Below are 103,316 nucleotides of genomic sequence, written 5' to 3'. Positions count from 1 at the left end.
CTAATTTTAATTTCTAACCACAAGAGTAAACCCGAGGTTTCTTTCACTCTGCTGCAGCTGCAGCACTTCACCGTTCTCACAGTAATTATAACCGGTTATAACTAGACACGTTTCCCCTTCGGTTCAAATCGCTCGACACTCAACGGGCACATTACATGAAGACGATGCAGGATTTTGTTTTGAAAAGCTTTATTTATAACATTTAAAAAAGTCATCCAGGGGGGGCAAGCGAATAAACAATAATACGATCAAGATCATTTACTGCCCTTGGCCTTTGAGGTGGACTGAATACAAATGAATCAAACAGAAATTGCTTCAGTTTCAGTGTGTTTTAAATGTGTTGGTGGTCCGAGCACAGAGTGTAGGCAACAACAACAACGCGCGTCTCTCTGGTTCATACTGTCCACGGACCGGTCTCACCACGCCGGCCAACATTTCCCTGCGAGCTGCGGCACACGGCAAGAACACGCCACCATGGTGCTGTTCTAGTGGTTCTCACGGGCCAATCGCTGCCAAGGTCACTTCTAATGCTCCGTGTTCTGCATTACAGAATGTGGATTTGGTGCAAATTGTTTTTAACTGTGTTGGAGGACATTTTCTGCTCAATGATACTGAGGGCATGAAGTCCTGACTGTGCTGAAACAGGTTAGTTTTCAAAAAGTAAGGCAAACTAGACATTCAATTGGCCATTAGTTGGATCAAAACCATGTGGGCTACAATCGTTTATTTTTCAAATGTATTTAGCATTTTATCAGGATGTAAAATCGCACATTGGCGCAGAGATTAAAGTTCAGTTTGAAACAAAGTAAAATGAATATGAGACCGATGACTGAGAACCACATACATCACGATTGTATTCAATGTGAAATGCGACAAGTACTGAAGGAGACGCACAGAAATATGCGTGATTTGATAAAAGGGAGAAACAATAAATGCACAAAATTAGTAATTGTGCAAAAATAGTTTCTTCTCCGATGAGATGCCCAACAGGTTGCGGGGCTTGTAGTCGTGCGTTTATCACAAAGAGGCCGCTCATTCACAAAACTTCCATAAGAATCTCAATCCCTTTTTTATTTGCGAGTGAGGTTTAATCGTGTCACGTAGCACCAAGAAACTGACCTTTTTCTTCAGGATGAGTGTATCTTTTGTTTTTTTCAGGGAAATCAACGATACTAGCTTTGGAGACTGTGTGGCGATAACTGGCACATTAAAGTCTTTGACGCCAAATCTACAACATCACACGAGCAAGGCTGCTGTTGTGCATCACACAAACTGCTTCCAGCAGTGCGTTTGCTGGACTATTTCTTTGAAGTGATATGTTGGCCGTGAAAAGATGGTCGTTCAATGTCCACCACGCGAGAAGGCATGAGGGTTGAAGACCAACGTCGGAGTCCGTGATGCCGACAAACACAAACGCAGTGACTATTTAGCTTACTGTTCCTTGAAAACGCACAACATAGAAATATCGATGGCACGTTTATTAAAGTAAAAAATAAACCCAGTTAAGCCAGTTAACATTGCAGCTTCAACATTCCATGGAATGTAGCACTATATCAACACAAATCAATGGCAAAAAAAGAAAGAAGTGCATCACATTATGTGGTGGAGAAAACTCTAAGACTTGCCGGTCTCTTGGCGAGTTGGCCGCAGGCACTCAAAGGCACCATGACTGGTGGTTTACAGGGGGCCAGACAGACGGGGAGACGCAGGTGATGCGACCTACACAGACGCACAGCAGTCTGACCCCAGCTGAATTATATCGCAACCATCTCCGACACAAAGAGAGCCTGACGCGACGGTAGCGAAACACAATAACGCGCTGTATGGAGATGGGCGACGGAGAAAGAAACACCACTCATTATTTACAGCCGACACACACACACACACACACACACACACACACACACACACACACACACGCGTGCACACAGCGCTGCGTCCATCACCATACATCATCGCACCGGCTCTTATTGTAAAACAAAGCTGACTGCGTGTCCTCATTGTCGTCGGTTCACTTCACACCAGATGATGACAAACGGGCATCCAGAGAGACCTCCAGCAGTCACAGCAGCAGCTTTCATTCATTAAAAAAAAAAGATAGAGATACTCCAGTTGCTGCTATTCCATGTGGAACTATACATTATTATTGCAATATTTAATATTAAATAGGGATCATTTACGTTTATTCAATAGTATAAAATAAGCCATCATCAATGGCTGCCAAGGCCAATAGATGGTAGCAGATCAAATGTAAGTATTACAAGTAGTGCCCTTCAACAATATCCTAATAACTTTAATCCTGTGGTGTGCAAAGTCCGAAAAAAGAACCTCCCACAAAGTGTGTGCTGTTGTTTGTTCTCACTCCAAACGAAGCTATGTTAATGCCGGTCTGATTTGAAGAGGCAACACATGCCGGTGCAGTGCACTGTACTAGCTTTGCTGATGCTGCTTGTTCATGATAACAACAGTGACACCTAGTGCTTATTTTCAGCACCATTATCTGAAGCTGATTTAGCCGATCAACAAACAATAATTTAGCACTTTTCACCCAAATAATGAGCATCTTTGGTCAACCCTGTGGTTGTTACTGTTGCAGCAAGTCCAGCGTGTATTAAGAAAGACCTCTGAACCCTTGAATTCCTCGCTTGGGGAAAAAAAAAAAAAAACTTTGTAAGAAAATAACATGCAAACAGCAAAAACCCAACTTTGTACAACTGCACTGTTTTTTTTTTGATAAAATCTGACTGCTATAGACCCTTTTACAGCAGATGTCATCAAAGGTATGCATGCACACGTTGGCAACGAAAGAGGCGTTTTGCCCTCAGCCATCCAGATGAGTTAGCGAGCTTTAAACATTGACTTAAAACTGTTGCCAGCATCCAAACATGTTTTGGTTGTCCGAATCGATATTCCAACAGCAGACTCAATAATAGCAATAGTTATTTACCGTATTTCAAAGTTTAATTGGAAGGCTTTTACTGGGACACCTTCACGTTCCTTTTGTGTTTTTCAACGGCTGCCGTCACTGCGAGCAACCACAGACGCCGAGAGTCACCAGCTGACACGGTCACTCGTTAAACCGCAACACTGCCGACGTCGACGGCTGCAAGCTATTCAACATGTTGACTACCACTGGACTGTTTAAAAAAAAACAAAAAAACTACTGCGCTTGCGTTGCCAAACCGCATGTGCACGCTTGCGTACGTCCTCAATCTTTACAAACTGTAAAAGGGTGTATTGATGGACCAGGTTGATTTGGCATTGGGCTGTGACGTTAAGGTTCAGAGGAGGCCCAACCCCAAATGCTGCGGTGTGGATGCATTCATTGGTTTCCCACTGACTCTCGGCTAAGATGTTGTCACAGTACCACTGAGCTGTGGGGGTCTAGCTCTGGGAGAAGTACTCCAGGACGAGGCGGAGGTGTCCCAAGCGGTCTTTGAGCGAGGACAGGGACAGGACAGTGGTTTGATAGGCGGGGTCCAGCTGGAGGACAGACAGCAGCCACCAGCACCAGGCCGGACCGTTGGACGAGGCCTAGAGGGATGTAAACAAAGGATTAGAATGGAAACCTGTTGGTCAGGAAAATGCATCACGTACCACACCAGCCAATTAGCCTTGTTTTAGTACGAATCACTTGACATTACTGTTACCCAACTGTGGTGGAAAATGTATTAGATGTGAAGAAATGGATGGTCACCGGCACAGCAACAGGCTACGAGTAATTTTCAATGGAAGTCTGTGCGTCAGCCAATCATATGGTTTTGTTTCGCTCCGCTCCGTTCCATAGAGAAAACAGCAGTGTTCCAGTTCCCAGTACTTTTTTTTTTTTTTTTTTTAAAGCTACGCCAACAAGCGGTTGAGCAACACTTCAAGTAAGCCGGCCACGCTTTAGTTGCTTCTGTTGCTGGTAGTGAGTGCATAGCATCAACAGTCCTTCACATTTGGCATTCTTTATGTAAGCAGGCACTGGGTATCCAGAAGGTTAGATAAGATGGTGATAGTCCCGACTCCCATGGTAAAGAAGTCTGGGCCAAGGGTTACAAAACACACGTTATTTTACAGCTGAGCGACTGTAATGTTTCTTTAAGCTTTTGGTATGTCATATATATACATGCATACTGTAATGTTTTGGATTTCTACATTGCGTCTTTCTCACCTTCCAACAAAGCCAATGGTTTCCATTGAACTGAAGCTACTTCCCTGTGAGCATCGTGTCTATTTTTACCGTTGTTGATGTTTCCACAGTGCAGTAATGGAGCTCTGAGTGCAGTTATTTTCTTTGTGCAGAATTACTGATTGAAAGCTGGATTTAGATATTTTTCCATTCCATGCTGAAATGAATAGACGAACGGAGCATGGATAAAACTGAATTTAAAGAAAAATAACAAGAAAATAATGACAGGAAGTGGTTTGTAGGAATGTTTAGTGTCCATTAAATGCTGCTCTGGTCAGCAAGGAAACCTTATGGCTTCAGTGGTCCCTGGATACGGTGAGAGACATTTGTTGTTTCAGTAAAAAGCCCAACCTGAATGTCTTCCTCCTTGTCTGGCATGGTGCCGTACTGTCTGTTGATCTGCTCGCGAATGCGGCTGCCGAGGCGCTGGTACCAGTCCTGAGCCTGCTGGTACACGCTGTCATGGAGGTGCTCCAAAAGCTCCAACTCGCCACCATCAACCTGGACGAGAGAAGAGACAAGAGGAGGTTGTGATATTTTCCTCGTGCGTCTTCTTTGAATGTTGCTGTAAGTCAGCGATCCTGACCTTGAGGTCCTCCAGGTACTCGATATCAGCGGTGTGGTAGCCATCTCGCTGACTTCTCTTGACCACTTTGAATCTGTTGCCTCCTGCTGCGTCCACATAGGACCGACCATCGGCCAGCTGCTCCAGACTGTGGATCTCCAACATGCACCCATAGTCTGCAAAGCTGAGGCAAAAACCATGAAAGTCTTCTATCCGTAGTGCCTTTTAATGGGATTTTTGCTGTTTTCAGTCGAAACTAAAATGTAATATTCATCTTAGTCGAACAAAATCCGGATCATTTTGAGCCAAAAATGTATTCAAACATTTTATATTGTGTGCGCTTTTTAGGGACAACTACCGTATGAAAGAATATGAGTACATACATTTTGTCTATTTCGTAACCCCTGATTGATCAAAGATATGGATACCTTTGCTAAGGTGATTAATCTCTCCAACACCACACAATGACTGTTTCCATGTGGGCTATGCCGTTATTATTCAGGTTTTAGGAGCATTCTTTTGACATGTGTACAGCGCATCCTGAATATGCTTCTCAGTCGGGGTTTTTACGGCACTTTACTACACATGGCCTCGTTCCTGTTGACGACTGGCTCTGTGTGTTGAACACAAACCAACTAGTCAGTGGTTTGCAAAGCTGGAGTAGAGATGCATGCCCTAAAGAAAAGCCCACATTTCTGAGGAAAGCAAAAATGACCCGAGCGGCAACCTGCCATACCACTTTTCCATCGAGGCTTAATTGACTTGATAAACGACTTGTCAGGGCATCGACCTGTCACAACGCAGGCGAGAATGACGTGGGATTCACTGGTCCCAGTGATGAGGAGGCAGCTTGGGGTAATTTTACGTTAATTGGACAGTTCGGTAAATGTCAAACACGGTCTCTCCATGCCCCGACAGTCAAAATAACTGGCCACACATGAGTGAATGTACGGGGCCTTTACCTCGCTTGGTTCAAAACTGCCTATATTTTGATGCGGCAAACATTCGGACATTATTATCAACCCAAATCCACAATTCTCAATTAAATAGGTTGCTGTAGATAATTAAAACCAAAAAAAAAGTAAATTGCATACCCCTTGCCATGCTCATAGCAGCACATGCCAAACTGTTTGGTGCCAGTCTCTATGCAGCGGCGCATCATCAGCCGATATCGAGGCTCAAAGATGTGCAGCGGGCACGGCACTCCAGGGTAGGCCACCGTGCAAACAAATATAGGGATGTCCGTCGTTAGGCTACAGAAGGAGGAGACAATAAATACAAATAAATCAGGGACAGAACTGTGAGGATAAGGCGCGGTGTAAGTTGCTAGAATGAATCACAAGTGTAGATCGCGTGAGGTGGGTGCGTACTTGGACAGTTCAGCCATCTCGGCGTCATGGACCTGTTTCCTCTCAGCCAGCGGGGAGGGAAAAAGGCGGGTCATGATGTCCTGAAGCAAAACTGTGGGGTTGTACTTCCTGTCTTTGAAGTACTGGGAAGAGAAAATCAATCAGCCATGATAGCAACATTATGATGCTTATGAGCAGGCCTGGGAGGGTTACTTAAAAAATGTATTCTATATATATATATATTACTAATTATTACCTGTTAGAAATGTAGACGGTAAACCGAATCAAAGTACCACAATATTTTGCATACTGTGTATGCCAGTAGATAAATGTATAAACAGTTGTTACGACAGCACTGTTTATCATAGGTGTGATCGTTTGAGGAAGCAGGAAGTTCTCTCTGCCTGTACCTTTATGTGAATTAAGCAGATGAGTTGTCGTAAAAATCAACATGAAAATATTCATGTTGTTAAAAATAGGATCTGGCAACCCACGGAGTTAAAAAAATAGGCGTATGAAAGTGTCTGTAGGCGGTTACCTCTTGTAGTGGCTGTTTGCAGAGTGGACAGCGGAGGTTGTGGTCCAGGCTCCTCTCTATGCAGTTTTTACAGAAGGTGTGACCACAGGGAGTAGTGACCGGCTCAAAAAACAACCTTCAGACGAGAGACGGAGACGTACGTTAACGTCGAGTAAGAGCATTCGTGCTATTTGCACAGCGGCCGCACGTCTGGTGAGGGTCTGTAAGCGCGCTAAACATTAACCAGCCAGAGAGGAGGATAGGGTCAACCTGATATGACACCAGAGCAGACAAGGTGCAGACAGCGATGCATTATTGATTCGAGCCAATGCTCCGGGACACCCACCTAATGCAGAGAGGGCACTCAAAGTCCGACACGACGAGAACTCCCAGAGCTTTCTCTCTGCTGTGACCGCTTTCACCTAAGAGAGAGAAAAGAGACTTTTAAGCGTTGATGATGATTTTTGCCCCCGCTGAGGAAGATCTCGTAATTATTATGCAATTTTCAAACCATCTGGTGTTGTGGTAAAGCTGTTTGTAGCAACGATAATTCACGATGAGGACAATTCATAACAAGTGTGTGTCTGCATGCGTCTGCGTGCGTACCCCTGCCATGCCCGTCGTCCCTCCCAATCATCATCTCCTCGTCCTCTTCCGCAGCCGGGAGGAAGGAAACCGCTTGGCAGAGGCTGAGGCAGCACTCGGTACCCGTGTCGTGCTTCATCGTGGAACCAGAGAGACGCACAGTTTTGTAAGTTCGGGTTTACTGTTGCATTTAAGCAGCTAACGGCTCTAACCAGACACTAGAGTGCACATGAGAGCTCACCTGGTGGGCCTCTCTCCCCTCTCCGTCATCCCCGCGTGGACGTTTGAGGCCCCCGGGGTGAGTCGGCCCCTGAGAGCCGCTGAGGCTAGTAATGGGGCAGGGCCCTTTCAAGTACTCGGACACCACTTGCAAGAGGCAGGACACCTCGTCCGGCACTGCCATGCCCTCCACCTCCAGAATCTGCCATTTGAATTCATGGCGAGATACAAATGAGTCACATAAAGGTATTATGATGAATGATAAAAAGCCATTGTTGGTCATTTTGGAATCGAATTTAAGTTCAATGTGGATGTAAATATTGGATTCACTTTGCATGTAAAATGCATTGAAACTAATTTATAAAATGTAAGATGTATTAAATTGAAATGACTGTGGAAGTCAAACATTTTTTAAGAAGTTAATTCGTATCAATACTGAGATTACAACCAGCACTACCAATACAAATGTAAAATTACAACAATAATTTAACAGTTAAATATACGTAGGAAGAATAAATTCACACGACCAAAACTTCAGAAAAATAAAAATGTAACTGAAAATGTTTTTTTAAGCCAAGCAACAACAAAAAATAACTAAATCTTTGGCTTCTAAACATATGAACCCTAATGTGACCGATAGTGAGAAATCAGACAAGATTCCATCTATTCTAATCAACATAGACTCATCGTTTATGGAACTGAGTGAATCGATGGACTCACAGATGAGCACATGATGTGTCTGATAGCAGTGCTGTGAGCCAGTCGGTTCATTCTGCAGCTCACACTCTAAAAGGCCAAAGTCTCCCGAGTAAACTTGTTCCTTGTCGGTCTCATCAGTTTGCAGGGGAAACAACAACAACAAAAACATGGAATTGTATCAATCTATACAAACGCTACCCTCAAACACACCTTCTGGATCTGGCTCTTTGCAGGGACAAAGTCAGCTTGAAGTTTTAGGCAACGGTGGAACTGGACGAGGGCGTCCGTCTGCTGACCCATTTCCAGCAGCACAGTCCCTTTACGAAAGAAGCCCTGCACAAAGAGAGGACGTCAGCACAGCACTGCCTTGTACGGACCAATGAGGCGTCTAAAGCGCCTCGCTGCAGAGAACGCAGCACTTCTACCCAACGTCATCAATCTGAATTACCTGAATTGCGTGGTGGCATGATGTGACGCTTATCGTATTTGTTTTCCTACTTTTGAATAATGAGATGTGACGTTTGTAAGTAATACAACATCTCTGGGGGAAACCAAATGAAACAATATCAATGATTTTATCCAAAATGAGATGATGAAATGAGTAGCTGTTTGCATAACTTTGCAAATGACATAACAGCAATACAAGCGGAGTAAATGTCTCAGTGAGACAAGGTGTGCGCTGTTTACGTGCATGTTACAAAACCAACCGACGGAGCGCAGTTCGGCGGAGGTCGCAGCACCACAGGGGCGGACCGAAGTGTTAAGGGCAGCTTTACACACGGCACTCTTCATGCACGGCTTCAACCGATTGGTTCGTGTCTCTCACCTCGGTCCAGTTAGGACGAAGGCAGCAGAGGTAGTCGAGGTCTGTCAGAGCGTCGGGGAAACGCATCAGGCCCCAGTTAGCTTCGGCTCTATGCAGCTTCAAACTCTGATCATTGGGGACTAAGGACACACACAAACATAGAAGGTAGGAGAGAGAGGGGAAGAACAAGAGAAAGGGAGGAGATATTACTTGCAGAGCTGTGGCTTTAATGCTTCAAATCTATTTACACGCCTTTCTACGTACAATCACTCAGCATGTAATGACAGGCACGCAGCAGCCTGCATACTGTGGTTCTGCTTGCTTTGAAACATGACGTGAAATCACGGCAGGCAGGGCGTTTACTCAATGCTCTTTCTGAGCCACGTCCATTATACAATTTGTAAAGTTCAATTTATATAAGCGTTCTAGAACAGTGTAATTACACACGCCTACAACAATGTTACGTTAACAGTGAGTTTATGTATCATTCACAAATGGGTGTGTCCCACCTCCCAAAACACATTGTCTTTGAAGAAGCACCGGGTTAGATTTGTAAACAGAAAAGTTCAAACTCGTAAAGTTAAGACTGAATTGTTACATAAATGCTGCATGCGCACAATCGCGTCCCGTTTCTGTTGATGTTTAACTGTTTATGTGTGGCGTACAAAACAAATACTCAAATGCACCTGCGACACCAACATGTGGCAGAGAGTCACTGTTACATAAAGGAGCTGTTGCTCAGGTCAAGCCATGTTTTGTTGTAAGGCCTTCATAATTACAGCCCACATTATGAAATATTGACGGAAGAAATCGAGGCACAACCCCCAAAACCTTCAATGGCAAGTGGAAAAAACGGATTGTTACACAACGACAAAAAAGAGGGCTGGAGCAAGGGAAGCAGCAGTGTTTGCTTGGGCTGGCAGAGAGACGGCAGACGTGTAGAGTAACTCAACAGAAAACACACCACGATCCCCAGGACACCGACAGTGACCAGATAAACTCATCTAGGGCACAAGTTGTCCCTCTTAACCTCCTCACTGCCGCACAGAGAAAATAAGGTCAGTTGCACATGCAGAGGGTGCAGTGCAGAGGATCAGTGACGGCACAGATATTAGAGAAGATCTGTCTGGTGTTTCTATGAAACCTGTGAAAATATTACACCACTTCCTCGTAACCATTTACGACCCCAATGTGACAGCAGAGGTGTCCAGAAAGCTGACTCTGTTGGACCAGACTAATGCAGGCTAAGTGTCTCCTGAAACACTGGAGACAGTTCACTGACCCAGTTATACATCCAGGTCATCGATAGCCTCAGACAGGGGACATAGTGAATCCCATGTCATCCAGATCTGCGCTTTGAAAGACACTAACTTATTCTTGTCAATTCACCTCCTGCATCTCACTGCTGCGCACGGGACACACCATCACAGGGGCCACAGCCAAAACTGTTGAGCAGTGCGTAAAAGTGGGACACCATGCTGTCTGCCCCCCCCCTTATTAAAGTGTGCCCTTAGGTAACTGTTCGTCCCTAATTGACCTCCCCGCAAACAAACGTCTGCGATGCGACCGCCGTCTGCAGTGTTGTCACTGAACGTGTCCCCTTACCTAAGTGGAGCCCCTCGCTTGCGATGCGTAAAGCTTCGGTGAAGTCGTTGGCTTTCAGCTTCTCCTGTAAATGGCACGTCGTCTTCGTCTCCTCGGGGCAGCACTTCTCCACGACGCTGATGAGCAAGACGTTGTTCCTCATGCTTTTCACCTCTCGTTGTTTTAACCTCTCTTTGCACGACGGGCATTTGGACGGGAGGTAGCCCCCCACGCATCTCCGGCAAAACGTGTGACCGCACGACATGGTCACCGGCTCGCACATCAGGAAGAGACAGAGCGGACACTCCAGCAGATCCATGGTGGATGGGTTATGTCACCGGTGAAAAAAAAAATTAAAAAAGAAAGTCCCACCCGGTAAAGTGTTGCTTTTTTCCCGTTAAAGCGATGCAGATGGAGAGGCTCGTCTGTGTAATAGTACTGCATGGACCATTGACATAACACACTGACAGCTAGCGATACAGTGAATTTGATCACATCCGTTTCTGTCTAACGAAGCTCAATTTGAGCTATTATCCTCACCTTACAAATTCCCTTTGCAGATAAGATGTATCCATTGACACTGTCCATTTCTAACCCGAACTTCGTCCTCGGTTTGGGACTCCTAACGTCTTCCCCGTTCACGCACGCTGAATAAAACAAAACTCTCCCAATTCAACGCGCAGCTCTGAACTCCATAAACGCATCACTGAACCACGCCAGAATATTTTCCCATTAGTACTCTTATTTTAAGTAGTCGTTGTCTGGCTTTCAAACCCCCTGTTTCGATCATCCACAGCCACAAAGGTGAGTTACTGTGTAACACCATCACGTTACATAAATAAGATTCACGTGGCGCAGCAGCGCGCAGCCCTATTGGCTGAGAGGATCAGCAGGGCCGAGATCCTTCTTGTGGCACGCGTCAGTCTGTGGCACGCAGCGTCACACAGCGTCCCTCTCTGTCACTCAGCGTCCGTCTCTGTCACTCAGCGTCCGTCTCTGTCACTCAGCGTCCCTCTCTGTCACTCAGCGTCCCTCTCTGTCAGTTCAGCGGAAAGATTCAGCTGTGGCATGCGAGCATAGTTCGGCAATTGTCAAGAAGCTGCGGAGCTGAGGGGGCGGAGCAACATTTCCTGAGACATTTCCTGAGAACACCCGTTGTTGTTACGACAGATCAGCTTCCATAAATCAGTTTTATGATTTTAGTTGAGTCACAGGAGCCCCCTGTTCTCTGTATGCATCCTTAGAGTAAGTACGTTGTACTTTTTTGTTTCTCATTCATTTTATTTCAGTATGATTTTGCTGCTTATGCAACAAAATGGAACATAATACACTTTCCAAATTATTACTTTTATAGTCACTTACAACAATCGGCTAAAATAATGAAAATAAATCATCCGTTTTAGAATCATTTAAAAGTATATATTAAAATTAAGACATAAAATGTCCAATCCAAAAATACATGTTTGAAAATATCTTCACTCTTCCTCTGCTTATATGTATATGTATGTCAGTAGGACATATGTTAACTGTTAACAGTTTACAGCATACTTAAATAAATATAAATAAATACAAACACGATTCCGTCTTGTCTTGTCTTGTCACGCGTGTTTCTTGTCTTTTGCACATATCTCACACCGACGCCGCTCGTAGATGAAAAGCAATACGTGTTTTATTGATCCATTTCCTTCGTACAAGTCAGTCAATCAACTTCCTTTCTCCTAAAAGTATGCTGATTACTTCGACCTACTATACGTATCCACAGGTTATCCACGTAGATCGTTCCCTTTAACACGTTTTATAACACGATCCCAAACACGTATTGCTTTTCATCTACGAGCGGCGTCGGTGTGAGATATGTGCAAAAGACAAGAAACACGCGTGACAAGACAAGACAAGACAAGACGGAATCGTGTTTGTATTTATTTATATTTATTTAAGTATGCTGTAAACTGTTAACAGTTAACATATGTCCTACTGACATACATATACATATAAGCAGAGGAAGAGTGAAGATATTTTCAAACATGTATTTTTGGATTGGACATTTTATGTCTTAATTTTAATATATACTTTTAAATGATTCTAAAACGGATGATTTATTTTCATTATTTTAGCCGATTGTTGTAAGTGACTATAAAAGTAATAATTTGGAAAGTGTATTATGTTCCATTTTGTTGCATAAGCAGCAAAATCATACTGAAATAAAATGAATGAGAAACAAAAAAGTACAACGTACTTACTCTAAGGATGCATACAGAGAACAGGGGGCTCCTGTGACTCAACTAAAATCATAAAACTGATTTATGGAAGCTGATCTGTCGTAACAACAACGGGTGTTCTCAGGAAATGTCTCAGGAAATGTTGCTCCGCCCCCTCAGCTCCGCAGCTTCTTGACAATTGCCGAATTATGCTCGCGTGCCACAGCTGAATCTTTCCGCTGAACTGACAGAGAGGGACGCTGAGTGACAGAGAGGGACGCTGAGAGACAGAGAGGGACGCTGTGTGACGCTGCGTGCCACAGACTGACGCTGAGTGACGCAGAGGTGCCAGTGCCACAAGAAGGATCTCGCTGTCTCTCGAGAGGATGGCGTTCCGCCCTGTTGTGAGAGCCAAGGATGCAGAGTTTCGTAACATCATTTTCCCAAGCACATATTACTTAACAGACACTGAAAGGTTCCACGTTTGGCGTTTTCACCCCTGAAACATTATTTCTGTTGACTCTCTGCTACACTAGGCAAACACTGTCACTTTACTTTGCAAACACACCGTCACTTTTCACTGGATTATTGTACAAAAACCAGTAAAACCGCCTGTTGTCACAGAAGTCATACAAATAGGTATATTTCAACATTGACATTTACTGTGTTACATTAAGGAAATTGGGATCCTTCTGAGGAGATGCACGCTTGGTAGTTGGCAAAATTAAAACGCTGCTGCTGCCGGAAGACAGTTACACAAACACGGCAACAAAAGACATTTTATATTGATCTGTGATTCCATGAGAAGTAAAGTGAGGGAGGAGTGAGTTCATACATACTGACCTTCCCATGACCATGCTCTCTAGTGTGCAAGGTGGCGACAGCTCTGAGATGATGTGTGAACATGATGGAACGACGACACATAATGGGTTTAAATAAATTAGGTCTCTGTGGTATGAAGCAGTTTCCCTAAAAACATTGATGGGTTTAATGAACACTGGAGCAATTGCATTGCACTTCTACTGGAAATGTCTTTATTGGTTTTATTACAAAAACGGAAAGTTGGCAACCCCAGTTAATCTGTGTAATGTTTACCTTCTTCAAATATCTTCACAGGGACTGTTAATAATATCTACATAATGGTTGTTAAATAAAACAGCATCCAACTCCAGATAGGATTTCAGGCCCAGTGAAAACACAGCAAACGTTTTTCATACTTACTATGTACATACAGCATACAAACAAACACAGTTTAGGTGTACAAAAAAGAAACACGACTAGTCAACTTAAGCAATTTCATCAATAATAATGCACATGGCAGCATCCTTGTCTAATATTTTTTCCCTCTTTAACGTAGGGACGCTCTTGTCCTGGTGACCTGCTGCCATACAGCTGGCACCTGCCTCCTCTACATCCATTGGTTCTGTTTTCAGCCGGGGGGCCTGTCCAGAAGAACCAACAGTAGCTCCTGCAGACACGATCCTTGGCCCATCGCCAACGCCATCCGAACCCTCCATCTGTGGCAAGTCATCGGGTAACGAGGCAAGGCACCCCTGGATCATCTCCACCACCCTCTCCAGATGTTTCTGGAACCTCTCAACTGTCTCTAGCCTCTGTCTCTTCTGCACCTCCATCATCACCCTCAATGTCTCCCTGGCTTGATGTGGCCTGTACTCATTTATCAGGTGATGCATGTGTACAAACAGAAGTTTCAAGTCCTCCAGCTTCTCCTCACGCTTGATACTGCCGGGGCTCTTGATAAGGATGTCTAGCAAGTCCAGAAAGTTCACAAGAATGGACATGTTGAGCTTCTTAAGCTCCCGTTTGTGGTCAAACTGCATAGGATGGAGCCTCTCAATGCCCTGGCTCTCCAGCGGCCGGATGATGAGTTCGTCGCACTGGAACTGGTTGCCAAACATCATGTAGCTGTCTCTGATGGGTGGAGGGGGCTTAGGAGCCAGACCCTTGCGGATGTTTTCATCTGTGTACTCTTTGATGTACTGCATAGGTGGAGGAGGCAGGGCACTAACCTGCTGTGGTTCACCCATGATGCTGACCTGAAACGGTAACACAAATGTTAAAATCAGTTTTCTTTACCAAGCGATGCAAAACAAGTTCTTCGCTATTTTTAACAAGAAATCAGTTGCATTTTGTACCCTAGTTGTGAGTTTAAATATACCACTTTAGGTTTCACCTATACAATTTTAGCTGTGCTGTAAGTACTTAAAAAGCGTCATGTCTAAAAGCTAAAAATGTTAAACAAGAGCACACAAGTTGAGCAACACTCCAGGCCAATATGTTGTGTCGAGAGTACAAGCACTCATTGCAAAGAAAGGCATCAGCATTGAAAAGTACTTCAAAGCAGTAATGTGCTTGAAAAGTACTTCAAAGCAGTAATGTGTTAAGTAAGCGTCACAAAACCATAAAAAGAGTTTATACAACATGTATACAACGTTAGCCAATTTAAATGTAGTCAGTTTCTACCTTCGGGGGAAAAAAACTTGAAAAGTTGTGCTTTTGCCGACAACCGAGGCTACATACGTCCGCTTCCATTCGCAGAAGCGGTAAGATCTTCCCCATTAAAAGTATGCAAGAACAAAGTTAGCATGCTAGTTGTCAGACCGGGGGTGGGGGCTAACGTAATGAGCGAGCGATGCTAGTTACGTTAGTGCCCAGTTAATGGTCCTAACAATTGGTGAGCACGTACTATCGATAACTAAAACAGTATTCACGTTGTCGAATGTGTATCTCAGTATACAACTAGATGCACTTAGGTGTTAGCAGAACCACTGCGGTTCAGAGGAAGAATGTAGCTAACTAGCTATGTGGCTAGTATTGGGCTAGCAGTACCTCTGCTACCTAGCTTCGTTACGTCGGTAACATTGCCACAAACTAAGCGAATGACAAAAATACAGCGACGATTCTACTACGCACCTCTTAAAACGACTCCTTAGTTGCTGAATGTAGACCTTAGATATGAAATATCTACGCTCATGACTAGCTTAGCTCCTTCCATTCACTGACGTCACCATTCGCCTCTGCTCCAATCCCATTCAGTGTTGCCAACTCCTCAGTAAGGAAAGTAGCTATTGGCTGTCCTAGAAATCGCTAAATTACGTCATCGCCTAATGTGCATAATGGTAGAGCTGTAGGAGAGAGGCGGGACCAGCGGCGGCTTTGCGCATGCGCGATTCATTTGCAGTCTGGACACGGAGAGTGTGGGTCTCCTCTTTCTGTAATTTTTATGCCATTAGGCTCTATAAAATGTTTTAGCTAAAAATGGCCTTTGTGTGAACAAAAACCTGGAATAATAACACGACCATTAATAATAATGGCATGCTACTACCACTGCTACTAATTATAATAGTGATAATACTCATTATTATTATTATAGATTATTTGAACACTTTTCAAGCAAAAGGCACAAAATGTTTTCCAGAGTTAAAAAATCTAAAATACAATTGCACAACAAAAACACAACCATCATCAGTTGCTTGAGGTATACAATTACACAACATTGTATCAGGTTTTAACAGAAATAAGCAATGTCAATTTATATTGTACAATAACAAATGTATTAGTTGTTAAGAAAGTCATAAAGTCAGTTGTAAAGTCAGTCATATGTGATACAGCCTCCAGTCCAACGCAGGATAATTTTGCAGACAGCTGTGGACATTATTGTCTATAAATTCCATCAATCTGATTTTGTTTAATCATGAAAACAAGCAAACTTTCTACATTTTTATTTTCTTAATGAGATTGTAGCTATTGAAATTTGAATGCAGGCTGAATTGTAGGAACAACTTTCCTGATGGTGGTGCTATTCCATGTTTTGTGAGAATGAAGAGTTTTAGTTTTGAACCCTCAATTAGAATCGGTCTTTGTCTGTGATTATTGTAAGGTAGAAAGACAGAGAGACATTAAAAAAGACACAAAAACGGAAAAGATATCTCACCAGTGCTGTATGAAATCAGAGACAGACATGAGTTTTAGTTTATGCTCTCAATATTTCGTGAAATTACCACCCCTATCCAGTCTTTACATTTTTACCAAAACGTTATGCCATCGTCAGAGTACAATACAAGCTGCATACTTTTGGTGGAAAATGTTCAGAAGTGCAGAGATTAAAGAATCACCAATCACTGAGAATCAGCAATCACTATTGCTGCACACACTGGCTTATTGCAACATAGCTAGAGAATGTAAGTGCTTGTGTGTGTGTGGGTGTGTGTGTGTGCGTGTGTTTGTGATTGTAAGCACAACCCACTTGATGCCGTAAGGATGTGGTTTACCGAGTGCAACAACTTTATGCCGGAAGCTCCACGGCTTCTATCGAGTTGTCATCCACTATTTTCTTTTCCCCGTCACTGCGAGGTGATCAATCTCTCTCCGTACGACAAAGAGCCTCCAGTGTTTTTCTGAGCGTTATTCATAGCTGTCACCATGTTCCCCAGGGTCATTTTGAAGGGAACTTTGATAAAAAAATCTCAACAAAAGAAGAGAACATCACCGTGCAACTACAAGGAGAGGTTTTTTGTATTGGACACCCAAGACCTGAAGTACTCTGAACGCCGCCCAGGAGTGAGTATGCACTTAATACTCTGTATTTTCGATTTGAAATGATGCAATCTGGAGGCTGAGTCTGCAAACCTGGCCCCAGTGGAAACAACTGTGATTTGGATGACATCCACATATAGCAGATATAAAGTTCAGATCATGTTCTTCCAGAGAAAGCCCATGCTGAAAGGTTGCATCGAGCTCTCCGGAATCAAATGTGTGGAGATTGTGTGTAGCGATCTTCCCATACCATGCAACTACAAGTACCCTTTTCAGGTGAGGTTATACACAATAATGAAATATAGTGTTACATAAAGTAAGTATACTGTATGATTCAGCATGTATTGTACATAACACAAGAACAAAAGCATTTTAAATACAAATGTCTCTTCAGGTTTTTCACAACAACTACTACCTCCACATCTTCGCCCCGGACAATGATTGCCGTCAGAGATGGGTCAGAGCTCTGAAAGAGGGTGAGCAATTCGACCACATCGTATGCACAAACAATGGTGGTGCAACAAATTATTGTAAAACCCTTTTATTGTAATTCATGGGCTCGATATTTCAAACTGCATTTATTATGCCTGATGTAGAGACAAAGCACAACAATTTGGTCACTAAATACCACCCAAACTTCTGGATGGATGGAAAATGGAGATGTTGCCAACAAACGGAGAAACTGGCGGCAGGCTGTCATGTGTATGACCCAGTGGGTTATGGTTTGTAATATTTCTTCTCTTCTCCTTGTTTTATATATTTACATCAAGGTCACAAGTCTAATTTGTGTATTTGATTTCGTGTGACATCATTCATATGGAAGAAAAAAACCCTCACGTACCGGTAGATAACGTAAAGTAATGTTTTTCCAACATGTGCTTAAGGCAAATCTTTATCTGCATTTAATAGTGTTACATAACCAAGCAAGCTGGAAAATGCAGCGTGAAATAACAATTGTGTACATTGTGGGTGGAACCAAATCATTCACTAATTGCATGTTTCTCATTCCACAGCTTCTAAAAAGCCACTTCCTGAACTCCCTGATCCAGAGGTAACACTTTCAAAAGCATATATAACGTGCTGTTGAAATATCATTGTTGTGTTCGTCAACACTGTTCAAATTGCAGGGGGTAGACAGAAATACATTTTTTGAGATTATTACACTGTATGCAGGTTTGGTTTGGCCACACAGGATTTCACAGCTCGCTTTGTTGTATCTTTGCTCATCTCCTGCGATTGCTGTGCCTCCTCTAGAGCTGATGATTTCATGGGTGCTGTACGACACAATATGCTCATTGTTCAATCTAACATGACCCAAATAGCTTTGTGATTTAGCTTGTTAAGTTTAAGTCACTTTCTTTGGGGTGTTTACATCCGTTTTGTGCTTTGTCTGCTCCGTGCGGTGAAGCATTTTTTTGTGTTTTTAAAAGTGTTGCACACAGCATATATCGCCGAAACGGAACGAAAAAGAATTCATACAGCAGAAAAACATCCCTTATAGATTTTACATTATTAGATGGCGTTTTCTTTTCGCTATCTCTGCCAGATGGGAATGCATGATGAAGAACAGAGGGTGGTCATCGCCCTGCAGGACTACAAACCGCTCAAAAACGACGACTTGCCCCTCCGGAAAGACCAGGAGTACACCCTGATCAACAGCTGCCACTGTGACTGGTGGGCCGTACGGGACGACAAGGGGTGAGGCGCATGAAGATCCCAGACTTCGTAACAAATTTCACTGAAAATAATAGCACCTTTATAGTAAGGATGATATGCGTATGAGTATACTACTAATGTATGTTTTTCCATGACCCCTTATCAGAAACACAGGCTTTGTACCCAGTAGGTACATAGCTGAAAAATCTGGCAACAACTTTCAGAGATTTGAGTGAGTGCTTCTCATCGTTAACATGTGGAAATTTGCAAATCAGTTCTTTCCTTTATACAATTAACTTATTTGTGGTTGATTTGTCTTCTCACAGATGGTACAACAAACACATCACCAGAGGGGCTGCAGAGGATTTGTTAATGAAACAGGTAAAGGCAACGTCAGTGTTTAAGGATCCAGTGATTATTCGACAGAAAATATGCTCCTAATAATAATTCTGATGACAATTAGCAGGATGTTGCTCCCGTGCGAGGCAGTGCACTTTTGCTGTGACTGTGCCACCTACGGCAGTCTCGCATTTGCAAAGTGAATGCAAATGCACCTGCGGAAAAACACGAACAAATGTTTCACAACCACAGTGTTTCCCCCCCATGTTGAATTTCCTGCTGTGAAGTGTTTTGCTCGGTTTTTGCAAGCGGGAGGTAGAACAGCTATCCATCATCTGTCACTCAAAATGAATGCTAGGACAGCCCTGGTATCAGCTGCATATCCAACCAACAATCAAAAGACACGTCTAACATGACGAATGTTTTGCTTCATGATGATAATGTTATGTGGTTTTGTACTTTTAGGGAAAAGAAGGCGCCTTCATGGTGCGTGACTCGAGACAGGCAGGAGTCTACACAGTGTCGGTCTTCACCAAAGCACCGGGGTAATTTTACTTCCTTGTTCCTTGACCTATTTAGTTGGTTTATTAATGACATATGATTAGTAGATAGTATGGTGCTAAATGTAAATACATCTGATGTACTTGATGATATGTTTATTGTTTATTCGGACCCCCATTAGTTGGTACCAGGGTCCATTTAAGAACAGCCATATATACACATTCTTTCACATTCATGCACACAGAGATACACTTACATCACCAAACCGATCCAATTAAAAACTGTATAAATATTTACACAATAAAACCATGTGTATTGCTCCAGAATAACTAGGTCGACACGCCTGGTGGAGCCTATGTTTAGAAGGAATGCGACTTGAAATCAAATGACATTCTTCTCATCTCATGTGCTGCTGATTGTTATGTACTGTGAACATTTCCCACTTAAAATGCTCCCTTTGCTATCACGTGTGATTCGTTGCATAAAAAAAGCATCTCTTTGCTACTTTTAGGTCCAATGGGGAGAAGAATCCAAGAGTGAAACATTATCAAATCAAACTGACAGAAACTGGTGAGGCCAGGTTCTACCTGGCAGAGAAGTACCTGTTCAGCACCATTCCTGAGCTCATTCATTACCATCAACACAATGCTGCCGGTAAGTGTTCTGGCTTACTGCATGCTGCTGTATGAAAACACACACACACACACACACACACACAGACAGACATGTATTGGTTGCCAAAAGGAAGTGCAGCTGCTTAAACAGTTGAACATTGTAACAGAGGGTTATTGTTATGTATTAAAAATGAGAATATGTTGATGTGTCATCTGTGCGGCAGGCCTGATAACTCGTTTGCGACACCCAGTATCTCAAGACGGAGGCTGCTCTCAGGACACCGCTGATCCCGCAGAAGGTTAGATGATGTGCTGGTTGAACCGGAGCAGGAAAACAATCAAAACTTGATGATTGTTTTCTGACCTCTAGTGGTTCTCGCGGAGGCGTGCTCACCCAGGGTGCGTTCAGCACTCCCTGGCAATTATCTGACCTGTTTGGTGTCGTGCAACGAACCCGCAACTTTCACAATTATTTGATCGTCATCGATTAAACTGATGTTACCCTTAATCTCAACACAAGAGCATCCGTGTTTGCTTCTCAACAGATCAGTGGGAAGTGGACCCTGAGGAGCTGACCGTGGGTCAGGAGTTAGGCAGCGGCCAGTTTGGTCTCGTGCTGGAAGGGAGGTGGAGGGACAAGAAGGTGGCCGTGAAGATGATAAGAGAAGAGTGCATGTCAGACGAGGAATTCAAAGAAGAGGCGAGAGTCATGATGTAAGTGCGATTCGTCAAGTTGCCTCGTGTCGGTCCGGGGAAAAAACGAAGCACTCTGCTTATGTGTGTGTGTGTCTGCGCGTGTTTTGCCAGGAGACTGTCCCATTGTAAGCTGGTTCAGCTCTACGCCGTGCGCACCCAGTGTTCCCCCATGTGTATGGTGTTCGAGTTCATGGACAACGGCTGCCTGTCAGACTACCTGCGAGCCAGGAAAGGCCGTTTGTCTCAGGAAACGATGTTGGGGATGTGTCTGGATGCCAGTGAGGGGATGGCTTACCTGGAGACCTCCAACTTCATCCACAGAGATCTGGTAAACCAACAGATCAGAACTTTTGTACGACACACGTATGGATCTCCACTCCGTTATAATAGTGTATCCTTCCTCTGGTTCTCTTTCTCCTGCAGGCTGCCAGGAACTGTCTAGTTTCAAAGCACAATGAGGTGAAGGTGTCTGACTTCGGTATGACCAGGTACGCCCCTCGCTGAATCTCTGAAATGTCCACCATATAGTGTGGAACTTTTTAATCACACCTTTATCATGTTTGTACAGCTCAAAGTCATCAAATGATGTCTCTGTATACCACAGGTTTGTGCTTGATGATCAGTACACGAGCTCCCAGTGCTCCAAGTTCCCCGTCAAGTGGTCGTCGCCAGAGATCATCAAGTACTGCAAGTTCAGCAGCAAGTCTGACGTCTGGTCATTCGGTGTGTTCATCCCTCTATCTCTGGGCCTTTCACTTATTTTGTGCGTTTGAGTGTCAGACTTGTTGTCTTTGTGGTCATACAACATCCCTCCTTTGACTTTTTAAAAATCATTTATATATTTTGAGGATGTATCGCTCACAGGAAAACAGCAGGATTTGTTGGCTGGTTGACGACACATCAAAATCCTTTGTCTTTCCATGATAGCATGTCGACTCTGGTGGAAACTTGAAGCTAAATGAGACCGCAATGATTTGGAACCACTTTAAGAGGCAAATGAACTGATTGTAATTTCTAAAGAAAAGACAGCTTTTTTCATAGGTTTATGTCCTTGTGCATGTCTGCACATGTGCCAAGGGCCATACGTATTGGTAGCTCTTGTCATGGAGCAATGCCAACTTGTGGATATGCAGTGATCTCCAAGAAGTTACGAGCGTTGGGACCATTGCCAAAACAGGAGTTTAAACTGGCAAGCGTGGTAAAAATATATAGGTTTAATTACAACTTCTACGAATTAATTATTAAAAGAATCCGTCTGAGTAATGTGTTTTAAGTAGCAGGGATGGTATCGCCTTTTTTATAAGTCTGTGGACAATGCAAGACTGTATGTAGCTAAAAAGCTGCTGAATTGATGAGTACATGGCTGTATAGGCAGTCTATGATTAAGTCAACAGTCAGTCCTCTTACTTTGGATGAGGCTTGTCATAATCATTCAAAACAGTTTACGCAAAAGAGCTGGCATGGGACGACCACAAACATGCAAATCGAAAACCAGACGCACAAGAACTGTTTTTGGTTTCACTGAAGGTGTGTTTATTCTGTAACAATCAGAGTCTTCCTGTTCTCCCCTGCTCAGGTGTGCTCATGTGGGAGGTGTACAACGAGGGCCGTCTTCCTTATGAGAACCGCACTAATGGTGAAGTTGTGGAGTCCCTGAACAAAGGCCTGAGGCTCCTGAAGCCACGCTTGGCCCCAGACGCCATCCACCTGCTCATGGAGTGGTGCTGGAAGGAGGTGGGCACGATAAATGATTCCTAGTAGAGGAACTGCTGACATAAAAAAAAAAAAAGACACACAATGTGCAAAATGCCTTGCAATAACGCTTTTGTTTTCTCATTCTCAGAAACCAGAAGACCGTCCATCCTTTACTCTCCTCCTACATGAGCTGGCCTCCCTCTCAGACCTGTGAAGATAAGATCTGAGGTTGAAAACTATGAAAACAGCTATTTATTTTATTTGTTGATGTATTATGTCAAATGTCAATGACATTGTCTTGGTTAAGATGATTACAAAACACAAGATAGTTTAAAATTCCTTGATTTTGCACTTTATCTGTTTCCTACTGTATCTCTGTACACAGTATATTCCTGAGAAGGCTCACACGGCCCGTTCACACAGCTACTGCTGCTTACTGCATGTTTATATTAAGGTTTCAAATATTCTACAGGTGAGGTGGTCATCAGCTGAAACCATTGATAATTAAATGGATCCATTGTTGTACCTGTTTTATTTTTCTCTCATAAGTTTTCTGCATATTTTCAGCAGTACACAATAATGAAACTCTTCAAACCGCTGCACAATGTAATCCTCGTCCGTGCTATAAGTGAGCAACAAAACAGGTGAATTATCGATCTCTCTCTGTCAGTCCACCGAGCCAGGCGTTGTGCTCTGCAGGTGTAGTGGCCAAAGATGGAACTACAGGCCCCGCTGTGATCTCTGGCCCAGAAAGACCTACACACAATATCTACATAAGGTCGATTTTAACATCTACTACAACAGAAACAAATCTTTTGAAGACAATTCCCTGATCATCATGCACATCTAAAAGACTATTTCATCTTATTGAACCTATATGAAGGTGGGCAAGCTGTTAGCAAAGTGTAGCCATAGAAAGATAAGAAGCACATGGCTTATGAGCACAGATGTATTAATAGGAAGATTTATTTATGCATTGGATGAGCACCTTTAATATCACTGAGTTCATCCATGCAGCCAGCCATTAACTCAATAAACCAATCCGCCAGTCATCGAGCCAGTCACTGAACCAACAAACATCATAATAACATGATAATGATAATAATTTAATTTGTGGGTTAGCCTATAGGCCTACAGCGCATGTACAATATACATAGAAGATACTTTAATCATGCCCTCGGGTAACTTCTATACAGATTTGAAATGATTAAATGTTTTTTGTTTTTTTCAAAGAAATATAAGCCAAGCTAAACACAATTATAGCTGTAGGATTTATTAGGAATAAAATAACAAGTGGGGCAATATGGACCCAATGCATCTTGCCACCAGGGGTCTGAGAGTACTTTCTAGTTTTGTCCAGTATCATCACTTTTTATGGATTCAATAAAACAACATTTATATACACGATATGGCAGGAATATATTAAGAGTGTATTTATGTTTTCTTTCCCTTTCCGAAAACTCAAATGAATAGAATCAACAGGTGTGAGGGGGCAGGCCCCCCATCATCGATCACTCCGCTGTGACTGTCCCTTTAAGAAAATGCACTTGCAGCCATTTTCTGCTCTTTGTGTGGGGTGGATTAGCTCTCTGGGTTGGAGCGGGGCGAAACTAGAGCATCAATCGGCACAGAAGAAGAAGAAGAAGAGAAGAAAAAGAAGAAGAAAAAAAAAGAAACATTGGATCACCGTCGCACACCGCGACACCGTCCGCCCGTCTCTGGATCTCGCCGGCCGGACATGCAATTTACAGGTATGTGGCAAATGTAGCGATGGATGGAGCCGCAGCGCTAAAGATGAACGGGGCTGGTGATGTGCGCTCGGTAGTGATGATGGCTGGAGACACTACAGGGCTGGGTTTTTTTCCTCGCACCGTGCATCCTTCCCGTTACTTATCCGTCCGTGCACAAACCCGATATTCAGCCCGATCGCTGTTAAATCGCCGCCGCGTGACCCGGATTGAACGTCCCCCGTTTTTTTTTTTTTCTCCCCTCCGCGGATTATTCTGACACATGAATGGGATCCCCGTTAGCTAACGTCGGCATCGTAGCTCACACTGAGATGGGTGGGGTGAGGAGAGCTCTTTTTTTCCTGTGTAGCAAGTGCGCTGATGAAAGATGGATCACGGAAAAAAAGCTGCGATTGTATGACCCGATAACGGCGTTGGATTTTTTATTATTATCTCCGCACAGAGGAACGAGATGCCCGCTATGATGAGGAGAGAGAGGAGTGAATATGATGCTTCATCCGGATCGATTTCACAACACCGCTTTCACTCCATTTCATCATGTATCGCCCTTTTTTCTCTCTCTCTTTCTCTCTTCCCCCCCCCCCCCTTATCGCCTCCCCTTGACCCATCGGCCAGCAGGGTACACACACACACACACACACACACACACACACACACACACACACACACACACACACACACACACACACACCATGGCAATGCATCGGAGACGGTTTCACAGCCATCATGACAGGCAGGCCTGTTACTGGGTGCACAAATGACAGGAGCACCTACTTCCGTTTCTCACACACACACACACACACGCACACACACACACACACACACATGTGTAAGCACTGTCCTGCTGCCATCTAATGAATGCAGCACTCCGTTTCGATCCCGTGATTATCATCTATATCCATCCAGTGGACTTTGAGTAGAAACATGAACGTGCTGCTGCTGTTGCAGACTCGCCGAGTTGTAAATCTGTATGCCAGCCCCCCTCGCCAACACGCAGTGATGTAACGACTCGCTGTGGATGCTTTGCTGCTGCTGATACTGATCCATAGTGAATTAAATCCCCAGTATTAATTGCAGTCATTGCTTATTGTACAGTCCAAAACCACATGAGCATCGGAGGAGAGACAGACGCGCGATAGATGTGGTGTGTATATTGTAGATGCTTAGGTTATTGGTGGCTCGTGCCTTTCAGTCTTCAAGGTTTTCCCCTTCTTTGTTCATGATCAATGGATTCATTGATTAGTCGATCAGTAGGACATGATTTATTGTAAATCGAGCAAACGTGCCCAAGTAATTCACGAGCTCCAGGTTCCCGAATGTGAGTATTTCCCCCTTTTCTGTTTGTATGTGATTGTAAATAGAAGGTCTTTGGGTTTCGGACTGCTGGTCGGACAAAGCTCAAGACGTTTGGAGACTTCGTCTTGAGCTCTGAGATGGACATTTTGTGTCAATCGATCATGAAAATAAGCATTCGTTTCAGCCCTATGATTTGGCTATTGGCATTTGTCATCGTAGCCCTGTGTTTATTTACCATATTACGAGCATCAATGTATTTATTACCTCGTGAGCAGCCGTTAGCAGCTGAGGATGCTGCTGCTGCTGTTTTCAGTTGAGCAAATTGAGAGACAAAGACAGAAAGACAAAGGCCTGCAGACATGAATAACCGACCAACCAAGAAAGAAAAGAGAAGTAGAGGAGACAGATATGATGAACAGAAACCATTTGTCTGTCACCAATCACAAGTTCCAGTATGACCCTGCACGCTGTCATATTTACCACAAATCTACAGAAAAAGGTTCTTGTCTCACCGTCCTCCCTGTCCTCCCGCTCGGTCACGTGAGCCAGGCTAGTGTTTTGTTTCCCCCCCCCCCTCAATGCATGTTTGTGTGTGATGTTCATTGTTGTTTTGTTCTTCAAGTGGAGCGTGACATCACGGGGGTCATGAGACGACGGCAAAATGACAATCGGCCCGTCGAATGCAGGACGGGGGGACGCACTGTGGACCGCACAGATGCTGCTGGAACACACACATGTGACCAGTGTTTACACTGTGTGTGTGTGTGTGTGATCATGATATATATATATATATATATATATATATATATATATATATATATATATATATTACAGAACTAGCATTTAGGGGGAGATCCCTGTGAGTGGTGTGACCCTGGAGTTGACACACTTTCTCTCAGACGAGACGTATGACACACGCACACACTCCTCGCAGCACATACCGGTCTAGCTTTTTCCTTCTACACAACGCTGCTCTTTGCTGTTTCGATGCTTCTCCTACTCTGCCTCGTTGCCCATTCTTCTTTTTAGGTGTAATATTTTCAGCACTTCCTCAAAGCCCCGTGATCCTCATGGTCTGGTGCCGTCATGGGATCTCACCCGAGCTCGTCACGTATAGTAGCTTTAGCTGAGATGCCAGATTGGCCTGGAGGGCATTTTTTTGCTGTGCATGCATACTGTGTTATGGGATGTTCAAGTGCTATTGTATGGGAACTCTGGAAAAAGAAAAATGAGTGGTGTGTGTGTGTGTGTGTGTGTGTGTGGCCTCACTTGGCCGTTCCGGTGTGAAACAGGCCCGCGGCTCGGTTACTAAGTGTCCAGAAGGGAATGAAGGGGCTCTTTGCTTTGTGAAGATGCACACACACACACACACACACACACACACACACACACACACACACACACACACACACACACACACACACACACACACACACACGCCAACTGTCGAACAGAGACGGGTACAGGGTGGGAAAGTTTATTCAGCCAACCCAGGCTTCAGTCCCCGTCTGTATTCCCGAGCACAGATGGGAGTTCAGTAGCGGCCTCACAGAACCCCTTGTAGCGAGCTGCTTGTTTCATTTTCTAGAAGCTGAACAGTTAAAAATAACCAGCGGAGTCTTCTCAAAGCATCTCGGAGGAGGGTGTGTGAATCCAGGTTGTAAAGTCGCTGCAGTGGAACGATTACAGGAAACGACAGTCTTTTAAAACAGACACAACAGCATGGATTTGATGTAAGAATCCAGTCAGCCTCTAAATTTGTTAATCTCTATGCGACCGGTCTTTTCTGTGCCAATACACGGAAGTGACGCTCGCTGAGGTTTCATTAGAAGTTCGATGACTCAGCCGTCTGTATGAATTTTGGCCTTCAAGACCGGTGGTTTACCTCATGCAAATATAACCTCCGCGTTTCGTTAAGTGTGACGGTCTGATGTGACAGGAAACTCCACCCGCCTCCTCCTCGCCCTGTGTCGTCTGTGATCATGCCAATGCGTGTGTGTGTGTGTGTGTGTGTGTGTGTGTGGGCATGGTCAACAACAATGTGTCTCGGTGGACGTGTTAGGCAGGCGACGCACTTCCACGCTGGCTACGAGAAGACACTGTCATTGTGATGGGGATCAAATTGAGAGGAAAACAAATGGAGGCATGGTCTTTGGAAAGCGGGTAATGAATATTACTCTTCGGCTTTATATTTCGACGGTTTTACACCGGCTTACTCTCTCTCTCAGATCAATGAGATTTCCAGGTCTTGGCATTTCAAGAACTATACGCTTTTGAAAAAACAGAAGAAGCCTCTAGTCAGATGAAGAGGTGAAAAAAAGGAGAGCGTGAGAGGCCTCAGAGCGAATGAGAGAGGATACAGGTGCACCACCGCACAGCCCCAACGGGGCTTCAAGAGGAAGTGGAGTCTAGACACGTCGACATAATATTGGGCGGATTTGTTGGCATTATCATTGCATCATCTGGCTATAGCTATACCTTCACTACCGATTTGATTTTCAGCCATTTACTTTTAGTGAAAAATGTAGCCGACTAGTTGACTAGTCATCTACTTCATCCATTCAGAACTGTCTCAACTCCTCCGCTCACTCGCTAATTAACTTTCATGCGTTCTTAGTTGGTACTTGCTTGTTGGTACTTGTTGGAACTGCAGACTACAAGTAGTACAAGTACCCCTGTGTGCATGCTCGGTCCCATTTCGCATCTTCTGCGTCCTTATCTCATATGCTCTCTCTCCTCTCTCCTCTCTCTCAGACTCGGGTGTTGTGTGTGAGTGACGCCTTGTTACCATGACGACCCACGTGACCCTGGAGGATGCCCTGTCCAATGTGGACCTGCTGGAGGAGCTGCCCCTCCCGGACCAGCAGCCATGCATCGAGCCCCCTCCCTCCTCCATCATGTACCAGGTACACGCTCGCGCACACACACACACACACACACACACACAAGCCGCCGATGCCCGCCAGCGTCCCCCGGCGGTTCCGACGTCTCCAACGCACCCCCATTAACTGTTTCCTCCCTTCCTTCCTTCTCCAGGCGAACTTTGACACCAACTTTGAAGACAGGAATGCGTTCGTGACCGGCATCGCCCGTTATATAGAGCAAGCTACTGTCCACTCCAGCATGGTGAGAAACGTGCTCCAGTTTAAAAAAAACAATGTCATGACATTGTTTTCTATTTCTTCACATCTGATTGGTTGAATCAATATTTGTTTGTCTGTCTTGAATAGTTGCTGTTCCCCTTTCAGTGAACACTACACCAACTGTGGGAAGCAGCCTCACTTCCTTAAAGCGAGCCTTGTTGTTTGTCAATTGATTGTCATTTGGCTCTTTTGTTAGGGTTTGGCGAGGCCCGTGGCAGGACACACACACACACACACACACACACACACACACACACACACACACACACACACACACACACACACACACACACACACACACACACACACACACACACACACACACACACAGGCAGCCAATGGACCAGTACAACTTTTTTTCCCCTGGTGGTGAATGAATGGAGAGTGTGATTTGACTGGCAAAGAGGGGAAGTAGCACTTTATTTAACCTTATTTAATCAGGAAGCTCTATTGAGGAGATTGAAGCCGGTGGGTTTGAGGTCGCTCCTCTCTTCAGCCGGAGTAATTGAGAAATCTGTCTCACCTACTTCTGAATGAGAAGGAATGCCCCCCCCCCCCCCCCCCCCGCGCTGAAATATTTATCGAGCCCCATTCATCCATGGGATATGTGACTCGTCTGAGAAATTAGAAATATTTTGTACTGTCCAGTGCCTTAAAGGGACAGTTCATCCCAAAACCAACAACACACGTTTGGTGTGAGTTGCCTAGTTTTGGAGATATCGGCCGTAGAGACGTCTGCCTTTAAAAAAAACGAAACGGCAACATTTCTTTCCAGAAACTGAACTGTTCTTTTTAAGAATGAGATGCAGGGAATTAAAGGATTTTGCCAGTTGAACATTTCCTGTAACTGTGCATTGATTTAGTTGTATTCTGTCTGTATTATTTGGGCAGAATGAGATGCTGGAGGAAGGACATGAGTACGCTGTGATGCTTTACACTTGGAGAAGCTGCTCCAGAGCCATTCCCCAGGTAACCCCCCCCCCCCCTGCAAACAAGCTGTAATGTTGTATGAATTAGCTGAATTTAACAAGCTGTACTGCTGCTGCAAAATCAAACCGCTTGGTGGCGCCCTCTTGTGTTTGCTAGGTGAAATGCAACGAGCAGCCCAACAGAGTGGAGATCTATGAGAAAACGGTGGAGGTCTTAGAACCTGAAGTCACCAAGCTCATGAAGTTCATGTACTTCCAGGTAAGACTCGGCTGCCTGAGAGAAAAAAAAGCCGGCAATTGGGTTCATACAATGACGTCCATTTTTATTTCAGAATTTGCTTGTTTGGTGTCTTTTGGGACACAGAACGTTTATTTGTGAGTTCTAACGATCTCCCGATTTGCTCGTCTTCACAGCGTAAAGCCATAGAGCGTTTCTGTAGCGAAGTGAAGCGCCTGTGTCACGCTGAGAGGAGGAAGGACTTCGTGTCTGAGGCCTACCTGCTCACTCTGGGCAAATTTATTAACATGTTTGCGGTACTGGACGAGCTGAAGAACATGAAGTGCAGCGTCAAGAATGATCACTCTGCCTACAAAAGGTAGCGAACCATGAATGAAGGAATCCTCATGTAGAATAGTTTAGTTCGAGCCAAGTTTACGTCTCTCTCTCTCTCCTCATCTGCCTCCAGGGCTGCTCAATTCCTGAGGAAGATGGCCGACCCTCAGTCCATCCAGGAGTCCCAGAACCTCTCCATGTTTTTAGCCAACCACAACAGGATCACTCAGGTTGGTGGGCAGACTCCAGACGTGTCTTTACAACACGTGTGGTGTAAAAATGTGCGACTGTGTAAGGACACGGGAGGACGGAAGGCTGACTGTTTTAATTAGTGAGACATTTTGTATGCCGTGCTGCTGTTGTGAGGTGTTTCAAGGCTGAGTTTTCAGTGTCTTTGTGGGAAAAAATGGCCTTTAGTTTGTAATAATGCAGACTTACAGCAACATGCTAACCTGATACTCCAGACTTTCTACACAAACTGAGCTGATGACGTACATTTGTACTCTTCAAAGGTGACGTCACAGGTTGTCTGACTGAAAGTTTTCTGGAATATTGCAGAAAATAAACACAAGTTGATGATACTTACACGATTTGTTTATTTACCGACGTGTGCGAGAGAGCGGATTGTCCTGAAACCACAAGGTTGGCGGTTCGATCCCCAGTTCCTCCTGTCCGCGTGTTGAAGTGTCCTTGAGTGAGACACTGAACCCCAAGTTGCTTGAATAATCCCTTTCTGTAAATTATAAATGGGCGAACGGTTCAGCAGCTCTGAAGCACTTTCAATACATTGTGTCAACCGAGGAAACCACCGTGACTGAAAGCGACAGAAAGCGCTTCATCCCGTTTCATAGTTTTACCACTTAAAGCTGTGATGGGCACATCCGTGGGACAAGAAGAGAGGAATATTGAGACGTACACCAGACAGATATATTCATAAGTATGAGAACATTTCCGTCTGATACCAAGTAACAGGCCAGTGCAATAAGATGAGTCAGCTCATTTAATAATCACATTGCAACTCGCAACCCTACACTACACCAATACAGTGCATTGAGGTTGTGTGTCAGCTATTATACTTCATATGTAGGAGTTGTGGCGCTTGTAGGAATGATGTTATACATTTGGCCACAAGATGTCACTGTGTGCTGCGTTTGAGGCTTTGAAGCTTTTTTTCCCAGCACAAAGAGAAAGAAAGCCCCCGAAGACGTCCTCTGCCCATCACTGCTGGAGATGAATTTGTGTGACGGTGAGCTGTTGTTCGGTCTTCTGTTTTGTGTGTAGTGCCTGCAGCAACAGTTGGAGGTCATTCCTGGCTACGAGGAGCTTCTGGCCGACATCGTCAACATCTGTGTCGACTATTATGAGAACAAGATGTATTTGACGCCCAGCGAGAAACACATGCTGCTTAAGGTAAACGTACCTCTTTCCTGCTGCCAACCTAGAACGGTCACCGGTGTGATCTTTAGCCGGCTAAACGTCCCCAAACCACCTCTCTCTCTGTGTGGCAGGTGATGGGCTTTGGTCTGTACCTGATGGATGGGAACGTGAGTAACATCTACAAACTGGATGCCAAAAAGAGGATCAACCTGAGCAAGATTGACAAGTTCTTCAAAGTGAGGCTTTTGCTGATTCAGCATCTCTTTCATCCAGCGGTGTGTTTGTGTGCGTGACTTGAGTGTGAGACTTTTTATTTTTTTTTCTGTGTTTTTCAGCTTCAAGTGGTGCCACTGTTCGGAGACATGCAGATAGAGCTGTCCCGCTACATTGAGACAAGTGCCCACTACGAAGAAAACAAGTCCAAGTAAGAGGACATGTCTAGCCATCTATATATATGTATATGTATATATATATACGTAGTGTGCAGAAATGCTGTCGAGCACAAAACCAGCCGTCCCTGACCAACCGCCGCCATCTGCTCCCGCCCGCCTCCACCTTTTTCCATTTTTGTGCCCAGGTGGACGTGCACCCAGAGCAGCATCTCGCCACAGTACAACCTGTGCGAGCAGATGGTGCAGATCAGGGAGGACCACATCCGCTTCATCTCGGAGCTGGCGCGCTACAGCAACAGCGAAGTGGTGACGGGCTCGGGCCTGGACAGCCAGAAGTCCGACGAGGAGTACAGAGAGCTGTTTGACCTCGCGCTGAGGGGTCTGCAACTGCTGTCCAAGTGGAGCACGCACGTGATGGAAGTTGTGAGTCAAAGCGAGGGGGTCGATTTTGTGTTTGGGGGGAAAAAAACCCACTTGTGCAGCAGTCAATATGCCTGGGGCTTTAGGTATGAAAAGTTTTGCGGGTTTTTTTGAAATTGATGGTTTATTTATAGCTCTCCCTGTCTATTTCAGTACTCTTGGAAGCTGGTCCATCCCACGGATAAGTTCTGTAACAAGGACTGTCCAGGCACAGCGGAGGAGTACGAACGAGCCACGCGATACAATTACACCAGTGAGGAGAAATTTGCCCTGGTGGAGGTCATTGCTATGATCAAAGGGCTGCAGGTAAAACACCGGTGACCCCCGGTGTTATTTAGTCCGGAAATTGTCACACGAGAAGCTGTGCACCAAACATCTTTGATGTCGTCCATTGTTCACCTGAAATAAATATCTTTGACATTTTGGGAAATGCACTTATTTTCATTCTAGCTCGGGGTTGAATGAGAAGATCAAAAGCACACTCGTGTGTGCCCGTTGAATATGAAGCAAGAGCCGGAAGCCGGATAGCTTAGCTTAGCATAAAGACTGAAAACAGGGGGAAAGTGTTAGCCTGGCTCTATCTATTCTTTGATTCTTCATTTTCCGAGAAGGAGTTAATTAATTAATAAAGGTGTGTACAGTATATATCAGCATTTTAACTAGGTAATGGAACCACATGAGACACACATTATTATTCAGAGCTGAGTGGTCTGGAGGGCGTCTTTAACAGACGGATATCAGAGTGGGATTGGGCTTCTCGTCGAACTCTCGGCAGTAAAGTCAACATGTGTTCTTCCCAAAATGTCAAATCATTCCTTTGATACTGAGTAGCCCTCGTGACCGAGATGACGATGATGATCACGGTGCTGTGTAATGAACTGTGCAGGTTCTGATGGGCCGAATGGAGTCGGTGTTCAACCAGGCCATCAGGAATACCATCTACGCAGCGCTGCAGGACTTTGCCCAGATGACCCTCAGAGAGCCGCTGCGCCAGGCTGTACGCAAGAAGAAGAACGTCCTCATTAGGTAAACGCGCACACACACACACACACACACACGCGCACACACACGCGCACACACAATGATGATTTGATCAAAGTACATTCAACTTAATCTCCTGTGTTTTCTTTTACCCTTAAAGACCTAAAGAACTTCTATAATCCCGTTTTCTTCGTCTGTAGTGTTCTTCAGGCCATTCGTAAGACTGTGTGCGACTGGGATGGGGTGAGGGAACCCCCAAATGACCCCTGCCTGAGGGGGGAGAAGGACCCAAAAGGTGGATTTGACATCAAAGTGCCCCGCAGGGCTGTAGGACCATCCAGCACACAGGTAAGACGTGGAATGGATCAGGGTGCTTGGGGAAGGAAGAGTGTAAACGAAATGTTTCACTGAAAACATTCCCGTCTGAACTGGTATACTGGAATCACAGTAGCTGTAACGTTCACATGTGACTTACTGAATAACTCTAAATTTACTGTCTGTCCAAGGCTTTTATTCTGAAGGTTAAAAATCATTTCCACATTCCTTTTCCTCCCAAAATAGTGCAAATCCTTCTCTTGAAAAGACTCTGTACTATACGCAAAGTATAGTCAGAGTCATGTTTAATAATATGGTGGCAAATTATTAACAATGGTTGATTTCATGAGCACCCTGAAACGTGCTGCGAGGAACGTTTTCACCTCTTTACCTTTGGTCTTCCCTCTGCAGCTGTACATGGTGCGCACCATGCTGGAATCATTGATAGCAGACAAGAGCGGGTCGAAGAAGACTCTCCGCAGCAGTCTGGACGGACCCATCGTGGTGGCCATCGAAGACTTCCACAAACATTCCTTCTTCTTCACACACCTGCTCAACTTCAGCGGTGAGTAGAAGCTGTCGGCGTCGATCGCGTCGTGGAAGCAAAATAAGGTCCTATTGAAGCAGCTCTTGTCAAAATGACCTGATGTGTTGTCCAGAGGCCCTGCAGCAGTGCTGTGACCTGTCCCAGCTGTGGTTCAGAGAGTTCTTCCTGGAGCTCACCATGGGTCGCAGGATCCAGTTCCCCATTGAGATGTCCATGCCCTGGATCCTCACCGACCACATCCTGGAGACCAAGGAGCCCTCCATGATGGAGTAAGACAAGACTCCCATTGTTTGGGTTTTGTACCTTGAGAAAACGGACTGCGTTATAACCGCCATTCCCCCCCCCCCCCCCCCCCCCCCTCCTCCAGATATGTGCTGTATCCTCTCGACTTGTACAACGACAGCGGCTACTACGCTCTCACCAAGTTCAAGAAGCAGTTCCTGTATGATGAAATCGAGGCCGAGGTACGGTCTTAAGACCATCACTTGAATACATGTAGGATGCAAACGCAGCGCACCGTCATAGTGTTCCTCTTGTCCTCAGGTAAACCTCTGCTTTGACCAGTTTGTCTACAAGTTGGCCGATCAGATATTTGCCTACTACAAAGCAATGGCTGGAAGGTACAGTAGAAGGAGTGACTTCCTCTCTCTCTCTACGTTTGGAATTAGTTCCAGATATTATAGCAGTCCTCCCGAACTTCATCTAATACATCACGTGCTACGTGTTTCACAGCGTCCTCCTAGACAAGCGCTTCAGAGCGGAGTGTAAAAACTATGGCGTGATCATCCCGTACCCGCCGTCAAACCGCTACGAGACGCTGCTCAAACAGAGACACGTGCAGGTACCTCTGTCGCTCCTGTGCCTTTTTATTTTATTTGGCAGCTTATTTGTGTGTTCTACTGTATTTCTTCACCATTCCTCCTGGTTTCTTGCAGCTGCTAGGTCGCTCCATTGACCTGAACCGTCTGATCACCCAGAGGATCTCGGCGGCGATGTACAAGTCCCTGGACCATGCCATCAGCCGCTTTGAGAGCGAGGACCTCACTTCCATAGTGGTGCGACGATGCGCGCTAAACAAAGCCGAGCTTTCCCCCTTTCATATCCTCATCAGACTGTGTGTTTTCCTCCATACGAATCCTTGTATCCCTCCTCCAACAGGAGCTGGAGTGGCTGCTGGAGATCAACAGACTAACCCACCGGCTCCTGTGCAAGCACATGACCCTGGACAGCTTCGACGCCATGTTCCGCGAGGCCAACCACAATGTCTCCGCTCCCTACGGGCGAATCACGCTCCACGTCTTCTGGGAGCTCAACTTCGATTTCTTGCCCAACTACTGCTACAACGGATCCACCAACCGGTGGGTGTTGTCGGTGTACGGTCGCAGAGATACATTTTCTTGAATAGCTTGTTTGTTTGTTTAAAACCATGGTTTTCTCCTCAGCTTTGTGCGCACAGCCATTCCCTTCACCCAGGAGCCTCAAAGAGACAAGCCAGCGAACGTGCAGCCTTACTACCTGTATGGGTCCAAGGTATGGCGCCGCTGACGACTTTTGAGTTTTATCGTGCAGCAAAGATTCTTGAATTAGAATGTTGTGAACTGCTCCAGATTAACCCGGCTTCTCTTCCTCTCTTTCGCAGCCTCTGAACATTGCCTACTCCCACATATACAGCTCCTACAGGAACTTTGTCGGCCCGCCCCACTTCAAGACCATCTGCCGTCTCCTTGGTTACCAAGGCATTGCTGTGGTGATGGAGGAGCTGCTCAAGATTGTCAAGAGCCTGGTATTCGTCTTCCATTTTCCATTTCCACCCTGAAAAACATGCTCCCTTCCTCAGTTTACTGGATTCTTACTGTGATTTGTTTTTTTTTCTTTTATCTGCTGTATTTCTATTTATCTTCCGTGTCCCTTTCTTGCAGTTACAGGGCACCATCCTGCAGTACGTGAAAACCCTGATAGAAGTCATGCCCAAGATCTGCCGCCTGCCGCGCCACGAGTATGGCTCTCCAGGTGAGCTCCCAGTCTCTCCGCTGTTGGAGTGAATAAAGAGCCTGTGGAGTTATTTCACTTTATAACCTCAGTTTTTATTCTGTTCATTACTTTTCGATGCATTAGAAGGGTGGTGGATGCATTGAAGACAGACATGCATGAAGTCATTTACCTGAAACCTGAACCCCACTTGAGTCAGATTAATATTAATGCGCAACTGGGTCTGTTTTTCTTTATTTTATTTTTTTTGCTACAGTCGGCACTTCACTTCCACGCGTTTCCCATTTTAATTCTAGCTCAGTCCACCTCCTTGCCAACCGCTCTCGAATGTTGTGCCCATGCTACCTCTTTGAGCTTCGTCGGGGACTTGGAGCCATTACTGAAATAACAGATTACTTTGGAGCCGCAAGTTAAACATTTGCAGCACAGAGCCAGCCGTAGAAAATGCTGACAGCATATAAACCACGACATCAAGAAGAATCAAACAGCCGGCATTGTACAGCAGTTAGGAGGGGTGTAAAATGAGCCGACACGGTCGGGGGGGGGGAAATAGCAACTCTGCTGCAATGGTAATCAAATTTGGGATCGGTGAAATGCTTTAAAATTCCTATTTCAAAAGCGTAAAAGAAGCTCTACTTTTCTGCCGACTTACTTTGCGTCTCGGTGTCTTTCCTCACCTGCTCTGTGCGATTTTGGCTGGAGGTGTGTGCGTGCAGAGCAGAGCGAGGTCGGATGGGATGTCCTTTACGAGGAGCGCTCAGTCATCTGTAGATTACTGATGTTCTGTACACTCATTTCTGTTTCCTGGCTTACTGCCTGTGATCTCACTGTCCTCAGTTCACGTTCTTCCCGCCTCGGGGCCCTGATGCTCGGACCGAATGTTGGGTCAGGGGTAGACCCGCTGACTTCCCACAGATTCATCCTGGTAGCGATAGATTATCAATGACATAATGAGGTATCAGCGGCCGCTTACTGCTCGGCTGCAGGTTTGACTTTAGAGATCAAAAGAAAAAAAGGAGGTTCAACAATCGATTTTTCTTTTCTTTTTTTTTTTTTACAAAAATGTGAATTTAACGAGGTGTCATGGCTGTTTCTGCCATCGCAGGTATCTTGGAGTTCTTCCACCATCAGCTCAAGGATATCATTGAATATGCAGAGCTGAAGACAGATGTCTTCCAGAGCTTACGGGAGGTGGGAAATGCCATCCTCTTCTGCCTGCTCATCGAGCAAGCTCTGGTAAGCCATTTCCTTTAGTTTCCACTTCCCTTCTTACTATGTGTCACCGTATGAAACCCCTGACCCTATATCTTATCTTTCTTTGTTGTTTTGACATGCTGTATCTGTATTATTAATCCTTTATTACTCTGCTTTCCCAACCTTCCCAGTGTTGGTCCCTCTGTGGTCCTATGCTCAGTGCTCAGGGTCCGCTACTGTGTTGCTGTCTTGACTGCCATGTTTTTCTGCGGGTGACCAAAAACCCTGGGTGCCTGGAGGTTTCTGCCCAATTTACGATGTTGATTCACATCCAAAATCAAATAAGACGGACAGAACCTTCCAGGCCCCCGGTCCTGGTGGCCCCTAATATGTGTGCTGTTTCATGGTTTTTTTCTGAAATGCAACTCTATTTTTCATTACACGCTGGCAACTCCCACAGGTGGTAAGGATTTAGGTTTTATCTTAAAATAACACAGAGTCGGAATGTCTTTTTCTCTTCTATCTCTTAATTGGTTTGGGCTGCTGTGTTTCTGTTTCTTCTTCTTCTACAATGTTAGTTCGGCACAAACGGTTTCACCTCCAACCAGCCATGGAAGCAAAGAGACATTTTTACTGAATGAAGTGAAAATACTATTTTTAAAGGACAATAAGTGTATGTATTTAAAGAAAATCTTCTAAGTCCTTGTCTTCCATGGAAGAGGTGATCAAATACAGCATTTCTGGTTGGTTGTTGATACGGTCTTGTGCTAAACTCTGCACTTCTTCCTCCTTACACTCTTCTGGTTCTGGGTGTTTGTGCTCTACCTAACACTACTCAGCTGTCACTCTCTTTACCATTTCTGTGTGTGTGTGTGTGTGTGTGTGTGTGTGTGTGTGTGTGTGTGTGTGTGTGTGTGTGTGTGTGTGTGTGTGTGTGTGTGTGTGTGTGTGTGTGTGTGTGTGTGTGTGTGTGTGTGTGACTTTTCTTTTTTGATCTGTGCATGGCTCTTTTTTCATTCATCACCCCTTCGTTTCAAGATAGTTTCAAGGTGCTGCTTCTCTGCATTTCGTTTGATTTGTAGCATGTTGTCTTGAATAACTCACCAACTGTCATCATGACAACCACCCAGATAATCCAGAATGACCTCACATAGCTAGAACACCACTAACACACTGACATTTTACCCAGAAGCCTTTGAGTTTATTAAGATAGATGTAAACTTCTCTTGCTGCTGAAGCAGATCAGATGGGATGTTGTGAGAAATGTATAATCCTGCGTTCACCATGGCTTGATTAACAAACGCACACTCATTCTGTTACCTCGTCTCCTTCTCTGCACAGCAAGCTGACAACAGTGTTGAGTAATCCCTCAGAATATGGAGCTCATGGCAGAGTTCTTCGAACTTTAAACATTTACAATATGCTTTAAAAGCTGTCATTCTTTCAGATCGATCATTTTGAGTATTTGGGGGTGGGTTCTTTACAATCAACATTGCCTTATGGTTACCTGCATGCTCTGAGGGTGTCCATAAAGCAGAGTGGGTGGTGCTCTTTGAATTAAAATGACCCTTTTCTTGTGTTGTGCTTCAATTTTAGTCCCAGGAGGAAGTGTGTGACCTGCTTCATGCCGCCCCCTTCCAGAACATTCTGCCCAGAGTCTACATCAAAGGTATGCAAAAGGTTTGCAACCACTAAATGCAAGGAAGATGGGTAAAAAAACCAATATATTACTCGTCCTATCGCTGCCTGCCCGTTGATTTATCTGTCATTTTTGTACAGCGTCTACATGTCCCTCCTTGTGTTTGTGTGTTCTATAGAGGGAGAGCGTCTGGAGGTGAGGATGAAAAGGCTGGAAGCCAAGTACGCCCCTCTCCACCTTGTGCCTCTAATTGAGAGGTTGGGAACCCCACAGGTGAGTTCAACACCACTCTGCCGTTAAGAAGGCAGACAAGACGTGATCCTTTTGTATCATACCTGATGCCTCCTCTTAAAATGTCACTACTAACGATGGCAATGAAGTATCACGGCTGTTTCTTGTCACCAGCAAATCGCCATTGCCCGTGAGGGGGACCTGCTGACCAAAGAGCGTCTGTGCTGCGGCCTTTCCATGTTCGAGGTCATCCTGACGCGCATCCGCAGCTTCTTGCAGGACGGGGTGTGGCGCGGGCCTCCGCCCACCAACGGCGTGATGCACGTCGACGAGTGTATGGAGTTGCACCGCCTGTGGAGCGCCATGCAGTTTGTCTACTGCATCCCTGTGGGCACGCACGAGTTCACGGCGGAGTAAGTGGCACCCAGCTGGTTTGACTGCATTTGGAGTGTTTTTTATTTTGTTGTTGTCTTTTTCAGAGCACATCTGCAGCCAAACATGATGCATGTTGGTATACAATTAGTCTGTTTAAAAAAAAAAATTATATTTGACCCTGACTTTATTGTAGTTTTAAATTTTTATTCAGTAAAAATGGCAGAAATCTGGCAGAAAAAAAAAAAAAAATTCCATTGGAAAAGTTTTGACTCTTACCTTTGGTGTACTAGTTGAGATGTAAAGAAAGAGAAGATGTCGTGAACTTTTTCAGTACACCTTGATGTTCCTCCTGCTCCTTCTGCCGTGGTCAAAGCATTCATCATGCTGCCACTCATGACATGGCTCTACTTCACAAAGAGGAAAAAGAAATCAAATAAAAACGGAGTGAAGTTACATTTTTGTTCACATTGTCAACCCTTTCCCCTTTCACCATCAGCAGCTGATAAAAACAGAAGGTAGACTTCAGAAGAAATGAGACACTGTTGCACAGTTAATATTGTCACAACTTCTCAACTAGTATTTGATTTTGCCGACACTTCTTAAATTTGTCAGTTGCCTCGCTTTAATGGGAAAACAACTCGTGTGTTTTCTACGTGCCTTGCTCATCAGGCAGTGCTTCGGCGACGGGCTGAACTGGGCCGGCTGTGCCATCATTGTGCTGTTGGGACAGCAGCGTCGTTTTGACCTCTTTGACTTCTGCTACCATCTGCTCAAAGTCCAAAGACAGGACGGCAAGGATGAGATCATCAAGAATGTGGTGGGTAAACTTTTAACCGCTACGTTTACTCACACTGCTTAATATTGTCCGACTTATTCCTTTTTCTGTCGTTTTTTCTTTTCTTTTTCTTCTTGACAGCCCCTGAAGAAGATGGCCGACCGCATTAGGAAGTACCAGATCCTCAACAATGAGATCTTTGCCATCCTCAACAAGTACATGAAGGCGGTGGAGACGGACAGTTCCACTGTGGAGCACGTTCGCTGTTTCCAGCCTCCTATACACCAATCCCTGGCTACCACCTGTTGAAATACACTCTTCACACACACACACACGCACACACAAAACACATAGCTGTGAGTCAAATTTCTGCCTCTCCCTGGGCTTGTAGAGGTGTAGATTACCACGATGGCTCCACACTGGCTTTGAGAATCCAAAGACCGATCCTCTCAAACTGTTCCTCTATCTCAAACGTGGCTGTCTTTGAATCCTTGAAGCATTAACCCTTAGAAGTGGACCAGGCCAGAGGCGGAAGTGTATATTCACACCTTTTTTCTTTTTTATTTCACTATCTGTGTGGCTCTCACTCAGACTCATGCATGCCTCCTCTTATTCCTTCCGCTGCACACCTGTGGATCGGACCACTGACACAAATGCCAAAACAGTATCTCCATCACATGATCCGAAAGCCCGGCCGCTGGGACTCATAAAGGCCTTTACGAATTTCCAATCGAGCTGAGACAAAAGTAAATCTAATAATGTTTAAATCAAAGACTAAATAATGCGAGAAAATAGCAAATTTTCGAAGTTATATAAAGATATTTTAACATGGTGCTCTTCAGTGCTTCGACAGCTACTAATCGTACTACCGCAGACATCAGTACGCCCTGTGCTACCATTACGCGTGTCCTCTATTGCGACCCGAACCTGTTTATCGTGATACATTGCGAACTCTTCACTCATTTGTATGATAATCGGGTCTGCCCTTGTTCATGGTCCACAGTGTCTATCACCATGATGCATTTAAATCCTTCTTCACCCGCTTGCTTTCAAAGGAATGAAGCTACATCGCATTCTTGATTTGCTTTTATTTATCTCTCCCCCACACACCTGTTTTTTTTTTTTGCTTCCTTCTGACACATTTTAATTCTGTACAAGTTCCGCTGTAAATTTCACTGTTGAACTCAGTGAAGTGTTGAGTGTTGTAATTGTTTTTGTTTTTAATTGTTAATATTTTAATTTACACATCCGTGGTATACTTGCCTCTCTACTACTGGCTGGAAACCTCATCGACTGTATTTTCTTTCTCTCTTTTGTCTGTCGGAAAGATTTTTTATATTCTGAACATGAATACAGGGGTATTATTTACAATTTAGGAAAGACTCCTCATCTGGGTAAATGTGTTGACTTTTTCAAGAGCGAAAAAGATTCGAAAATACCTCTAGGTTGTATAAAGACAGTGCTGTACTAGATTAACCTGTTCTGAGTGTGAATGGATGATGTTGGTCTAGCAGACATATTAAATACTCTGCACATAAAGGAAAGCAACATAACTAAAATGTCAGTTATAATTAAAGGGCAGTTTATTAAATAAAGTCAGTATTTACTGTTGTTGGACTTTTGCTTTAGATTTAGCAGTGTCATCAAAACATGCTAAATTTGTCCCTATTTTCTTTTTCATATGAAGGAAAACAAACTAATTATTAAGAAGCAACCCTCCACAAACTGCCCTGTGGTCTTTTTCTGCTCTGTTTAGAATGAACAAACTTTCTTTTGTAACTCGAGTGTCTTTTTATCATATTTATTCAACTCTGACGTATTGTTCATTTAAAGGTTAATCTAGTTCAAATGAAGGTACCAATGTATCATCTCAAAACCTTAGCATGGCAAGTGTAATTTATTGTCATCAATGGCTCCATTTGTGACATGAGGCTTTGTTTATGATATTGTTGTACAAGTGACCATGTTTTCAAGTACAAAAAAGTGGAGAAAAAGAATATAAAGTGTACAACAATGGTCCTGCAAAGGATTTGGAATTATGTTGTATTTCCATGAAATAAAAAAATGTTTCACTGAAAAAAGGAAGTTGTATTTGCTTGTCAAAGGGTTTTACTTTTCAGTGCTCCCCACTCAGTATCCAAGCAGTATAATGGCTCGACATTGGAGCGCAAGAAATATTTCGTATCCCTGCAGGATAAGCGTTATGGATAATAATGATTGGATGGATCGTATAAATACTACAAACACTGTATCAGGTATTAGACGGTTTAGATGGGATAGAAGTAGGTGCTTTACTTATTACGAGCAACGGGACTGATGGTGAAAGTGTATTACATAGAAATAGACTGAAACCGGAAGATGGCAGTAATACAACAAAAAGGATGCAAGCTGCCGTTAAACACCACAGAAGAAGAAGATGGGCGGGACAGCGTCATCCAGGACTGGCTGCCTATTGGCCACACGCACGTAAACGTACATATGACGTTATTTTGAAATTTCAGCGGTCGAGCTGTTGTGTGTCACTGGCAGCCTCGTCGATACGGTTTTGAGATTCAAAAATAGTTACATACGGTGGATTAAAAATGTCTTTTTCAAGAGCGCCTGTGAAAAGGTTCAACGAAAACATGGGTAAGTGACGTTCAAAAGCCACGGTAGCTAGTAGCATGTTGGCAAGGAATCCTCAAGTTATTCAACGGATACGTTAGCTTTTAAGTAGTTAGCTCATCTTAGCTCACATGCGTACAGTTAGGTAATGTTATGTTAACATTAACTGCTAAGGATAAGTTAACTAGTTACACTCAAAGTGAATGGAACCAAGTAAAATAAAGCAAGCTAACGTATGTTAGATGGCTAAACCAACAAAGAAGTAACGTATCTGTAACCTGGCTAATGTTGTGCATTTGGCCGAAGGTTGTGCTCCTGCTCCGGGGTCTTATGAGGTCAAACCTGGGGACCTGAAGGGAGCAGCTACCTTCGACAAATCTGATCGATTCAGAATTGTTAAGGCAGGTGGGTGTACACGTGATAATCAAAATGCAACAAGGAAAGAATACTTTGAACGTCAGCTAAAACATAACGTTTTCTGCCATCCGTTTTCATCATCTGCATCTCCAGCCGCTATCTCCAGCCGAAGTGTCCTAATGTCAAGTGTCCTAATGTCACCTGTCCGCAGGACGATGTCTGTTGATGGTCTTGTAAGTTGTCTTTTACATCGGCACGTAACACTAACAACTATTCCACTTACATGGGTCCTCAGTAACCGATCAGCCATTTCAAAATGTGCTCCTGTCAAAAAAAAGTAACCCACTTGATGTCTTGTGAAATCCTAGGTTGAAGGTTCAAGTGCAAAGAAGGATAATAATGCCATGACCATGGAAAGGAAGCAGCACATGCTCCTAGAGAGAGAGGTAGCCACACTTCCTCAAAGGAACATTTGTGCTAACAATAATGTTGTGTTTTCTGTTATCAGTGGCTTTTGTCATAACTGAGCAAACGGTAAATCAACAGATGTAACTTACTGCAGATGTGGAAAACGTCATGACCGTAGCTTTGTTTCTGTCCAGATGAGGTCACTGGTTCAGCAGCGAGGGGAGCAGGACCGGCGCTTGTTGACTCTAGAAGAGGATCTGAAGAAGGTGGAGGCCAAGCTGCTGGCTGCAGTCAGGGAGAAGACGGGCCTCTCTGCCAATGTCACCACTCTGGACAGACAGCTGGTAGAGCTCAAGAAAGTCAACGAGTTCCTAAAAAACAAGGTGTGCTTGGTTTTGATGTACATTTTTTGTATATTTAGAAATCCTGTCTTGATTACACCTTGATGAGTGTCTTAGCTGCTAAAAAGTTTTTATGTGTGTAAAAAGCATGTTTTTCTTTGGGTTTTTTTAGGTTTCTGCTGACTCATGCTTTACCTCTCTGTGTGCTTATAGGATCTCCGTTTGAAGCTCCGAGAGAAGACCCAGGAGAACACTGTTGCTGGTTCTCAGTTGGAGAAAGTGACGTAAGCAAAAGCCTAATGGTTCCTCCAAGCAGGTTAGATCTGCACTTTATACCATGACACTCATTTTCCACTTTTCCACAGGCAACTGGAGACTGACCTGGACCAGCGCACTGCTGAGATAGAAACCACCCAAGGTGTGTTAAGGCAAAAAGAGAAGGAGGCACAGGAATTCCAGCAAGCGCTGCAGGCGTCAAAGGATGCTTTAGTGGAGGTGGAGAAGAGGTTGGAGACCCAAGAGCTGGAGCTTAAATATTCACAAAGGTCAGTGAGGGACATGGAGGAGCAAATGGAGTCAGCCAACCAAAAAGTTCAGGATTCCCAAGCGACGGTTCGACAGCAGGAGGCAGAGCTCACTAGACTGAGAGAGGTGCTCAGAAGGACAGAGAAGGAGCTGGACGAGCGAGTGGCACATCTGGAACAGAGGTGTCTGTTCTCTGAGGAAGAGAGAAGTATGTTCACCAAGATCCATTTACGATGATAACTTAAGTTGCAAAAATTGATAAACGGTTATGTGATTCATATATTGTGTTTTTTGTTGAAGGTAGGACTCGGGAGGAGGGAATGCGGAGAGTGGAGGAGTTGAAAACAGCGCTCCTCTTGCTAAAGGAAGCTAAAAAAGATGAGAAAAATACTCAAATTCAACTCCAGCAAGAACATGCTGCTCTTACTGAAGAACTGACAAAAGAAAAGGTGACACCATCTTTATTTGTCTCACATGGCGCGTTCATTTTAGATTCAGTGCCAGATCACCTGAGCTGCGACTGACGCTTTCTTCTTTCCTACAGGCACTTGTGGACTCCCTGTCTGTGCTGGTGGAGCAGGAGAGGGAGGAGGCAGAGGAGCGGCTGAGACAGCTCAAGGAGGAGATGGAGGAGGTGCTGGGTGAGCTCGCTCTCCTGGAGGACCAGGAGCAGACGAGCCAGGAGGTGGCGGAGAGGAATCAGGAGTCCCTCCAGAGGCTGCAGGAGGAATACAACGAGCTGGAGGGACAGCTGAGTGATGCCAGGGCACTGTTGGACAGGTGAGCAGCCAAAGGCCACGCATACCCATGAGATGTGTTGACAGAAAACGTATTACGGTGACGTCTGGAAGTCATGCTTGCATTAACGACGTACTCCTCACTGCACTTGCAAAAACAAAACCTTTGTTTTTTGATTCGTTGCCACTGACTGCTCGCTACTATTTAGAGTCGGCGGCAGCTGGGAGCGTGTCCCGGCATTCCACTGAGCATAAAGTAAAGGAAAATAATTGACAGGTTGCCGGACCATCACAGCTCTGACACGGAGAGTGGGTCACTAGCTGTTTTTGTGTAAGGCCAATTTCAATGATTGCAAGTAAACTCACAACCTCATCTTTGGGATCTGAGGGGAAGCAGGGCACCAGTTGGAGGAAATCTTTATTTATTTTATCAGAAAGTTGAGAGTCGAGACGGATACAATAGTAGGAATGATGCGCAACAAACAACCGAGAATGGCCGTGTTTCTATGTGCACCTCACAACCAGACTGCAGCTAAAAGAGTTTCTTCATCAGTTCATCGTTTTGTCAGTTATTTTCGGGATTTATTGTTTAGTTTATGAAATGCCAGAGCCCAGGATTTTGAAATGTAATACGGTACAGATTACTTGTTACCCTGTTAAAATAATTTAACTAGTTTAGTTTGTTCAAAGTAATGTAAATTATCAGTATTACATTTGATTCCAATAAATGTTTAAACTGGGTAATAACGCTGGACAGTCCTTAAAACATACATTGAAACCAGGCGGTGTTCAGCACTCAAACGATTACTGTCAAACATTCATTAAAGTTCTTCGACATAGCTTTAATTTAGATTGGATAACATAATCATGTCATATTCTACATACAAACATTTTGATTAGTAACTGTAATTCAATTGCACAAGTTTTCTCCGTTTCTAATTATATTTATTTTGTAATTCTGTTACATGTAACCAGTTACTCCCCAGCACTGAACATGAAGACTAAAGTAGCAAATTGCCAGATTTGAGAAGCTGGGAACCGGTTAATGTTTTGCTGTGTAAAATTTCCTAAACGGTTTGTTGATGACCAAAGTAGTTGCAGGTCAAATTTGTTTCTCTCAATCGACTGTTTGGTATATCAGCTAAATGTATGAGCTCTGCTGCATCGCTGGGAGACTTTCAGATATTCTATTGATTCATTGACAGGACGAATGTTTCAGAATTCTTTATTATTTAAGGTACATTTCCACAAGCATAAGACCAAAATAAAAGATGGAAATGTCTCTGATCGATGATTGTATCAGTAAAGTCAAGAGACCTACCACCTATAAACACACCAAAACTGTGCACTCATCATTCTTAGTAAGAGCAACGAAGTGGCCGCTTTGAAAGTGGAGCATTCATCCGCCATGATGGAGCTCCAAGAGGCCCACACAGACGTGCTGAGCAAGATGGGAGACATTGTCACGGAGCTGAAAAGGTGAGCGCACTCCGGTTGTCGGTATTCCTGGAATGCGAGTTGGATTCGTGTTGAGGTTAAATTTCAGTCAACGTGTAGTCTCTCACACTCTGCTCCTCTTACTTTTCAGCGCCAGAGAGGCTCTGCAGGGAGCAGAAGGGAGACGGAAAGAACTGGAAGCGGAGATGGACAGAGTGACACAACAGATGAAGGAGGAGATGGAGAAAATCGTTCAACAGAAAGAGGAGGAGGTCAACCGAGTGAAGGAGGGCTTGGAGGAGCACCAGGAAAGGCAGTTAGCTGAGGCAAAATCCAGGGAGGAGAATTCAAGGTACGCTTCGAAATCCCTGAGTCTACTTTGAAATAACTCACTTTTCCGTCTTTTTTGTTTTTTAATATTCCCTTTTCTCCTTGACTTGATAGAAAGTTGCTGGAGGTGCAGTCTCTCCTTACACAAAAAGATGAGGAGATAAAGGCCATGGGGACGAGCCACGCCGCCCTGACGGAAAAGGCCCAGGAACTGCTAGAGGAGGTCAACCAGCAGAAAGGGGAAATAATGGAACCGCTCCAACAAGAAAGAGAAGAGAAAGTTCAAGTTCAGACAGCCCTTCAGGAGGAAAGGGGAGCTTTGGAGGTCGAAAGAGAAGTCAGGTCAGAGGTGGTCCGGCTACAGATCGAGCTTGAGAGAGTAGACGAGGAAAGGAAGAGTCTTCTGTCTCAAGTAGAGCTCACGGACCGGTCCAGGCTTGCTCTTGAACATCGACTGAACATGGCAGAGCAGGACAGAAACCGGCCTCACCCGGATGAGATTGAACAAGCGGGTTTGATCGTCCATGCCCAGTTCGACCTTATGGAGGAGAAGACCCAGAGTCTGCACCGCGAGTTGGACGAGCTGAGACGAGATGGACGCGCTCTGCAGGAGCAGGTGGAGCTGCTGACTCAGGAGAAGGTCACGCTGCAGTGGGAGTTGGAGGAGCAGCGGCAGGAACTTCAAAGACAAATGGATGAAGCGCAGGAGAAAAGGTGAACAGGATTGGATTCTTGAGTTATGAGTTCTTTTTTTTTTTACAATCAGCACATTTTAACTCCTCATTCCTTTCCTCAAAGCTCCCAAGTTTCAGAGAGCGGACACTGGAGGAAACAATATGAGGAGCTGTTTGCGAAGGTCAGGCCCTTCCAGGTCAGTCATTTCCACACCGGGTCAAATATGACATAGCCCAAACGATGTGAAATGTGAAAGGTGTTTGTTGTGATGCAACCACAGATATTTATCACTCATCTCTGTAGCTTTTAGTGTCTTTTAGCACTGTTTTAATTCAGTTTCAACCTTGTTTCCAGCTGTATGTCGGTGTTGTAATAGCAGCTCGTTGCTGAGTTGAAGCCCTCTCAATGTTCACTCGGTTGTGCGCCCACAGGACCAGCTCAATGCGTTTGCAGCCGAGCGAAATACACTCGTCAATGAAAACGGAGCGAACCAGGAGGAGTTGAACAAGTTGTCCGATGCCTACGCCCGTCTGCTGGGCCACCAGAACCAGAAGCAGAAGATCAAGCATGTGATGAAGCTGAAAGATGAGAATGTCAGCCTAAAACAGGTGATGCATGAGAACGGCACCGACTGCTCTCCAAAGCCACATCGTGCACGTTTGGTCTCGCTCTCATGCGCCGGTCCTTCATCCCCTCTTTGTGTCTGTGTAGGAGGTGTCTAAGCTTCAGTCCCAGGTGAGCCGGCAGAAGAGAGATCTGGAGCAGCTGAAGTGGAAGCGCCCCGGTAGTCCTCGTCGGTTTGATCCCAGCAAAGCTTTCCATCACGACAAGGAGAACCGGCGAACAGAAACCCTGAAAGAAGGTGCGTACTGAACTGCAACACAATGAAAGCATATCGAGGTAGAGCGTATGAGATATGTGTGATGAGAACAGTTCTGTGATTTTTCTTCTTTGCTTGTTTTGTCAGGAAACCATTATGCATAATGGAGCTCTTCTGCCAGACAAGACCTGAAAACTAAATGACATTTCTATGGTTTGGTCTTTTTTGTACTTATTTGTGTCAGTTTTGTTAACTTCGTAATACTTGCACAGAGAGTGAGGATGTATATTTACATTTTAATAATAAACGTTAGCAGCAGATTTTATGTGTGCAAGAGCAGTGTGTTGAAATAATGAGATGGATGGCTGTAAGTCTACTTCTTTCTAAATCGTTCTTCTTTGTAAATAAAGACAACTTTTAACTTCCTAAACAAAAGCATTACTGAGATTTATTTTCTTCCCAAGTGTTAAAATGCTTTTCTTTTTTCTTTATTTTTTTTATTTGGATCATCTCGGCCATGTCTGTCCTCAGCCAGTAGAGGGCACTGTAGGACTGCAGCCACAGGTTGGAGTGCAGCAAAAGGCCATTGCAGCCCATGTTTCATCCACACCTGCTACAAAGAACACAACTTCACCCTCTGTGTAGAGAGGAGCCTCGGGTTTTGTGTCATGACGGTTTATTTCCATCAGTTGATAAGACACAGCCAGCAAGTATTGGGCCAGAAATTGACCTTTTTACAAGCTAGTTGTGGAGTGACGAGCTAGTCTCACTCGCCCTCCAGGTAGTGAATGCTGCGTAACTCATGGCAGCACTGCTCCACGCTGCCTCGCTTCACCTCGGGCTCTTCACGGCCGTCCACAGCTGCCGCTCCTGTCTGGCCCTTTTTTTTTTAAGTGGAGAAAGTTTCCATAGCCACGTGTTAAGAAGTCCTGCTGTTGCTTTGCAAAGCTCCAGTTCATCAAACTACCATTTAAAACTCTTCACACTTTAATGGAGACTTAATGGCTAGGCAATCAGATCCCCCTTATCCACTTAGTCTGGTTAGCCTCCACTTCAAGAGGAGGTATGATGGAGCTCCAACAGAGGCGCATCATGGCTGACACCTGAAGTTAAATTCAAAATAGCAATACATTGTTTGAAGGGGAACATCCAAATAATGCCTTGTGAGAATAATAAGGATTTTGGGGATTTCGCAAGGTTTGTTATTGGAGATGTTAAAGGCGACTATGAAACCAAACAGCCTGAATTCAAACGAGGCCAGAGACGTGCTTTGCACACTAATGATGGTTCGGATAAATGCAGAGATAGATCGACTTTATTTCAGACTCGGGGTCCATACAGACGGATACATAAAAAAACAAACAATAAAAGTACAGAGGCCTAGCAACGCCTTACAAAGAGACAGCTGTACCAATGTCGTCACAGCTGGACTGGTAGCGTGTGGTGCTAAACCTTATGTTGGTTAAAACAAGTATGATCCCATTTACAGAGTCATTCAGTCGACAGATGAATTTGTACATGAGATTTCTTAAAACTGTTTGGAAAGTGTTGACTCGTGCAGCCACACACATTTCACTGGCACTACTCCATCTCGGTCTCTTTAAAAGTATTCTCATGGCGTCATTGTACGCTACTTGAAGTCTCTGTAAACTCTTTTTTTTGTAGTTTGACCACAAGTGTGCAGTGTAGAGTGGAGTACAATATGCTCTGAACAGAGACATCTTCACTCCATCTGTACACAGACCAGACATGCGTGAGAGACTGTTTGCTTGTGCAGACATCATACGACATTGCCTGGAAATGTCGTTATCATCAGACATGTGTTCTGTTAAAAAATGACCAAGATATTTCACTTCACTACAGACACCAAGATTATTGTCAGACAATTTGAAGTCTGGGAAGTTTAGACATTTGTCCTCTTTAGTTGGACAGATCAGGATAGCACTCTTACTGGCGCTGTATTTGATGTCATGTTCCACACCGTACACAGTACATATAGTGAGGAGCTGCTGAAGACCAGCGCTAGAAGGACTAAAGATCACCAGATCATCTGCATACATGATGTGATTAACCAGAGTTAAATATTTTTTTAGTTACTTTGGAAAAAAAAATATTTTTTTAGTTACTTTGGAAAAAAAGTAACTTTTTTAGTTACTTTGGAAAAAAAAATATTTTTTTAGTTACTTTGGAAAAAAAAATATTTTTTTAGTTACTTTGGAAAAAGTTACTTTTTTAGTTACTTTGGAAAAAAAGTAACTTTTTTAGTTACTTTGGAAAAAAAAATATTTTTTTAGTTACTTTGGAAAAAAAGTTACTTTTTTAGTTACTTTGGAAAAAAAGTTACTTTTTTAGTTACTTTGGAAAAAAAAGTTACTTTTTTAGTTACTTTGGAAAAAAAGTTACTTTTTTAGTTACTTTGGAAAAAAAGTTACTTTTTTAGTTACTTTGTAAAAAAAGTTACTTTTTTAGTTACTTTGGAAAAAAAAATATTTTTTTAGTTACCTTGGAAAAAAAAGTTACTTTTTTAGTTACTTTGGAAAAAAAATATTTTTTTAGTTACTTTGGAAAAAAAAATATTTTTTTAGTTACTTTGGAAAAAAAAATATTTTTTTAGTTACTTTGGAAAAAAAGTTACTTTTTTAGTTACTTTGGAAAAAAAGTTACTTTTTTAGTTACTTTGGAAAAAAAATATTTTTTTAGTTACTTTGTAAAAAAAGTTACTTATTTAGTTACTTTGTAAAAAAAGTTACTTTTTTAGTTACTTTGGAAAAAAAAATATTTTTTTAGTTACTTTGGAAAAAAAAATATTTTTTTAGTTACTTTGTAAAAAAAGTTACTTTTTTAGTTACTTTGGAAAAAAAGTTACTTTTTTAGTTACTTTGGAAAAAAAGTTACTTTTTTAGTTACTTTGTAAAAAAAGTTACTTTTTTAGTTACTTTGGAAAAAAAAATATTTTTTTAGTTACTTTGGAAAAAAAGTTACTTTTTTAGTTACTTTGGAAAAAAAGTTACTTTTTTAGTTACTTTGGAAAAAAAAATATTTTTTTAGTTACTTTGGAAAAAAAAATATTTTTTTAGTTTCTTTGGAAAAAAAGTTACTTTTTTAGTTACTTTGGAAAAAAAGTTACTTTTTTAGTTACTTTGGGAAAAAAAATATTTTTTTAGTTACTTTGGAAAAAAAAATATTTTTTTAGTTACTTTGGAAAAAAAAATATTTTTTTAGTTACTTTGGGAAAAAAAATATTTTTTTAGTTACTTTGGAAAAAAAAATATTTTTTTAGTTACTTTGGAAACAATTTACTTTTTTAGTTACTTTGGAAAAAAAAAAATTTTTTTAGTTACTTTGGAAAAAAAAAATTTTTTTTAGTTACTTTGGAAAAAAAAAATTTTTTTAGTTACTTTGGAAAAAAAAATTTTTTTAGTTACTTTGGAAAAAAAAATATTTTTTTAGTTACTTTGGAAAAAAAAAAAATTTTTAGTTACTTTGGAAAAAAAAAAAAAATTTTAGTTACTTTGGAAAAAAAAATATTTTTTTAGTTTCTTTGGAAAAAAAAAATTTTTTTTAGTTACTTTGGAAAAAAAAATATTTTTTTAGTTTCTTTGGAAAAAAAAATATTTTTTTAGTTACTTTGGAAAAAAAAATATTTTTTTAGTTACTTTGGAAAAAAAAATATTTTTTTAGTTACTTTGGAAAAAAAAATATTTTTTTAGTTACTTTGGAAAAAAAAATATTTTTTTAGTTACTTTGGAAAAAAAAAAATTTTTTTAGTTACTTTGGAAAAAAAAAATTTTTTTAGTTACTTTGGAAAAAAAAAAAATTTTTTAGTTACTTTGGAAAAAAAAAAAAAAATTTTTGTTACTTTGGAAAAAAAAATTTTTTTTTAGTTACTTTGGAAAAAAAATTTTTTTTTTTAGTTACTTTGGAAAAAAAATATTTTTTTAGTTTCTTTGGAAAAAAAAAAATTTTTTAGTTACTTTGGAAAAAAAAAATTTTTTTTAGTTACTTTGGAAAAAAAAATTTTTTTTAGTTACTTTGGAAAAAAAAATTTTTTTAGTTACTTTGGAAAAAAAAAAATTTTTTTAGTTACTTTGGAAAAAAAAAATTTTTACTTTGGAAAAAAAATTTTTTTTTTAGTTTCTTTGGAAAAAAAAAATTTTTTAGTTACTTTGGAAAAAAAAATATTTTTTTAGTTACTTTGGAAAAAAAAATTTTTTTTAGTTACTTTGGAAAAAAAAATATTTTTTGTTACTTTGGAAAAAAAAATATTTTTTTAGTTACTTTGGAAAAAATTTTTTTTTTTTAGTTACTTTGGAAAAAAAAATATTTTTTTAGTTACTTTGGAAAAAAAAAATTTTTTTTAGTTACTTTGGAAAAAAAAATATTTTTTTAGTTACTTTGGGGAAAAAAATATTTTTTTAGTTACTTTGGAAAAAAAAATATTTTTTTAGTTACTTTGGAAAAAAAAATATTTTTTTACTTACTTTGGGAAAAAAAATATTTTTTTAGTTACTTTGGGAAAAAAAAAATTTTTTTAGTTACTTTGGAAAAAAAAAATTTTTTTAGTTACTTTGGAAAAAAAAATATTTTTTTAGTTACTTTGGAAAAAAAATATATTTTTTAATTACTTTGGAAAAAAATTTTTTTTTTAGTTACTTTGGAAAAAAAAAAACAATTTTTTAGTTACTTTGGAAAAAAAAAATTTTTTTAGTTACTTTGGAAAAAAAAAACAATTTTTTAGTTACTTTGGAAAAAAAAAAAAATTTTTAGTTACTTTGGAAAAAAAAAATTTTTTTAGTTACTTTGGAAAAAAAAAAAATTTTTTAGTTACTTTGGAAAAAATAATATTTTTTTAGTTTCTTTGGAAAAAAAAAAATTTTTTAGTTACTTTGGAAAAAAAAAATTTTTTTTAGTTACTTTGGAAAAAAAAAATTTTTTAGTTACTTTGGAAAAAAAATTATTTTTTTAGTTACTTTGGAAAAAAAAAAATTTTTTAGTTACTTTGGAAAAAAAATTATTTTTTTAGTTACTTTGGAAAAAAAAATATTTTTTTAGTTACTTTGGGAAAAAAAATATTTTTTTAGTTACTTTGGAAAAAAAATATATTTTTTTAGTTACTTTGGAAAACAAATATTTTTTTAGTTACTTTGGAAAAACAAATATTTTTTTAGTTACTTTGGAAAAAAAAATATTTTTTTAGTTACTTTGGAAAAAAAAATATTTTTTTAGTTACTTTGGGAAAAAAATATTTTTTTAGTTACTTTGGAAAAAAAAATATTTTTTTAGTTACTTTGGAAAAAAAAATATTTTTTTAGTTACTTTGGGAAAAAAAATATTTTTTTAGTTACTTTGGAAAAAAAAATATTTTTTTAGTTTCTTTGGAAAAAAAAAAAATGTTTTAGTTACTTTGGAAAAAAAAATATTTTTTTAGTTTCTTTGGAAAAAAAATATTTTTTTAGTTACTTTGGAAAAAAAATTATTTTTTTAGTTACTTTGGAAAAAAAAATATTTTTTTAGTTACTTTGGAAAAAAAAATATTTTTTTAGTTTCTTTGGAAAAAAAAATATTTTTTAGTTACTTTGGAAAAAAAAATATTTTTTTAGTTACTTTGGAAAAAAAATATTTTTTTAGTTACTTTGGAAAAAAAAATATTTTTTTAGTTACTTTGGAAAAAAAAATATTTTTTTAGTTACTTTGGAAAAAAAATATTTTTTTAGTTACTTTGGAAAAAAAAATATTTTTTTAGTTACTTTGGAAAAAAATATTTTTTTTTAGTTACTTTGGGAAAAAAAATATTTTTTTAGTTACTTTGGAAAAACAAATATTTTTTTAGTTACTTTGGAAAAAAAAATATTTTTTTAGTTACTTTGGAAAAAAAATATTTTTTTAGTTACTTTGGAAAAAAAAATATTTTTTTAGTTTCTTTGGAAAAAAAAATATTTTTTTAGTTACTTTGGAAAAAAAAATATTTTTTTAGTTACTTTGGGAAAAAAAATATTTTTTTAGTTACTTTGGAAAAAAAAATATTTTTTTAGTTACTTTGGAAAAAAAATATTTTTTTAGTTACTTTGGAAAAAAAATATTTTTTTAGTTACTTTGGAAAAAAAAATATTTTTTTAGTTACTTTGGAAAAAAAAATATTTTTTTAGTTACTTTGGAAAAAAAATATTTTTTTAGTTACTTTGGGAAAAAAAATATTTTTTTAGTTACTTTGGAAAAAAAAATATTTTTTTAGTTACTTTGGGAAAAAAAATATTTTTTTAGTTTCTTTGGAAAAAAAAATATTTTTTTAGTTACTTTGGAAAAAAAAATATTTTTTTAGTTACTTTGGAAAAAAAAATATTTTTTTAGTTACTTTGGAAAAAAAAATATTTTTTTAGTTACTTTGGAAAAAAAATATTTTTTTAGTTACTTTGGAAAAAAAAATATTTTTTTAGTTACTTTGGAAAAAAAAATATTTTTTTAGTTACTTTGGAAAAAAAATATTTTTTTAGTTACTTTGGAAAAAAAAATATTTTTTTAGTTACTTTGGAAAAAAATATATTTTTTTAGTTACTTTGGGAAAAAAAATATTTTTTTAGTTACTTTGGAAAAAAAAAAATTTTTTTAGTTACTTTGGAAAAAAAAATATTTTTTTAGTTACTTTGGAAAAAAAATATTTTTTTAGTTACTTTGGAAAAAAAAATATTTTTTTAGTTACTTTGGAAAAAAAAATATTTTTTTAGTTACTTTGGAAAAAAAAATATTTTTTTAGTTACTTTGGAAAAAAAATATTTTTTTAGTTACTTTGGAAAAAAAAAAATTTTTTGGTTACTTTGGAAAAAAAAATATTTTTTTAGTTACTTTGGAAAAAAAAATATTTTTTTAGTTTCTTTGGAAAAAAAAAAAATTTTTTAGTTACTTTGGAAAAAAAAATATTTTTTTAGTTTCTTTGGAAAAAAAAATATTTTTTTAGTTACTTTGGAAAAAAAAATATTTTTTTAGTTACTTTGGAAAAAAAAATATTTTTTTAGTTACTTTGGGAAAAAAAATTTTTTTTTAGTTTCTTTGGAAAAAAAAAATTTTTTTTAGTTACTTTGGAAAAAAAAATATTTTTTTAGTTTCTTTGGAAAAAAAAATATTTTTTTAGTTACTTTGGAAAAAAAAATATTTTTTTAGTTACTTTGGAAAAAAAAAATTTTTTTTAGTTACTTTGGGAAAAAAAATATTTTTTTAGTTTCTTTGGAAAAAAAAATATTTTTTTAGTTACTTTGGAAAAAAAAATATTTTTTTAGTTACTTTGGAAAAAAAAATATTTGTTTAGTTACTTTGGAAAAAAAAATATTTTTTTAGTTACTTTGGAAAAAAAATATTTTTTTAGTTACTTTGGAAAAAAAATATTTTTTTAGTTACTTTGGAAAAAAAAATATTTTTTTAGTTACTTTGGAAAAAAAAATATTTTTTAGTTACTTTGGGAAAAAAAAAAAAATTTTAGTTACTTTGGAAAAAAAAAATGTTTTTTAGTTACTTTGGAAAAAAAATTTTTTTTTTAGTTTCTTTGGAAAAAAAAATATTTTTTAAGTTACTTTGGAAAAAAAAAAAAAATTTTTAGTTACTTTGGAAAAAAATATATTTTTTTAGTTTCTTTGGAAAAAAAATATTTTTTTAGTTACTTTGGAAAAAAAATATTTTTTTAGTTACTTTGGAAAAAAAATATATTTTTTAATTACTTTGGAAAAAATTTTTTTTTTTAGTTACTTTGGAAAAAAAAAACAATTTTTTAGTTACTTTGGAAAAAAAATTTTTTTTTAGTTACTTTGGAAAAAAAAAATATTTTTTTAGTTACTTTGGAAAAAAAAATATTTTTTTAGTTACTTTGGAAAAAAAAATATTTTTTTAGTTACTTTGGAAAAAAATATATTTTTTTAGTTACTTTGGAAAAAAAAATATTTTTTTAGTTACTTTGGAAAAAAAAATATTTTTTTAGTTACTTTGGAAAAAAAAAAAAATTTTTAGTTACTTTGGGAAAAAAAAAATTTTTTTAGTTACTTTGGAAAAAAAAAAATTTTTTTAGTTACTTTGGAAAAAAAAATATTTTTTTAGTTACTTTGGAAAAAAAAATATTTTTTTAGTTACTTTGGAAAAAAATATATTTTTTTAGTTACTTTGGAAAAAAATATATTTTTTTAGTTACTTTGGAAAAAAAAAATTTTTTTTAGTTTCTTTGGAAAAAAATTTTTTTTTTTAGTTTGTTTGGAAAAAAATAATAATTTTTTAGTTACTTTGGAAAAAAAAAATTTTTTTTAGTTTCTTTGGAAAAAAAAAATTTTTTAGTTACTTTGGAAAAAAAAATATTTTTTTAGTTACTTTGGAAAAAAAATTTTTTTTTAGTTACTTTGGAAAAAAAAATATTTTTTGTTACTTTGGAAAAAAAAATATTTTTTTAGTTACTTTGGAAAAAATTTTTTTTTTTTAGTTACTTTGGAAAAAAAATATTTTTTTAGTTACTTTGGAAAAAAAAAAATTTTTTTAGTTACTTTGGAAAAAAAAATATTTTTTTAGTTACTTTGGGGAAAAAAATATTTTTTTAGTTACTTTGGAAAAAAAAATATTTTTTTAGTTACTTTGGAAAAAAAAATATTTTTTTACTTACTTTGGGAAAAAAAAAATTTTTTTAGTTACTTTGGGAAAAAAAAAATTTTTTTAGTTACTTTGGAAAAAAAAATTTTTTTTAGTTACTTTGGAAAAAAAAATATTTTTTTAGTTACTTTGGAAAAAAAATATATTTTTTAATTACTTTGGAAAAAAAATTTTTTTTTAGTTACTTTGGAAAAAAAAAACAATTTTTTAGTTACTTTGGAAAAAAAAATTTTTTTTAGTTACTTTGGAAAAAAAAAACAATTTTTTAGTTACTTTGGAAAAAAAAAAAATTTTTTAGTTACTTTGGAAAAAAAAAATTTTTTTAGTTACTTTGGAAAAAAAAAAAATTTTTTAGTTACTTTGGAAAAAATAATATTTTTTTAGTTTCTTTGGAAAAAAAAAAATTTTTTAGTTACTTTGGAAAAAAAAAATTTTTTTTAGTTACTTTGGAAAAAAAAAATTTTTTTAGTTACTTTGGAAAAAAAATTATTTTTTTAGTTACTTTGGAAAAAAAAAATTTTTTTAGTTACTTTGGAAAAAAAATTATTTTTTTAGTTACTTTGGAAAAAAAAATATTTTTTTAGTTACTTTGGGAAAAAAAATATTTTTTTAGTTACTTTGGAAAAAAAATATATTTTTTTAGTTACTTTGGAAAAAAAAATATTTTTTTAGTTACTTTGGAAAAAAAAATATTTTTTTAGTTACTTTGGAAAAAAAAATATTTTTTTAGTTACTTTGGAAAAAAAAATATTTTTTTAGTTACTTTGGAAAAAAAAATATTTTTTTAGTTACTTTGGAAAAAAAAATATTTTTTTAGTTACTTTGGAAAAAAAAATATTTTTTTAGTTACTTTGGGAAAAAAAAAATTTTTTTAGTTACTTTGGAAAAAAAAAAATTTTTTTTAGTTACTTTGGAAAAAAAAATATTTTTTTAGTTTCTTTGGAAAAAAAAATATTTTTTTAGTTACTTTGGAAAAAAAAAAAAATTTTTAGTTACTTTAGAAAAAAAAAAAATTTTTTAGTTTCTTTGGAAAAAAAAAAAATTTTTAGTTACTTTGGAAAAAAAAATATTTTTTTAGTTTCTTTGGAAAAAAAAATATTTTTTTAGTTACTTTGGAAAAAAAATATATTTTTTTAGTTACTTTGGAAAAAAAAAATTTTTTTTAGTTACTTTGGAAAAAAAAATATTTTTTTAGTTTCTTTGGAAAAAAAAATATTTTTTTAGTTACTTTGGAAAAAAATATATTTTTTTAGTTACTTTGGAAAAAAATATATTTTTTTAGTTACTTTGGAAAAAATATATATTTTTTTAGTTACTTTGGAAAAAAAATATTTTTTTAGTTACTTTGGAAAAAAAAATATTTTTTTAGTTACTTTGGAAAAAAAAATATTTTTTTAGTTACTTTGGAAAAAAAAATATTTTTTTAGTTACTTTGGAAAAAAAAATATTTTTTTAGTTACTTTGGAAAAAAAAATATTTTTTTAGTTACTTTGGAAAAAAAAATATTTTTTTAGTTACTTTGGAAAAAAAAAAATTTTTTTAGTTACTTTGGAAAAAAAATATATTTTTTTAGTTACTTTGGAAAAAAAAAACAATTTTTTAGTTACTTTGGAAAAAAAAAAAAATTTTTTGTTACTTTGGAAAAAAAAAATTTTTTTAGTTACTTTGGAAAAAAAAAAAAATTTTTAGTTACTTTGGAAAAAAAAAAATTTTTTAGTTACTTTGGAAAAAAAAAAAATTTTTTAGTTACTTTGGAAAAAATAATATTTTTTTAGTTTCTTTGGAAAAAAATATTTTTTTTAGTTACTTTGGAAAAAAAAAATTTTTTTTAGTTACTTTGGAAAAAAAATTTTTTTTTAGTTACTTTGGAAAAAAAATTATTTTTTTAGTTACTTTGGAAAAAAAAAAAATTTTTAGTTACTTTGGAAAAAAATTATTTTTTTAGTTACTTTGGAAAAAAAAATATTTTTTTAGTTACTTTGGGAAAAAAATATTTTTTTAGTTACTTTGGAAAAAAAATATATTTTTTTAGTTACTTTGGAAAAAAAAATATTTTTTTAGTTACTTTGGAAAAAAAAATATTTTTTTAGTTACTTTGGAAAAAAAAATATTTTTTTAGTTACTTTGGAAAAAAAAATATTTTTTTAGTTACTTTGGAAAAAAAAATATTTTTTTAGTTACTTTGGAAAAAAAAATATTTTTTTAGTTACTTTGGAAAAAAAAATATTTTTTTAGTTACTTTGGGAAAAAAAAAAAAATTTTAGTTACTTTGGAAAAAAAAAATTTTTTTTTAGTTACTTTGGAAAAAAAAATATTTTTTTAGTTTCTTTGGAAAAAAAAATATTTTTTTAGTTACTTTGGAAAAAAAAATAATTTTTTAGTTACTTTGGAAAAAAAAAAATTTTTTAGTTTCTTTGGAAAAAAAAAAAAATTTTAGTTACTTTGGAAAAAAAAATATTTTTTTAGTTTCTTTGGAAAAAAAAATATTTTTTTAGTTACTTTGGAAAAAAAAAATATTTTTTTAGTTACTTTGGAAAAAAAAAATTTTTTTTAGTTACTTTGGAAAAAAAAATATTTTTTTAGTTTCTTTGGAAAAAAAAATATTTTTTTAGTTACTTTGGAAAAAAATATATTTTTTTAGTTACTTTGGAAAAAAATATATTTTTTTAGTTACTTTGGAAAAAATATATATTTTTTTAGTTACTTTGGAAAAAAAATATTTTTTTAGTTACTTTGGAAAAAAAAATATTTTTTTAGTTACTTTGGAAAAAAAAATATTTTTTTAGTTACTTTGGAAAAAAAAATATTTTTTTAGTTACTTTGGAAAAAAAAATATTTTTTTAGTTACTTTGGAAAAAAAAATATTTTTTTAGTTACTTTGGAAAAAAAAATATTTTTTTAGTTACTTTGGAAAAAAAAATATTTTTTTAGTTACTTTGGGAAAAAAAATATTTTTTTAGTTACTTTGGAAAAAAAAATATTTTTTTAGTTACTTTGGAAAAAAAAATATTTTTTTAGTTACTTTGGGAAAAAAAATATTTTTTTAGTTACTTTGGAAAAAAAATATATTTTTTTAGTTACTTTGGAAAAAAAAATATTTTTTTAGTTACTTTGGAAAAAAAAATATTTTTTTAGTTACTTTGGAAAAAAAAATATTTTTTTAGTTACTTTGGAAAAAAAAATATTTTTTTAGTTACTTTGGAAAAAAAAATATTTTTTTAGTTACTTTGGAAAAAAAAATATTTTTTTAGTTACTTTGGAAAAAAAAATATTTTTTTAGTTACTTTGGGAAAAAAAAAAATTTTTTAGTTACTTTGGAAAAAAAATTTTTTTTTTTAGTTACTTTGGAAAAAAAAATATTTTTTTAGTTTCTTTGGAAAAAAAAATATTTTTTTAGTTACTTTGGAAAAAAAAATAATTTTTTAGTTACTTTGGAAAAAAAAAAAAATTTTTAGTTTCTTTGGAAAAAAAAAAAAATTTTAGTTACTTTGGAAAAAAAAATATTTTTTTAGTTTCTTTGGAAAAAAAAATATTTTTTTAGTTACTTTGGAAAAAAAATATATTTTTTTAGTTACTTTGGAAAAAAAAAAAATTTTTTAGTTACTTTGGAAAAAAAAATATTTTTTTAGTTTCTTTGGAAAAAAAAATATTTTTTTAGTTACTTTGGAAAAAAATATATTTTTTTAGTTACTTTGGAAAAAAATATATTTTTTTAGTTACTTTGGAAAAAATATATATTTTTTTAGTTACTTTGGAAAAAAAATATTTTTTTAGTTACTTTGGAAAAAAAAATATTTTTTTAGTTACTTTGGAAAAAAAAATATTTTTTTAGTTACTTTGGAAAAAAAAATATTTTTTTAGTTACTTTGGAAAAAAAAATATTTTTTTAGTTACTTTGGAAAAAAAAATATTTTTTTAGTTACTTTGGAAAAAAAAATATTTTTTTAGTTACTTTGGAAAAAAAAATATTTTTTTAGTTACTTTGGGAAAAAAAATATTTTTTTAGTTACTTTGGAAAAAAAAATATTTTTTTAGTTACTTTGGAAAAAAAAAATTTTTTTTAGTTACTTTGGAAAATTTTTTTTTTTTTTAATTACTTTGGAAAAAAAATATTTTTTTAGTTACTTTGGAAAAAAAAATAATTTTTTAGTTACTTTGGAAAAAAAATAATTTTTTAGTTACTTTGGAAAAAAAAAAATTTTTTTAGTTACTTTGGAAAAAAAAAATTTTTTTAGTTACTTTGGAAAAAAAAAAATTTTTTTAGTTACTTTGGAAAAAAAATATATTTTTTTAGTTACTTTGGAAAAAAAATATTTTTTTAGTTACTTTGGAAAAAAAAATATTTTTTTAGTTACTTTGGAAAAAAAAATATTTTTTTAGTTACTTTGGAAAAAAAAATATTTTTTTAGTTACTTTGGAAAAAAAAATATTTTTTTAGTTACTTTGGAAAAAAAAATATTTTTTTAGTTACTTTGGAAAAAAAAAATTTTTTTTAGTTACTTTGGAAAAAAAAATTTTTTTTTAGTTACTTTGGAAAAAAAAATATTTTTTTAGTTTCTTTGGGAAAAAAAAATATTTTTTAGTTACTTTGGAAAAAAAAATATTTTTTTAGTTTCTTTGGGGAAAAAAATATTTCTTTAGTTACTTTGGAAAAAAAAATATTTTTTTAGTTACTTTGGAAAAAAAAATATTTTTTTAGTTACTTTGGAAAAAAAAATATTTTTTTAGTTTCTTTGGAAAAAAAAATATTTTTTTAGTTACTTTGGGAAAAAAAAATTTTTTTTAGTTACTTTGGAAAAAAAAATATTTTTTTAGTTACTTTGGAAAAAAAAATATTTTTTTAGTTACTTTGGAAAAAAAATATTTTTTTAGTTACTTTGGAAAAAAAAATATTTTTTTAGTTACTTTGGAAAAAAATATATTTTTTTAGTTACTTTGGGAAAAAAAATATTTTTTTAGTTACTTTGGAAAAAAAAATATTTTTTTAGTTACTTTGGAAAAAAATATATTTTTTTAGTTACTTTGGAAAAAAAATATTTTTTTAGTTACTTTGGAAAAAAAAATATTTTTTTAGTTACTTTGGAAAAAAAAATATTTTTTTAGTTACTTTGGAAAAAAAAATATTTTTTTAGTTACTTTGGAAAAAAAAATATTTTTTTAGTTACTTTGGAAAAAAAAAATTTTTTTAGTTACTTTGGAAAAAAAAAAATTTTTTTAGTTACTTTGGAAAAAAAAATTTTTTTTAGTTACTTTGGAAAAAAAAATATTTTTTTAGTTTCTTTGGAAAAAAAAAAATATTTTTTAGTTACTTTGGAAAAAAAAATATTTTTTTAGTTTCTTTGGGAAAAAAAATATTTTTTTAGTTACTTTGGAAAAAAAAATATTTTTTTAGTTACTTTGGAAAAAAAAATATTTTTTTAGTTACTTTGGGAAAAAAAATATTTTTTTAGTTACTTTGGAAAAAAAATATTTTTTTAGTTACTTTGGAAAAAAAAATATTTTTTTAGTTACTTTGGAAAAAAAATATTTTTTTAGTTACTTTGGAAAAAAAAATATTTTTTTAGTTACTTTGGAAAAAAAATATTTTTTTAGTTACTTTGGAAAAAAAAATATTTTTTTAGTTACTTTGGAAAAAAAAATATTTTTTTAGTTACTTTGGAAAAAAAAATATTTTTTTAGTTACTTTGGAAAAAAAAATATTTTTTTAGTTACTTTGGAAAAAAAAATATTTTTTTAGTTACTTTGGAAAAAAAAAATTTTTTTAGTTACTTTGGGAAAAAAAAATTTTTTTAGTTACTTTGGAAAAAAAAATGTTTTTTAGTTACTTTGGAAAAAAAATATTTTTTTTTAGTTTCTTTGGAAAAAAAAATATTTTTTTAGTTACTTTGGAAAAAAAAAAAAATTTTAGTTACTTTGGAAAAAAATATATTTTTTTAGTTTCTTTGGAAAAAAAAATATTTTTTTAGTTACTTTGGAAAAAAATATATTTTTTTAGTTACTTTGGAAAAAAATATATTTTTTTAGTTACTTTGGAAAAAATATATATTTTTTTAGTTACTTTGGAAAAAAAATATTTTTTTAGTTACTTTGGAAAAAAAAATATTTTTTTAGTTACTTTGGAAAAAAAAATATTTTTTTAGTTACTTTGGAAAAAAAAATATTTTTTTAGTTACTTTGGAAAAAAATATATTTTTTTAGTTACTTTGGAAAAAAAAAAATTTTTTTAGTTACTTTGGAAAAAAAAATATTTTTTTAGTTACTTTGGAAAAAAAAATATTTTTTTAGTTACTTTGGGAAAAAAAATATTTTTTTAGTTACTTTGGAAAAAAAAATTTTTTTTTAGTTACTTTGGAAAAAAAAATATTTTTTTAGTTACTTTGGAAAAAAAAATATTTTTTTTAATTACTTTGGAAAAAAAATATTTTTTTAGTTACTTTGGAAAAAAAAATTTTTTTTAGTTACTTTGGAAAAAAAATAATTTTTTAGCTACTTTGGAAAAAAAAAAATTTTTTAGTTACTTTGGAAAAAAAAAAATTTTTTAGTTACTTTGGAAAAAAAAAATTTTTTTTAGTTACTTTGGAAAAAAAAAATATTTTTTTAGTTACTTTGGAAAAAAAATATTTTTTTAGTTACTTTGGAAAAAAAAATATTTTTTTAGTTACTTTGGAAAAAAAAATATTTTTTTAGTTACTTTGGAAAAAAAAATATTTTTTTAGTTACTTTGGAAAAAAAAATATTTTTTTAGTTACTTTGGAAAAAAAAATATTTTTTTAGTTACTTTGGAAAAAAAAAATTTTTTTTAGTTACTTTGGAAAAAAAAATTTTTTTTTAGTTACTTTGGAAAAAAAAATATTTTTTTAGTTTCTTTGGGAAAAAAAAATATTTTTTAGTTACTTTGGAAAAAAAAATATTTTTTTAGTTTCTTTGGGAAAAAAAATATTTTTTTAGTTACTTTGGAAAAAAAAATATTTTTTTAGTTACTTTGGAAAAAAAAATATTTTTTTAGTTACTTTGGAAAAAAAAATATTTTTTTAGTTTCTTTGGAAAAAAAAATATTTTTTTAGTTACTTTGGAAAAAAAAAATTTTTTTTAGTTACTTTGGAAAAAAAAATATTTTTTTAGTTACTTTGGAAAAAAAAATATTTTTTTAGTTACTTTGGAAAAAAAATATTTTTTTAGTTACTTTGGAAAAAAAAATATTTTTTTAGTTACTTTGGAAAAAAATATATATTTTTTAGTTACTTTGGGAAAAAAAATATTTTTTTAGTTACTTTGGAAAAACAAATATTTTTTTAGTTACTTTGGAAAAAAAAATATTTTTTTAGTTACTTTGGAAAAAATATATTTTTTTAGTTACTTTGGAAAAAAAAATATTTTTTTAGTTACTTTGGAAAAAAAAATATTTTTTTAGTTACTTTGGAAAAAAAAATATTTTTTTAGTTACTTTGGAAAAAAAAATATTTTTTTAGTTACTTTGGAAAAAAAAATATTTTGTTTAGTTACTTTGGAAAAAAAAAATTTTTTTAGTTACTTTGGAAAAAAAAATTTTTTTTTAGTTACTTTGGAAAAAAAAATATTTTTTTAGTTTCTTTGGAAAAAAAATAATATTTTTTAGTTACTTTGGAAAAAAAAATATTTTTTTAGTTTCTTTGGGAAAAAAAATATTTTTTTAGTTACTTTGGAAAAAAAAATATTTTTTTAGTTACTTTGGAAAAAAAAATATTTTTTTAGTTACTTTGGGAAAAAAAATATTTTTTTAGTTACTTTGGAAAAAAAATATTTTTTTAGTTACTTTGGAAAAAAAAATATTTTTTTAGTTACTTTGGAAAAAAAATATTTTTTTAGTTACTTTGGAAAAAAAAATATTTTTTTAGTTACTTTGGAAAAAAAAATATTTTTTTAGTTACTTTGGAAAAAAAAATATTTTTTTAGTTACTTTGGAAAAAAAAATATTTTTTTAGTTACTTTGGAAAAAAAAATATTTTTTTAGTTACTTTGGAAAAAAAAATATTTTTTTAGTTACTTTGGAAAAAAAAATATTTTTTTAGTTACTTTGGAAAAAAAATTTTTTTTTAGTTACTTTGGGAAAAAAAAAATTTTTCAGTTACTTTGGAAAAAAAAATGTTTTTTAGTTACTTTGGAAAAAAAATATTTTTTTTTAGTTTCTTTGGAAAAAAAAATATTTTTTTAGTTACTTTGGAAAAAAAAAAATTTTTTAGTTACTTTGGAAAAAAATATATTTTTTTAGTTACTTTGGAAAAAAATATATTTTTTTAGTTACTTTGGGAAAAAAAATATTTTTTTAGTTACTTTGGAAAAAAAAAATTTTTTTAGTTACTTTGGAAATTTTTTTTTTTTTTTAGTTACTTTGGAAAAAAAAATATTTTTTTGGTTACTTTGGAAAAAAAAATATTTTTTTAGTTACTTTGGAAAAAAAATATATTTTTTTAGTTACTTTGGAAAAAAATATATTTTTTTAGTTACTTTGGAAAAAAAAATATATTTTTAGTTACTTTGGGAAAAAAAAAAAAATTTTAGTTACTTTGGAAAAAAAAAAAATTTTTTAGTTACTTTGGAAAAAAAAATATTTTTTTAGTTTCTTTGGAAAAAAAATTTTTTTTAGTTACTTTGGAAAAAAATATATTTTTTTAGTTACTTTGGAAAAAAATATATTTTTTTAGTTACTTTGGGAAAAAAAATATTTTTTTAGTTACTTTGGAAAAAAAAATTTTTTTTAGTTACTTTGGAATTTTTTTTTTTTTTTTAGTTACTTTGGAAAAAAATATATTTTTTTGGTTACTTTGGAAAAAAAAATATTTTTTTAGTTACTTTGGAAAAAAAATATATTTTTTTAGTTACTTTGGAAAAAAATATATTTTTTTAGTTACTTTGGAAAAAAAAATATATTTTTAGTTACTTTGGGAAAAAAAAAAAAATTTTAGTTACTTTGGAAAAAAAAAATTTGTTTTAGTTACTTTGGAAAAAAAAATATTTTTTTAGTTTCTTTGGAAAAAAAATTTTTTTTAGTTACTTTGGAAAAAAATATTTTTTTTTAGTTTCTTTGGAAAAAAAAATATTTTTTTAGTTACTTTGGAAAAAAAAATATTTTTTTAGTTACTTTGGAAAAAAAAAATTTTTTTTAGTTACTTTGGAAAAAAAAAATATTTTTTTAGTTTCTTTGGAAAAAAAAAAAATTTTTTAGTTACTTTGGAAAAAAAAATATTTTTTTAGTTACTTTGGAAAAAAAAATATTTTTTTAGTTACTTTGGAAAAAAAAATATTTTTTTAGTTACTTTGGGAAAAAAAATATTTTTTTAGTTACTTTGGAAAAAAAAATATTTTTTTAGTTACTTTGGAAAAAAAAATATTTTTTTAGTTACTTTGGAAAAAAAAAAAATTTTTTAGTTACTTTGGAAAAAAAAATATTTTTTTAGTTACTTTGGAAAAAAAAATATTTTTTTAGTTACTTTGGAAAAAAAATATATTTTTTAGTTACTTTGGAAAAAAAAAATTTTTTTAGTTACTTTGGAAAAAAAAATATTTTTTTAGTTACTTTGGAAAAAAAATATTTTTTTAGTTACTTTGGGAAAAAAAATATTTTTTTAGTTACTTTGGAAAAAAAAATATTTTTTTAGTTTCTTTGGAAAAAAAAATATTTTTTTAGTTACTTTTGGGAAAAAAAATATATTTTTTAGTTACTTTGGAAAAAAAAAATTTTTTTTAGTTACTTTGGGAAAAAAAATTTTTTTTTAGTTACTTTGGAAAAAAAATATTTTTTTAGTTACTTTGGAAAAAAAAATATTTTTTTAGTTACTTTGGGAAAAAAAAATTTTTTTTAGTTACTTTGGAAAAAAAAATTTTTTTTTTAATTACTTTGGAAAAAAAAATATTTTTTTTGTTTCTTTGGAAAAAAAAAAAAATTTTTAGTTACTTTGGAAAAAAAAATTTTTTTTTAGTTACTTTGGAAAAAAAATATTTTTTTAGTTACTTTGGAAAAAAAATATTTTTTTAGTTACTTTGGAAAAAAAAATATTTTTTTAGTTACTTTGGAAAAAAAAATTTTTTTTAGTTTCTTTGGAAAAAAAAATATTTTTTTAGTTACTTTGGAAAAAAAATATATTTTTTAGTTACTTTGGAAAAAAAAATATTTTTTTAGTTACTTTGGAAAAAATATTTTTTTTTTAGTTACTTTGGAAAAAAAAATATTTTTTTAGTTACTTTGGAAAAAAAATTTTTTTTTAGTTACTTTGGAAAAAAAAAAAATTTTTTTAGTTACTTTGGAAAAAAAAAATTTTTTTTAGTTTCTTTGGAAAAAAAATTTTTTTTTTAGTTACTTTGGAAAAAAAAATATTTTTTTAGTTACTTTGGAAAAAAAATATTTTTTTAGTTACTTTGGAAAAAAAAAATTTTTTTAGTTACTTTGGAATTTTTTTTTTTTTTTTAGTTACTTTGGAAAAAAAATATTTTTTTAGTTTCTTTGGAAAAAAAAATATTTGTTTAGTTACTTTGGAAAAAAAAAAATGTTTTTAGTTACTTTGGAAAAAAAATTATTTTTTTAGTTACTTTGGAAAAAAAAATATTTTTTTAGTTACTTTGGAAAAAAAAATATTTTTTTAGTTACTTTGGAAAAAAAATATTTTTTTAGTTACTTTGGAAAAAAAAATATTTTTTTAGTTACTTTGGAAAAAAAATTTTTTTTTTAGTTTCTTTGGAAAAAAAAAAAATTTTTTAGTTACTTTGGAAAAAAAAATATTTTTTTAGTTACTTTGGAAAAAAAAATATTTTTTAGTTACTTTGGAAAAAAAATATATATTTTTTAGTTACTTTGGAAAAAAAAATATTTTTTTAGTTACTTTGGAAAAAAAAAAAATTTTTTAGTTACTTTGGAAAAAAAAATATTTTTTTAGTTACTTTGGAAAAAAAAATATTTTTTTAGTTACTTTGGAAAAAAAAATATTTTTTTAGTTACTTTGGAAAAAAAAATATTTTTTTAGTTACTTTGGAAAAAAAAATATATTTTTAGTTACTTTGGAAAAAAAAATATTTTTTTAGTTACTTTGGAAAAAAAAATATTTTTTTAGTTACTTTGGGAAAAAAAAATTTTTTTTAGTTACTTTGGAAAAAAATTTTTTTTTTTAGTTACTTTGGAAAAAAAAATTTTTTTTTAGTTTCTTTGGGAAAAAATATATTTTTTTAGTTACTTTGGAAAAAAAAATTTTTTTTTAGTTACTTTGGAAAAAAAAATATTTTTTTAGTTACTTTGGAAAAAAAAATATTTTTTTAGTTACTTTGGAAAAAAAAATATTTTTTTAGTTACTTTGGAAACAAAAATATTTTTTTAGTTACTTTGGAAAAAAAATATTTTTTTAGTTACTTTGGAAAAAAAAATATTTTTTTAGTTACTTTGGAAAAAAAAATATTTTTTTAGTTACTTTGGAAAAAAAAATATTTTTTTAGTTACTTTGGAAAAAAAAATATTTTTTTAGTTACTTTGGAAAAAAAAATATTTTTTTAGTTACTTTGGAAAAAAAAATATATTTTTAGTTACTTTGGAAAAAAAAATATTTTTTTAGTTACTTTGGAAAAAAAAAAATTTTTTTAGTTACTTTGGGGAAAAAAAATTTTTTTTAGTTACTTTGGAAAAATTTTTTTTTTTTTAGTTACTTTGGAAAAAAAAATATTTTTTTAGTTTCTTTGGGAAAAAAAAATTTTTTTTAGTTACTTTGGAAAAAAAAAATTTTTTTTAGTTACTTTGGAAAAAAAATTATTTTTTTAGTTACTTTGGGAAAAAAAATATTTTTTTAGTTACTTTGGAAAAAAAAATATTTTTTTAGTTACTTTGGAAAAAAAAAAATTTTTTTTAGTTACTTTGGAAAAAAAAATATTTTTTTAGTTACTTTGGAAAAAAAAATATTTTTTTAGTTACTTTGGAAAAAAAATTATTTTTTTAGTTACTTTGGAAAAAAAAATTTTTTTTAGTTACTTTGGAAAAAAAATTTTTTTTTTAGTTACTTTGGAAAAAAAAGTATTTTTTTAGTTACTTTGGAAAAAAAAAATTTTTTTAGTTACTTTGGAAAATTTTTTTTTTTTTTAATTACTTTGGAAAAAAAAATATTTTTTTAGTTACTTTGGAAAAAAAATATTTTTTTAGTTACTTTGGAAAAAAAAATATTTTTTTAGTTACTTTGGAAAAAAAATATTTTTTTAGTTACTTTGGAAAAAAAAATATTTTTTTAGTTACTTTGGAAAAAAAAATATTTTTTTAGTTACTTTGGAAAATTTTTTTTTTTTTTAGTTACTTTGGAAAAAAAATAATTTTTTTAGTTACTTTGGAAAAAAAATAATTTTTTTAGTTACTTTGGAAAAAAAAAATATTTTTTTAGTTTCTTTGGAAAAAAAATATTTTTTTAGTTACTTTGGGAAAAAAAATATTTTTTTAGTTACTTTGGAAAAAAAAATATTTTTTTAGTTACTTTGGAAAAAAATATATTTTTTTAGTTACTTTGGAAAAAAAATATTTTTTTAGTTACTTTGGAAAAAAAAATATTTTTTTAGTTACTTTGGAAAAAAAAATATTTTTTTAGTTACTTTGGAAAAAAAATATTTTTTTAGTTACTTTGGAAAAAAAAATATTTTTTTAGTTACTTTGGAAAAAAAAATATTTTTTTAGTTACTTTGGAAAAAAAAAATATTTTTTTAGTTACTTTGGAAAAAAATTTTTTTTTTTAGTTACTTTGGAAATTTTTTTTTTTTTTAATTACTTTGGAAAAAAAAATATTTTTTTAGTTACTTTGGAAAAAAAATATTTTTTTAGTTACTTTGGAAAAAAAAATATTTTTTTAGTTACTTTGGAAAAAAAAATATTTTTTTAGTTACTTTGGAAAAAAAAATATTTTTTTAGTTACTTTGGAAAAAAAAATATTTTTTTAGTTACTTTGGAAAAAAAAATATTTTTTTAGTTACTTTGGAAAAAAATAAATATTTTTAGTTACTTTGGAAAAAAAAATATTTTTTTAGTTACTTTGGAAAAAAAAATATTTTTTTAGTTACTTTGGAAAAAAAAATATTTTTTTAGTTACTTTGGAAAAAAAAATATTTTTTTAGTTACTTTGGAAAAAAAAATATTTTTTTAGTTACTTTGGAAAAAAAAATATTTTTTTAGTTACTTTGGAAAAAAAATATTTTTTTAGTTACTTTGGAAAAAAAAATATTTTTTTAGTTACTTTGGAATTTTTTTTTTTTTTTTAATTACTTTGGAAAAAAAATATTTTTTTAGTTATTTTGGAAAAAAAAAAATTTTTTAGTTACTTTGGAAAAAAAAAAATTTTTTAGTTACTTTGGAAAAAAAAATATTTTTTTAGTTACTTTGGAAAAAAAAATATTTTTTTAGTTACTTTGGAAAAAAAAAATATTTTTTAGTTACTTTGGAAAAAAAAAATTTTTTTTAGTTACTTTGGAAATTTTTTTTTTTTTTTAATTACTTTGGAAAAAAAAATATTTTTTTAGTTACTTTGGAAAAAAAAAATTTTTTTAGTTACTTTGGAAAAAAAAATATTTTTTTAGTTACTTTGGAAAAAAATATATTTTTTTAGTTACTTTGGAAAAAAAAATATTTTTTTAGTTACTTTGGAAAAAAAAATATTTTTTTAGTTACTTTGGAAAAAAAAATATTTTTTTAGTTACTTTGGAAAAAAAAAAATATTTTTAGTTACTTTGGAAAAAAAAATATTTTTTTAGTTACTTTGGAAAAAAAAATATTTTTTTAGTTACTTTGGAAAAAAAATATTTTTTTAGTTACTTTGGAAAAAAAAAAAATTTGTTAGTTACTTTGGAAAAAAAAATATTTTTTTAGTTACTTTGGAAAAAAAAATATTTTTTTAGTTACTTTGGAAAAAAAAATATTTTTTTAGTTACTTTGGAAAAAAAAATATTTTTTTAGTTTCTTTGGAAAAAAAAATATTTTTTTAGTTACTTTGGAAAAAAAATATTTTTTTAGTTACTTTGGAAAAAAAAATATTTTTTTAGTTACTTTGGAAATTTTTTTTTTTTTTTAATTACTTTGGAAAAAAAATATTTTTTTAGTTACTTTGGAAAAAAAAAAAAATTTTTAGTTACTTTGGAAAAAAAAAAAATTTGTTAGTTACTTTGGAAAAAAAAATATTTTTTTAGTTACTTTGGAAAAAAAAAAATTTTTTTAGTTACTTTGGAAAAAAAAATATTTTTTTAGTTACTTTGGAAAAAAAAATATTTTTTTAGTTACTTTGGAAAAAAAATATTTTTTTAGTTACTTTGGAAAAAAAAATATTTTTTTAGTTACTTTGGAATTTTTTTTTTTTTTTTAATTACTTTGGAAAAAAAATATTTTTTTAGTTACTTTGGAAAAAAAAAAAATTTGTTAGTTACTTTGGAAAAAAAAATATTTTTTTAGTTACTTTGGAAAAAAAAATATTTTTTTAGTTACTTTGGAAAAAAAAATATTTTTTTAGTTACTTTGGAAAAAAAAATATTTTTTTAGTTACTTTGGAAAAAAAAATATTTTTTTAGTTACTTTGGAAAAAAAATATTTTTTTAGTTACTTTGGAAAAAAAAATATTTTTTTAGTTACTTTGGAATTTTTTTTTTTTTTTTAGTTACTTTGGAAAAAAAATATTTTTTTAGTTACTTTGGAAAAAAAAATATTTTTTTAGTTACTTTGGGAAAAAAAAAATTTTTTTAGTTACTTTGGAAAAATTTTTTTTTTTTTTAATTACTTTGGAAAAAAAAATATTTTTTTTGTTTCTTTGGAAAAAAAAAAAATTTTAGTTACTTTGGAAAAAAAATTTTTTTTTTAGTTACTTTGGAAAAAATTTTTTTTTTTTAGTTACTTTGGAAAAAAAAATATTTTTTTAGTTACTTTGGAAAAAAAATATTTTTTTAGTTACTTTGGAAAAAAAATATTTTTTTAGTTACTTTGGAAAAAAAAATATTTTTTTAGTTACTTTGGAAAAAAAAATTTTTTTTAGTTTCTTTGGAAAAAAAAATATTTTTTTAGTTACTTTGGAAAAAAAATATATTTTTTAGTTACTTTGGAAAAAAAAATATTTTTTTAGTTACTTTGGAAAAAAAATTTTTTTTTTAGTTACTTTGGAAAAAAAAATATTTTTTTAGTTACTTTGGAAAAAAAAATTTTTTTTAGTTACTTTGGAAAAAAAAAAAAATTTTTTAGTTACTTTGGAAAAAAAAATTTTTTTTTAGTTTCTTTGGAAAAAAAATATTTTTTTTAGTTACTTTGGAAAAAAAAATATTTTTTTAGTTACTTTGGAAAAAAAATATTTTTTTAGTTACTTTGGAAAAAAAAATTTTTTTTAGTTACTTTGGAATTTTTTTTTTTTTTTTAGTTACTTTGGAAAAAAAATATTTTTTTAGTTTCTTTGGAAAAAAAAATATTTGTTTAGTTACTTTGGAAAAAAAAAAAATGTTTTTAGTTACTTTGGAAAAAAAATTATTTTTTTAGTTACTTTGGAAAAAAAAATATTTTTTTAGTTACTTTGGAAAAAAAAATATTTTTTTAGTTACTTTGGAAAAAAAATATTTTTTTAGTTACTTTGGAAAAAAAAATATTTTTTTAGTTACTTTGGAAAAAAATTTTTTTTTTTAGTTTCTTTGGAAAAAAAAAAAATTTTTTAGTTACTTTGGAAAAAAAAATATTTTTTTAGTTACTTTGGAAAAAAAAATATTTTTTAGTTACTTTGGAAAAAAAATATATATTTTTTAGTTACTTTGGAAAAAAAAAAATTTTTTTAGTTACTTTGGAAAAAAAAAAATTTTTTTAGTTACTTTGGAAAAAAAAATATTTTTTTAGTTACTTTGGAAAAAAAAATATTTTTTTAGTTACTTTGGAAAAAAAAATATTTTTTTAGTTACTTTGGAAAAAAATATATTTTTTTAGTTACTTTGGAAAAAAAAATATTTTTTTAGTTACTTTGGAAAAAAAAATATTTTTTTAGTTACTTTGGAAAAAAAAATATTTTTTTAGTTACTTTGGGAAAAAAAAAATTTTTTTAGTTACTTTGGAAAAATTTTTTTTTTTTTAGTTACTTTGGAAAAAAAAATTTTTTTTTAGTTTCTTTGGGAAAAAATATATTTTTTTAGTTACTTTGGAAAAAAAAATTTTTTTTTAGTTACTTTGGGAAAAAAAATATTTTTTTAGTTACTTTGGAAAAAAAAATATTTTTTTAGTTACTTTGGAAAAAAAAATATTTTTTTAGTTACTTTGGAAACAAAAATATTTTTTTAGTTACTTTGGAAAAAAAAATATTTTTTTAGTTACTTTGGAAAAAAAAATATTTTTTTAGTTACTTTGGAAAAAAAAATATTTTTTTAGTTACTTTGGAAAAAAAAATATTTTTTTAGTTACTTTGGAAAAAAAAATATTTTTTTAGTTACTTTGGAAAAAAAAATATTTTTTTAGTTACTTTGGAAAAAAAAATATATTTTTAGTTACTTTGGAAAAAAAAATATTTTTTTAGTTACTTTGGAAAAAAAAAAATTTTTTTAGTTACTTTGGGGAAAAAAATTTTTTTTTAGTTACTTTGGAAAAAAATTTTTTTTTTTAGTTACTTTGGAAAAAAAAATATTTTTTTAGTTTCTTTGGGAAAAAAAAATTTTTTTTAGTTACTTTGGAAAAAAAAAATTTTTTTTAGTTACTTTGGAAAAAAAATTATTTTTTTAGTTACTTTGGGAAAAAAAATATTTTTTTAGTTACTTTGGAAAAAAAAATATTTTTTTAGTTACTTTGGAAAAAAAAAAATTTTTTTTAGTTACTTTGGAAAAAAAAATATTTTTTTAGTTACTTTGGAAAAAAAAATATTTTTTTAGTTACTTTGGAAAAAAAATTATTTTTTTAGTTACTTTGGAAAAAAAAATTTTTTTTAGTTACTTTGGAAAAAAAAATATTTTTTTAGTTACTTTGGAAAAAAAAGTATTTTTTTAGTTACTTTGGAAAAAAAAAATTTTTTTAGTTACTTTGGAAAAATTTTTTTTTTTTTAATTACTTTGGAAAAAAAATATTTTTTTAGTTACTTTGGAAAAAAAATATTTTTTTAGTTACTTTGGAAAAAAAAATATTTTTTTAGTTACTTTGGAAAAAAAATATTTTTTTAGTTACTTTGGAAAAAAAAATATTTTTTTAGTTACTTTGGAAAAAAAAATATTTTTTTAGTTACTTTGGAAATTTTTTTTTTTTTTTAGTTACTTTGGAAAAAAAATAATTTTTTTAGTTACTTTGGAAAAAAAATAATTTTTTTAGTTACTTTGGAAAAAAAAATATTTTTTTAGTTTCTTTGGAAAAAAAATATTTTTTTAGTTACTTTGGGAAAAAAAATATTTTTTTAGTTACTTTGGAAAAAAAAATATTTTTTTAGTTACTTTGGAAAAAAATATATTTTTTTAGTTACTTTGGAAAAAAAATATTTTTTTAGTTACTTTGGAAAAAAAAATATTTTTTTAGTTACTTTGGAAAAAAAAATATTTTTTTAGTTACTTTGGAAAAAAAATATTTTTTTAGTTACTTTGGAAAAAAAAATATTTTTTTAGTTACTTTGGAAAAAAAAATATTTTTTTAGTTACTTTGGAAAAAAAAAATATTTTTTTAGTTACTTTGGAAAAAAAAAATTTTTTTTAGTTACTTTGGAAATTTTTTTTTTTTTTTAATTACTTTGGAAAAAAAAATATTTTTTTAGTTACTTTGGAAAAAAAATATTTTTTTAGTTACTTTGGAAAAAAAAATATTTTTTTAGTTACTTTGGAAAAAAAAATATTTTTTTAGTTACTTTGGAAAAAAAAATATTTTTTTAGTTACTTTGGAAAAAAAAATATTTTTTTAGTTACTTTGGAAAAAAAAATATTTTTTTAGTTACTTTGGAAAAAAAAAAATATTTTTAGTTACTTTGGAAAAAAAAATATTTTTTTAGTTACTTTGGAAAAAAAAATATTTTTTTAGTTACTTTGGAAAAAAAAATATTTTTTTAGTTACTTTGGAAAAAAAAATATTTTTTTAGTTACTTTGGAAAAAAAAATATTTTTTTAGTTACTTTGGAAAAAAAAATATTTTTTTAGTTACTTTGGAAAAAAAATATTTTTTTAGTTACTTTGGAAAAAAAAATATTTTTTTAGTTACTTTGGAAATTTTTTTTTTTTTTAATTACTTTGGAAAAAAAATATTTTTTTAGTTACTTTGGAAAAAAAAAATTTTTTTAGTTACTTTGGAAAAAAAAAAAATTTTTTAGTTACTTTGGAAAAAAAAATATTTTTTTAGTTACTTTGGAAAAAAAATATTTTTTTAGTTACTTTGGAAAAAAAAATATTTTTTTAGTTACTTTGGAAAAAAAAATATTTTTTTAGTTACTTTGGAATTATTTTTTTTTTTTAATTACTTTGGAAAAAAAATATTTTTTTAGTTACTTTGGAAAAAAAAAAAATTTGTTAGTTACTTTGGAAAAAAAAATATTTTTTTAGTTACTTTGGAAAAAGAAATATTTTTTTAGTTACTTTGGAAAAAAAAATATTTTTTTAGTTACTTTGGAAAAAAAAATATTTTTTTAGTTACTTTGGAAAAAAAAATATTTTTTTAGTTACTTTGGAAAAAAAATATTTTTTTAGTTACTTTGGAAAAAAAAATATTTTTTTAGTTACTTTGGAATTTTTTTTTTTTTTTTAATTACTTTGGAAAAAAAATATTTTTTTAGTTACTTTGGAAAAAAAATAAATTTTTTAGTTACTTTGGAAAAAAAAAAAAAATTTTAGTTACTTTGGAAAAAAAAAAAAAATTTTAGTTACTTTGGAAAAAAAAATATTTTTTTAGTTTCTTTGGGAAAAAAAATATTTTTTTAGTTACTTTGGAAAAAAAATATTTTTTTAGTTACTTTGGAAAAAAAAATATTTTTTTAGTTACTTTGGAAAAAAAAAAAATTTTTTAGTTACTTTGGAAAAAAAAAAAATATTTTTTTTTAGTTACTTTGGAAAAAAATATTTTTTTTTAGTTACTTTGGAAAAAAAAATATTTTTTTAGTTACTTTGGAAAAAAAAATATTTTTTTAGTTACTTTGGAAAAAAAAATATTTTTTTAGTTACTTTGGAAAAAAAAATATTTTTTTAGTTACTTTGGAAAAAAAAATATTTTTTTAGTTACTTTGGAAAAAAAATATATTTTTTTAGTTACTTTGGGAAAAAAAATATTTTTTTAGTTACTTTGGAAAAAAAAAAGTTTTTTTAGTTACTTTGGAAAAAAAAATATTTTTTTAGTTACTTTGGAAAAAAAAAAATTTTTTTAGTTACTTTGGAAAAAAAAATATTTTTTTAGTTTCTTTGGAAAAAAAAATATTTTTTTAGTTACTTTTGGAAAAAATATATATTTTTTAGTTACTTTGGAAAAAAAAAATTTTTTTTAGGTACTTTGGAAAAAAAAATATTTTTTTAGTTACTTTGGAAAAAAAATATTTTTTTAGTTACTTTGGAAAAAAAAATATTTTTTTAGTTACTTTGGGAAAAAAAATTTTTTTTTAGTTACTTTGGAAAAAAAATTATTTTTTTTAATTACTTTGGAAAAAAAAATATTTTTTTTGTTTCTTTGGAAAAAAAAATATTTTTTTAGTTACTTTGGAAAAAAAAAATTTTTTTTAGTTACTTTGGAAAAAAAAAATTTTTTTTAGTTACTTTGGAAAAAAAAATATTTTTTTAGTTACTTTGGAAAAAAAATATTTTTTTAGTTACTTTGGAAAAAAAATATTTTTTTAGTTACTTTGGAAAAAAAAATATTTTTTTAGTTACTTTGGAAAAAAAAAATTTTTTTTAGTTACTTTGGAAAAAAAAAAAATTTTTTAGTTACTTTGAAAAAAAAAAATTGTTTTAGTTACTTTGGAAAAAAAAATATTTTTTTAGTTACTTTGGAAAAAAAAATATTTTTTTAGTTACTTTGGAAAAAATTTTTTTTTTTTAGTTACTTTGGAAAAAAAAATATTTTTTTAGTTTCTTTGGGAAAAAAAATTTTTTTTTAGTTACTTTGGAAAAAAATATATTTTTTTAGTTACTTTGGAAAAAAAAATATTTTTTTAGTTACTTTGGAAAAAAAAATATTTTTTTAGTTACTTTGGAAAAAAAAATATTTTTTTAGTTACTTTGGAAAAAAAAATATTTTTTTAGTTACTTTGGAAAAAAAAATATTTTTTTAGTTACTTTGGAAAAAAAAATATTTTTTTAGTTACTTTGGAAAAAAAAAAATTTTTTTAGTTACTTTGGAAAAAAAAATTTTTTTTAGTTTCTTTGGAAAAAAAAAATTTTTTTTAGTTACTTTGGGAAAAAAAATATTTTTTTAGTTACTTTGGAAAAAAAAATATTTTTTTAGTTACTTTGGAAAAAAAAATATGTTTTTAGTTACTTTGGAAAAAAAATATATTTTTAGTTACTTTGGAAAAAAAAATATTTTTTTAGTTACTTTGGGAAAAAAAATATTTTTTTAGTTACTTTGGAAAAAAAATATTTTTTTAGTTACTTTGGAAAAAAAAATATTTTTTTAGTTACTTTGGAAAAAAAAATATTTTTTTAGTTACTTTGGAAAAAAAAATATTTTTTTAGTTACTTTGGAAAAAAAAATATTTTTTTAGTTACTTTGGAAAAAAATATATTTTTTTAGTTACTTTGGGAAAAAAAATATTTTTTTAGTTACTTTGGAAAAAAAAATATTTTTTTAGTTACTTTGGAAAAAAAAATATTTTTTTAGTTACTTTGGAAAAAAAAATATTTTTTTAGTTACTTTGGAAAAAAAAATATTTTTTTTAGTTACTTTGGAAAAAAAAATATTTTTTTAGTTACTTTGGAAAAAAAATTTTTTTTTTAATTACTTTGGAAAAAAAAAAATTTTTTAGTTACTTTGGAAAAAAAAAATTTTTTTTAGTTACTTTGGAAAAAAAAATTTTTTTTAGTTACTTTGGAAAAAAAAATATTTTTTTAGTTTCTTTGGAAAAAAAAATATTTTTTTAGTTACTTTGGAAAAAAAAATATTTTTTTAGTTTCTTTGGAAAAAAAAATATTTTTTTAGTTTCTTTGGAAAAAAAAATATTTTTTTAGTTACTTTGGAAAAAAAAATATTTTTTTAGTTACTTTGGAAAAAAAAATATTTTTTTAGTTACTTTGGAAAAAAAAAAATGTTTTAGTTACTTTGGAAAAAAAAATATTTTTTTAGTTACTTTGGAAAAAAAAATATTTTTTTAGTTACTTTGGAAAAAAAAATATTTTTTTAGTTACTTTGGAAAAAAAAATATTTTTTTAGTTACTTTGGAAAAAAAAATATTTTTTTAGTTACTTTGGAAAAAAAAATATTTTTTTAGTTACTTTGGAAAAAAAAATATTTTTTTAGTTACTTTGGAAAAAAAAATATTTTTTTAGTTACTTTGGAAAAAAAAATATTTTTTTAGTTACTTTGGAAAAAAAAATATTTTTTTAGTTACTTTGGGAAAAAAAAATTTTTTTTAGTTACTTTGGAAAAAAAAAATTTTTTTTAGTTACTTTGGAAAAAAAAATATTTTTTTAGTTTCTTTGGGAAAAAAAATATTTTTTTAGTTACTTTGGAAAAAAAAAAATTTTTTTAGTTACTTTGGAAAAAAAATTATTTTTTTAGTTACTTTGGAAAAAAAAATATTTTTTTAGTTACTTTGGAAAAAAAAATATTTTTTTAGTTACTTTGGAAAAAAAAATATTTTTTTAGTTACTTTGGAAAAAAAAATATTTTTTTAGTTACTTTGGAAAAAAAATTTATTTTTTTAGTTACTTTGGAAAAAAAAAATTTTTTTTAGTTACTTTGGAAAAAAAAATATTTTTTTAGTTACTTTGGAAAAAAAAAGTATTTTTTTAGTTACTTTGGAAAAAAAAAAATTTTTTTAGTTACTTTGGAAAAAAAAAAAATTTTTAATTACTTTGGAAAAAAAAATATTTTTTTAGTTACTTTGGAAAAAAAAAAAATTTTTAGGTACTTTGGAAAAAAAAATATTTTTTTAGTTACTTTGGAAAAAAAAATAATTTTTTAGTTACTTTGGAAAAAAAAATATTTTTTTAGTTACTTTGGAAAAAAAAATATTTTTTTAGTTACTTTGGAAAAAAAAATATTTTTTTAGTTACTTTGGAAAAAAAAAAATTTTTTTAGTTACTTTGGAAAAAAAAAATTTTTTTTAGTTACTTTGGAAAAAAAATTATTTTTTTAGTTACTTTGGAAAAAAAAAATTTTTTTTAGTTACTTTGGAAAAAAAATTATTTTTTTAGTTTCTTTGGAAAAAAAATATTTTTTTAGTTACTTTGGAAAAAAAATATATTTTTTTAGTTACTTTGGAAAAAAAATATTTTTTTAGTTACTTTGGAAAAAAAAATATTTTTTTAGTTACTTTGGAAAAAAAAATATTTTTTTAGTTACTTTGGAAAAAAAAAAAAATTTTTAGTTACTTTGGAAAAAAAAATATTTTTTTAGTTTCTTTGGAAAAAAAAATATTTTTTTAGTTACTTTGGGAAAAAAAATATTTTTTTAGTTACTTTGGGAAAAAAAAATTTTTTTTAGTTACTTTGGAAAAAAAAAATTTTTTTTAGTTACTTTGGAAAAAAAAATTTTTTTTTAGTTTCTTTGGAAAAAAAAAAAATTTTTTAGTTACTTTGGAAAAAAAATAATTTTTTTTAGTTACTTTGGAAAAAAAAATATTTTTTTAGTTACTTTGGAAAAAAAAATTTTTTTTAGTTACTTTGGAAAAAAAAATATTTTTTTAGTTTCTTTGGAAAAAAAAAAAATTTTTTAGTTACTTTGGAAAAAAAAATATTTTTTTTAGTTACTTTGGAAAAAAATATTTTTTTTAGTTACTTTGGAAAAAAATATATTTTTTTAGTTACTTTGGAAAAAAAAATATTTTTTTAGTTACTTTGGAAAAAAAAATATTTTTTTAGTTACTTTGGAAAAAAAAATATTTTTTTAGTTACTTTGGAAAAAAAAAAATTTTTTTAGTTACTTTGGAAAAAAAATATTTTTTTAGTTTCTTTGGAAAAAAAAATATTTTTTTAGTTACTTTGGAAAAAAAAATATTTTTTTAGTTACTTTGGGAAAAAAAAAATTTTTTTAGTTACTTTGGAAAAAAAAATATTTTTTTAGTTACTTTGGAAAAAAAAATATTTTTTTAGTTACTTTGGGAAAAAAAAATTTTTTTTAGTTACTTTGGAAAAAAAATTTTTTTTTTAGTTACTTTGGAAAAAAAAATATTTTTTTAGTTTCTTTGGGAAAAAAAATATTTTTTTAGTTACTTTGGAAAAAAAAAAATTTTTTTAGTTACTTTGGAAAAAAAATTATTTTTTTAGTTACTTTGGAAAAAAAAATATTTTTTTAGTTACTTTGGAAAAAAAAATATTTTTTTAGTTACTTTGGAAAAAAAAATATTTTTTTAGTTACTTTGGAAAAAAAAATATTTTTTTAGTTACTTTGGAAAAAAAAATTATTTTTTTAGTTACTTTGGAAAAAAAAAATTTTTTTTAGTTACTTTGGAAAAAAAAATATTTTTTTAGTTACTTTGGAAAAAAAAAGTATTTTTTTAGTTACTTTGGAAAAAAAAAAATTTTTTTAGTTACTTTGGAAAAAAAAAAAAAATTTTAATTACTTTGGAAAAAAAAATATTTTTTTAGTTACTTTGGAAAAAAAAAAATTTTTTAGGTACTTTGGAAAAAAAAATATTTTTTTAGTTACTTTGGAAAAAAAAATAATTTTTTAGTTACTTTGGAAAAAAAAATATTTTTTTAGTTACTTTGGAAAAAAAAATATTTTTTTAGTTACTTTGGAAAAAAATATATTTTTTTAGTTACTTTGGAAAAAAAAAAATTTTTTTAGTTACTTTGGAAAAAAAAAATTTTTTTTTGTTACTTTGGAAAAAAAATTATTTTTTTAGTTACTTTGGAAAAAAAAAATTTTTTTTAGTTACTTTGGAAAAAAAATAATTTTTTTTAGTTACTTTGGAAAAAAAAATATTTTTTTAGTTACTTTGGAAAAAAAAAATTTTTTTAGTTACTTTGGAAAAAAAAATATTTTTTTAGTTTCTTTGGAAAAAAAAAAAAATTTTTAGTTACTTTGGAAAAAAAAATATATTTTTTAGTTACTTTGGAAAAAAATATTTTTTTTAGTTACTTTGGAAAAAAATATATTTTTTTAGTTACTTTGGAAAAAAAAATATTTTTTTAGTTACTTTGGAAAAAAAAAAATTTTTTTAGTTACTTTGGAAAAAAAAATATTTTTTTAGTTACTTTGGAAAAAAAAAAAATTTTTTAGTTACTTTGGAAAAAAAATATTTTTTTAGTTTCTTTGGAAAAAAAATTTTTTTTTTAGTTTCTTTGGAAAAAAAAATATTTTTTTAGTTACTTTGGAAAAAAAAAAATTTTTTTAGTTACTTTGGAAAAAAAAATATTTTTTTAGTTACTTTGGAAAAAAAAATTTTTTTTAGTTACTTTGGAAAAAAAAAAATTTTTTTAGTTACTTTGGAAAAAAAAAATTTTTTTTAGTTACTTTGGAAAAAAAAATATTTTTTTAGTTACTTTGGAAAAAAAAATATTTTTTTAGTTACTTTGGAAAAAAAAATATTTTTTTAGTTACTTTGGAAAAAAAAATATTTTTTTAGTTACTTTGGAAAAAAAAATATTTTTTTACTTACTTTGGAAAAAAAAATATTTTTTTAGTTACTTTGGAAAAAAAATTATTTTTTTAGTTACTTTGGAAAAAAAAAAAAATTTTTTAGTTACTTTGGAAAAAAAAAAAAATTTTTAGTTACTTTGGGAAAAAAAATAATTTTTTAGTTACTTTGGAAAAAAAATTTTTTTTTTAGTTACTTTGGAAAAAAAATATTTTTTTAGTTACTTTGGAAAAAAAAATATTTTTTTAGTTACTTTGGGAAAAAAAATATTTTTTTAGTTACTTTGGAAAAAAAAATATTTTTTTAGTTACTTTGGAAAAAAAAAAATTTTTTTAGTTACTTTGGAAAAAAATTTATTTTTTTAGTTACTTTGGAAAAAAAATATTTTTTTTAGTTACTTTGGAAAAAAAAATATTTTTTTAGTTTCTTTGGAAAAAAAATATTTTTTAGTTACTTTGGGAAAAAAAATATTTTTTTAGTTACTTTGGAAAAACAAATATTTTTTTAGTTACTTTGGGAAAAAAAATATTTTTTTAGTTACTTTGGAAAAAAAATATTTTTTTAGTTACTTTGGAAAAAAATATTTTTTTAGTTACTTTGGAAAAAAAAAAATTTTTTTAGTTACTTTGGAAAAAAAAAAAAATTTTTTAGTTACTTGGGGAAAAAAAAATTTGTTTAGTTACTTTGGAAAAAAATTTTTTTTTTTAGTTACTTTGGAAAAAAAAATTTTTTTTTAGTTTCTTTGGAAAAAAAATATTTTTTTAGTTACTTTGGGAAAAAAAAATTTTTTTTAGTTACTTTGGAAAAAAAAATATTTTTTAGTTACTTTGGAAAAAAAAATATTTTTTTAGTTACTTTGGAAAAAAAATATTTTTTTAGTTACTTTGGAAAAAAAAATATTTTTTTAGTTACTTTGGAAAAAAAAATATTTTTTTAGTTACTTTGGAAAAAAAAATATTTTTTTAGTTACTTTGGAAAAAAAAATTTTTTTTAGTTACTTTGGAAAAAAAAATATTTTTAGTTACTTTGGAAAAAAAAGTATTTTTTTAGTTACTTTGGAAAAAAAAATATTTTTTTAGTTACTTTGGAAAAAAAATATTTTTTTAGTTACTTTGGAAAAAAAAATTTTTTTTAGTTACTTTGGAAAAAAAAATATTTTTTTAGTTACTTTGGAAAAAAAAAAATTTTTTTAGTTACTTTGGAAAAAAAAATATTTTTTTAGTTACTTTGGAAAAAAAAATATTTTTTTAGTTACTTTGGAAAAAAAAATATTTTTTTAGTACTTTGGAAAAAAAAATATTTTTTAGTTACTTTGGGAAAAAAAATAATTTTTAGTTACTTTGGAAAAAAAAAATTTTTTTAGTTACTTTGGGAAAAAAAATATTTTTTTAGTTACTTTGGAAAAAAAAATATTTTTTAGTTACTTTGGAAAAAAAAATATTTTTTTAGTTACTTTGGAAAAAAAATATTTTTTTAGTTACTTTGGAAAAAAAAATATTTTTTTAGTTACTTTGGAAAAAAAAATTTTTTTTAATTACTTGGAAAAAAAATATTTTTTTAGTTACTTTGGAAAAAAAAAAATTTTTTTAGTTACTTTGGAAAAAAAAAATTTTTTTAGTTACTTTGGAAAAAAAAATATTTTTTTAGTTTCTTTGGGGAAAAAAATATTTTTTTAGTTACTTTGGAAAAAAAAATATTTTTTTAGTTACTTTGGAAAAAAAAATATTTTTTTAGTTACTTTGGAAAAAAAAAATTTTTTAGTTACTTTGGAAAAAAAAAAAATTTTTTAGTTACTTTGGAAAAAAAAAATTTTTTTAGTTACTTTGGAAAAAAAAAATTTTTTTTAGTTACTTTGGAAAAAAAATATTTTTTTAGTTACTTTGGAAAAAAAAAATTTTTTAGTTACTTTGGAAAAAAAAAATTTTTTTTAGTTACTTTGGAAAAAAAAATATTTTTTAGTTACTTTGGAAAAAAAAATATTTTTTTAGTTACTTTGGAAAAAAAAATATTTTTTTAGTTACTTGGAAAAAAAATGTTTTTTTAGTTACTTTGGAAAAAAAAATATTTTTTTAGTTACTTTGGAAAAAAAAAATTTTTTTTAGTTACTTTGGAAAAAAAAATATTTTTTTAGTTTCTTTGGAAAAAAAAATATTTTTTTAGTTACTTTTGGAAAAAATATATATTTTTTAGTTACTTTGGAAAAAAAAAATTTTTTTAGTTACTTTGGAAAAAAAAATATTTTTTTAGTTACTTTGGAAAAAAAATATTTTTTTAGTTACTTTGGAAAAAAAATATTTTTTTAGTTACTTTGGGAAAAATTTTTTTTTTTAGTTACTTTGGAAAAAAAATTATTTTTTTAATTACTTTGGAAAAAAAAAATATTTTTTTTGTTTCTTTGGAAAAAAAAATATTTTTTAGTTACTTTGGAAAAAAAAAATTTTTTTTAGTTACTTTGGAAAAAAAATTTTTTTTAGTTACTTTGGAAAAAAAAATATTTTTTTAGTTACTTTGGAAAAAAAATATTTTTTTAGTTACTTTGGAAAAAAAATATTTTTTAGTTACTTTGGAAAAAAAATATTTTTTTAGTTACTTTGGAAAAAAAAAAATTTTTTAGTTACTTTGGAAAAAAAAAATTTTTTTTAGTTACTTTGGAAAAAAAAAATTGTTTTAGTTACTTTGGAAAAAAAAAATATTTTTTTAGTTACTTTGGAAAAAAAAATATTTTTTTAGTTACTTGGAAAATTTTTTTTTTTTTAGTTACTTTGGAAAAAAAAATATTTTTTTAGTTTCTTTGGAAAAAAAAAAATTTTTTTTAGTTACTTTGGAAAAAAATATATTTTTTTAGTTACTTTGGAAAAAAAAATATTTTTTTAGTTACTTTGGAAAAAAAAATATTTTTTTAGTTACTTTGGAAAAAAAATATTTTTTTAGTTACTTTGGAAAAAAAAATATTTTTTTAGTTACTTTGGAAAAAAAATTTTTTTTTTAGTTACTTTGGAAAAAAAAATATTTTTTTAGTTACTTTGGAAAAAAAAAATATTTTTTTAGTTACTTTGGAAAAAAAAATATTTTTTTAGTTACTTTGGAAAAAAATATTTTTTTAGTTACTTTGGAAAAAAAAATGTTTTTTTAGTTACTTTGGAAAAAAAAATATTTTTTTAGTTACTTTGGAAAAAAAAATTTTTTTTTAGTTACTTTGGAAAAAAAAATATTTTTTTAGTTTCTTTGGAAAAAAAAATATTTTTTTAGTTACTTTTGGAAAAAATATATATTTTTTAGTTACTTTGGAAAAAAAAATTTTTTTTAGTTACTTTGGAAAAAAAATATTTTTTTAGTTACTTTGGAAAAAAATATTTTTTTAGTTACTTTGGAAAAAAAATATTTTTTTAGTTACTTTGGGAAAAAAAATTTTTTTTTAGTTACTTTGGAAAAAAAAATATTTTTTTTAATTACTTTGGAAAAAAAAATATTTTTTTTGTTTCTTTGGAAAAAAAAATTTTTTTTTAGTTACTTTGGAAAAAAAATTTTTTTTTTAGTTACTTTGGAAAAAAAAATATTTTTTAGTTACTTTGGAAAAAAATATTTTTTTAGTTACTTTGGAAAAAAATATTTTTTTAGTTACTTTGGAAAAAAAAATATTTTTTAGTTACTTTGGAAAAAAAAAAAATTTTTTAAAAAAAAAAAATTTTTTAGTTACTTTGGAAAAAAAAATTGTTTTAGTTACTTTGGAAAAAAAAATATTTTTTTAGTTACTTTGGAAAAAAAAATATTTTTTTAGTTACTTTGGAAAAAAAATTTTTTTTTTAGTTACTTTGGAAAAAAAAATATTTTTTTAGTTTCTTTGGAAAAAAAAAATTTTTTTTAGTTACTTTGGAAAAAAATATATTTTTTTAGTTACTTTGGAAAAAAAAATATTTTTTTAGTTACTTTGGAAAAAAAAATATTTTTTTAGTTACTTTGGAAAAAAAAATATTTTTTTAGTTACTTTGGAAAAAAAAATATTTTTTTAGTTACTTTGGAAAAAAAAATTTTTTTTAGTTACTTTGGAAAAAAAAATATTTTTTTAGTTTCTTTGGAAAAAAAAATTTTTTTTTAGTTACTTTGGGAAAAAAAATATTTTTTTAGTTACTTTGGAAAAAAAAATATTTTTTTAGTTACTTTGGAAAAAAAAATATGTTTTTAGTTACTTTGGAAAAAAAATATTTTTTTAGTTACTTTGGAAAAAAAAATATTTTTTTAGTTACTTTGGGAAAAAAAATATTTTTTTAGTTACTTTGGAAAAAAAATATTTTTTTAGTTACTTTGGAAAAAAAAATATTTTTTTAGTTACTTTGGAAAAAAAAATATTTTTTTAGTTACTTTGGAAAAAAATATATTTTTTTAGTTACTTTGGAAAAAAAAATATTTTTTTAGTTACTTTGGGAAAAAAAATATTTTTTTAGTTACTTTGGAAAAAAAAATATTTTTTTAGTTACTTTGGAAAAAAAATATTTTTTTAGTTACTTTGGAAAAAAAAATATTTTTTTAGTTACTTTGGAAAAAAAAATATTTTTTTTAGTTACTTTGGAAAAAAAAATATTTTTTTAGTTACTTTGGAAAAAAAATTTTTTTTTTAATTACTTTGGAAAAAAAAATTTTTTTTAGTTACTTTGGAAAAAAAAAAATTTTTTTAGTTACTTTGGAAAAAAAAATTTTTTTTAGTTACTTTGGAAAAAAAAATATTTTTTTAGTTTCTTTGGAAAAAAAAATATTTTTTTAGTTACTTTGGAAAAAAATATATTTTTTTAGTTTCTTTGGAAAAAAAAAATTTTTTTTAGTTTCTTTGGAAAAAAAAATATTTTTTTAGTTACTTTGGAAAAAAAAATATTTTTTTAGTTACTTTGGAAAAAAAAATATTTTTTTAGTTACTTTGGAAAAAAAAAAATTTTTTAGTTACTTTGGAAAAAAAAATATTTTTTTAGTTACTTTGGAAAAAAAAATATTTTTTTAGTTACTTTGGAAAAAAAAATATTTTTTTAGTTACTTTGGAAAAAAAAATATTTTTTTAGTTACTTTGGAAAAAAAAATATTTTTTTAGTTACTTTGGAAAAAAAAATATTTTTTTAGTTACTTTGGAAAAAAAAATATTTTTTTAGTTACTTTGGAAAAAAAAATATTTTTTTAGTTACTTTGGAAAAAAAAATATTTTTTTAGTTACTTTGGAAAAAAAAATATTTTTTTAGTTACTTTGGGAAAAAAAAAATTTTTTTAGTTACTTTGGAAAAAAAAAATTTTTTTTAGTTACTTTGGAAAAAAAAATATTTTTTTAGTTTCTTTGGGAAAAAAAAAATTTTTTTAGTTACTTTGGAAAAAAAAAATTTTTTTTAGTTACTTTGGAAAAAAAAATATTTTTTTAGTTACTTTGGAAAAAAAAATATTTTTTTAGTTACTTTGGAAAAAAAAATATTTTTTTAGTTACTTTGGAAAAAAAAATATTTTTTTAGTTACTTTGGAAAAAAAAATATTTTTTTAGTTACTTTGGAAAAAAAAATATTTTTTTAGTTACTTTGGAAAAAAAAATATTTTTTTAGTTACTTTGGGAAAAAAAAAAATTTTTTAGTTACTTTGGAAAAAAAATTTTTTTTTTAGTTACTTTGGAAAAAAAAATATTTTTTTAGTTTCTTTGGGAAAAAAAATATTTTTTTAGTTACTTTGGAAAAAAAAAAATTTTTTTAGTTACTTTGGAAAAAAAATTATTTTTTTAGTTACTTTGGAAAAAAAAATATTTTTTTAGTTACTTTGGAAAAAAAAATATTTTTTTAGTTACTTTGGAAAAAAAAATATTTTTTTAGTTACTTTGGAAAAAAAAATATTTTTTTAGTTACTTTGGAAAAAAAATTATTTTTTTAGTTACTTTGGAAAAAAAAAATTTTTTTTAGTTACTTTGGAAAAAAAAATATTTTTTTAGTTACTTTGGAAAAAAAAAGTATTTTTTTAGTTACTTTGGAAAAAAAAAATTTTTTTTAGTTACTTTGGAAAAAATTTTTTTTTTTTAATTACTTTGGAAAAAAAAAATTTTTTTAGTTACTTTGGAAAAAAAAAATTTTTTTAGGTACTTTGGAAAAAAAAATATTTTTTTAGTTACTTTGGAAAAAAAAATAATTTTTTAGTTACTTTGGAAAAAAAAATATTTTTTTAGTTACTTTGGAAAAAAAAATATTTTTTTAGTTACTTTGGAAAAAAAAATATTTTTTTAGTTACTTTGGAAAAAAAAAAATTTTTTTAGTTACTTTGGAAAAAAAAAATTTTTTTTAGTTACTTTGGAAAAAAAATTATTTTTTTAGTTACTTTGGAAAAAAAATTTTTTTTTTAGTTACTTTGGAAAAAAAAATATTTTTTTAGTTTCTTTGGAAAAAAAATATTTTTTTAGTTACTTTGGAAAAAAAATATATTTTTTTAGTTACTTTGGAAAAAAAATATTTTTTTAGTTACTTTGGAAAAAAAAATATTTTTTTAGTTACTTTGGAAAAAAAAATATTTTTTTAGTTACTTTGGAAAAAAAAAAATTTTTTTAGTTACTTTGGAAAAAAAAATATTTTTTTAGTTTCTTTGGAAAAAAAAATATTTTTTTAGTTACTTTGGGAAAAAAAATATTTTTTTAGTTACTTTGGAAAAAAAAAAATTTTTTTAGTTACTTTGGGAAAAAAAATTTTTTTTTAGTTACTTTGGAAAATTTTTTTTTTTTTTAGTTACTTTGGAAAAAAAAATTTTTTTTTAGTTTCTTTGGAAAAAAAAAAAAATTTTTAGTTACTTTGGAAAAAAAATAATTTTTTTTAGTTACTTTGGAAAAAAAAAAATTTTTTTAGTTACTTTGGAAAAAAAAAATTTTTTTAGTTACTTTGGAAAAAAAAATATTTTTTTAGTTTCTTTGGAAAAAAAAAAAAAATTTTAGTTACTTTGGAAAAAAAAATATTTTTTTTAGTTACTTTGGAAAAAAATATATTTTTTTAGTTACTTTGGAAAAAAAAATATTTTTTTAGTTACTTTGGAAAAAAAAATATTTTTTTAGTTACTTTGGAAAAAAAAATATTTTTTTAGTTACTTTGGAAAAAAAAATATTTTTTTAGTTACTTTGGAAAAAAAAAATTTTTTTTAGTTACTTTGGAAAAAAAATATTTTTTTAGTTTCTTTGGAAAAAAAATTTTTTTTTTAGTTTCTTTGGAAAAAAAAATATTTTTTTAGTTACTTTGGAAAAAAAAATATTTTTTTAGTTACTTTGGAAAAAAAAATATTTTTTTAGTTACTTTGGAAAAAAAAATTTTTTTTAGTTACTTTGGAAAAAAAAAAATTTTTTTAGTTACTTTGGAAAAAAAAATTTTTTTTTAGTTACTTTGGAAAAAAAATATTTTTTTAGTTACTTTGGAAAAAAAAATATTTTTTTAGTTACTTTGGAAAAAAAAATATTTTTTTAGTTACTTTGGAAAAAAAAAATTTTTTTAGTTACTTTGGAAAAAAAAATATTTTTTTACTTACTTTGGAAAAAAAAATATTTTTTTAGTTACTTTGGAAAAAAAATTATTTTTTTAGTTACTTTGGAAAAAAAAAAATTTTTTTTAGTTACTTTGGAAAAAAAAAAAAATTTTTAGTTACTTTGGGAAAAAAAATAATTTTTTAGTTACTTTGGAAAAAAAAATTTTTTTTTAGTTACTTTGGAAAAAAAATATTTTTTTAGTTACTTTGGAAAAAAAAATATTTTTTTAGTTACTTTGGGAAAAAAAATATTTTTTTAGTTACTTTGGAAAAAAAAATATTTTTTTAGTTACTTTGGAAAAAAAAAATTTTTTTTAGTTACTTTGGAAAAAAATTTATTTTTTTAGTTACTTTGGAAAAAAAATATTTTTTTTAGTTACTTTGGAAAAAAAAATATTTTTTTAGTTTCTTTGGAAAAAAAATATTTTTTTAGTTACTTTGTGAAAAAAAATATTTTTTTAGTTACTTTGGAAAAACAAATATTTTTTTAGTTACTTTGGGAAAAAAAATATTTTTTTAGTTACTTTGGAAAAAAAATATTTTTTTAGTTACTTTGGAAAAAAAATATTTTTTTAGTTACTTTGGAAAAAAAAATATTTTTTTAGTTACTTTGGAAAAAAAAGATTTTTTTTAGTTACTTTGGGGAAAAAAAAATTTGTTTAGTTACTTTGGAAAAAATTTTTTTTTTTAGTTACTTTGGAAAAAAAAATTTTTTTTTAGTTTCTTTGGAAAAAAAAATATTTTTTTAGTTACTTTGGGAAAAAAAATTTTTTTTTAGTTACTTTGGAAAAAAAAATATTTTTTTAGTTACTTTGGAAAAAAAAATATTTTTTTAGTTACTTTGGAAAAAAAATATTTTTTTAGTTACTTTGGAAAAAAAAATATTTTTTTAGTTACTTTGGAAAAAAATATATTTTTTTAGTTACTTTGGAAAAAAAAATATTTTTTTAGTTACTTTGGAAAAAAAAAATTTTTTTTAGTTACTTTGGAAAAAAAAATATTTTTTAGTTACTTTGGAAAAAAAAGTATTTTTTTAGTTACTTTGGAAAAAAAAATATTTTTTTAGTTACTTTGGAAAAAAAAATATTTTTTTAGTTACTTTGGAAAAAAAAATTTTTTTTTAGTTACTTTGGAAAAAAAAATATTTTTTTAGTTACTTTGGAAAAAAAAATATTTTTTTAGTTACTTTGGAAAAAAATATATTTTTTTAGTTACTTTGGAAAAAAAAATATTTTTTTAGTTACTTTGGAAAAAAAAATATTTTTTTAGTTACTTTGGAAAAAAAAATATTTTTTTAGTTACTTTGGGAAAAAAAATAATTTTTAGTTACTTTGGAAAAAAAAATTTTTTTTAGTTACTTTGGGAAAAAAAATATTTTTTTAGTTACTTTGGAAAAAAAAATATTTTTTTAGTTACTTTGGAAAAAAAAATATTTTTTTAGTTACTTTGGAAAAAAAAATATTTTTTTAGTTACTTTGGAAAAAAAAATATTTTTTTAGTTACTTTGGAAATTTTTTTTTTTTTTAATTACTTTGGAAAAAAAATATTTTTTTAGTTACTTTGGAAAAAAAAAATTTTTTTTAGTTACTTTGGAAAAAAAAAAAAATTTTTAGTTACTTTGGAAAAAAAAATATTTTTTTAGTTTCTTTGGGAAAAAAAATATTTTTTTAGTTACTTTGGAAAAAAAAATATTTTTTTAGTTACTTTGGAAAAAAAAATATTTTTTTAGTTACTTTGGAAAAAAAAAATTTTTTAGTTACTTTGGAAAAAAAAAAAATTTTTTAGTTACTTTGGAAAAAAAAAATTTTTTTTAGTTACTTTGGAAAAAAAAAAATTTTTTTAGTTACTTTGGAAAAAAAAATATTTTTTTAGTTACTTTGGAAAAAAAAATTTTTTTTTAGTTACTTTGGAAAAAAAAATTTTTTTTTAGTTACTTTGGAAAAAAAAATATTTTTTTAGTTACTTTGGAAAAAAAAATATTTTTTTAGTTACTTTGGAAAAAAAAATATTTTTTTAGTTACTTTGGAAAAAAAAATGTTTTTTTAGTTACTTTGGAAAAAAAAATATTTTTTTAGTTACTTTGGAAAAAAAAAATTTTTTTTAGTTACTTTGGAAAAAAAAATATTTTTTTAGTTTCTTTGGAAAAAAAAATATTTTTTTAGTTACTTTTGGAAAAAATATATATTTTTTAGTTACTTTGGAAAAAAAAAATTTTTTTTAGTTACTTTGGAAAAAAAAATATTTTTTTAGTTACTTTGGAAAAAAAATATTTTTTTAGTTACTTTGGAAAAAAAAATATTTTTTTAGTTACTTTGGGAAAAAAAAAAATTTTTTAGTTACTTTGGAAATTTTTTTATTTTTTTTAATTACTTTGGAAAAAAAAATATTTTTTTTGTTTCTTTGGAAAAAAAAATATTTTTTTAGTTACTTTGGAAAAAAAAAATTTTTTTTAGTTACTTTGGAAAAAAAAATTTTTTTTTAGTTACTTTGGAAAAAAAAATATTTTTTTAGTTACTTTGGAAAAAAAATATTTTTTTAGTTACTTTGGAAAAAAAATATTTTTTTAGTTACTTTGGAAAAAAAAATATTTTTTTAGTTACTTTGGAAAAAAAAAATTTTTTTTAGTTACTTTGGAAAAAAAAAAAAATTTTTAGTTACTTTGGAAAAAAAAAAAATGTTTTAGTTACTTTGGAAAAAAAAATATTTTTTTAGTTACTTTGGAAAAAAAAATATTTTTTTAGTTACTTTGGAAAATTTTTTTTTTTTTTAGTTACTTTGGAAAAAAAAATATTTTTTTAGTTTCTTTGGAAAAAAATTTTTTTTTTTAGTTACTTTGGAAAAAAATATATTTTTTTAGTTACTTTGGAAAAAAAAATATTTTTTTAGTTACTTTGGAAAAAAAAATATTTTTTTAGTTACTTTGGAAAAAAAAATATTTTTTTAGTTACTTTGGAAAAAAAAATATTTTTTTAGTTACTTTGGAAAAAAAAATTTTTTTTTAGTTACTTTGGAAAAAAAAATATTTTTTTAGTTACTTTGGAAAAAAAAATATTTTTTTAGTTACTTTGGAAAAAAAAATATTTTTTTAGTTACTTTGGAAAAAAAAATATTGTTTTTAGTTACTTTGGAAAAAAAAATGTTTTTTTAGTTACTTTGGAAAAAAAAATATTTTTTTAGTTACTTTGGAAAAAAAAAAATTTTTTTTAGTTACTTTGGAAAAAAAAATATTTTTTTAGTTTCTTTGGAAAAAAAAATATTTTTTTAGTTACTTTTGGAAAAAATATATATTTTTTAGTTACTTTGGAAAAAAAAAAATTTTTTTAGTTACTTTGGAAAAAAAAATATTTTTTTAGTTACTTTGGAAAAAAAATATTTTTTTAGTTACTTTGGAAAAAAAAATATTTTTTTAGTTACTTTGGGAAAAAAAAAATTTTTTTTAGTTACTTTGGAAAAAAAATTATTTTTTTTAATTACTTTGGAAAAAAAAATATTTTTTTTGTTTCTTTGGAAAAAAAAATATTTTTTTAGTTACTTTGGAAAAAAAAATTTTTTTTTAGTTACTTTGGAAAAAAAAAATTTTTTTTAGTTACTTTGGAAAAAAAAATATTTTTTTAGTTACTTTGGAAAAAAAATATTTTTTTAGTTACTTTGGAAAAAAAATATTTTTTTAGTTACTTTGGAAAAAAAAATATTTTTTTAGTTACTTTGGAAAAAAAAAAATTTTTTTAGTTACTTTGGAAAAAAAAAAATTTTTTTAGTTACTTTGGAAAAAAAAAATTGTTTTAGTTACTTTGGAAAAAAAAATATTTTTTTAGTTACTTTGGAAAAAAAAATATTTTTTTAGTTACTTTGGAAAAAAATTTTTTTTTTTAGTTACTTTGGAAAAAAAAATATTTTTTTAGTTTCTTTGGAAAAAAAAAATTTTTTTTAGTTACTTTGGAAAAAAATATATTTTTTTAGTTACTTTGGAAAAAAAAATATTTTTTTAGTTACTTTGGAAAAAAAAATATTTTTTTAGTTACTTTGGAAAAAAAAATATTTTTTTAGTTACTTTGGAAAAAAAAATATTTTTTTAGTTACTTTGGAAAAAAAATTTTTTTTTTAGTTACTTTGGAAAAAAAAATATTTTTTTAGTTTCTTTGGAAAAAAAAAAATTTTTTTAGTTACTTTGGGAAAAAAAATATTTTTTTAGTTACTTTGGAAAAAAAAATATTTTTTTAGTTACTTTGGAAAAAAAAATATGTTTTTAGTTACTTTGGAAAAAAAATATTTTTTTAGTTACTTTGGAAAAAAAAATATTTTTTTAGTTACTTTGGGAAAAAAAATATTTTTTTAGTTACTTTGGAAAAAAAATATTTTTTTAGTTACTTTGGAAAAAAAAATATTTTTTTAGTTACTTTGGAAAAAAAAATATTTTTTTAGTTACTTTGGAAAAAAATATATTTTTTTAGTTACTTTGGAAAAAAATATATTTTTTTAGTTACTTTGGGAAAAAAAATATTTTTTTAGTTACTTTGGAAAAAAAAATATTTTTTTAGTTACTTTGGAAAAAAAAATATTTTTTTAGTTACTTTGGAAAAAAAAATATTTTTTTAGTTACTTTGGAAAAAAAAATATTTTTTTTAGTTACTTTGGAAAAAAAAATATTTTTTTAGTTACTTTGGAAAAAAAAATTTTTTTTTAATTACTTTGGAAAAAAAAAATTTTTTTAGTTACTTTGGAAAAAAAAAAATTTTTTTAGTTACTTTGGAAAAAAAAAATTTTTTTAGTTACTTTGGAAAAAAAAATATTTTTTTAGTTTCTTTGGGAAAAAAAATATTTTTTTAGTTACTTTGGAAAAAAAAATATTTTTTTAGTTTCTTTGGAAAAAAAAATATTTTTTTAGTTTCTTTGGAAAAAAAAATATTTTTTTAGTTACTTTGGAAAAAAAAATATTTTTTTAGTTACTTTGGAAAAAAAAATATTTTTTTAGTTACTTTGGAAAAAAAAAAATTTTTTAGTTACTTTGGAAAAAAAAATATTTTTTTAGTTACTTTGGAAAAAAAAATATTTTTTTAGTTACTTTGGAAAAAAAAATATTTTTTTAGTTACTTTGGAAAAAAAAATATTTTTTTAGTTACTTTGGAAAAAAAAATATTTTTTTAGTTACTTTGGAAAAAAAAATATTTTTTTAGTTACTTTGGAAAAAAAAATATTTTTTTAGTTACTTTGGAAAAAAAAATATTTTTTTAGTTACTTTGGAAAAAAAAATATTTTTTTAGTTACTTTGGAAAAAAAAATATTTTTTTAGTTACTTTGGGAAAAAAAAAAAATTTTTAGTTACTTTGGAAAAAAAAAATTTTTTTTAGTTACTTTGGAAAAAAAAATATTTTTTTAGTTTCTTTGGGAAAAAAAATATTTTTTTAGTTACTTTGGAAAAAAAAAATTTTTTTTAGTTACTTTGGAAAAAAAAATATTTTTTTAGTTACTTTGGAAAAAAAAATATTTTTTTAGTTACTTTGGAAAAAAAAATATTTTTTTAGTTACTTTGGAAAAAAAAATATTTTTTTAGTTACTTTGGAAAAAAAAATATTTTTTTAGTTACTTTGGAAAAAAAAATATTTTTTTAGTTACTTTGGAAAAAAAAAATTTTTTTTAGTTACTTTGGAAAAAAAAATAGTTTTTTAGTTACTTTGGAAAAAAAAAGTATTTTTTTAGTTACTTTGGAAAAAAAAAAAATTTTTTAGTTACTTTGGAAAACATTTTTTTTTTTTAATTACTTTGGAAAAAAAAATATTTTTTTAGTTACTTTGGAAAAAAAAAAAAATTTTAGGTACTTTGGAAAAAAAAATATTTTTTTAGTTACTTTGGAAAAAAAAATAATTTTTTAGTTACTTTGGAAAAAAAAATATTTTTTTAGTTACTTTGGAAAAAAAAAAATTTTTTTAGTTACTTTGGAAAAAAATATATTTTTTTAGTTACTTTGGAAAAAAAAAAATTTTTTTAGTTACTTTGGAAAAAAAAAATTTTTTTTAGTTACTTTGGAAAAAAAATTATTTTTTTAGTTACTTTGGAAAAAAAAAAATTTTTTTAGTTACTTTGGAAAAAAAAATATTTTTTTAGTTTCTTTGGAAAAAAAATATTTTTTTAGTTACTTTGGAAAAAAAATATATTTTTTTAGTTACTTTGGAAAAAAAATATTTTTTTAGTTACTTTGGAAAAAAAATATTTTTTTAGTTACTTTGGAAAAAAAAATATTTTTTTAGTTACTTTGGAAAAAAAATATTTTTTTAGTTACTTTGGAAAAAAATTTATTTTTTTAGTTACTTTGGAAAAAAAAAATTTTTTTTAGTTACTTTGGAAAAAAAAATAGTTTTTTAGTTACTTTGGAAAAAAAAAGTATTTTTTTAGTTACTTTGGAAAAAAAAAAATTTTTTTAGTTACTTTGGAAAAAAAAATTTTTTTTTAATTACTTTGGAAAAAAAAATATTTTTTTAGTTACTTTGGAAAAAAAAATTTTTTTTTAGTTACTTTGGAAAAAAATTTTTTTTTTTAGTTACTTTGGAAAAAAAAATATTTTTTTAGTTACTTTGGAAAAAAAATATTTTTTTAGTTACTTTGGAAAAAAAATATTTTTTTAGTTACTTTGGAAAAAAAAATATTTTTTTAGTTACTTTGGAAAAAAAAAAATTTTTTTAGTTACTTTGGAAAAAAAAAAATTTTTTTAGTTACTTTGGAAAAAAAAAAATTGTTTTAGTTACTTTGGAAAAAAAAATATTTTTTTAGTTACTTTGGAAAAAAAAATATTTTTTTAGTTACTTTGGAAAAAATTTTTTTTTTTTAGTTACTTTGGAAAAAAAAATATTTTTTTAGTTTCTTTGGAAAAAAAAAATTTTTTTTAGTTACTTTGGAAAAAAAAATATTTTTTTAGTTACTTTGGAAAAAAAAATATTTTTTTAGTTACTTTGGAAAAAAAAATATTTTTTTAGTTACTTTGGAAAAAAAAATTTTTTTTTAGTTACTTTGGAAAAAAAAATATTTTTTTAGTTACTTTGGAAAAAAAAATATTTTTTTAGTTACTTTGGAAAAAAAAATATTTTTTTAGTTACTTTGGAAAAAAAAATATTTTTTTAGTTACTTTGGAAAAAAAAATGTTTTTTTAGTTACTTTGGAAAAAAAAATATTTTTTTAGTTACTTTGGAAAAAAAAAATTTTTTTTAGTTACTTTGGAAAAAAAAATATTTTTTTAGTTTCTTTGGAAAAAAAAATATTTTTTTAGTTACTTTTGGAAAAAATATATATTTTTTAGTTACTTTGGAAAAAAAAAATTTTTTTTAGTTACTTTGGAAAAAAAAATATTTTTTTAGTTACTTTGGAAAAAAAATATTTTTTTAGTTACTTTGGAAAAAAAAAAATTTTTTTAGTTACTTTGGGAAAAAAAAATTTTTTTTAGTTACTTTGGAAAAAAAATTATTTTTTTTAATTACTTTGGAAAAAAAAATATTTTTTTTGTTTCTTTGGAAAAAAAAATATTTTTTTAGTTACTTTGGAAAAAAAAAATTTTTTTTAGTTACTTTGGAAAAAAAAAATTTTTTTTAGTTACTTTGGAAAAAAAAATATTTTTTTAGTTACTTTGGAAAAAAAATATTTTTTTAGTTACTTTGGAAAAAAAATATTTTTTTAGTTACTTTGGAAAAAAAAATATTTTTTTAGTTACTTTGGAAAAAAAAAATTTTTTTAGTTACTTTGGAAAAAAAAAAATTTTTTTAGTTACTTTGGAAAAAAAAAATTGTTTTAGTTACTTTGGAAAAAAAAATATTTTTTTAGTTACTTTGGAAAAAAAAATATTTTTTTAGTTACTTTGGAAAAAAAAATATTTTTTTAGTTACTTTGGAAAAAAAAATATTTTTTTAGTTTCTTTGGAAAAAAAAAAAATTTTTTAGTTACTTTGGAAAAAAATATATTTTTTTAGTTACTTTGGAAAAAAAAATATTTTTTTAGTTACTTTGGAAAAAAAAATATTTTTTTAGTTACTTTGGAAAAAAAATATTTTTTTAGTTACTTTGGAAAAAAAAATATTTTTTTAGTTACTTTGGAAAAAAAAATATTTTTTTAGTTACTTTGGAAAAAAAAATATTTTTTTAGTTTCTTTGGAAAAAAAAAAAATTTTTTAGTTACTTTGGGAAAAAAAATATTTTTTTAGTTACTTTGGAAAAAAAAATATTTTTTTAGTTACTTTGGAAAAAAAAATATGTTTTTAGTTACTTTGGAAAAAAAATATTTTTTTAGTTACTTTGGAAAAAAAATATTTTTTTAGTTACTTTGGGAAAAAAAATATTTTTTTAGTTACTTTGGAAAAAAAATATTTTTTTAGTTACTTTGGAAAAAAAATATTTTTTTAGTTACTTTGGAAAAAAAAATATTTTTTTAGTTACTTTGGAAAAAAATATATTTTTTTAGTTACTTTGGAAAAAAATATATTTTTTTAGTTACTTTGGGAAAAAAAATATTTTTTTAGTTACTTTGGAAAAAAAAATATTTTTTTAGTTACTTTGGAAAAAAAAATATTTTTTTAGTTACTTTGGAAAAAAAAATATTTTTTTAGTTACTTTGGAAAAAAAAATATTTTTTTTAGTTACTTTGGAAAAAAAAAAATTTTTTTAGTTACTTTGGAAAATTTTTTTTTTTTTTAATTACTTTGGAAAAAAAAAATTTTTTTAGTTACTTTGGAAAAAAAAAAATTTTTTTAGTTACTTTGGAAAAAAAAATTTTTTTTAGTTACTTTGGAAAAAAAAATATTTTTTTAGTTTCTTTGGAAAAAAAAATTTTTTTTTAGTTACTTTGGAAAAAAAAATATTTTTTTAGTTTCTTTGGAAAAAAAAATATTTTTTTAGTTTCTTTGGAAAAAAAAATATTTTTTTAGTTACTTTGGAAAAAAAAATATTTTTTTAGTTACTTTGGAAAAAAAAATATTTTTTTAGTTACTTTGGAAAAAAAAAAATTTTTTAGTTACTTTGGAAAAAAAAATATTTTTTTAGTTACTTTGGAAAAAAAAATATTTTTTTAGTTACTTTGGAAAAAAAAATATTTTTTTAGTTACTTTGGAAAAAAAAATATTTTTTTAGTTACTTTGGAAAAAAAAATATTTTTTTAGTTACTTTGGAAAAAAAAATATTTTTTTAGTTACTTTGGAAAAAAAAATATTTTTTTAGTTACTTTGGAAAAAAAAATATTTTTTTAGTTACTTTGGAAAAAAAAATATTTTTTTAGTTACTTTGGAAAAAAAAATATTTTTTTAGTTACTTTGGGAAAAAAAAAATTTTTTTAGTTACTTTGGAAAAAAAAATTTTTTTTTAGTTACTTTGGAAAAAAAAATATTTTTTTAGTTTCTTTGGGAAAAAAAATATTTTTTTAGTTACTTTGGAAAAAAAAAAAATTTTTTAGTTACTTTGGAAAAAAAAATATTTTTTTAGTTACTTTGGAAAAAAAAATATTTTTTTAGTTACTTTGGAAAAAAAAATATTTTTTTAGTTACTTTGGAAAAAAAAATATTTTTTTAGTTACTTTGGAAAAAAAAATATTTTTTTAGTTACTTTGGAAAAAAAATTATTTTTTTAGTTACTTTGGAAAAAAAAAATTTTTTTTAGTTACTTTGGAAAAAAAAATAGTTTTTTAGTTACTTTGGAAAAAAAAAGTATTTTTTTAGTTACTTTGGAAAAAAAAAATATTTTTTTAGTTACTTTGGAAAATTTTTTTTTTTTTTAATTACTTTGGAAAAAAAAATATTTTTTTAGTTACTTTGGAAAAAAAAAAAATTTTTAGGTACTTTGGAAAAAAAAATATTTTTTTAGTTACTTTGGAAAAAAAAATAATTTTTTAGTTACTTTGGAAAAAAAAATATTTTTTTAGTTACTTTGGAAAAAAAAATATTTTTTTAGTTACTTTGGAAAAAAAAATATTTTTTTAGTTACTTTGGAAAAAAAAAAATTTTTTTAGTTACTTTGGAAAAAAAAAATTTTTTTTAGTTACTTTGGAAAAAAAATTATTTTTTTAGTTACTTTGGAAAAAAAAAATTTTTTTTAGTTACTTTGGAAAAAAAAATATTTTTTTAGTTTCTTTGGAAAAAAAATATTTTTTTAGTTACTTTGGAAAAAAAAAATATTTTTTTAGTTACTTTGGAAAAAAAATATTTTTTTAGTTACTTTGGAAAAAAAAATATTTTTTTAGTTACTTTGGAAAAAAAAATATTTTTTTAGTTACTTTGGAAAAAAAAATATTTTTTTAGTTACTTTGGAAAAAAAAATATTTTTTTAGTTTCTTTGGAAAAAAAAAATTTTTTTAGTTACTTTGGGAAAAAAAATATTTTTTTAGTTACTTTGGAAAAAAAAATATTTTTTTAGTTACTTTGGGAAAAAAAAATTTTTTTAGTTACTTTGGAAAAAAATTTTTTTTTTTAGTTACTTTGGAAAAAAAAATTTTTTTTTAGTTTCTTTGGAAAAAAAAAAAATTTTTTAGTTACTTTGGAAAAAAAATAATTTTTTTTAGTTACTTTGGAAAAAAAAATATTTTTTTAGTTACTTTGGAAAAAAAAATTTTTTTTAGTTACTTTGGAAAAAAAAATATTTTTTTAGTTTCTTTGGAAAAAAAAATAATTTTTTAGTTACTTTGGAAAAAAAAATATTTTTTTTTAGTTACTTTGGAAAAAATTTTTTTTTTTTAATTACTTTGGAAAAAAAAATATTTTTTTAGTTACTTTGGAAAAAAAAAAAATTTTTAGGTACTTTGGAAAAAAAAATATTTTTTTAGTTACTTTGGAAAAAAAAATAATTTTTTAGTTACTTTGGAAAAAAAAATATTTTTTTAGTTACTTTGGAAAAAAAAATATTTTTTTAGTTACTTTGGAAAAAAAAATATTTTTTTAGTTACTTTGGAAAAAAAAAAATTTTTTTAGTTACTTTGGAAAAAAAAAATTTTTTTTAGTTACTTTGGAAAAAAAATTATTTTTTTAGTTACTTTGGAAAAAAAAAATTTTTTTTAGTTACTTTGGAAAAAAAAATATTTTTTTAGTTTCTTTGGAAAAAAAATATTTTTTTAGTTACTTTGGAAAAAAAAAATATTTTTTTAGTTACTTTGGAAAAAAAATATTTTTTTAGTTACTTTGGAAAAAAAAATATTTTTTTAGTTACTTTGGAAAAAAAAATATTTTTTTAGTTACTTTGGAAAAAAAAATATTTTTTTAGTTACTTTGGAAAAAAAAATATTTTTTTAGTTTCTTTGGAAAAAAAAATATTTTTTTAGTTACTTTGGGAAAAAAAATATTTTTTTAGTTACTTTGGAAAAAAAAATAATTTTTTAGTTACTTTGGAAAAAAAAATATTTTTTTAGTTACTTTGGAAAAATTTTTTTTTTTTAATTACTTTGGAAAAAAAAATATTTTTTTAGTTACTTTGGAAAAAAAAAAAATTTTTAGGTACTTTGGAAAAAAAAATATTTTTTTAGTTACTTTGGAAAAAAAAATAATTTTTTAGTTACTTTGGAAAAAAAAATATTTTTTTAGTTACTTTGGGAAAAAAAATATTTTTTTAGTTACTTTGGAAAAAAAAATATTTTTTTAGTTACTTTGGAAAAAAAAAAATTTTTTTAGTTACTTTGGAAAAAAAAAAATTTTTTTAGTTACTTTGGAAAAAAAATTATTTTTTTAGTTACTTTGGAAAAAAAAAATTTTTTTTAGTTACTTTGGAAAAAAAAATATTTTTTTAGTTTCTTTGGAAAAAAAATATTTTTTTAGTTACTTTGGAAAAAAAAAATATTTTTTTAGTTACTTTGGAAAAAAAATATTTTTTTAGTTACTTTGGAAAAAAAAATATTTTTTTAGTTACTTTGGAAAAAAAAATATTTTTTTAGTTACTTTGGAAAAAAAAATATTTTTTTAGTTACTTTGGAAAAAAAAATATTTTTTTAGTTTCTTTGGAAAAAAAAATATTTTTTTAGTTACTTTGGGAAAAAAAATATTTTTTTAGTTACTTTGGAAAAAAAAATATTTTTTTAGTTACTTTGGGAAAAAAAAAATTTTTTTAGTTACTTTGGAAAAAATTTTTTTTTTTTAGTTACTTTGGAAAAAAAAATTTTTTTTTAGTTTCTTTGGAAAAAAAAAATTTTTTTAGTTACTTTGGAAAAAAAATAATTTTTTTTAGTTACTTTGGAAAAAAAAATATTTTTTTAGTTACTTTGGAAAAAAAAATTTTTTTTAGTTACTTTGGAAAAAAAAATATTTTTTTAGTTTCTTTGGAAAAAAAAATAATTTTTTAGTTACTTTGGAAAAAAAAATATTTTTTTTAGTTACTTTGGAAAAAAATATATTTTTTTAGTTACTTTGGAAAAAAAAATATTTTTTTAGTTACTTTGGAAAAAAAAATATTTTTTTAGTTACTTTGGAAAAAAAAATATTTTTTTAGTTACTTTGGAAAAAAAAATATTTTTTTAGTTACTTTGGAAAAAAAAAATTTTTTTTAGTTACTTTGGAAAAAAAATATTTTTTTAGTTTCTTTGGAAAAAAAATTTTTTTTTAGTTTCTTTGGAAAAAAAAATATTTTTTTAGTTACTTTGGAAAAAAAAATATTTTTTTAGTTACTTTGGAAAAAAAAATATTTTTTTAGTTACTTTGGAAAAAAAAATTTTTTTAGTTACTTTGGAAAAAAAAATATTTTTTTAGTTACTTTGGAAAAAAAAATTTTTTTTTAGTTACTTTGGAAAAAAAAATATTTTTTTAGTTACTTTGGAAAAAAAAATATTTTTTTAGTTACTTTGGAAAAAAAAATATTTTTTTAGTTACTTTGGAAAAAAATAAAATATTTTAGTTACTTTGGAAAAAAAAATATTTTTTTACTTACTTTGGAAAAAAAATATTTTTTTAGTTACTTTGGAAAAAAAAAATTTTTTTAGTTACTTTGGAAAAAAAAAAATTTTTTTTAGTTACTTTGGAAAAAAAAATTTTTTTTTAGTTACTTTGGGAAAAAAAATAATTTTTTAGTTACTTTGGAAAAAAAAATTTTTTTTTAGTTACTTTGGAAAAAAAATATTTTTTTAGTTACTTTGGAAAAAAAAATATTTTTTTAGTTACTTTGGGAAAAAAAATATTTTTTTAGTTACTTTGGAAAAAAAAAATTTTTTTAGTTACTTTGGAAAAAATTTTTTTTTTTAGTTACTTTGGAAAAAAAAATTTTTTTTTAGTTTCTTTGGAAAAAAAAAAATTTTTTTAGTTACTTTGGAAAAAAAATAATTTTTTTTAGTTACTTTGGAAAAAAAAATATTTTTTTAGTTACTTTGGAAAAAAAAATTTTTTTTAGTTACTTTGGAAAAAAAAATATTTTTTTAGTTTCTTTGGAAAAAAAAATAATTTTTTAGTTACTTTGGAAAAAAAAATATTTTTTTTAGTTACTTTGGAAAAAAATATATTTTTTTAGTTACTTTGGAAAAAAAAATATTTTTTTAGTTACTTTGGAAAAAAAAATATTTTTTTAGTTACTTTGGAAAAAAAAATATTTTTTTAGTTACTTTGGAAAAAAAAATATTTTTTTAGTTACTTTGGAAAAAAAAAATTTTTTTTAGTTACTTTGGAAAAAAAATATTTTTTTAGTTTCTTTG

General features: G+C 29.2%; 5 protein-coding genes across 6 annotated transcripts; 3 read left to right on the top strand and 2 right to left on the bottom strand.

Moving 5' to 3' along the window:
- Positions 1-228: 228 nt before the first annotated feature.
- On the bottom strand, positions 229-10,844 carry lonrf4 (LON peptidase N-terminal domain and ring finger 4). Its single transcript, XM_079268887.1, has 12 exons — positions 10,519-10,844; positions 8,935-9,053; positions 8,319-8,441; positions 7,432-7,611; positions 7,212-7,323; positions 6,952-7,027; positions 6,627-6,741; positions 6,110-6,231; positions 5,834-5,992; positions 4,761-4,923; positions 4,526-4,675; positions 229-3,534 (listed from the first exon to the last, which is right to left on the bottom strand). Exons 1-12 carry the CDS (start codon positions 10,814-10,816, stop codon positions 3,385-3,387), a joined length of 1,767 nt encoding a protein of 588 aa, XP_079125013.1. The 5' UTR covers positions 10,817-10,844; the 3' UTR covers positions 229-3,384.
- Positions 10,845-13,644: 2,800 nt separating this feature from the next.
- On the bottom strand, positions 13,645-15,748 carry med7 (mediator complex subunit 7). Its single transcript, XM_079269071.1, has 2 exons — positions 15,630-15,748; positions 13,645-14,752 (listed from the first exon to the last, which is right to left on the bottom strand). Exon 2 carries the CDS (start codon positions 14,741-14,743, stop codon positions 13,982-13,984), a length of 762 nt encoding a protein of 253 aa, XP_079125197.1. The 5' UTR covers positions 14,744-14,752; positions 15,630-15,748; the 3' UTR covers positions 13,645-13,981.
- A 1,390-nt stretch (positions 15,749-17,138) lies between these two features.
- On the top strand, positions 17,139-23,214 carry itk (IL2 inducible T cell kinase; the record flags this gene model as incomplete). 2 transcript variants are annotated; one of them, XM_079268890.1, is made up of 17 exons in its annotated part: positions 17,139-17,276; positions 17,424-17,528; positions 17,647-17,728; positions 17,849-17,974; positions 18,266-18,303; positions 18,799-18,950; positions 19,075-19,140; positions 19,235-19,289; positions 19,713-19,792; positions 20,260-20,402; positions 20,587-20,661; positions 20,908-21,076; positions 21,170-21,386; positions 21,482-21,546; positions 21,663-21,781; positions 22,635-22,792; positions 22,902-23,214. In XM_079268890.1, 17 exons carry the CDS (start codon positions 17,139-17,141, stop codon positions 22,965-22,967), a joined length of 1,854 nt encoding a protein of 617 aa, XP_079125016.1. In that variant the 3' UTR covers positions 22,968-23,214. The 2 variants fall into 2 exon arrangements, with proteins under 2 accessions (XP_079125016.1, XP_079125017.1); XM_079268891.1 differs by lacking the exon at positions 20,587-20,661.
- Positions 23,215-24,320: 1,106 nt separating this feature from the next.
- On the top strand, positions 24,321-42,673 carry cyfip2 (cytoplasmic FMR1 interacting protein 2). The gene is made up of 30 exons (XM_079268577.1): positions 24,321-24,504; positions 28,552-28,703; positions 28,834-28,923; positions 29,832-29,909; positions 30,027-30,128; positions 30,284-30,465; positions 30,556-30,652; positions 31,704-31,832; positions 31,931-32,035; positions 32,135-32,223; positions 32,377-32,614; positions 32,765-32,917; positions 33,498-33,637; positions 33,793-33,940; positions 34,319-34,472; positions 34,567-34,723; positions 34,822-34,918; positions 34,998-35,074; positions 35,187-35,295; positions 35,390-35,509; positions 35,613-35,812; positions 35,897-35,984; positions 36,094-36,237; positions 36,374-36,464; positions 37,549-37,679; positions 39,234-39,306; positions 39,455-39,549; positions 39,682-39,920; positions 40,552-40,699; positions 40,799-42,673. Exons 2-30 carry the CDS (start codon positions 28,587-28,589, stop codon positions 40,964-40,966), a joined length of 3,759 nt encoding a protein of 1,252 aa, XP_079124703.1. The 5' UTR covers positions 24,321-24,504; positions 28,552-28,586; the 3' UTR covers positions 40,967-42,673.
- Positions 42,674-43,174: 501 nt separating this feature from the next.
- hmmr (hyaluronan-mediated motility receptor (RHAMM)) lies at positions 43,175-49,294 on the top strand. Its single transcript, XM_079269304.1, has 16 exons — positions 43,175-43,285; positions 43,568-43,666; positions 43,772-43,851; positions 43,987-44,064; positions 44,221-44,409; positions 44,581-44,651; positions 44,733-45,100; positions 45,193-45,341; positions 45,437-45,672; positions 46,992-47,108; positions 47,218-47,418; positions 47,511-48,110; positions 48,195-48,267; positions 48,503-48,679; positions 48,783-48,933; positions 49,039-49,294. Exons 1-16 carry the CDS (start codon positions 43,240-43,242, stop codon positions 49,053-49,055), a joined length of 2,652 nt encoding a protein of 883 aa, XP_079125430.1. The 5' UTR covers positions 43,175-43,239; the 3' UTR covers positions 49,056-49,294.
- Positions 49,295-103,316: the final 54,022 nt, after the last annotated feature.

This window comes from Melanostigma gelatinosum (assembly GCF_949748355.1).
Source record: "Melanostigma gelatinosum genome assembly, chromosome: 5".
In the NCBI taxonomy this organism is placed as follows: Eukaryota; Metazoa; Chordata; class Actinopteri; order Perciformes; family Zoarcidae; genus Melanostigma; species Melanostigma gelatinosum.
Note: the sequence above shows the minus strand (reverse complement) of the source record. Positions and strands in the feature narration are given on the sequence as shown.

What these genes read in the sequence shown, in the direction of transcription:
- med7 (XM_079269071.1), bottom strand. Translation starts at nt 14,743, where the DNA reads ATGGGTGAACCACAGCAGGTTAGTGCCCTGCCTCCTCCACCTATGCAG.
- hmmr (XM_079269304.1), top strand. Translation starts at nt 43,240, where the DNA reads ATGTCTTTTTCAAGAGCGCCTGTGAAAAGGTTCAACGAAAACATGG. An exon ending in AAGGTTCAACGAAAACATGG is followed by an intron (nt 43,286 to 43,567) that starts GTAAGTGACGTT and finishes ATTTGGCCGAAG; the next exon opens with GTTGTGCTCCTGCTCCGGGG. An exon ending in ACATGCTCCTAGAGAGAGAG is followed by an intron (nt 44,065 to 44,220) that starts GTAGCCACACTT and finishes GTTTCTGTCCAG; the next exon opens with ATGAGGTCACTGGTTCAGCA.
- cyfip2 (XM_079268577.1), top strand. Translation starts at nt 28,587, where the DNA reads ATGACGACCCACGTGACCCTGGAGGATGCCCTGTCCAATGTGGACCTG. An exon ending in AGATTGACAAGTTCTTCAAA is followed by an intron (nt 32,036 to 32,134) that starts GTGAGGCTTTTG and finishes TGTGTTTTTCAG; the next exon opens with CTTCAAGTGGTGCCACTGTT. An exon ending in TACAAAGCAATGGCTGGAAG is followed by an intron (nt 35,075 to 35,186) that starts GTACAGTAGAAG and finishes CGTGTTTCACAG; the next exon opens with CGTCCTCCTAGACAAGCGCT.
- lonrf4 (XM_079268887.1), bottom strand. Translation starts at nt 10,816, where the DNA reads ATGGATCTGCTGGAGTGTCCGCTCTGTCTCTTCCTGATGTGCGAGCCG. An exon ending in AAGCGAGGGGCTCCACTTAG is followed by an intron (nt 9,054 to 10,518) that starts GTAAGGGGACAC and finishes GTGTGTCCTTAG; the next exon opens with TCCCCAATGATCAGAGTTTG. An exon ending in GCAAACAGCCACTACAAGAG is followed by an intron (nt 6,232 to 6,626) that starts GTAACCGCCTAC and finishes TTCTCTTCCCAG; the next exon opens with TACTTCAAAGACAGGAAGTA.